Genomic DNA, 105,224 nt, shown 5'->3' with positions numbered 1-105,224 from the left:
AACGAATCTCAATCTTTTCCCTCTGTCAGGTTCTGTAGTTTTGTTGTGAGATTGGTTGCCGGCAGTGACAACACAGTATCGGTGGTACAGTGTTAATGTCAGTTAGTATCAGGTGGTGTTCTCTTTTTTTGCCACCCGGGGGCAGTTATCAGCGCACATTATCTGCCCTGACTTCCCCCTCTATAGGACAGCCTCCGCGCCACATCCTGGTTTCTAGATCTGCTTACGCCTGTCTCTTATATCTTTGTAAGATATATAGATGTAGTCCCATCCTAGTCAAGAAATGTGGATGTAGCCTGGGAGACGCCATATCTGTCCGTTTTATTGTCCGTCCTTCGGCCTGCCTGTCTGTGCCAATGCTGACCCCTCCTCCAGCCCCTTCTCTCAGGTCTGGATAACCAGAGTTCAGTCACCAAATCACCTATCCAATAATATGAAGTTGTAGCAAAGCTGAAACTTCTTCTGCCAAAACCCACTTCAGTATTCACCAACCTCTCTGTCCTCATTTAATTTTTATTTTTCTGTCCATTTGCTTTGACATCTGTTCTTTCAGCTTGCCAGAGAGCGACACTGAAGACACAAAGGCATTACAGGACAGAAATGCTTAGGACTAATTATCTCATCCTTATTGTTATGAGGGACAACAATTATTGAATATTCAATAACTCTAGGACAAGATGATAAAGTATAGATACATATAGATGATAAACTATAAATCTAGATATAGTACAGTAGATGTAGTTATAGATAACAGACAGAGTTTAATTAAAGTTTCAGATATTTATTTATTTTGCATACCGTTCATATTCATGACACGGTCAACGATCTAGCTACTCTTGAAACCTCGCACTGTTTTCTTCAGTCGCAGAAGCCAGTAAACAAACCCCAGTCCACGTGTTTTGACTCTATGCAGACCTCATAAGCATCCTCATTATATTATTTTGTAAGAGAAACTGCAGCGCTGTGGAACTGTAACGGATTAATTAAACTGGAACACGCGGATCTGAGAAAATGTGAAGATCGACACCACGTTTGCACACGCCACTTGACATCACACCCACAGTGAAACCTCTGTCTTTCATGTACCTCTGTCGCTGTCTAATTCCCCCCTCTTCTAGAGGATCCCTTTTCCCTCCCTGTCTTTCTCTCCTCTCCCAAAATATGTTGCCTCCAGGCCTAGTAATGAGCATAGCATAGGGGGGGGGGGGGGGGGGGGGGGGGGGTGTTTTGTTGATTGTTAAATTGTTTGGCTGGAGTAGAGGGACACAAACCCGAAACCCCTCTGCCCTCACTTCCCATAAAGAGAGGTTACGGCAGGTGGGGACGCTTCCCCAAAACCCCCTACAGAGCCACAGTGCCTTCTGTATCAGAGTCACATTCGTCACCCCCCAATCTCTTTGCCCCTAGCCAATCCTGTCTACCCCCCACCCATTGTAGGAGTTGAGATCAACCACACTACGCCTTAAAAGTCTCACAGGCTCCCATGCTAGCATAGAAACAGGGAGAGCTGTGATTTTGAGACTGGGCCAGAGGAAATAGCCAAAAGGTTGGACTTGATGTAGGGAAATCAATATCACATCCGGTATGGGCTTAATCACTTTAAACTCCCATTCAAATATCCACACAGTTTAAATTAGAGCCTCGTGTTTTTGACTTTTAAAGAATCAAATGGTCATTGTTGATATACCGGATGCTGCTAACAGGCTAGCCCTCATGGCTTCACCTCCCTTTTAGGCGTGGCATGTTTCGGCCATCGCAGAGATGTCGTGGGTCCAGTTTCAGGCGGTGTAGTGAAAGGTTTACAGAGGTGCAAAGCAGTTGGCTTACTTCTCAGGTCCCTCTAGTGTTAGGTAGCTAGATAGTTAGACAACATAGGGATGAGTCCGCTACGAAACAAGCAGGCCTTGGATTGGGTTATTGTATGGTTTTACCTGGCGTGGCATTATACGTAGTAATGTTGACCTCCCCACCCCTTCCTTTCACTAACCTACATTACACACTCTGACCATTCACCTCCCCATCCGCCGCCTGCTAACGTACCAACACTCCAAGCTTGTTGACAGACAGGCAGGAACACCCCGCCTCCATTTTGGCTCCACAACACCACTCGCTTGTCCAGAATTGTAACAGCGGATCCAAAATGGCCGACACACAACACTGCCCTTGTGTGAAAGCATGTTGTGTGTTCTTTTCCGAGAGCGAATCCCATTCTTTTGGGGAAAAATATAACATCTGATCTTTCTTGTTTATGTGGTTGTTTCACTGATATTTTTGAAAGAGGTTGGGGGGATTGAAGGTTTTTGCTCAGCCATTACTTCTCTCCACGTCTGCTTTCTGCGTCTTCACCTCCGAGTTCTGTCACCCATCAGTCTTAACCTCTGACTAATCATTTTTTTCTTGTCTTCTTCGTTATGGGACGAAGGAAAAGCTAACAAACACACCAACCCATCCACTCAGTCGGCTGTGAAATTGTGTCAGTTGGGCAGTTGTGAGGCAACGTGTCGACAAAAACATGAATAAGGGCTCTCTTTAAAAAAAACTACACAGTGGGTTTTAATGTACAGTAGTGCTGCCAAAAGTTGTGCTTATGTAGCTGAAGCCACGCTGTGGTCTCCCCTTTGTACAGCACTAGATGTGTGCATGCGTGTGTGTGGAGGGGGTCAAGAGTGAGACAGGGAGGGAGGGACGGGAGGGTCAAAAGGCAATGAGAGAGATTTTAATTATGTAGGGGTCCTGTTTGGGGTGGAGGGGATAGTTTTGGGGAAGGAGGAGCAGCAGCAGCAGAGGTCGTAGTGATGTTAACACACAATTTCACAATGGCACTGGACCACTTTTCAGACTCATCCTCATGCTCAGATGCCATTTTGTCACCGTCACCCCACCCACTCTTGGTCGCACTTTGAGGGGGGCGGAGTTACTGCTGCGACAGGGAGACATTCACTGTATGTTTGTGTCTTGGTGTCTGTGAGAGTGTGTAATAGTGTATACATGTATATGCAGGTGTTTTGAGCGCTGTGTGGGCTGTTGAGGGCTGAAACTGATTATTTTTATCATTGATTAATCTGGCAATGATCAAGTCATTAGTCATGTAGTCTTTGTCTTTCTTTTTCATGTTTTATATATTTTTTTGTTGTTTCAGAACTACTGGTGTATATCAGCTGTTGAGCTATACCCTTTAGATAGATAAGGTAAAATAAGATAGAAAAACAATTTCCTTTTTCTTTTTCTCAATATACATAGCATTTCTTGTAAAGTAAAATAAAATATGAGTAAAACTACAAAAAATGGTGCAATACTTAAATGAAAGTGTGGTGACTATTTGACAAATTACCACAAGTAAGTGAAAGTAGCAAATCCTCCTCGAACCAGACACCTAGGCATTTTTGGTTAATAAACTACTTAAACATTTAAAGGCGGGGTATGCGATTCTAATCCAATACACCTCTTTTGTCAAATTCAGCAAATACCTCCTTACGGTGCGCTGGAAAAAAATTCTGGTGTTCGTAGACAAATAAAGTGGCCCGCCACACAACACTATTCCAACCATTCCAGCCATGATTAGTGTGTCAGGTAACATTAGATGAGTTTCCCAGGGACATTCAGCTTACTTTCTTGTTTGCCAAGATATTCTGTTATGATGATAGCCATAGTAGCAGGAGAGTTGTGAGTATCGCTGTCTGGAGCTGGTGTGCGGGCTTCGCCAGCAGCTGTAGCAACAGTTTAAAAACCCACAACTTAGCTAATGTTCGTTACATTACTTGCTGTGTCGTTGTTCACTTTATATCATGGTACTGGATTTCTCCAGAATCAAATTGATTATCAGTATTATTGTTTTATTGTTGGGTTGATTAATCAATTAATCAACTAATCGTTTCAGTACTAAGTGTGTGTGTGTGTGTGTGTGTGTGTGTGTGTGTGTGTGTGTGTGTGTGTGTGTGTGTGTGTGTGTGTGTGTGTGTCCTTACACCATCAGCTACAGTAGGTAACCCTCAGTGCCTTACACTGTACAGGACACAATGATTTGTCCTTCTGAGACAATCACAGCGCACACACATAAGATTTTAATGTCCTCACCGCCTTCTTCATCCTCCTCTCTCCCTACCTCACCTACTCTTCACCTTCCTTTTGGATCATTAAGTCAAGTCTGGATGGGTGAGGGTGGAGGGGGAGGAGGGTCAGTAGATAATCATGTAATTTCTCTCACCCATTCTCTCCTGTGCCGTTTATTGTATATTTTGGCTCTGTAATTCTTGTGTATATAATCCATAAACTTTCTGAAAAACTCATTGTGTTCATCTTATTTTCATTAATTCTGTCTTATCTCGCTGTGTTTCATTCGTCCTTCTCAGCATCTTCACTTTGAGTTCATCTTTCGGTTTCTCTCCCCTCCTCCCTCATGTAACACCATTCATAAACACAAGGTGGTGGGATTGAGCTTTCACCATTATCACTCATTATGAAAGGTGTGCCCAATGTCTGTGAATGTCCTGTAGGTTGAATGAGTTCATGCTTGCCAGTTCATGCTTGCGTGTATGTGTGTGGGTGTGTTTTGTCTGTAAATGGATGACTGCAGTGTGTTTGCTGTGTGCTTGTCTTTGCAAATGTCTTAAGTTCTTTATGGATTCCAGCAGGTATTAGGGGTGAATTTCCTGTTGATTTCTGCACAATAATTTATAATTCATTCACTTGCATTAATAAGTTATATTCTCCAATTACTTTATTTGTGTGCACAAATTAACAGAAGATTGTGTTAGCCCATAAAATACAGTATGTTTAAAGCTGGACTAATCAACTAGGGAGCAAAACAAAACCCTAATATATTATCACCTTATGGCTAAAGTTTATCCAGCAGACACGGAGTTGTGTTTGTGTCTCCCCAATTAATTAAAGTTCTTGTTTTAGCTCTGTTTTGGTCTATAACAAATTCTAAGAAAAAAATCTGATAAACTGCTAGATGTTTCCCAGCTAGTTGCTAACTTTATCTTCTGTTTGTTGCAGAGAGTGAGGAAGGAGAAGGCTACTGAGACAACTTCTGATGTAGCCTAGGAAATGTTTGAGAGAGCGTCTTTGATACTGGATTAAGTTCAGTAAATTGTGTGCACATCTATAGCCTACTGAAACACAGCTGCTAGCCTGACTTTAATGCTGTGGGTGCTCCTTGCTAATACCGTTAATTTGAAGGCAGGACTTATTAAAGCGAGGAATGAGGAATACATTTTTTGTGCATATGTTATCAAACATTGATCCTCAGAGACATGGGTGAAATGTCTCCTGCTGCCGCCATAGCAACTCTTAAGGCCCCTCTCTCTATTTCCATCTATCTCCGTCTTTATTTCAAATTTTTCTCCATTTGTTTCCATTACCATCAGCCCAGTGGAGACATGTTGCTTCCAGAAGATCTGTCCTCATGTTTTGACGTCAGCGTGCTGGACGCTGGACGCCGATCTCTCCCAAAACATCTCAAGGTGCCCCAAGATCAGGAAATTAGCAGGATCTAGTTTTAACCCTTTGTAGCACAGATTTGATTACTCTCAGACAAGTTGGATTTATTGTAATGTCTTTGACTCATGACTAGTCAGAGAAGATTTTGGGGTCCTTGAACCGAACATATACCAGACAAATATTCTAACAGAAATATAAACAATAATGTGATTGGTTTAGGTTTGCACAGGCCAAAATGAACCATTAGCTCCTTCACTGGACAAGGTTTTGGTAACCTATCATCTGATAGAAGTAGAGATTGAGGAGCCAAGAAATCTGAAAATGGAATGTAAAGATTTGGGACAGATTTGTCTCGTCGTCTCTGGCTTTCATACAGGTTTACACTAAAACCTGTATTTTACCTAACAATTTACTTGATGTCGCTTTGCAGTTAGAAATATCACAATCATTTATTATTTATGTTCCTTATTACAGCTATATGATTCTTAGGTGACATTTGGTAAAATAATCAAACAGTTCAAACATGCTAACAAGCTTAGGGAGTAAAAGCTTCAGAGTAAACTACTCCAAACATAAAATACAACAAAACAAAAATATGAATGATGAGATTGCCACCATTGGATGGAGAAAAGCAGCTACAAAGGGTTAAATATAACTTCAAAGTATCCAAATACAATAAAAGTCAGTGCAGAGACGCATTGGGGAAACTCTCTGAAGCAACTACCAACCACCCATCTCATCACCATGCAAACCATCAGACACTTGACCCAGTAGAAACCGAACCAGTGCCACAGTAGAAAACCATACAGGATTCACTCAGTAAGTTGGGGGGGAAAAAAGAGAAAAAATAAACATACATGGCAATTTAAGATAAAAGAGAAGTATTTAATAACAGATTTGCATGTGCAATGTGCATGCCACTATGTGGGGTAACAAGTCAACTTCAGGAATTAAAAAAATAAATATCAAGAAAAAAGTATATATGTAAAAATATATATAGATAGATGTTTTTAAGAGCAATGTGTTTCTTTTTTCTTCTATTTTTAAAAACAAAAAATGAAAAAAAAACTTGACAAAAAAAAAAAAAACGAAAATGAAACAAAAAAAAAATCATCCTGATAAAAAAAAAAATGGAAATGACTTTGGTGATGAAATCAAAGAATGTTTGTTTGTTATATTTGCCAGTTATTTCACGGGGAAAACCTGTGAGGGAACAAGGATAGTTAACACTTTAACTAACATTACAAAAAAAAAAAGAAAAAATGATTTTAAAAAGGGGGAGAAGGAATACAAAACTTTTCCTTGATGAAAAACAATCCCTTTGAGAGTAAAGAGCTGCCTGAATCTGAATCTGGTGATGTTATTCCCGTTTATTCCGGCTATGAAATCCCTTCTTTCTCTCTCCCTCTCTCTTTCTCTGACCATCTCCTTCTCTGTTTCTTTCTCTATCTATCTCTGCTGTTTCTACCAGTGCATTTTGTAATTTCAAACAGAACTCTTCCTAAAGAACCTGAATAAACCAGAGAGAATGCATTCTACCCATCCCGCTGTCTGTTTTATTGAGCCTGCACCCAGTAACACGCACACAGTAACACACACTTTAGTAATGAGATTACACATAATCAGATAATGTTTTCATTGTCTAATTACAGGTGCAAAATTGTTCATTTAAAGGAAAGGGACAACATTTAGGAAAATATGCATATTGGCTTTCTTTCTTAAATATGAAATATTAAATAAGAAGTTTAGACACTCCACTGCTTCGCTGCAACCATGTGATGCTGACAAGACAACTTTCATTTTTACAATTTGATTTTTGTGTGGTTTAAACATAGTAATTAGTCACCTTTAGAGATGTTGGTAAGCAGTTTTTGTTGCCTTCAGACAGAGCCAAGCTACCTGTATCCCCCTGCTTCCTTCCAGGCTTTGTGCTAAGCAAACTCCTGGCAGTAGCTAGCCAAAATGTCAAACTATATCTTTATGTTATACATTATGAATATGTTATCTTTAACACAATAACATTTTTGTTGGCCAATTATTAAAACAGTTACCTATTATGAGCTTTTACACCCTTTAAAACTGAGTGCAGAAGTCAGCCATAAAGGATACAATATCATTTTTTATATTTATTTTTTTCAAAGCCACCAGACTCCCTTTACAAAATAGTATTTTTACCTCTCTGGTCTACGGTTGCCTCGATTGTGTAACTTTGGTGTTTTTTTAACCTTTTTAAAACACCAAAGACACACAATAACACAAACAAACTAACAAACCGAGGCAGTGGTAGACCGGCATTTAAACAAAAATGATCTTACTCTTTAAAATGTCTATTTCTGTAGGGATCCTTTCTGCAATGTTGTCAAACACTGTAATAATAATCTGAGCCTGTCAGTTTGTGCCAATTTCTGCTTTTCCTCCAGTGCATTTCAGAGGCAAATCTACACTACTAGGAAACTGCTCCTGGGCCCAAGAACCCCAAAGGTGCCAATAGCGCAAAAAGTTCACAGTGCATTAATTGTTTGCACATAATTTGATTAACAGCCAAGTTTCCTAATCTTGTGGCCTTTTCTTGAAGAGAATCCCGTGTCAAAATTTACTTTTAAGGCTGATCTCAGACCTTATTTTATATTCTGCTCAAATTGTGCATATTCCTAACCCAATTTGTATTAAATCACTCATTGTTACAAACTGAAACAATGTCTGCCCATGATACATACACTATATGATAGGAACTTGGAGGTGACAGGGTAAATACACAAAGTACATATGGTGTTACTTTATAGACAAATATTTTACACACAAAACTTATTTCAAAATAAAATTAACCTATAAAATATGATTCATTTTTATAGATGAAGTGATCGGCAGCAGCACCTGAACCACCTACGACATCAAAAATACTGTATAAAAATTAATACTTGCAGGACTTTTACTAGACTTTTTTTTTTTTTCTCATGTCCAACTTTTTAAGGATGTGAACACTTCTCCCGTCACTTACATAAATGCAGTTTTATATTTTTGACAGCTTTCTGATTTACAAAGATGATAACAGTATTATTTATCAGTAATAACTGTTATTCAGGGCAGTTGTCAATGTACACAAAGTGGCAAAGAGTACCCAGTCACATCTAACAGGTTCTTTTTTGGATTAATGTTTTCAAAGGAAAACTAATAATCATTTAAGTAGCAAAATCCATCAGGATAAACTTTCTAAATTTGATTTCATAAATTCTACAGACATTATACTGCGTGATACAATAAACAATCACAATAAGTAATGTAACTGCTGTTCAATACAAGCTAATTATAAACCATCACAGGTGAGACGAAGCTGCAAAATATACCATGCTGGTTCTCCTTCTATTTAAGAATTTAAAACATGTTGAAATCAAACGACCCCCTCTCTGAATGTCCTCAGACTGCTTCCCTCCTCCTCTTTCTCCTCTTCTCTGTCTACGTCTAGCACTACGTCACTGGTGTGGGCTGTGGAAGACACACACACACACAATCTTTTGCTATGTCCTGCACTTCCCCCTCCCTGTGTAGTCACGTTTTATTGATATCCCTCCTCCTTTTACATCCCTTCCTCCCCCTTCTTTCTTTGATCGCTTGCTGCTCTTCCTGCAGCCCTCCTTCTCCTCACATCTGTCCTTCCTCCTCCTCTCTGTCTCTCTGTTTCCCACCTCCTCATGCACACACACTGGGTGGCGTTCAAATGACACCTAAAGAGGCTAAAAACACAAGAAGAATTATCTTTTAATGTGATTATTGTGAAAAGATGCAATTATCTGTGGGCTTTAAGGACATTTAAAAACACTAAAAGCATAGCTCCTGGCCATTAGCCTGCCCACTGCAGCATGAACACACACGTGTGCGCACACACACACACACACACACAGTTGTACAAGGCCAGATGTATTAGAGTGCTCTCCTGCATCTGAGTCTTAAAATAGACTCCTCCTACACATTCTGTCGCCCGCCGGCATCAACGCATCACTTCCTGTCTCTGTCAGCTCTGCTGCTGCTCACACACACACTCACACACACACACACACACACACACACACACACACATTCTTACTCATTCACATTCTTGGTTAGTCAGTCCTCTGCTGTACTGAAGTGTCTCAATCAGTCACACAGTCAGCGCTGTGAGAGTATAGACTGTATGTGTGAGAGGCATGTGGTCAGCCTCTTGACATGTGATCATCAGATAATTACTGACACACACACACACACACACACACACACAGAGATACAACACATGATTACTTCCTCTCCACAAGACACTTTCAAACTGAATTTCAACAGGGCATTACTTCCTGTTCACAGAAACGCAGTTTGCTCAAAATGGGCTGTTGGAGGTTAATATTGAATCTGATCTTTTTGCATTTAAAGTTACTAACTGATATGTTGAGCCAAATAACATAAATTGTACCATTCTTATTCCAGAATTGTTCAACATTTATCTTAGACAATTTTAGTCCGTTAATCAATGAACAAAAATACACAAATGATGATCACATTAAATATACTCAATATGTTTAGAGTCATCAGTCATGTACTGTCTGAACGTTACTTAGGGAAGGGGAGTTCAGAAAAGGTTGAGGGTTATATATGTTTTTATATCTGGTGAGTCTAACTGAGCATTGGATGGTATTTTAATTTTTTACTCACCCCAAATAAATTTTTTCTTTTCATCAATTAAAAAGACAATTGATGGCTGTAGGACAGCGATCCTGTCTCTATTTCAGTGCTTAATTTTCCCCATCACAAGTCAGGTTTCCATCCACATTTAGCACACACACATCAAAAGAATTAATGTATGCTACTATCCACTACCATTATTCATATATTAGGAGTTGGTGCATCAAGATGAATGGCTAGTGGTTCTCATTCTCTCGTCAGGTGCTATTAAACCATTGCAAAAATGAGAGGTGACAGCGGCAATCAAATCTCAAAAGATGGAAAACTATGTAGAAAGCAGGATGGAAATATAGCATTTCACTTTGTTTCTTAGATCAATTTGAGGAACGTTACAGTCTCATCATCGCTCCTCACAGACCTGATGTTTTTGTCTGCCACTATTGTCCCTACAGTGGAGCAACAGCTTTAGTGGACGTCGTATTTTAGTGTGTTTCCATTACACTTTGTTTTTATCAGTACACCGATGTTTCCACCTTAGCCAAGCAGAAATGAGTTATGAGAAACACAAACACATGTGGGTCTTTATTGATCAAGTTTAGCCTTATATATTATTGAATTATTCTAAAATAAAAAGTGGCAGGAGTATTCATAATTTTGTTATGTTTGCCACTTCAAACGTGTGTATTAGTAGCTGTTGTGATTAGTATTCCACCTCTATATTGAGGTTTGATTTAGATCATAAATGATTTATGCTTTGCCTCTTTAGCTATTTAGATTTCAAAAAGTGAAATATAAATAAGCCTCAACCAGCCCATCCCAATAATGTTTTGTACAGTCCCTTAATTTAAAAATGTTTATAGTCAAATTCACTTTATGCTACTTTTTTATATTAATGTGACACCCAGATGCATTTTTTTTTTAATTCAGTTTAATAACACAATCAGTGTCATGCAGTAATAATATACATTTCAAACTAATATGTAATCAAACCACAATACGGTCGTCATAATGGAGGTATACACCATGAGATATAGGATCAAAGACCCTGTATTGGCCCCCACACATCTTCACCCGACTCCTTCACTCTGATTGGTTGCACAGTGTATCTGCCTCCATCACAGGCAGAAGCGTGCCGATCGATGCATGCATGCATCCTGTGTGAAGACATTTCCTGCGCTGATCTTTTTTTAGCTCTGAGCTGTTATAGCTCCACGTCACTGTGACTGTCTGGCCTCTGTTCTCTGCATCTTAATCAGGCTGCACACATATATGGACGTCACAGTGCAGGACTGGGTGACGGTGGTCCACTGAAAACATGTCTACAATTTGCTTAGCTTGCTGTAGCAGCAGTATTTTTGTTAGGGGTGTTTTTTGTGCAGCAAGACATGTTAGGGGAAGATTTTACTCCAATGTTGGTTGGTCTGTCTTTCCATCACTTTGGTCAAAACTGAAATATCTCAACTTCTACAGGACTGACTGCCATGAAATATTGCTTCCCAGAGGATGGAAGGAAGGAAGCCTACTGACTTTAGTAATCCCCTAACGTTTCCTCTAGCGCCACCAGCAGGTTCACATAGTGGTTTTGAGTGGAATGTCTCAATAAGTATGGATTGCTATGAAATTTGGAAAAGACATTCATGTCCCTCTCAAGATGAATTGTAATCAGTATTGGAATCCCTTCACTTTTCAGGTAGCACCATCATCAGGTCAAAATTTCTATTCGTCCAGTAGCCTAATTACCTGCAAAGCTGCTGACATTCCAGTCAGCCCCAGCTGCACTTTGTGTTTAGTGCTAATTAGGAAACGTTAGCATACTAGCACACTAAACTAAGATGTTGAACATGGTGACCATTATATCTCCTAATCATCAGTATGGTAGCATTATCCCTGTGAGCATGTTAGCATGCTGACATGAACATTTAGCTCAAAGCACCACTGTGCCCATATGTACAACCTTACAGAGCCGCTAGTCTTAGTCTTGTTGACAGTTTAAAGACCAAAATTCTTACATAGTTTAAAATAGAACAAGGACAGTAACAGTGTTATATATGCAGGAATAACGGTAACACAGCACTGTCACAGTTCAACCAGGAGTAGACAGTTGACACAGAACAGAGAATAAACTTGCTTACTTGCTGTAGAATCTGTTTTTATTTTTCATCCATCCATCCATCGTCAACCGCTTATCCTGTGTACAGGTTCGCGGGGGGGGCTGGAGCCAATCCCAGCTGACATCGGGCGAAAGGCGGGGTACGTTTTTATTTTCAGTTTGTTTTAATAGTGAATAAATTTTTATTGGTAAAGCTTCAAAACACTGACTTAAAAGGAACAAAACACTCACACCATCAGTCTCCTTGAAAGGAAATTTGCATCTCTGGCTCCATTAAAGCACTTTTCAGCAAAACAGCACAAACCTGCACACAAAATAATAATTCCAATAACACCATGTCAATGAGGAAATTTGAGCCAGCATGGGTCTGTTCAAAAAATATGTTTACTGTTTGATGTGAGCACATGTACTGTCCAAGGATATGTTGTATTTTCCTTTAAGTGGCTGTGCAGAACATTATGTACCACTGCTCTTGTACCCGTTAGTGGAAAACTTGCAGCTTTCAGACAAACACCCACTAAAGCTCAGCTTTGAATCTCTTCTGAGCAGTTAAGTCGTAGATGTAATCGGGCCAAACCATGTGGTGTTAATGTGACACATATAACGCTTACAAAATGGAGTATCAATTACACAAACCACAGAATGACCTAAATATGAGAAAGATGATGATCAATACCAATGACTCGATCAAAGAGAGTTTTCTGCCATTCAAAGCCCGCCTCGGCTGAAACTCTCAGATGCTCAGTAATGACAGACGTGGCTGATTAATATGACATATTGACAAAACAAATCTCTAAATGGAGTTGTAATGACTATGTTGATGATTGATCACACCTCCTTCTCATTCAGTTTCCTGCCCCCCCCCACCCTGATTCTTCATCACTACATTTCCCAACCTATAGCCATCATTGATCCTTACTCAGCCCCTTATCCTCAACCCTCAGCTTCCTTTAACTCATTCCATCTGTCCCTCCCTGGCCCTAATTCATCCTGCTAACTAATATTATGTCATTATGTCAAGTGGCATTGTATTTGTAGGTAAAACTAATTACAGTGCTTTTTAAACGACACTGCATGACTTAAGTCCTTGCTTTACAAACATGTTTACAGCCTGAAATCCTCTCTAGTTGAACAATTATTGCCGCTTGAAGAAGGATTTATACATAAATTTTAAAATGAGAGCGTTAACCCCCAAAATGACCCAGATTTTTTCATGTTAAGCTAGTGACGTAATAGGCAGATCAGGGTCACTATGATGTGTACATTCATGTGCTGTGTGGATTTAGGTGGCAACATTCACGGTGCGATAATGCAGCTGCTGAACCTCTGATTTATGAAAACAACACTAGTAAATGTAGTCATAATAAAAACACGAAGCGTTTTAAATCAGTGGTTCCCAACCTGGGGGTATGACTCCCCCATAAAAAGATTTTAGGGGTCACTTGCTAATTTAAGACATAAGAAGAAAAACAATAATGATTCTTTTACACACAATTTTGTACATTTTTTCCGATTTTTCTCAAAATGTTTGCTTGTTACTGCATACTTCCACCTCTCTGGGCCTCTAAAAACCCTTGAAATGAACAGAAAGAAATGTTTTTTAAGAATGTCAAATGGTGACAAAGATAGTGGAAATGCCTTGAAAAGGAAGAAAAATTGTCACCTACCATTGTAAATTGAATATCTTTGGGTTTGGGCTTTTTATTTTTGTACGTTATTAGACATTTCATATTAAATGATTAACTGATTAAATTGAAAATGAGTCGTGGTACGTTACAGCCCTAAAAATGCTAACAAATAGGGACCATAGAAATAAGTGAGTAAGTTGATAGTTTAGATGTCACAATGAAAGACAGAAGCAACAGAAATAAAGAATAAACACAAAATAAAAATTAATTCAACTGAACAAAGGCAATGTAAACAGTTTAAATGTGTCCACAGATATCAAGTCCACAGACAAAGATGATGACAAAACAACCCCAACTCAAGGTACATTGAACTAGCTTTTTCCTGTTACGTCAACCCTATCACACAGTCTTATCAGCGGACTGCGTTTTCTCAGTTTCCATGGGCACGTATGATTTCATAGCTCAGTAAGTGGACCTTGAGTTGGGACTGTTTTGACAAATTACTATTTCCAAGGTAAAGAAAGAAGTTTCATTCGTGATGATGATGATGATGATAAAACTGGTGAAAATTGCAGAAAAGGAAAGAAAAAGATTGTAATGATTAAGGTGATGATCGCCAGAACAGCATTATCACGTTCATTCCTGTAATCAGAATTCTCTTCTCTCTTCATTATTTTCATCACATCTCCCTCCTACTCTGAGTTGTCCTCATCAACTTGTTCTTTATTTCGTGTGGCAAGAATAGAAAGAAGATGGGATTATTTTTAGGATAGGGAAATATTTTGTAAATTACCAAAATTATAGAAATATCAAGAGTCTAATGTGTAATTATATGAATTACATATTTCAAATGCTCACATGCATGTAAATTCGCAGCACTCGCAATCTGTGAAAGTTGTACACTCACTTAAACATCCAGGAAATTGTTTATCTCTTAAGTCATGCTGTCCTCTAACTGAAACTAAAATGTCCAACTAATGAAGTCATCACAACGTCTTTTAACAACCTCGCCTTTCTGCCCGTCTAACCAAATTAAACTGCCTTTCTCCTCATATCTGATCGCCCATTGATTCCTCCCTGCTTGGTCTTGTCAACAGGAAATATGGCACATTAAAGGATAATTCTTGTTTTGTTTGTTTTTTTGCAATGTGTAAACAAACTGGTGGCTTGTTTACAACCTGGCTGGTTGTCAGGTCACTTGTTTCTGGCTTTGTCAGACTTTGTTGTGTTGCCATATCCCAAGGTTATTATAACTGACAGAAATAATCAAAACATTAGAAACAAGTGGTAAAAAAAAAACTACAATTATCTTTGCCGGAAACTAAATAAACTGTTTTATTAGATGTTTTTAGAGATAAAATCGTCATCATGCCTCATTCTTTATCAACATTTTAATTTTGTTCTCATTTGTCCTCTCTTTGACTCAGATGCTGCTGTCACATGTGGGAAAAAGGAAGTCAGGAGGAGGAGGATGACAATGATGATGGTGGCCAGTGATGAAAACCTGAGCAACCAGATCAACCAGATCAACATCAACTCCGTCACTGAGTTTCAGGGTGTAGTTAGTTTCCACTTATCTAGCAGAAGGTTGCTGCTGCTAATAAAAGTGATGATTAAGAGGCCCTCGGGCTATAAACACCACCTGCTGCTCTTTGTTTCATACAGCTGTGATGTTTGGCCTGAGCTGGGGTGACATTGCATAACTCTTCTATTATCCCTCTTTGAATTGGTGTCAGGTCATGTTGGGAAGGAAGGATGTGATTCACAATTCTGTCATAATCCACAGGAAATGGTACGACCCTGAAAGCTGCTTGTGTGTGTGTGTGTGAGGGAGAGAGAGAACTTGTTTGTTTGTTTTTAAATGTGTGTGTGTTTTACTGTAAGCATGAGATTAGGGGCAGCAAGCCAGACTGGCGCTGGGTTGTACCAACCTCCTCCCTCTTATGAAGGATTGACCCCGTGAACTATGGCCTAATATAGACCAATAGCCCTTTAATTTGGAAATATGAGTGTGCAGGGTTTCAAAAGTGTGTGTGTGGGTGTGTCTTAGTTTTACTCAGCAACTCTAAACAGCACCTTAAATTCAATTACCTCAGAACAAAGAGGGCAAGACAACTGAATACCCTTTCATCGTGTTTATTACAAATATTTACACCATTAATTCAATCACACAAATGAAAAAGCAGCTTGGAATGTGAGGTAATTTTTTTCACAGGTCAGACATGAACAGGAACATTTCAGTGACATAAAAACACAGAACATTTAGATTACTGGGCTTCCAACACCATGTGGACAGCCTGTTTGTTTTTTCATAGCACCATGTGAACACAGGACAGTCCCCAAGCAGTAGTATGTATTTAAGTCCACAGCAGCAGTTGAATGTGTGTGTGTGTGTCTGCCTCAATGGTCCTCCTTCCACTTTGAAATGTCTGCGTCTGATATCCTGGCACAAAGGCAGGAAATTCCCTGAAGTCCTAGTTATGTGTGAGTTGCTCTGTGGTCAACCGTTTACCACTCCACTTCTTCTCTGACTGACTCATATCACTCCTGCTGATTCACACATGCACACACTTTGAGTCAGCAGCAGTCATCTGTTTGGACTCATTTTACTGAAAGTGAATCACGGGAAACAGAACTCAACACAGCCAGTTCCCCTTCAGTTTCTTCCTCAAACTTTCCGGCCTGTAGCTCCCCTTGGCCCGTATCAGTTTCTTCTCCTTCTCTGCTTGTTGATCTCTGTAGGGGCTTTACCAGCCCGGCAGACACAACCCAGATCGACCGGAGAGCTCGCACCATGGCCCCGGTAATCCCTTTGTCCTGGGACAAGGGATCAAGCCGCCCTTATAGGTTAGCGAGGAGTTGAGAATCACTCGGCTCCAAAGTCTCATTGGAGGCTATTTTCGCCCTCCATCTGTTCAGAAGGCAGGTATAACCCGATTTAGAGACAAAGCGGACAGGGACTCCCCTGCGCGACAGCTGCCAAGCGGGGCTGCATACCTTTCCTCCCCGGGCTCTAGCCTCGCCCTCTTGCTGGGAAGGAAGTCAGGCGCCGCCGACGCCTTGCCCCGGCGTTTCCTGGACTGCCTGGTCGGGCTCAAGTTCTCTTTGTCCTCTGTGATTTCACTATCACACTCTTCCTCTTCACTGTCCGGCTGCTCTGAGGGCGGCTCGGCTGAGGTCAGTGCCGGCTGGGGCTCAGGCTGCGGCTCTGGCAGACCGTTTTGTTCCGCCTGGCTGGAGCTGGTGTCCATCGGCTCCTCCGGTGTTGGCTGCGCGCCGCTTGGCCCCTCATTCTCCCGGGAGGAATGATAGATGTCCCGGGCAGACCTCATGACAATGGAGAGCAGAAGGCTCCTATGTAGTCTAAGTCCGCCTCTCTGGGTCCTGGAGGCGTACAGTTTGCTTATCGACACGGCCAGGATCCGTCTGGCTTCGGCGTTCACTTCCATAGCGGCTGTGGCACTCATTGTTCTATTATGCGTAATTACGCACGGTTGTTTTGGCACTTTCACCAACGGCTCAACAAGCAGACGAGCTTTATCTTGTCCGTAGTTAGACTTTAGTTTGTAGTTTAAATCTGGCTCAGCTGTTCACGAGTTGGTGTAGCCTACTCAGAGAAATGAGAGTGTGCGAGTAACAGGGTGGCTTTTTATTTCCTCTTTGACGTAACGTGGACTTCATTCCTTAGTTGGTGACAAACAGGCGCCTCCCACACCTGCTATAGCTGCAGCGAACACACACATTCACACACCATCTGTTCGTCTACCGTTTTTTTTGTCACAGTTGATCTCTTATTAGTTAGATTTCTACTTATGCAGCCCATTATACAAAAGTCTAATTTAGTAGATTAAATTCCTAATATAATAAAAATTCTCTAGCCTGTTTATTATTGCCTCTGTCTCAAGTTCAGCCTCTTTTTGTTAGCTTCCTTATAAATATGAAGGAAGAGGTTTTGCTGTAAATTATTTTTAATATTATAAGCAAGGAAGCAGGCAAAACATTAATTAGGCCTTTAGCACATTTTGTTCCAGGAGAGATAAAGCAAGAATAATTTACAATTACACATATGTAGTGTATTGATAAAACAACTAAAACAAACATATATATAGAGCTAACCTGCTGAGATGATAAATACAAGTTGCTGTAATACATTTTAGATCGTATGGGATTATTACTTTAGGACAATAGATTGTGTTTTACCTATATAAGTACGTTTTGTAATGTTCTATAAGATAAATAAAAATTTCTGTCTTAACTATCTCAACAAGAAGAGGAAGTGTTTGAGATATTTGCTGCGCAATGTTTGAGGAAGTGTTTTAATGGACGGCTCTGAAGCGCTTTACAGAATAAGGGAAATAAAACATAAAAAGAAACCGTAAGAGTGAGATTATGTCAGTCAGTGTTTACATTCTGATAAAACCCCAGCCTGCAGTTCGAAGAAATTACGTGGAAGGAGGAAACATGTATCCAGTTTCTCGGGAGTTTCTGTCCCTCTCTCTCTCTCTCTCTCTCTCTCTCTCTCTCTCTCTCACTCACTCACACGCACACAAAGATACACGTCACTCACTCGCAGCCTCCATATATGGCCCATCCGGTAGTAAAGTCCCGTGGGGACGCGCACAGTGGAAAAGCCGTGATGCGAACGCGCAACCGCAGCCCCCCCCCCCCTCTCGTCCATACACAGGCACAGCGGTGATGGCGTCATCTCTGCACCATATATGGAGTTGTCACCGGTGTGAATTAGGTTACTAAGCAGCGGCACGACTGAGGTCAAACGGCAGGCGGCTGTCAGTCCCAAGCAGTGTGATGATGCTTTCAAGAACTGTTGGAATATTGACAACCAAACAAAGGGTCACATTCTGCATTCAGACAGTACATATTAGGCCTATATGTATTATAATAATGTGAGATAATCTAAAGACAATAAATCACCAGCGCAGTTAAAATAGAGTTTAATAATAATAATAATAACTGCTCTATTGGATTTGCACATTCTTTTATTTTTGCACACTGGTGCAGGGTAAACCTAACTTTGATTTACTTGCTTTTTTATTTTACATGTCACCCATGCAGCATTTGAAAGTCTGGAAGTAACCACATATTTCTTTTTACTTGTAAGCCCAGAAAATACCGATCATGAAAATATACAAGTGGGTATTAGAGACAGGAATTTTAAAAAAAAATGTAAATTTGAAATATCTTACTTTGTAGTGAAAATAGAATAGCTGATGGAAGTGTGTAAAAATAATAAATATAGAGGACTCAACTAAAATGATGTCATTTTGATCAAGAACGCTTTGTATACCACAACTCCACCAGTCATACAAGTGTAACAAAATGCTATGATAATTATTCATTCAGTGTGCAAATTACATTTGTTATCAGCAACACTGGCAATCACCGCCCTGAGTTGTGCGATGCTGTAAAAACATGCAAGCTGTAACCATGGAAACCTTTCCCATCCCTTCCGACATGAGGTAAACATGGCGTCAGAAAGACTATATGAGAAACACTATAATGGATGCCAAATGTCTGAACTGCAAGTATACCAATATGTTGTAATTTGTTTGACAGTGGCAGGCTACTGTGGTGTTTAAAAATAAAAAATATAAAGCACCTATGATGAATATTATTGTTGAGAAAAAAAAACAGAAACCTCACAATATTAATGCATCTATAATACCTTTTAGTTTTACCCTTAATTGCATATTTAAATACATAAGCTCTGCAACGTATTATAATCTCACAAAAACATGTTACATAATTTGGCAAATCAGAGATAAGCCTACTCAATATCAATACTTTAGCCTTAATCAAAAATGTTATTTTGGCCATCAGAAAGGCTAACTTTAAACTTTACATGCTACTTGAAAGGATGTCATATGTGGCATTGAAGGAGAAACTGTGAGATGTAAACTGATTTGTTGTTACTGGTACATTTTGCAAGTTTTAATCAGGTTACCAACCTTAAAATGTGCACTAGATGAGTGGTTCTATAAGCTGAGCAGTTCTTAAGCAAAGAAAACAATGTTACATGACTTCAGGTCTGTACCCAGCTGGTCGCTATGGTGACAATGTTATGTGTGATTATACTTACACTGCCTCTGCCTGAGGCCAAATGGGTGGTGGAGTGTGTAGCTGTCTGTGTGTGCAAGTGTGTGTGTGTGTGTGTGCAGACCAGAGGGTGGGGCCTGTTTTTTCTCTCATGACCTACAATATTTCTCTCTATAGTATAAACACCGGTTGGTAGGACTGGGAGACAACATAGCCATTTTACAGGCAGAAAGCATGGAAACTGTTGCCACAACTAATATTATATTATGGTAAAGATGATCACTTTTATTAGAATTGTCTGGCATTCACTGTATGGTATTACTAAGTTGGTTGGCAGTGTGTTAAACCTCTAATAGACTTTAAAGGACCGTAGTGTCCTTTAAAGACTGAGTGTGTTGGCAAGTTTTAGCCTTAACACAAATCATGTGTCCTTAATTTTTTTGCTGATCATTTATTAATGCAAGCTGTGCATTTTTAGATTTTTGGATGCATTTTTCTTTTAAGAAGATACTTTAATGTCGCATACACGTTCATGTTGCGAAATCCATCCCTCAAGACAGCAGTGGGAAACCACTGTGCAGCGCCCAGGGACCAACTCCAGATCTTTATTATTGTCTGGTCAAAAGCACTGACTGGAGAACCTAATATGTTTTTGGTGGTTGGGGAAATCCACACAGACACAGGGAGAACATGCAAACTCCACACAGAAAGGTCAGGACGACCGGGGTTTGAACCCGCAACCTTCTTGCTTTGAGGCCACAGTGCCGCTTATATTTGCAGTTGGCCAGTCATTACCATTAATTTCTGTAAGGTTGAAAATGAATAAACAGATTCTTTTAACTTGTTCTGGCACAGTAACCATGCTGTTTGTTGTCAATGTTACATCATTTCCTCTGTTCAGTATTTCTATATTAACAATGGATCAAATTACTACGTGTTGTGTAAGGATGATGCAGCTCGTTGTGTTGGTACTATGGCCCACAACTTTACTGTTTTCAGTCACTCTCACCTCTCTCATTGAACTTGTTTCCAGCCACAACAGGCAGCTGTTTTAGTGAAAAAGCTCTAAAATCCCATTACATGCCCAGCACCCAACAGCAGACAGACGTAGTTATTGATTAGCTGGTGGACACAGTGGTGCATTTAACCACTAAGACAGATATTTTCCTCAGAAGTTGAAGGATATCAAAATATCAAAAAGGAAATCTAAAAACATTATTCAATTAATATTGGACTTACGTTTTGCAAATGGGAGCTGCAACATCAACAGATCAACGGAAATTGGCAACAATTTATATAATAAAATGATTGTTTTAAAAATTAAATTAAAGTACTTTTTCAAGCCAGAACAGTCCCTTGTTTCAGTTTCTCAAATTTGAGAATTTGATGCTTTTCCGTGTCATACATGATTGTAAACTGAATATCTTTGGGGTTTGAATTATTGGTTGGACAAAACAAGACATCTGAAGACATTTTCTTTTTATTATGTTCTGACATTTTACAGACAAAATGACTAATGGAGAAAACAATAGTTTTTCTGTATCTGCTCAGCGTATAAATAAGCCAATGTCTGTTAACATGTTTGCCATATTAACTTTATACGGTGAATGAACTGTGTATTAGTGTTGTTTACAGCTTGTTGCACTGCTCCAAAGCAGCCAAATAATCAATTAATGCAATTTAGATGAACGTCTGCACTGCAAAAATCTATTCAGACTCGACATTCAGGCCGAAATGGAATTACACTGAAACTGAAGCAAGTTTGAGTCAGAATATATATAATGACATGATCATGGAAATAACTGGAAACCAATGGGTGCCTAGAATCAAAGCAGAAATAATAAATAAATATACTGTAAATATTGAATAGATTTCAAAGTTAATTAGCCAAACATGCTGACACATAGGAGAATGTGGCACTGGTTGTCAATAGCTCTCAATTTAAAATTTGCACAATGTAACAGGTTTTAATGTTTTCATAGATTTTTAGAAGTATTTAAAAGGTTCTTGAAGACATTAGGTTGAGTGACTGGTGGTTAAAGTGGCCTGTTTAATTGTGCTGCAAATGTATGACACACAGCCTGATGTTTGTTGTGGTTTTCAGTTGCATCCTGGCATCATTCACTATCAATTAATGTCATGACGTGTATTTCCACCTCTTCCTTCTGGAACTTCGGCTCCAGAAGAAAACAGCAGGAAACCAAATAGTAGAAAACAACCACTTTTTTCATTATTCGCTTTTGAATGCACTTCTCAGCAGCAAGTTGTATTTCCAAAAATGAAAATAGGTCATCCTTACAAGGAGCACTTGAAGGCATTGTAAGAGAATGGGTCAGGGTGTCTATATATAGACTGAGCACCTCTCTGGCTGTTTCCCTCTGCCGGTTGACTCTTCTTTCTTATGTTACGCAAGAGCAACAGGTTTGAGAGCCACTTTGCTTAATGACTATGTTTTAAAATTACTCAAACTTTCCACTGAGGCATATCTGCATTCAGCTAAGCTGGACAGTAGATGAATGGTAGAGATAAATAAAGTCATGCAGCAAGTGGAAACTTATTTTGAGATTTAAAAAAACACCTAAATGATTCTCACTTCAAGTATCTATACATGGGTTAATTGTGTAACTGAAAGTCTTGTGCTGTAAAGATTGTAAAGTGTAAAATATTTGAGATTTTGGGCAATATGACTAAAATTGGCTTCACCTAAATGCTATACACTGATTGTTTGGTCGCCATATGTAAGGAATGATACCCAAGGGGTGGTAATGGTGCAGTGGATAAGACACATGCCTTTGGTGTGAGAGACCTGGGTTTGAATCTACTGTGAGACACCAATGTGTCCCTGAGGATAAAAGCATCAGCTAAATGAATAAATGTAAATACCTGACAAGTTATATAAAATATTTGAATTATGTTTGGATATATAAATATTTGGATTATGATGCTTTGAAAGTATGAAATGCCCCTCTGTATTTCGATCACGAGATTTTAACACCACATTATTTTATTTGTTGCTAACTGACAAAATCAGTGCTGAGAAGACTGGTAATTGACCTGTACACTGCATTTTACATTGCAAGTCACCTATTGGCTAAGGAATTTATGAGTATGTTTAGACGTGTGACAAATTATGAAATTTATGATCAGTTATTTCTGGTACATCTTATTCCAGAAATCCCGGTTTTGATAGACCTGGATATGCTAGCTGGAGTGAAACTGGATAGAAACTGGGATGCCGTTTCAAAAACACCTTATCCAAGTTGAGAATTAGTCAAAACTGCGGCAATGCAGGGCATAAAAATGTGTTCTCCATTACTGGTGATAGACGGATAAGCTAAATCCAGAACAGGAGTAAATGCAGAGTTTAAACAACTATTTGTGTTCCTCCTCAACTGTTGAGGTAACTCTGTCTGTACAGAAACGAGTGGCAGAGAGGTTGAGGACACACATGCACACAATCAGAGACCTGGATACTTATATCAACATGTATGGATATGCATTTTTTTTTACACATTGTGTGTATTTAGTCAGCTTCAAGCACAGCGTACAGCAGACCACACATGGCAGTTTAATCAAATCTGCATGTTGCTCCAGATTCACAGGGTAAACATAGGGCTTTCAGGCAACCGGGGGGCTTGATCTGGACAAAATCTCTTCATCAAAGTCAAAGACACAACTTCTGACTGATGAAACAAGCAAAAATTGGTGCCAAGAAGCAAGAAATTAATGAGAAGTGTGTTCTTAATTTTGAGAGAAACTGGTGATACCGATACCACTGTCATTAAACTATTGGCATCTAGAACACAGTTATTTTGACAGTGATAAACGTATCCTTAAAATGAAGCAAGCAGCTGATTAATGAATATTACTGGCCAAAGAAAAAAAAAAGCTTTTTTGGGATTACATTTATAACTCTTTCTGTGTGTGTGTGTGTGTGTGTGTGTGTGTGTGTGTGTGTGTGTTTGAGTGTGTCTCAAGAGTGACGTTTATAACTCTGGCTGTGAATTCTCGCAGGACAGGAAGGGAGGAAGTGGAATGAAGGAGGAGTAGAGGAGAGGAAACAGGATGAAGACAGGAAGAAAGGAGTTGGACAGGACAGGGTGGGATTAGAGAGAAAATCTCACAGGAATGGAGACAAATGGGTGGGACAGGAAGGCGAGCTGTAAAGAGAGAACAGTACTGGAGGAATTGCTGAGCATGCATGTTTTTTTTCCAGCCACACACTGATCCACACTGCCCATCTATGTGGATCCTTTACTGATTAATTTTTAATGAGAGCTCTATGTCTCAGTCAGATTTCCATTTGCTTTGATTGAATTGAAAAATTGGAACTGTGGAGGAGCTTCTAGGTCTGTAGGGAGGTTGAGAAATCCATGCATCCTATAACATTGGACAACTCATCATCAAAGGTTGTATCATCAATGTTCGTAAACATGAACATTGAATAATCAATATAGTAAAAAGTGAATCATGTTTCTGCTCAAAAGTTGTGATGGGCAAAACTATACTATATTTCACACTGTGGGCTATTAGCTTTGTATAGGCCTATCACTTCGGAAGCGTAAACTACATCCATTTAGTCTGATTGCATAAAAAGACAGAAATAGAAGAATGTAGCTATATATCTTTGACACTGAAAGATCATTTTTAACTGTGAAGACAGCAGTTTCGGACCTGCGGAAGAGGATTAGGGCCACGTGTGAAATTTTTTTAGAGTTCTGACTTTAATCTCAGAATTCTGACTTTTTTCTCAGAATTCTGACTTTAAACTCAGAATTCTGACTTTTTTCTCAGAATTCTGACTTTAAACTCAGAACTCAAAAAAAAAAATTCACATGTGTCCTTAATCCTCTTCTGCATGGACCTTTCAGGTGGAGTTTGCCCACAAAGTTTTATTGTAGATGTTCATTTTTCTGTTTGTAGTCAATTTATAGTCTTGATGAAGAAATCCTTAAAGAACCCACCCTCCCCTCCTAAAGTCTAGTCTATTGTATCTACAGTCAGAAAATTTGCTGTTTTCTTTCTAGTGTAAATATTTGGACAACGTGTAGCCTATAAAAAAGAGTTTAAGTTAACTGCAATGCATTGCTCTCTGTCTGTATAAACTTTTGCACTTCACTGCAGGTCCTCCATAGTAACTGCATAGACGTTTCCCTGGCAGCTAATCTTATACAGATGTGTAGGCCTACCGGTAACTCCTCTTCTGTCAGCCAGTTTCCCTCTCTTATACTGAACCTTGACTTTAACCATCTTTATCAAAGCATAGGCATAATTATTATTATCATTACTTTTTACAAGCTGGAATGGGACAGAAATGATGTGCAGTGGAATGATGCATTGGACGGCGTATAGTGTGTGGAGAAGTGTAAATCAACAATGGCAACAGAGCTGGGATAATGCAATAAAAGGGAGACATTTACTCAGAATCCAAAGTAAAGTAGGTATATCAAGAAGTAGGGGAGCAAAGAGGAAAGAGCAGGTGATAATAAGTAGGCTGAGAATTGGGCATAGCAATCTTAACAGCACAATTTTAATTACAGGAAAACATCCTACAGGAATGTGTGAACAATGTCAGGAGGCTGAAACAGCAGAACATATTCTTATAATATGCAGGAAATTTACTCAGGAAAGACAAGAAATGATAACACAATTAAAAAAAATAGGACGGATAGATAATACAGTAAAAGGTTTATTGGAGTATGGAGAAAGTGTGGAGGGTAGGAAATGGATATTTGGTTTTCTGAGGGCGACTGGATTAGATAGGCGGATTTTGTATGAATGGAAGCAAAGGGTAAATAAAAACTGAAGGAGGCAGTAATGCAACTCAATGGATGCCAGCTGCCGTAAAAACCCAAAGAAGAAGAAGAAGAAGAAGAAGACGTTGATCAACTCTACACAACCGCCACAGGCTGCAAGTGTCACTAAAATAGTTCAGCATGCGAAGTGCGCATGCGCCGGGAGTAAAGCGGAAGCATCATGTCGCTCGAAGACCCATTTTTCGTTGTGAAGGGGTAAGACATTTACAAATTAAGACATACAACTCAGTGTCACCTCAAGCTAATTCAAACAATTGCGTATCCAAAGCTTAATCCGACAGTGAATTGGTTTTCCTCAATGACAAAGTTACAATAGCAAAGTTAGCTCAACGGCTAGCTGAAGCTAACTAGCATCAGCGCTACCAGCTGAGCCGAGATAAGTTAAGTTAGTCCGTGTGTTGATGTTTGTTTAGACGAGTGACAAGACTCGGTTCCGCACTGAGTGATATCTGAACTTCGTTTTTGTTTCACCCGGCGTTCACTGTAAACCGCTGAGCAGCTTTGGGACTCTGCTGTCAGGCAGTTTGCAAGGCGTTGCGAAGTTAGAGAAGGATGCGAAATGTAGCTCGAGTGTTTGTTTTAGTTATACGAGGGGCGTAGTTTCAGAGTTTAACTTGAAAAACAGCCAGGTGTCTGAAGGGTGAAGTCTAACAGTTTTCGTATTGCTCATGTTTTGTGTGTGTGTGTGTGTGTGTCTGTGTGTAACCGTCCGTCCAGGGAGGTGCAGAAGGCCCTCTCTCGTGCTCGGGGCCTGTTTGATAGATGGGAGGAACTGTTGCAGGATGGGTCACAGGTGAGCAGCCCTCAACAGTTTCACTGCAGAAATCACTGTGCTGAATGAACTATGCGCTACTGAGAGACATATGTCAATAACACACCCGAAAGGCGAGGGCAGCCTGGGCGGCCAAGAAAGCGCAACACACCTAAAATGAATGAAATGCATGGAAGGGAATAGGGAGATACATTCACCGATTTGACAGCACACACCTGGCACAGATAAACATGCTTTCTAATATATAAGGATTGAAAATTGTATACAAAAAAATAAAGTTTAAAGGGAGATTCTAAAAACCGATGAACAGAAGTCGTCAAAAGTGTAGGACAATTCCCTAATAGTCTATTTTTGTTTGTCAAATTCAAATATCATAGTTACTATATTATTGGAGATATTTTGTATTAACCTTTTACTAATGTGTAAGTGTGTTCTTTAGTTTGGTTGTCCCTCATGTCCAAACATGTATTTTGTTTTAACTCATTTCTGTTTTGTTCCGTACAACTTCTGTATTTGCTTAAATTTCCTGAATTCGCAGGGTTTCTTTATGCAACATATGTTGTCAGATTGGTTAATTTGTTTCATAATTAGCTTGTAATGTGATGTATGCATTGTGAAAGTGGTGAAGGTCTTTTAGGCATATTACGAGTCCAGTCACAAGTGAGAAACGTCTAAATCCAGTTGTGAATTAATTTAAAATGAAGTTGAAAGACTGTTTAGTCAAATGTGCATACTGTACATCACAATAAATCTCATCAAAACAACCTTTTGATGTCAATGCCTGAAGCAACATACCAACCACCTACTGCACTGAAAGGATTTTCTGTAATCCAAAATTGTTTCAGATAATTGATCCAGGTCTTTAATGATCCCTTTTTGATCAGTTGTTGGGTAGCATTAGTTGAAATCTGTTTTTTTAAATTTAATCTCTGCTAATACTTGGAAAGACATGTAATACATTATGGCATATACATGAAAATACAAAAAAGTTAGAAAAGAACAACAACTTATAAAGTCGTTGCTTTTGTCAAAGTTGTAGTTTTTATTTAGTTATCCTTCACAAACAATTTTCTAAGGCTGTTGCTTGTGTAATATATATATATATATATGCACTACTCAAAAAAATCAAGGGAACACTTAAAATCACACATCAGATCTTGAACAAATAGTTCAAAGTTCAATATATTTACTGTACATTCGTTAGTTGAGAACAAAAATCCAAATCACCAACTGACTGAATCAAAGTAAAACAATTGAACAACACAGGCTGATCCAACTTGCGTGACTTTCATCTCAGCAATTCATAATGTGACTCAGTAGTGCGAATGGCACCCACGTGCCTGTATGCACTCTCGACGACTTCTGTGCACGCTCCTGATGTGCTGGCAGATGGATCGGGGCATCACTGAGCTCCTGGACTGTCTGATGCACTGATACATAATGGCCCAATGGTTCTCAAATGGATTCAGGTCTGGGGAATGTGAGGGCTTGTCAGTGGCATTAATGCCTTTGTTATCAAAGAACCGCCTACACACTGAGCAAAACCATTCCCTTTTTGGGGGGGGTCGTCTTGCTGTCGCCTCTCCAGCGCACCTGTTGTCACTTTCATTTGCACAAAACAAGTGACAGTGATTCACAATCGCTTATGCTTCCTAACTGTGCAGATTTATATCCCTGAAGTTTAACTGACATGATGTTACACAGTGATGATTAAGTGTTCCCTTCTTTTTTTTTTTTTTTTTTTTTTTTTGTTTTAGCAGTGTAAATAATATGAACACGTTATATTTCAACATTAGAATTTAATTCACGTTTAACTTTAGAGGATGCAGCGCTCACCTGTAAGCTATTAAAAACACAGCATTCCTGTAATATAAGAGTGTGCTTCAAATCTTAAAATACAAAAAAAACTATTATTATTAGTATTGGATATGCCTCTTTAAATCTATATTTTGTAAATATTGTTTTTTTCCGACATTGTCTAGTTTGAGTAAAATGCACTCACACATTCCATTCCTTACTTCCATGGCTGAAGTCCTACACGTAAACCAATTCTCATCGCCAGCATCTTGACATTATGACTGTTTGCAATTCTTATGGCTTGCTTTCAGACCTTCGAATTACCAACCACTCTCAATTTCTTTGTAAGCGTGACATTGTGAAGTTGCTTCTCTGGTGAATTGTGTGGTTGGAATGGCTTGCATGGAGGTGGAGTAGATGCCGTGTGTGTAATTAGCATGTGTGTTTTTGTTTCTGTGATCTCAGGTAAGTCGTGATGAGCTAGACTGGAGTACTAATGAACTGAGGAACTGTCTGAGGGCCATAGACTGGGATCTGGAGGACCTCAGTGAAACCATCAGTATCCTTCAAACAGGAAAAAATCTTTCCCTCATCCCCCCCAACACTTACTATCACATGACCGTCAGTATTTTTAGAACAAACAGATGCTTTGTGTCACACTCTCACCCTTTCCTCTATGTATCTTTCCCCTTATTCGGGAGATGTGTTAACCTTTTAAATGTCAGAATCATTTTTACATACATGATCATTAAGCAAAGATCAGAAAAAGAAAGACTGTCTGGTGAAGGAGAGAGACAACCTGCTTCCATTTAATGGTTGAACTTCTTATTATGGTTGTGACTGTTATTATGTTTTAGGATGCTAGATGCTTGTTTGACAGGAGAGCCAAGAAATGAAATTGGTTTTAACAGTATTAATTATATAAAGAGGTCACCAGGATTTTAATAAAGGACTGAACAGATTATTTTACTTTTACACAATGTTAGCAGTTCTCACTATACACACACCAGGCAGTCAATACATTTTAGCATAATTCAGTAACCTTGAGAGTGATAGTACCTTGAGCAGTTGAAACACTTTACCAGTTGCCATGTGTGTTATATTCCGCTGTGACACCTTATTTTAACCGGATATGTGCTAAATTACAGAGGGAAGAGAGCATTAAAATGCCGTTTCCTTGTGACTTTTCATATTCAAGTGTTTGAAAGTGCTGCAGAGTTTTAACAGTTAGTAGATGGAGGGTCATCAGACATGTTTGGTCCTTAACTGGTTCAGATATTGTGGAGTCGAACCCAGGGAAGTTCAAACTGGGTGACTATGAACTTCAGGAGCGGAGAGACTTTGTGGAGCGAACCAGGAAATCTGTTCAGGTAACGTTTTGTTGTTTTTGTTATCTCTATTTATTGGGATGTCACATCTTACTCTTTGCATGTTCTTTTGTGTGAGATGAAATGCAATGATGAAATGTTTCATCAAAATTTCGGTTTATGTATACGGTTTCTAAATGGATACTATATCATAAAATGATGCATGTTAATATTGTTAAATAAAGATCCATGTATAATTGAAGATTTTGTCTTCAAGATTTTATTATTTCTCCTATCCTGACCTGTGCGATTAGTGGTTGTGTCCAAAATCACTACCTATTTACTATATAGCGCGCTATATTTACTGTCCAATCTTTTACTGAGTTGTGAATGATAATGTTCTGCACTGTATAGTACCTTCACAAATTCGCACAGTGAAACAAAAAAGTATATGGCATGTACACTATTTTATGCTAAAGTAAATTATTGTATGCTAGTGTAAACTACTGACTACATATCATAAGGGGAGTAGTGGTGAATGAGGACGTGATATTAGACACAGAAAATTAGTTTGGGATTGCCTGGATGTAGGGGTGTGACGAGACACTTAACCCACGAGACGAGATTAGAGATTGGGTTCACGAGATCGTGACGAGATTTTAACACTATTTTTAAGAAATCTTTAATGTTAAATTATATGAAAATTTTGAGCGTTAAACTTAATGTCCTGCATTCTGATGAATGTTTTTTACACTAGTTTGTGGTGATTTTTTTTTTATAAAGAGAAACACAAAATTCAGTTCTACCCTTAAGTATAATTCTTTGACATTTTATGATTTACACTTACTCAGGCTTATGTTGTAACTTATCTCTGTGGTGCAACCGCTTTTATTTTAGTAATGTTATAAATCACAACTTAGTAATAACTTAAGTTATAACTAGGATAAGTTTGAACTTACACACATCTGGTGCAACAGGCTGCTGATATTTATATACGAGCTTGACCTCTGTGCAGAAAGTATGTTTTCTTTTGAAAGGTGTTACCAGTGGTTACAAGTGGCCATGGTGGAAGAGAGACAGTTACACAAACATTGCCTGCAAGGCCCCTGTTGTGTTGTGGCAACTACTGTGTGTGCAAGTGTTTCTACTTAAACACAGACTGTTCAGGTCAGGTAAAGTCAAACATCGGTCAAAGCAGCAGCTCCCACAACTAAAGCACAGAGTGTGCTTTCACTGTGTTTTTATTGTAAGGAGACATACGGTTGATTATCGATCAATACCTGTCAGCTTGTTTACCTGCACTGCGGCTGTTTAGCACCTGACTCGGCTGAGTTGAATCAATGTCGGCACTTAGGCTCAATGGAAAATATGAGTCTGTTTCTAACACATGGGTCTTGCAGGCAAAGGTACCATCCTTAAAATAGACCGGAGGAGAATTGAGTCATCTGAGCCAAACAAAAGAGCTTTACTGAGGGGGAACAAAAGACTTTCTGACACTTTGATTTGCCGGCCGGCGATTCTGGAAGAGCAGCAGAAAATCTCATTAATGAAGCTGTCTGCGCTGAGCTGGGCTTTTAAAGTGATTTTTACTACAATTGTGAAACATTGTGGAGTGAGAGTTGTAAATTGTTTTCTTGTGTATGTGTGTGTGTGTGCGTGTGCGTGTGCGCGCAGGAGATGAAAGATCAGCTGTCCAGCCCTTCAGCTGTGGCTCAGGCAGAGAAGAAGAACAGACAGGTTGGTGGACAGTTATAGACACAAAAACTACATAGATCTTACTGGGTAAAAGGTAATGACTTAGAGCAGTGGTGCTCTGCAAACTTGATGCCCTGCAAGTTTGAGAACCACTGAATTAGAGTTATATGGTTTGAATTATGAACAACTCGTACATCATGAACCATTGCTTTTAAGTTCAGAACTACGTATCGTCTGAAATTTCTTAATATAGTGCCATTATGATGCTTTGGCACCGGTATCAAAACGAGACTTGGGGCACCATGGAGACCCAGTGGTAGAAAGTGAATAACACATAACCGCAATATCCTGGTTTCAAGTCCTGACTGGTGCTGCACATCTTCCCCTTGTCCACAGGTTTCCCTCTCTACTGTGGAAACGGCAAAAAGACAACTTTAGAAAAACTTGATCATAATGATTAAAGAAACAAACCAAACTTCCCCGTTTATTCCTATAAAAGTTGCTCATTGGGCTCATACGCCAAAATAAAGCTCCCAAGACGAAGAAGTAATGAGTAGATGTCGTGCGGTTTGGAGTAACCTGTGATTTGAAGACATCAGCTGTAGTGTCTTATATCATCTATGTTTACATAGACTTGTTTTCTTTGTTTGTTTTAAGTTAGCTCATCAATTTTAACAGCTTTTACATCAGCTTATTTGAATTTATTTTAACTCTCCAGCTGATGTGACACATTTCAGTTTGATACAAAAAACAATTGATTGCTGCACCTTGTGGTTTGAAATGTTGTAGTCAGTAGCAGTTAGCAAACTGTCAAACTAACTAATGCCTGCTTTTGCAACTACTAAAAGAATATAATACACACACTTTTCCCCTGCTAAGCCCATGCCTTGTTTGTGTGTATTTGTCCAGGCTCTGCTGACTTCTTCAGGACAGGACAGGTCATCGGGACTGGAGGCTCATATGGTGTCGGCAAATTCCAGATACATCCAGGAGCAGCAGGAACAACAACAGGTAGAGAGAGACGGAGAATTGATGAATGGAATAAAAGAGAGAGAAAATGTACAAGAGAGTGGTACTGATTTTTTTTTTTATTATTTTAATTACTAATTTTTAATTTTTTGTCTATTAATATATACACACACGTTAATGTTTCATTTATTTAATTTATGTAATGTTTTTAATATATTTATTTTAACGAACACACACACGCTTACTGTTATTTATTTTATTTTTTAATTAAAACATTTTTTTTAAACACAAACACACACGCTTTGATTACGTTACGCTTTAATTACTTGTTTAATGAAATGTATGGGGTTGATAGTTCTTATGTAGTATGTATGATGCTTTAGCAATATTGTTGTTACACATTCATGCCAATAAAGCTAAATTGAATTGAGAGAGAATTTCATGTGAAATGAGACTTCTTAACTGTCAGACTGAATGTTTGTTTTATTAGGTTATGTTTAACAGATGAGGAGGACCATTTAATCAAAGGATCACATTGCAAGAATACAAAATGAGCACAGAGAGCGTTGGATATCCTGATGCAGTCTTTTTTTTATAAAGATGAGGTAGATAAGATCTTGTCAGCTTTACAACGCGTCATGCTGTGGATGAAGTGAAAGAGGGTTAAATATACGTGTGAAGGTTATTTTCAGTGTCAGAGTATGAGCTCATAGTTTCTATTTCCTGTGGTTCAACAGCTTCTTCACAGCCTGTATCAGGTTGTGGTTTGTTCGCACCTTTGATTTAATGATAGAGTGGAGTTTCTTCAGCTCTACCAACTGTGTGTGTGTGTGTGTGTGTGTGGGGCACCCTTTAAAGCAAATTAGAAAGTGCTTTGTGTTCACTAAAACGGCCAAATTCCTATGTTAATGCAAAATTAGATATGGTGTGGGGTAAATGGTACATTATGAGTAACATTTATATATATTTGGGAAATGGTAAAACACATTGAGGGTGAAGACAAACTGTGTGTGTGTGTTTGTAGCTGATCATGCAGGAGCAGGATGAGCAGCTGGAGTTGGTGTCAGGCAGCATCAGAGTCCTCAAAGACATGTCGGGACGCATCGGGGACGAGCTCGACGAGCAGGCTGTGTGAGTGTACGCGCGCGCAATCCCTGATGGAGCTGAAAGTTGATTTAGTCAATAGACAAACAATGGATCGTTTATAAAAATAGTTAAGCTGATTAAGTTTCATTTAAGAAACGAGTGACAAATATTCTTGTGTTCACCCTCTCAATTGAGAGGATTTGCTGCTTTTTATTGTCTTACATGATAGTAAATTGAATGTATTTGGAGTTTGGACTGCTGCTTGGACAAAACAAGCAGTTTGAAGACCTCACTTTGGGCTTTCGGGAAATAATGATTTTGAAAAATTTAGATTTTCCTATTATTTTCTGACATGTTATTGATGAAGAGAAATCGATTATTCAAGAAAATAATTAGCAGATAAATTGAAGATGAAAATAATCATTAGAAACAGCATTTGTCCCTGACCATCAAAAGAAAAGTGCATCTGTCTAAGATGCTAGCTTTGTATGTCCACATGCCACCTTCTGCTGAAAGCAAGACATTCTTAACTATTTGTAATTTGATTGTAACACTATTTGTGAGTTATCAAAAGGAATTCTGGGAAACGTAGTACATCATAACTGAAATTAAGTAGTGTAGTTGTAACCATTTACTGCTTAGTAATAAGACTTTCAATGGCCATGTTTGAATAATGAAGCCTTTTGATAGCCCATGCTTTATTAATGAAGTACTCTGATCCTTTCTCCAGAAGGAGATTTGGTCAATGTATGATTCCCATAAATGTTTCCTGCGGCTGTCCAGGATCTGGACTTGTTTTGTCAGCAGAAGGGTGACTAAACAGGCAAACGTGTTCAGGAAGTAGGGCAGGAATGATTTTTGCTTACTGTAACATAACATTCTCTCCACTCATTTCACATCAGCAGTTGGTGAACAACAGTGACTGAGCAGGAGAAACAGAGTTAGCAGCAGCGTACACAAACTATATCACCTTTTTAATCATTAGTAAACAGTGACTCTACACCAGCAGGCCCCATTATCTTTAAAGTAATTTAACCCCTTTTACTTTTACTCTAGCAATGTCCTCACGTTCAAATGTTATATTTTTAGACCCACTACTGGCTCTATGAAAAGCTAAACTGTCAGTTTATCCGTTTCAACCAACACTTTCATATTGTGGGATATATCAAGGTGCCAGCAATCCCTTTAGAAGTCTCGATTTTACACACCCAGACTACATTTCATTTCTCTTTTACATCCCCGTAGAGCTATAAATGTCTGCAATGGCCAAGAACAGGCTTGATCATAAATAACTGGTTTTAGGAGCTAAATAAGATTCCAAGTACATTAAGTTTCCGAGTTGCTAGAAAAATGTGTGAATGATGTGCATTCACAACTGTGTTTGGTGCTTCTGCTGAAAGGTGTCCACAGTGAGGTTTTTGTGATGTCACTTTGCTTTATTTAAATGATTGTGTGCTTGTTGTTCAGTATGTTGGGGGATTTTGGAGACGAGATGGACCAGACATCGTCCCGTATGGACTCGGTCCTAAAGAAGCTGGAGAAGGTGTCTCACATGACCAGCAGTAAGTTTACACACACACAGATACATTTTCATCAGTGATGCAAAATATCTGGTTAATTATTTTTAATTACTACCTATTACTACTAATTTTCGCCAATAAACAGTTATTTTCAGTCACTTTTGCTGAAGATGTTTTTCGTTTCCGTTCAGTATTACTGTGTGTCTATTTTTTTTAACTGGTGGAATTAAATGGTTGGTACATAGATAATCACACCAGCTTGAAATGAAGCTCGAGTTTACTTTTTTCCCCACTTATGTGGAATGATTGGAAAATTTGGGAAATATGCTTATTCCCTTTTTTTTAGCAGTTGTTAGGAGAGAACATTGATACAGCTCTCGTGTGTGTATGCTAAATATGAAGCTAGAGCCAGCAGCTGGGTAGGTTAGCACAAACACCGGAAACAAGGAGAAACTATTGAATACGTCTACACTCAAAGGTTGATTGTTACACTGTCACCTGGAGGGGAACAATCAGGATATTAATAATTATTAAAACTGTCATTAGTCTCAGCCTGTATTGTATCTAAATATCTACCGTACGGTGTTCTTCAGGTCGGAGGCAGTGGTGTGCCATCGGTGTGCTGGTCACCATCTTGATTGTAGTCCTCATCCTCTTCTTCGCTCTCTGATGCCGGCTGACCTTTGACCTCCCGACTACGTTTGCCGACTCCTCCCTGTTAGGATGGACAGACACAAGAAGAAGAACGGGAGGGGAAGGAGGAGAGAGACCGTCCCCCCTTTCTTCACAATGAGGAGAGACTGATGACCCGCAGAGAGGTGTCAGGATATAATTGTCCCCCCCTCTGCTTTTAATGCTTCTAGTGAAAACAGAAAACAACACACAGCTGGGGTCTCTCGACAGAAGCGCCTCACAGGAAAAATCCCAGCGGTATTATGGATTACAAATTGGTGCATTTCAGTAGTTGGAAACAATGGTACTCATTGGGAGGGTCAGGGCAGGAGGCTGCTGCTGTCAGGTTAAAAGCACAAATCTGCTAAAGGTTTAACAAATCAAGACGTATTCAAGATATTTCAAGTCGCATCGCAATTTTAAAATTACACACAACTGTTCAGCGGCAGTAAAAATGATTTTGTAAAAACGTTAGGAAACAACAGAATTTGAACACTTGTAATTTATTTTCTTCAAAACTACAAAACTGATCTGTTTTGTTAGTAAATAGTTTTTATAGTGCTTTCCGACTGAGTGAAACGGAAGCGACTTATCGGACAGTTTTTGTAAAGAAAATGTCTCTGAGAACAACTATTGTGACAATAATTTCAGTTGGCTGGTGAGACCGGGCTACCAGCCAAAAAGTGTTGTTTTTTTAATGCTGATAAATATGGATTTGTTAACAGCTTAATCAAGAAAAATGCAGTTATTTGTGTTTTAAGCTGACGGGAGCCGTGCGGAAGGGAGGAGACTGGGTGTTGTCAGTGTTGCCTTAAATATATTTTTATATTGTAAAATGTGCAGTACGTTTATGTGCCTACATGTGAATCAGGGTGGAACACCAAGTGTTAAGTTCTAGTCATCAATTAAATTAGGAAAGTTGTAGTTGGCCAAAAGTCTGCAGGTTTTCCTTCCAGTCCAACATAACAGCAGCTGATTTCCCTGATTAACACATTTCAGGCAGGAAGGAAGAGTTAGTCACTTCTAAAATCAGCTGCTGTGGTGTTTCTGGTCAAAACATGTAGACTTATAGGCATGACATTAGGCTGCGCATCCCTGATATGAAATGCAGGCTTTGCTCTGCCTGCCACTTTGTCAGAAATGTACAGATCCTTCGGGCTCGGGCCGGCAGACAGAAACGTTTAATATCCTGCCCTGATTGTGATCCGTCTCTGTTGAGTGAAGTCAGGTCTGCAGCCAGCCGCCTTCGCGCTGCTGCAGGCAGTTAAGCACATGATTGGCTGAGGCTTTGTTACTCTCACTGGGTGATGAGAGACAACCTTGGCTCATAGCAAATGGGTTTGCCTGTTTTATTGAAAAGCTTTAGCTAATAATGAGAGTACGAACAGTTGCTGGGCAGGATGTCTCCGCACTCAGCCCAGATTTAGGCTTACAGCTCCCTCTACTGGAGGCTGTAGGTCATGTTATTTCTTTGTGTCATGTCTGGCAACACCACCCACGCTAGGGTGTGTTGCAGCGCTGTATAAATATAAACTGATGCTTTAAATGTGTGTAAATGAACATGATTCCTGTACAAAGGCTTTATGCAGACTCAATCTTATTTTTAATCCTGTGTGATTCAGATTTTTTTTACACTCAATTTTTGCTTTTCTCAACCAGTTAGAGAAAAATGATGAACTATAGAGTTTTGTGACAGTTCTACTAAACCTATTAACCAGAAGAGTCAGAGGTCACATGCCCAGGATTTAAATGTGTGTGGGGGGTTCAGGGATGTCTCATTGTGTTGAGTTTCCTCACTGCCAGAGCTTTTAATCTTCATAGTTTGTATGTGCTTTTACATATTCAAGCCCTCAGTCCTTAAATGCTTCAGTAGGGAAAATTAGCAGAATACTTGGAAAATGGCTGCAAGCATAAATGAAGCACTCATGTGGTTTCCACTCCAGTCATGAGTCACTGTTAGACCTCAAGGTAACGATGCAAGGTAAAGGCATCTGGAAACACATCTGATGATTTCTAATACACCTTACTTCCTGTGTGAAGTTAAGGCTGTTTAGTGCTTTTCTGTTTAGATTTGACTGCGTCTGATTTTAATTGCATGATACTGTAACATCACAACTGCATAGGAGAGTATTGTGAGCTCAGTCTGAAGAAAGACTAATGTGAAGACTTCTAGTCTTCGTTTTATTCTGAAGGGAGTGCACATAGGCTGGATTTAATGAATCAGTGCAGTGAAAACTGAAAACTTACATCATAAGTCACTTTGCGTTATTTCATAAATTACACTAGTGACTTATGAGGCAAATCAGTTTTTCACAGACGACTTACTTTCTTTTAGTAAAATGTAGCAAACGTTTTTAAATGTAATTTGGGCAACTGGCCTATGAGTGGTTAAAAACTGCTGATGAACCTCAACATCTGTAGCTAAAGTGCCAATGATCCGATTTGTTTAACTGATCAGCCTTTAAACACAGCGAGTCGCTTTTGACTGGGAAGTTGTCTTGAATGTAACCAGACTTTGACATGTTTAATTGTAAATGTCTCTCTTGCTGGTGAAACTGTAAAGAGGTGAATTTTGGGAGGATGTGAATGTGCTTTTTTTTTTTAAAATACAATATTGGCTGCAATTGTGTCGTTCACTGTCAAACCGCTTGTGTCTGCACATTGCTTTTCAATTCACTGCTCTGCTATATTAGATGTATTTACTTTCACACACACACACTACATGAAGAATAAATGTTCCGTGGCAGCTGTTGCTTCTTTGACAAAAAACATTACATCTGCATAAAGTGAATTGAATGATTATTTTCTTACTGACACTCAGAGGTGTTTGAAATTGTTTTGTGGGATTTGAAGTTTCATTAAACTTGTTCAACATGAAGTGACTAAACTGCAGATTTTTCTAAAAATAAATTGATGTTTGTACAGTGGCTTAGTTTCACTATATATTTTTTTTGCTCCAGTTCCCTCTGTGATTTGTTCTTTAAGTAAAAGCGTCCACCAAATTGCAAATGTTCCAGGAGTGAGTTTTAATTCAGTGTCACTCTTCAAAATGGAAACATCATCACATCCTATTTTGAGAGCAGAACCATCATGTGAAATTACATTTACTTTTGCTGTAATGAGCAGAGCGCGAGTCCCTGGTGGCTTTATGAACTGCAAGTAGCTCTGAAAATAACCAGGCAGCAGTCAGGAGTCAGACACATTTAGACATGTTACAGGCGTCCTGTGAAACTGCAGGAGCGAGAGACCAACACTGACAGCATCACAGTGATACATCTGCTAGTGATATTTAAATTAAAATATAAATTCTCACTGTTAGCCGTCTTGTACTAAATCTATAACAAATTCTAAAAGACTGATGTTTTCAAACTGAAACTCATGCCGTGGAAATAAACATTTTTGTTTCTTAAAGTAATTTACTCCCAGGATGGAAAACCTACAAAGATTTTTAAACTGCAAATGAGTTGCACCATGGGACAACGTGAAAATCTTGATAGATGCACCCCCATTGGCTGGAATTTCTATTGACGAATGCACAATATTAAAGATCCACTTTAACACATCATGGTCCCTGTAACACTAGGGCTGAAATGAAACCGATTTATTGATTAATTATGGACATTTATTTCTAACTATTTTGATAACCATTTATGTAATTTATGTGCCGAACAGTTGTTGGCTCCATCTTAATGCTGTATTTCTCTGCTTTTAATAAATGTTAATTGAATATCTTTAGGTTTTGGACTGTTGGTGATGATATGACCGTCACATTACGGCTCTGCTCTCAGAATAAGATGTGAGGATTCTGCATTTCAGAGTTCAAGTGAATATACTGTACAATATACTAGAATATGTTGGTACAGCATTTTCATAAAACTTAAGAAGAAACTTTTTTTATTTTGTTTATATGTAGTTTATCACTTTTTAAATTTTTATATATTTAGTAATCAGTATTTTATTTTATGTACAGCCCCTTGAGACATATTTTGTTATGTCTTGGCCATAATAAACTTTAACTTGACTTTTTGACTTCTTCGTGAGGGTTAATGCACCGTCGTACCTGTGCAGGTCAGCCTCTAGCACATGTGCAACTCCCATCTCAGGAGTTTAGTCATGAAGAGCCACTGCAGAAAAACACCAAATTCCTGAAATTATTTGACACAAGAAAAGATTAGTAAAATCAGCCCCCGCCCCCCACTAACCCCCTAACCCTAACACACCAGTGGTTTTGCCCTTTTGATGACGAGCCTTAAAAATGAAATAATGGGCATTTTAACAAGCTTTTTTGAGATTGTCAAACTGTAAAGGAAACTGCTCTGGACTTCAATTCAGTTATTTTCATCACTTTAATTTGAGAAATAGGAAACAAGTTACATTTTCTAAATATGACTATATCTAAACTTTGCAGGATTGCTCTCATACTTACCTGAAAAAGCTGAATTCATTCTTAAGAGGATGTTTGCAGTTTTCCTCTAAGTCTGAAAACATGCTAAACCGCCCTTTAAAGCGAGACGTGACTTTTGAAGAAAACAACACAATCATCCTCTTAGAAATGAAATGTTAAATTCATAAGCAACAAATAGATCACTGAGCAGGTTTTATGACTTTTTTCTAGGCAGAAAATACATTATACCTGACCAGGACTTATTTATTGTTGTTTTTTTGCTGACCATTTTGGTTCAGGCTGAAGTAAAACAACTAATGAATGGATTGCCATGATATTTTATACAGACATCTATGGCTCCCAGATAATTAATCTACCTACCTTTGTGATCTTTGGCACAACACAAGGTTCTCAATTTGTGATTTTTAGTGAAATGTCTCAACAACAAATTTGGTACACACATTTCATGTCCCACTCCCACTTGTAATAACTTTGGTCATCACCTGACTTTCCATCTACTACTCTAGATCAAAATTTCAGTTTGCTTTAATCCTTTGGTTTATGACCAAATACTTATAAAACTAAAAACAATTCCATCAGCAGAAGCTATACTTTGTGCAAGTTAGCAAATGTTCGCATGCTAAGCTGACATGCTTAACATCAGCATGTCAGCTTTGTCATTGTAAGCGTGTTAGCATTTAGTTTAAGGCAGTGCTCTGCCCCCAAAGTTCAGCCTCACAGAGCCGCTTGCAATGCTGTACACTTGTTAGCTTGTGGTCTTGTTCCACTCGTTCTCAATCAGGTAACCAAATGATGGTTAAAGCAGCTGATTAAAAGGGACTCTTGAGTCTTTAGAAATGCAGGGGAGTTCAACATACCATAATTCTGTAATTGCCACTTGTGGCCACAGCGGTCGCTCCAAAAGTTATTCTCACTTCAAAGATATTAAATTGAACAAAATGACACTTAAAACGTGATCCACTCACACTGGAGGTCATTTTGGATAAAGACCTCAGGAAAGGTAAAGAAAGACCCAACACAGCTGTAAGGTCAGTCCTGTTTGTTAAAAACCTTTTATTAAGATATTCGGATTTTTTCCTCATTTTTAATCAGTCTGGTTTCTTTTTCCTCTTTACAGTAGTTAATGTGCAATTATCTTTATTACTGGGTCACAGTTAGGAATTCACAAAGTTATTGGCACTTGGAACACATGGGGGAAACACTGGCATGTACATGGGGCTGGGCAGGGGGGTGGCGCGAGGAGGCATCAGGGCGATCAGTTGGATTGGGGGGGGGGGGGGGGGGGGGGGGGGGGGGGGGGGGGGGGGGGGGGGGGGGGGGGGGGGGGGTAACACGGCAGGGCTGGGGTAAAGGTCTGTTGGGCATGTGTGGCAGGGTGAGGTCGGGTATTTTCTTTGACATCAGTAGACGCTACTGCATTGTTTTGTTTTGTTTGTTTTTTTTATAAATCCTTTTTTGTTTACTTCCAAAAGCTCTTATTTCACTTTTTCATTTTTCTGGGTTATGAAGAATAATAAAGAATAATACCTCATGCTGCGAGTGCACATCTAACAATCAAACTTCGATAGTGCTTCTATGTCATAATGTACAGTTTATATATTTATATATTTATAGTGGAAAAAAAAACAAGAAAAAGAACGAGTTCTGCAGAGTATTTTTCACCCAACACCAGAGACAAGGAGAAGGAATAAAAAATAGTCATTCACGGTTGCTATGATCATATGTAAGCCCGGCCCCCCCCTCCCGTTCTGTAGTATGATTCTGAGGTAAGACTGTGTTGACATGGATTCTCTGCTTGTGTCCCGCTTCTGTAAAAACCCTGCGCCATATGCATTCAAATGGTCCAAGAGCACTCTGCTGAGGCTCCCGGGTTTGTTCCTGAAAAACAAAAATGTACCTGCTTTGTAACGGCAGCCACAGCAGTTCAGAAGCTGTCGCAGCGCTGAGATATCTGTGGGGATTAAGGTCTGCTATGGCTGAGAGCTCCCGAGGTAAACTGGTACTTTTTTTAAAAACTGCATCAGTGACACGAAGACACACGTTCTGCAACACATCCTGAGAGTGTGCAGGGGTGTGTGTGAGCTTCTGTATCTCAGAGGTTTGCCCGTTTTGTATTAATTTATACATATACAGTATATATATATCTATATATATATGTGAGTATGAGTGTGTGTTGTCTCTGGTGTGTGGGGATTTGGGAAAGAGCGGAGTAAATGTTTCTGGACAGAAGACTACAGACCTGCAGACAGCAGTTAAAGAGAATCGCGGAGCTTGAGGAGCGCAAGGGGAAAAGGTCGGGCAAGGGGTGACGAGGTCAAGCTGCAGCGCCGAGGAAGATGAGGCTGAGCAGAGAGGAAGGGATGGAGGGGGAGAGATAAACAATGAGGATTCACCTCAGGGTCACTATATTGATTCAAAGGGGTTTCGCATCCACTTCCCTTGCTCCTCTGTTCTCAAGTTTAGCCAGTTTTTACACACACCACCACATCTCCCTGACATTCCTTCAGGTTTTCAGCAGAAAAAAAATCCACCCTCTGTTTCCAAAAGTTAATCTGGTATCAAGCATTGCAATGTACTTTTTTGTTGTATTCACATGCTTGGCCACCTCGGATTCACACTTTCCTACATTTACCAGAATGAATCCACTTCCTATAACATGTGTTGTGGCTGTTTGTATTCTGGTTTTGTGAGGATGCAGTTCCTGTAGAAGCTGGTCATTCTGCTTCTTCTATGGTGGATTTACAAAGAAGCATTTACAAATGCCCCTTTAAAAGGACACCAGAACTGATGATGATTTCTAACACCAGTACTTCAGTGTTTAAGGGTGGATTTTTCCTTTAACATTTCATATGAACATGTGTTACAAAAAAAAAAAAAAAGGCAATACAACCATCAACCAGGTCATACATTTTTCAACACGACAGTGCAAGTCACACCTCGCAAGCAATTTGACGGAATTTGATAGTTGAAAGGACCAAAGTCGTCCATCCTTCATTGATTTTGATCAGATGTGAACATCAGCCTGATTATCAGTCTAAAGCTGTTTCTAAAGATAGTTGTTGACTGTGGCTTATTGTCACACTGAAAGTTTTGTGCTCGTTTGGATTGACACTAAACCAATTAACCATCAAACGCTTGCTGGGTGATCATACCTGTCTTGGCAATTTTTCTGGAATTCTTTTAAAAAGACCTCGAAATGATTAGAATTCACAATTTCCAGATCTGTGTAGGAACTCCCAACCTTCACCCCTTTACTGGTACCCCTCACCCACCTGAACTCCCCCCCCCCCCCCCCCCCCCCCCCCCCCCCCCCCTTAACTCCTCCCCCACCCCCATTCAGAGGAGAGTTTGCACAGTCTATGCTCCCACTTCTCAACTGAGGGGAGACAGGTCGATGGGCACATCATTGTCATTTTAACAGTAAACAACAAATGTCATAAAGAGAGAGAAGAGAAAACAAACATCCAAAATAAAAAAGGGAATAATGGTACAGAAAAATAAAAAAACACAACAAAAATAAGGAACTTACAAAAAAGAACCCTCACATTACATCTCGACCCCCCCCCCCCCAAAATCAACAAAAGACTCACTTCTGACACCAGCATCCAAACCACAGACAGGAAGTGACAAAGTGAGCGTGCTCACAAAAGGTGCAGAGGGCTCTGGCTCTCTGGGACAGTTGAGCGCTCGCCCAAAGGTGCTTTTTATTTTTGAAGATTATTCCACTCTCTCCTTGTCACTTTAGTTTCTTTCTGTGGATCGGCAGCCGAGACGGAGATCAGGAGTGAAAGACAGACACAGTCGAGGGTGGACGAGTCAAAGCACAAAACGGCCGCAGTGCTCTTTTCTTTTGGAAGTCATGTCACCAACTTTCAATCTACTGACAGCTTTATTTGGCATCTTGGCCCACATGCGGTGGACATTTTCGCAGGTTTGCGTCTTGTGGCGGATTTGTAAAATGAGCAGCAGAAGCCTCCGGCGGTCTGCTGTTAAGGTGCTCGTATGAATACAGTGATCGAGACTCTTTCATTACAATCGTAGTTTGTGTAGGATCACTGCTTCTTGGGATCTCGCCTTCTGGTGGCGCTAAGCAGTTACTGCAGCTACTGACCCCCCCTCCCCTCCCCTTCTCTGAGCCGCAGTACCTGCATTTAGTCACCAGGTGACGTCTAAAGAAAAAAATAAAATAAAAAACCCCATTCAAGCAGCAGTAGCTTATTCTTTGTGGAAAAGCTGGTTCGAGAACCAGGTCAAGTAAACTTACTTTGGGTCAATATCTAATGGATGTTTATGGAAGCTTGTTTAACAAATGTTTTTATATTGTCACAAGACAATGGAGAGTAAAATTTTATCCATGAAGAGATTTTTTTTTTTTGAAACAGACATTCAGACTTGTAGCCTTAAAATGATGCAAACCCAGCAGTGTTTTGTTTGCCTTGACTGTCCATCCCTCCACCAGTCGGTCCATCCGTCTGGTTTCTGCAGCCCCTGATCCCGTCCGACAACAGCTGCATTACAGTAAAAACCAAACATCTGGTCCAACATTATAAGCCCCCCCCACAGCACCTCAGTCATACAACAATCGCAATGCAAAAATATGTGGTTCTCTTTCTCTAAACTATTTTACAGCTAAACATGTCTCCTCTTTCTCTTTTTGTAATTTTTTACACAACTTGGCAACTCTACGTACAGGTGTTAATGTTGAATTATTAGTAGCATCCGTCTTAAACACAATAACTCTCAAGGACTACAGTACACTAGCTCAAATGAATAGAAAACAAAAACACAATAGCAACAGAACATGAAATGTAAAACGAAAAGAAATTTTTAAAAGCTCGACCGAACTTGTATCGCTTCGAGAAAAAGAAACTTCTGCTCTGGCCCCGCTCAACCTTTAGTCATTAAACTGTGCTCAGACATAGCTGCCCCACAAAGATGCAAAAAACTGCCACCTGTGACAGCTTCTAAAAAAAGGTCAAAGTTCACAAGTAGGTTTTATATTTCATAAAAAAAAAGATATTCTGTGATATACAGCCATTGGTGCTGGACTGACCAAGTTTTATGTTTCAGTTTTTGCTCTTTGCAGGGCAGAGGAGTGTTCAAAACTTCTTTATGAAAATCATTCTCTCCCTTCTCCTCTCCATAGCGCTCAGCTACTGACTTGTAACATTTCCTCCAAATCAAAGAGGATATAAAAACAGACACAGACAGATATTAAAAGAAAACATCCCTTTTGCTGTGCTCTTTGAAGTACGCCAAATGTATCTACAATTTATCTTCAAAACCCCTGGATGTCAAAACCAGTTCGAACCACTTTGCCGAGTCGACAACCCGCAGGATAACAGGCCAATCACAGTCAGACAAAAAGCATGTTGGATCTGCCATAACCCTCTATAATCACAACTTCTACATTATTTCATTTCAAAATCTTGACAAAAATTCCTATTTAAAATTACAAAATCATCTTCTATCTTGATTTCCCGTGCGTATTAGAAGATTAAAGCCCACATTTAGACTGTTGTAAAAACAACCCTTAGTACTACAACAGCGGTTCCCTACCTGTGGCTTCCCCACGTGGGATTGTGAGATGAATACAAGGGGTCAACAGATGATAAAACTAAATTCTGATACATAAAATTACACACGTTATCTTTTTCTTTTTTTCAGCTATGGCTGCAACTAACGATAACCGATTACGCTGCCTCTTATTTGTATGTCTCTCGATATTTAGTTTGGTCTATAAAATGTCAGATAGTTTGCCAAGTCTTCAAGTTGCTTGTCTTGTTTGACCAAGAACCCCAGTAAAATTCAATGTATTAACATAGAAGACTAAGAAAACAGGCAAATATTTACATTTGGAATCTCAACGGAAGCTGGAGTCAGTGACTTTAACAATTAATTGTCAAAATCTAATTAATTTCTTTTCATCAACTAATCAAATCATTCAGTTATTATTATTATTATCAAACAATCTGAGAAGCAAACACTGCATTTACTATACATGATTGTGTATTGACTAAGGTATTTTGTATTAAAAGGCCACAAGCACAAAAGGTTGGGAAACACTGTCCCACTAATTATGATGTATAGCCATTGTTTTTCCTGACCTGTAATTGTTCACTGAAGATGACGATTTGCCTGGCGTTCAACATATCGCACCCTGACAGCAGCTGGGCAAACTATCTGCCAATAAGGCCAAAATAACCTCCACAGATGCAGCAAAAAATTTCTTCACATTATGAGATTGCAGTGCTGAAAAAGGACAGTGGGGTGAATCATTCAGCCAAATGTGTTTCTCAACATAAGTAATTTTTTTCCCACTCAGATAGTGCAATTTCAACTTTGTGTGTGTGTATGTGTGGGGGGGGGGGGGGGGGATCAAATATTATTCATGTTTGTTCCCCAGACAAATCTTAACTAAAGTTTTAGATGCTTGATTCTTTATCTTCTCTCCCCGTTATCGTCCGATAACTGGGTGCTTGTCTCGCTGGGATCGTTTAGAGGGATTTAGGCAAATCTACCATTTATTCATTCAGCCCACGACCCCACCCCTCTGCAAAATGCCACGCTACATAAATAAACAAGCACCCAGGTATTTATCTTGGTGGCACAGGGCCAGAGATCACCTCCTCCTCCCTGTCATTAGCCTCTCCTCTCTCCTCTCACTCTCGTCTCTTTGTCTGGATTGTGGCTTCGCTCATGTGACGGCAGACTGCCGCAATGCCTCATCTGTCCTGGGAGATTCTTAACAAACATCTCCTCCTCAGGAAGAACAGCACCACCTCCTCCTCCTCCTCCCCTCACTGCTCAAGTCTGGGATGATTATAATTATTTTTTTAACCCCACTTGGTCACTTGGTTCAACAGTCGATATTTGCCTCATGATTGGCTGCACCTCTCACGTGGACATTCTGATTTGTTAGCCACAGCAGCCGGGAGAATAAAAAACGACAGATAGACGTTCCTCATCAATCGTATGATTACTAAGAAGGTGCAGTATACACAAAAATCACACAATTGGACTAGTGTCCCATGAGAGGGGAGTGGGCAGCACGCACACACACACACACACACACACACACACACACACAAAGCACTGATGTGCCTGGTCAGATGTACCTCCGCCCATTTATTAGCATATTTGCATTCAAATATCTCACATGTACAGACACACACAGCAACATATTTGGCAGCCCCATCTGTTGTTGTAGTAGAGAGCAAACACACACACACACACAAAAAGGGATTCAGATGTTCGGGTGAGAGTTTGGAAGGGATTTGCCTTCTATGAAGAAAATGGAGTCAACACAGAAATGAAGCAGCGATGGATGGAAAATGATGGTTTACGTAATGAAGCAACAAGGGACCGACACTATTTAGCTCCTTCCTGTCTGTGAGAGATGGAGAGAGTGTGTGTGTGAGTGTGTGTGTGTGTGGGGGGGGGGTGTATAGAGGGACAGCGAGAGAGAGAGAGAGAGATGTAAACAAAGAAAATAGCAAACAGAAATACAGTGAGGCAAGGACAGAGAAGGAGGGTAAAAAAGGAGAATTAAGGAAAGAAATCAAGAGATGGAAGAGGGAAAAAGTGTCAAGTGTCCTGGCTTCAGTTGTGCTGCTGTCCCATTCAAGAGTACAGGATGTTTACCGGACAGCAAGGGAATATTTAGAGCGGGAATCTGGAGGATACCAAAAAAAAAATATATCTGAAAGAAGAGTCGATTGAAGGGCTCATGATGTGCTTTGTCTGAAATGTAATTTACAATTCACTGATTTATATTTAAAAGAATAATTCATCCTGTAGGAACAGTAGAACTGCAGCCATGATGTGCAGCATTACTGCAATACATCTGCGGCTTTGATATGACACACATGTACAGACTCTGTGCTGCGGATATAGATATGTGACTTTGCAGATGTGTGTGTGTGTGTGTGTGTGTGTGTGTGTGTGTGTGTGTGTGTGTGTGTGTGTGTGTGTGTGTGTGTGTGTGTGTGTGTGTGTGTGTGTGGGGCAGAGGAGGCAGACAAAAACAAACAGCCACTCATCTCAACCTCTTCGCACATACCACCCACACACACGCGTACACACACACTCACATATATACATATATATATATATACACACACACACACACACACACACACCTTACAGAACTGAGCACCCAAACCACCCACACACAGTGACAGACATGCGCAGTTGCCACATGAAGCCAGACACACACGTATGCAGCACATAGATCGAGACGCAGACCCAGCCTGGCATAGGCATGCGCATTACACACACACACACACACACTGTACCACTGTCAAAAGCTCTTTCGAGTGAGGAGGCAGACATTAACATGCCATAAATGGAGATGGAGGGAAGCGAGCGGGGAGGAAAAAAAAAAAAAAAAAGAAAAAAAACACACTGCATACATACATTAATATGCACACTCACACACACACATTAAAAACACACCCACGCATTATGTTCACCCACAGATGCACACGCACACACAAAGCCTTAAACGGCTCTCAAACCCACCCTGCAACAAACCACACACACATACAAAAATACACTTACATACACACCAGTATGCATGCATGCACTCACACCAAATCATTCGAGCGTCCCAGCCAACACCCCCCCCTCCTCCTCCTCCTCATTCATTCCTCCTCTCTAGGGAGGTTCAGACTGTCCTCTTCATCCTTCTCTATCTCTCAGAATTTTTTTTCCCCCTCATTTAAGGCAGTGGTTTTTAAACAAAGCATCGGAATAAAAAGGAAAACAAAACAGAAATGTGCAAACTGTCTCCTCCCTCTCCTCCATGCCTTCCCCCAATCCCTTTCATTTTTTACTTCCTTTCTTTCTCTCTCACGCTTCTTCTTGCCTCTGTCCCCAGTTGTTGAACTTGGTTAAGTCTCCAAGGATCGTACCATGTGCTCAAGAATAGAGGGTGGGGATAATTATTATTATTATTTTTTAAATAGATACCCCCAGTTAATTTCCACCTCCTCTCTGTAGGACCTTTAGGTGCTCGTCTCAGGACCAAGTGTTCTTTGACTGATAGCCTTTTTTTTTTTTAAAGAAATAATAAAAAACTTGATATACATGCAAATATATATATAAAAACAAATTGTCAAGTAAACATCTTCCTCAAAAGCCGGGCTGTAAAAAGCAGATTTTTTTTTTTATAACACTGGTCTACAAAACTGGTTCAGTTCAAGACAGGTTAGACGATGCCTCATAGGCTGTTTTGGTTCTTCTCCTGGGTGTTTCAACGTGCGGCGCTATTTCTGTGTTTTGCTCAAGTTTAACGACAGACCCTTCATCCCGAGGTTCTGTGTGTGTGGCAGTCCAAACATTAATATAAACCTGCGGCAGAGACAGTGAACAATTCACCACAGCGGCCCCTGCCCATTTCTGGTGCCGCGCTGGCAATAAGGTGCTTGAGGTTTCCTCTGATTTAAAAAGAAAAAAACAAAAACAGGCCAAATATGTTTAAAACCATTTGTGTCACAAATGTCTAGTTAACAATAAAACAAACCGTTCTTGCTTAGGTTTTATATTGTTAGTGTGTTAAAGACTATCACGCATATAAACACTTCATAGCAATAGTAATCAAATCTAGCAATAAGTTTGGTTCACCAGTCCTGGCAGTTATGCAAATTTAACACTTGGGAAATGGTACATAAAAACAGGGGAAATTATACATTATAAATGTGGCTGTAACAGCTGGAAGCCTTTCTTCAGTCATATTGGTGTACAGTTGATGATGGCTCATGCTTGCATGAAATATTTTCGTCTTAGCATTTGAGTACCAGCGCTCATCTGCACTAGACAAGAACTGATTTTTCAGTTTCCACGACTTGTCTCTTTAACCGCGACGGCACCATTGACACTGACGGCATACTGCTGCCACCTACAGTCGATGCATCACATTTAATTTCAGTATTGAAGGACCTGCTGACGTTTCCACGGGTTCTGATAAATCCACCAAAGCAAACAGACAATCTTCAGGACCAAAATCAGAATGACTGCTTGGTGTTCACTAGTGTTCTTTTGGCCTACATAACAATGCTGTAATCTGAGAAAGTTCAGTCTTCACAATAATATGACAATATCATAATACAGGATATGATTCTGCTTTTTATGAATTTCAAAATGTCTCTTCACTTGTAAAGGGTATAATGTCTATTTTCAATCTGATCATTTTTGGCAAAATGCTGTCAAACAGAGAAAATCCAGCTCTCCGGGCTCCAGAGTGAAACTTTCCCTGTCATCTAGTGCCACTTAATAACTGCACAACATGAGGTTTTAGAGAGTTCACATGTGGAGTTGGACTCTCACTCCACTGATCTCAATCTTGGACTTGTTAACAGAACATGTGCACAAAAACATGGAGTTATCTTACTTTGGTACAAGGCAATAAACCACCATTTGTGGCCTGGATGTAATCAACACAAATCAGCCTGGCCCAGCCCCCAGACATTAGCCTAAAAATGAGTTTGAATCTGCCAAAGATTATGTGGGATACATGGAGAAACTACTCTTAGTTTTCCCCTGCTGTGTTGAATTCTAGGTTACAAACTAACGGGCTGCACATAGTTTGTGCATTGATCAAATCTGTTTAACATTTTCATTAAGCCTATCATTACCCACTGCCAAACAGACAGCTGTGTCAGGTCTGTCATGACAAAGACTGACTTTATATTGATTGTCTGGGATTAAGATCGGTGGTACTAAATCAAAAAGTTTACCTGGAGCCCCACTATTCAACCTCAAACTGAAGAAGAGCAAAAGAAAACAAACAAAACAAAAACCACCCTCGCCAGAGTTTAGCTGTAGACAGTATTCAGCTGCATTGTGGATTCTGGAGGTCAACGTTTCTAAAGAGAAAAGATCTCGTTCTGAACTCCTGTTCTTTTTTCTGAAAGCTACCATTCAGCCATACAAGTATCAAAGGCGTATATGACTGCAATATGACTTTCAGGGCTGTTTCTATGCCAACATTCTTCTGCGATTTCCATTATTTAGCAGCTTTCTTTTTATAATTCTAAATACTTCATGTAAAGCCAGGAACTCAACTGTCGAAACCAACAAACAAAACTTTCAAACCAGTGCTGTCTTTTCAAATAGATCTCCTATAGCCTCATTGCAACACAAAATAAATTTAAGATGAATGCTTACATGTGACGAACAACAGCCTCTCAGGTCTGTTTTGGTGTAATTCCCCTTTAATTCCCACGTTGCTCTGGTGTACTGTAGCTGATGCGGCTGACAGCGCCCAAATGCGTATTAGCATGTATGTGTGCTCACCGCAGCGATGGGTGAATGAATCAACCAAGCGTGTGTGAAAACACACCGTCTGGCCTCCCGCTCTCTTTCTGCTGCAGCACACACACAAACTGTATGGCCGTTCAAACATACACCTACACACAGAGCCGTATTCCTCGCACTGTACCAATGCCTGAATTAGCACCTTTGTCCATGCCAGGCGAGCACGCATCCAAGCAGCAGAGCCTGAGGAAACTCTGCTGTGCTGACAAAGACATGGCTGCGAATATTCTTAGGGAAAACAATTTAAACATGAGCTGAAAACAAAAAGAACATCACCGCTGTATCCCCCCCACACACAAATACACACACACACAAACACACACGCGTGCGCGCCCCACCTCTTTCCTAAACTCACAGGTAGGCTTTTGGATAATTCTTAACTTTACTTCAGATTTTTTTTTTAAATGGGTCATCAACAGAGATTATAAATTGGATTTCAGCTTGTATTTTTTCTCGTTTTGCATTTTTGTAAAATAAAACTACCCCTCTTCTCTTGCTGATACGTACAAAAACATAGTTCGATTGTACTCTAACCGCAGGAAATAACACAGTGCATTTATCACACGTGAACTCTTTGACAATCATCGGTAACAAGTTTCCTCTTCCCCAGGAGGCTTGGCAAAAAAATCACACACGAAAAGTAAAAAAAAAAAAATGAAATAGAAAAACAAGTCAAACTGAAATGTTTTTTTTTTCTCTCTTACATTTCAGGAACAAAAAGCGGGGGGGGGGGGGGGGGGGGGTTTAGTGAAGACAATTTTTAACAAATTTAGATTTTTTTCCCCATCTGCCACCACACTGTCAGTCAGAACTCGCAAACATTTCTCTAAGCGCTGGCAGTTTTCCAGCATCCTGACAGGGGTTAAAGAGTAGAGTTGGTGTGGTTGGGTGGAGGTCGGGGAGATCATAAACCATGCCGATATACATTTTGATATTCATTTCAACCCCTGACCTCATCAACCTTCCCCCTCCGCTCGCAGAGAAACTTTCATCTGGCCGTCCAGAGGAAAGTAAACGCAAAAACAAAAGACAAACAACAAGTTCACTCAACCTCCACTGACTTAACGCTGGGGTCTGGATGCATCACCACGCATACATTCAATATCAAAACAACAGTGTTACCAGAGTTTGGGGAACTATCACTTTCTCCAAACAGGATTACCCCTCACCCCCCACCCCGTCCCAAGGGAATGTCTGTGACTGATTATGGTAAGAAAAGGGCCTTAGTGACAATGCACACTTTTAAAAACAATAGAAAAGCTAAAACAACCAGGTCTTTAAAGGTTGCAGAGGACTGAAGGGAAGTTGGGGGGGGCAATTGTCAACCTCCTCCCTCTGCTACCTTTCTATCGGTCTTTCTCTCTACCAGAAAAGGAAGGAGGAACAGTCCAAAGAGAGGCATTCTGGGCTGTACAGAGACAGAAATGTGAACAAATGAAGGAAGGAAAGCAGAACAAACTGACCAAAAGAGGTGTAAAAGAAGAAACAGATCCCCAAACACATGGCGGCTAGGGGATGAGTGACAACCGTCATCACGACCACAGTGGCCAACGCTCCCTAGTCATCGCCCCAGAAAAATTCCATTCCTCCCTCCATCAATCTGTCCATTCATCTTTCTGTCCGTCACTCACTCAAAACAAAGTGCTGCCGTCTCCTCCCGCCCCATGAAGGGTATCTCCTGGCGTGGATCCACCTCCCACTTCGTTATTGTTGGCGGCCGCCACAGCTTCCAGGGAGGCGGGGTCAAAGCCTTGCTCCGCCCCCAGTGCATCGGCCTCCATCTTCACGCTATCGGCCAGGAAGGCGGAGTAGGCGTCGCTGTCAGCCATCAGCAGTTTAAGCTTGGGGATCCAGCTCTTGCGGACAACGCGGCGGGCGTTGGTGCACATGTCGGCCGCGATGGCGTTCATCTCGCTCTCCTTGAAGCTCGGCGCAAAGTTCTGGCAGTAAACTGGAGGAAGGAAAAGAGGTGAAAAGGGAAAGAGGGGAGGATGAAAAATAAACCACATGGCAAACACCAAAGGCAAAAAGAAGAGAGAATGCATGGTGAGGGGTCTTAAAATTTACATTACAAAGCTGCAGTAGGCAACTTTGCATGCAGGCATTTCCAAAATATCACTTAGGCCCCGGCGTCCACACTACTACGTTTTGGTTTTGAAACGGAGACCTTTGCTACGTTTGCACCTCCCGTCCAGACAGACGAAAACGAAGACCTAAAATGGAGAAGTTTGAAAACGCTGCCAACCCCGCTTTTCGTTTTTAAACTCTGGAGAGCGTTTTAGACGAGCAAAAACGGACAACTTTAGAAACGATGACGCAGACGCTCACGTTTTGTTTTCAGCTCATGTTTAAATTGTTTTCCCTAAGAATATTCGCAGCCATGTCTTTGTCAGCACAGCAGAGTTTCTCTGATTGCGTCTTATAAGTCATGCCAAGCAGAAACATGATGCTACTGACAGAGATTTTGAGTTGGTATTTTTATTAAAATATTTTGATATTTTGCAAATAACACTTAACCTACACACTGTTTAAGTCGCCATTTACTTTGCAACGACTTCCAGTCTTTCTGCCGCCGCAGCCGCTTTTAACTCCTGTGTTACATTAAGTGACAGTCCCAGCTCATTATTGGTCCGTGCAAAAAAAATCTGCTCTGAATCTTCGTCTGTATTTATTTATTCTTTCGCCAAATCTTCTGTAACTACGGAATAGACCATCTGCTTCATGTTTACACCAGCATGCACATGCCCAGTGTCCCTGACTGGCCACTAGATGTGCTTTTTCAGTCGTTTCAATACATCAACTCTAAAAATGCAGCTAAAACTCTGGTGTAGACGGAGATACGTTTTGAAACTCTGTTTTTAAACAGAAATAGAGTAGTGTGGCTGGGGGCTGAGATGCAACACACAGTATTTATGTATCAACACTGTGTGTGAGTACGAGTGTCTGTATGACTCACATTTGACCGCGTGCAGCACTCTGTTGTCCAGGGGTTTACGACTGGGGTCATTGGTTGAAGACCGGATGCCAGTTCCACAGCTGTTTGCCAAAGTGCTCCTGAGCCAGGAAATAATAAAATCCACATACGTCACATCAACAGATAAAAGGTACACAATAAAAAAATCCTGTACGGACATTTTAAGGGAACTAGACAGACTTGCTGTGGTTCATACTGAGACACACATTTTCGTTAAAATCCAAATTTTCAAACTCAAGTAGCTTGAGAAGAAAAATAGAATAAATGCCGAAAGTGGATTGACTGACTGTAGTCTAGTTCACAGCCTGTTATCCTGCAATTTATACAGTAGTCATTTTGTTAATCTCCGACACGGCCCTCGCTACATTTGATTTGAAATGCGTTGAACACTGACCTGTCAAAGAACGCAGCCAGAAGGCGTCTGAGGAGCACTTTGTGACGGGTCCCTGCGCTGACGTGGCAGTTCATGAGTTGGGCGCGGGAGATGAACACGGAGGTGCCGCTCACCAGCTCCAGTTTCTCGGCCGGGTCGCCCTCCTCGTACAGCTTCGGGTGGCAGCGGTTCCCGATCTGGCTGATGAGCTCGGCGGGCAACGACGCCAGGTCTTGCCGGGACCGTCCTCCCCTGCCACCCCGACCGCCGCCTGAGTCTGGGGCCAAGTCCGGAAGAGCCTCCACCCGCTCCCCGACCACTTTGGAGGGATGATGATGGACTGTTATCAGTTTTTACTTACATTTAGAGCTGGGTTTCAGAGCAGATACAAAACGCCCCAGAAACCGTTTATTTCGGAAAAGATACCAAACATTTTAAAGTGTTAAAGCAGTCATCCAAAAACACTTGAATAATAATAAAAAAGTCTAAAATTGACAAAACTTTGCATGTTTATACTTATATATTAATAATGGCTTTCACATTAAAGTTTAGCATTTAAATGCATACTTATTGCAAATCAGCTCACATTAAATGGCTATGATCAATATGGTCATGACAAAATTGCTAACATCTGTTAATATACAGAAACAAAATGCTTTAACAGTTAAAAACAAACAACACACCTAACCTTTAGTCCCCTAACCTCTATTAGATTTTTAGTCCAAAACATTAAATAGAAAAACATCAACCCTCAGTGCTCCAATTCTAACTGCAATATAAGAGAGATAATTCACTCCAACGTGGATAGTAAAACAGTGGCAATCACACTCCATTTTGCTTTGGGTGCTTCTTTGCCTCCATTCGTGCATTAAAATCATTTAGTGCACTTCCTACAGTGTTTTTGTTCTTACTTTAGTCAGGCGCAATTAGAGAAAATTAGTCCATTTGGATATCAAACCATCTGAAGATTCAGTTCTAGGTCATTGGAGATATATTTCCCATTTGTTTTCTATGTTTTCAAATCAAATCTGGACCTTAGACTTAAAAGGCCCTTTGACCCTTGGCCCATGACTAACAACAGTTAAAACATGTTTTGATTTTACGCACATTTCTTGTGTATTTTGAACAAACTTCAGTTTGTATAACTATCTATAACTAATATTATTAGACTATATAGAATATTTAATTCCAACTACCATCTGATTGTCCTTTTGATTAAATAAACGAAACAATTCATAAGCTCCACAGTATTTCATTCTCCTCAACACCCTGCACTACTGAGATGTTTGGACAGACAAATTCTACGGGACCGGTCCTTATAAAACACACTACAAACAGATGAAAACAGATCTTACCTGCGGCTCCAGCGTTCAGCATGCTATACATGGTGTACATGTTGCAGATCTGTCTGTACTGCTCTTCTGCGCTGTCATCCGCTATGTCGTCCTCTTCCTCGTCGTCGTGGTAACTGATTGGTGAGTCACTCGTGTACATGCTCAGCGTGCCCGGGCTCGTTCCTTCAGGTGTCCCACCATTGTTGTTATTGTTGTTATGGTTACTGTTGAGCCCGGCTCCTCCCACTGAAGTGACGCCACCGCCACCTACCATAGCAGCATTCGCTGCAGGTCCGCGCCCAGAGGCATCCTGGGTAGTGTTGTTGGAGGAGGAGGAGGACGACGAAGAGGAAGAGTAGCGTGCGGCCTTCCTCATTCCACCTCCCCCGCCCCCGCCAGACCCCCCTCCCCCGTCACGGTTGCCCCCCTCCCACAGCCGCTTGGCCACGGGGGTGCAGACCACAGAGTAGGGAGAGCCCTCCTGCTGAGGGGCAGAGAGAAACACTGGTTATTTATCTTAAACTCTAGACAACTTAAAAAAAAAAAAAAAAAAAAAAAAAGAGAGAAGTAACATAAACAATCAACAAACATAAAGCAATTTTAACAGCAAAGAGAAACAATGAAGAGATTCATTTATATAGTCATTTTCAGTGGCCAAAACACACATATGGCTTTGAAATATTTCTACACTAGAGCCAATATGATACAGAGACATGGAACCGATACAAAAATGAAATGACATACCAAACAACGTGTTTTTTTTTCAAAACTCTATTTTTCATTTATCAAAAGAATCTAAAGTTCCTGAATGTTAAGTGTTTTTTAAACTGTAGAAAAGGCTTGTGCTAAAATGTACACAAATCAGCGTTGCTAACCTGCTGACTTTATCACAACTCATCTCGTAAAAAACTACAGAGGACAAATCCGGTGGCAGTGTTTTTTTCGTAAGCCATTTCCAAACAAATCTGTATATCTGATGATAATTTATGCTACTTGATTGTTTAAACTAAACCTATAGGATGATGATCACACTGCTCTTACAGCGCAGCCTCTCCCTCTGAGGAAGTGAGGCCTGTAGCAAATACACTGTTATGAAGATTAGCACCAGACATCACACGGTGACTATTTTTGAGCAGCCAACAGATGCTTTCCTTCGAATTAAATTAGACTCTCATTTACCTGTATTTTAACTAAGCATGACTCGACACTTACAGACTTACATCCCTGTGTTTATTGTATAAGTGAGTGAGCAATTTTCCACCTAAAAGTCAATTAGAAACTTTCAGAGTACCTGATAATACAAAAGACGCTGCCATGAAAACTAAAAGATGCATCGTATGTAGGCTGTAAACAGTCCTTGAAGGTGTCCTTAATTTAGCTAAAATCTAAATATTCAGAATTTCATATCACTTGTTTTTCAATAAAAAAAACTCCAAAAAACATAGTAAATGCAAAGCTATTCCAGTGTTTGTATTAAGCCACTGTAATGTGACAATAAAAGTAGTGAGACAAACCGTTTAATACAGTTTGTGCTCCTTCAACACCCAAAACTTACTGATATGGACGGTAACATAATAAATACAAAAACCATACTTGTCTCTCAATATTAAGGCTTTTTGAAACCTCTAGTTAAAACTCTTATAAAGTGGTTAACTGAACACAATTTAAATGCGATCTGCACAGTAGGCCTACACTATATGAGTTCATATTGCGATGACGATATAACTTGCGATAAATTAACAAATATTAAAAGTGTGCATATTAGCTGCCTTTAAATTCAGAACAGGATTAGAACTGAATACTTTAAATACAACTAAATGTTTCTAGAGCAGCAACAGTTTACAACAGCAAAGTCGCAATATAAACGCAATAACATCTCAGTGGAAACAAATCTAAAATGTCAATTAAATAAATCATATTCCTGACATCAAAATACTGAGTGACATTAGAAAGAATAAAGATATTCAGTATCAGTCCTTCCTCCTTCTCCTCCCTCTGCTGCTGTTATTCACTGCAAGTAACATTATTTAGTAGAGAGAGGAGCCGCTGGTTTGTCTCAGCCAGCAGCTGAGTTTACAACAACGTGCCAAATTTTTAGGAACGTGGCAAACTAAGCTCAACAGTTACACTATAGATAGGTTTCGTTTTAGCTTGTTTGTAATAATTTGCTATTAGCAGAGAGTGTAAAACACAGTGGCAGATTAAAATATCGCTTTCTACATGTTGACACGTTTTTGCTTGTTGAACAGGTGTATTGATGAAGTATTGGCTTTTTGCTCGTGACGGTTTTATTGCGCTTACAGTCAACTGTCTCAGCTGCGGCCTCTCCGTTTTCCTCTGACTACTTCACATAAAAAAGGCCTACATGCTGTTAATTACTTCATCAATGCAACACTTTGCTTGTTTTAACATTATCAGCGGCAGCCTACCTGCTGCGGCTGAGGGGTGGGCTGAGGTGTGGAGGCCGTCTGTTCTGTCTTCACCTTGGACACCAGGGGGAGGGGCGTCAGACAAGAGGTGGGCCTTCCTGCCGCCGTGGCAACGACGCTGACTCCACTGCCTCCCACTGTTTGAGTGACGGGGCTCTGAGGCTCGGAGGGCGGGGTCTCTTCAGCGTGGAGACCCTGGGAGTCGCAGCTTGGAGATGAGACCTGGAGGTTATGGTGATATAAAGAAGGGTGATTAATTTCTCTGACATCATTACCTTTGAAAATAAACAAAATATACTGTAGCTTGCCATCACTTCATGTTTATGTAAGTGTATCAACTGAGATCTGTCTGTAGCATTGAGTAAGGAAATCTGTTAAGTACCAAATAATAATCATAATCTTGTTTACTTATTTTATGATCAATTAGTTCCTGATTTCCATCAGAAGAACTGTTACGGCTGCTTGTAACACTTCAGGCTTCTAATGTTAAAAGTTTTCTGAAGATGCTACTATATGTATTAACAACACTGATAATTGTTTGAAGTCATCTGTGAAGAAACATTACCAACATTTCTTTGTTTCCAGCTTCTCACATGTCAGGATTTGCTGCTTTTCTATGTCCTATAAGACAATATGTCTTTTGGTTTTAAACTGCTGGTCTGACAAAAACCTTGCCTTGGGCTCTGGTAGCTTGTGATGTTCTGTCACTGAACAAAAAAAAAAAAAGCTAGGTTAAGAATAGTTAGTTTCCCCAAATAAGGTATCCAAAAAGTTTTGGTAGCAAAGTTTGGTTATCATATCAACACTAGTATTGGAAATGTTTTAAAGATACTCAACACAATCTTAAATCTGTTTTTTTGCCCAGAAACATCGAGGACAAGTATCTTTGTATCTTATACAAGCTGGACTGATTTTTTATATTATTCCTTGATAGTTTGCCAAAGTGGCTGGCGGAGGAGCCAAACCACCACGCCTGACAGCCGTATTTTAAGACCAGAAAGCAACTTAAAACATCCTGCAATGGCAAATACTCTATACTATCATATATCTTGACATGCTTCACATAACACATATCATAGTTTATATTATAGTAACTCAGTCTGGAGGTGTTGTGGGATACTTTCAAGGAAATCAGTTTTCCTCATTAATATGCAGATTTATGCAGCAAGGCACTCCAAATCTAATCAGATCATCTGCTACTATAGAGGGAACCTGTAGTGTCAGTATGATGTTTCAATTATTTTTTAGTCACAAGAACGTGTCTACAAACACAGACACCCCCATGACAACATAATGTCATGCATAATGGCACAGGTGCCGTGGTGGCAGCACATAAAACGGCTATTTTATTCATGTCTGGTTTATTTCTCTACCATGATTACAAATTATATAATGCATATTTCTTTTCACCAATACTTCTACATCTGCATTCAACTTTAAGGAACTAATAAATCATTGTTAATGAATGCTTACCTTGAGAAAAAACTCTGTGCCTTTTTCCATGATCTGTTGGATCTGGAGAAAACCGGCGGTGTACATGAGCAGGAACTGGTCTCCAACATTCATGCTGAGGCGTCCTGTGTAGCAGAAGGCCAGGATCTGCTGGAAGCTCTGTGGCTGCACGGCTGGGGGCAGCTCCACCACAGAACTCTTCCCCCCGGCGTTGAACAGATCCCGGAAGTAAGAGCTACTGGCTGCAAGCACCGCGCGGTGGGCCTGTCGTGTTAACAGCAGCGAAAGTTAAGTCACAAGGGTGTAAAGGTGTATTCCCAAGAGGCAGAAAACCCAAACAGCGTGTATGTTGCGGAAGACGAGCTTCGTCTCAGCCATGTTTACAGTTAACCTACCTTTGGTATCTATTTTGAATTAAAATGGAAAATTTAATTTCTAAAAGTATTTATCATTTCAATTGTATCAAACTGTAAATTAATCATTTCCCATTGTGTTGCAATTAACTTCAGAAAAATAGCCACATTTCTTATTGTAGCCTTACAAATTGAAATTATATTGAGCGGTGGCAAAGCCAAATTATTTATTTCCCTAATGACCAGGGGGGGTTCAGAATATCTATTAGAAATTATTTAAAGAAAGACTCTGCTTGACCAGTTTGACCTGGACCATATGCTTCTGTCACCAAAATCTTGTCAGCACCTTCACTGTGGAACTAATTACACTTTACTGCAGCTCTCACCAGTCCTCCAGGTGCAATGAATGAATTATTATTTTTTTTTTTAAATACCAAAACCATTCCCAAGCATGTTGTTTCAACACAGACATTTAACAGAAAAATATCAGTAAAAACATGAAAATCCAACTTTTGTTTTTCTTATACAGTTGACTCCAATTCTACTTTGGCCACTCCTCTCTCTTGTTTAGCTTTAAAGTAGCTTCTTCTCCTCAAGCTACACGTTTATATTTCAAGGTAATGCTATAGTAGTTTAGACAATGCTAAATTATTGAGACACCTGTGAGTTAATTACTTTGACCAATTGGTAAATGGCTCAGACAAAAAATAAAGTAGCTCTTTAGGCAAATGGCCTAGCCAATAATTACTCCAATATAGCTGTTTCGTAATCAACAGGTTAAGAAACAGCTATATGTATAAAAGGTGAGCTTTTAGACAACTCTGACTCTAAGCTGTCAATCCTTGAATAGGGATCAGTTAAAAAAAAACATTTAGGACCTTGAAGGCGTGTCCCTTGACCACCACGGAGACATCACAGTAGAGGCCCTGCAGTCGCTGTTCGTTCAGACACTCCAGGATGTTATTGCCAAAGTTAGGGATCGCCATCTGCAGCGTCTGAGCCATAACGCTCTGCCCAGCACCACAGGGTCTGCAGGAAACCGAAAGGTAGAAGTTAAGAGTAGGGATAACGGGACATCATTGAAACGTTATAAGGGAGGAATGGATGGGACAGAAGAATAGAGAGACATCTGGAAGGAAGGAGGGATACATCCATTAACAGATTATGGGAATGTATAGATGAAGGGAAGGTGAGGAGGAAGATGAGGAATGGGTAAACAGAGACATCAGAGAAGTGGTGAGGAAGAGAGGATACAAAGAGGTAGCAGGACAGGAGGAGAGGAAACGGTAAATAAAAAGGAGTGATGGGACAAAAATTACAGTCATGAAGGACTGGAAGATGTGCAAAAGGCCTACAAGACAGACATGAGGGGAGAGGAAAGTGACTCAAGATAAAGAAACAGGGTAAGTAAAGTGTATGATGATTAATGAATTAAGTATTTGGTAAACAACTTTAATTCTAAACTAACTTCCAAATGAAAGAGAATTTTGGGGCAACAGTTATATAAGCCATCTTTCTGTTTAAAAAAAAAAAAAAAAAAACCTTGCTACATTACATCTAATTCACAGTTTGGTGGTTTTTGGCCTACTTTGTTATTTTCTTGTCGCTCCTTCTCAGTCAAAACACAGTCACTTACATAACTCATCTATTTCATTCATCTTCGTCACCATCCAACAAAGAAGCCTGTGATCAAAAGTGGAGGAACTGTCAAACCCGACAAAAAAAATAAACATATTTTCTTTCCTCAAGACTAAAGGCAACACCATCAAGTGAACCCTTTATTTTTGTTTATAAATGCACAATAGTACTACTCTATACCAAACATGATGGAGCAGAAGTAAACAAATGAGAACCAAAAAGGTGAGTCACTGGTCTACCGAGCAAATACATTTTATGCAAGATCATGACCTCCAAGTGACTGATGGTGTACAAACCTAGCAAACGTGCACAAGTACTTGGACAGTAGCTGGTTCTGAGTAGATGTTGTTGAGCTCCTAGTCTGGCTTCAACCCAAAACAAACCACTAACAGGAAACAATATGATAGTGATTTGCCTCGTTCTTCTACTGGGAGTGAGACTTGCAGACGAGGCCTAGTAACCTAAACAGCAGGCTGCAACATCACCTCATAACATTAAAAATGATCAGATAAAACCCTTGTGCACGTACAACCTGGACTTCTTGCACCACAGCTTTAAAATTCGGGGTAGTATATTTCGAAGTTTTAGGTCAGAATGTAGATTGCTCCATGCAGGTGCAGAAAACCTCAATGCTTTCTGTTTGGACTTTGGGAACAACAGTAAGCAAAATGTCAGGATAACTAAAATTATGATTTCCATATTTCAAGTTTAAAGAGAAGAGAAGTAAATAGGAATTTCACCAAGAATGGCTTGTAAATAAAACGACTGAGGTAAGTCTGCACATAAAGCAGACCAATTCACTTTTGAATATCATACACAACTGTGAGTAAAGAAAACACAGTTTGTAAGGAATGTCAGCGCCCCATGATACACGCTATCCAGCATGTGAAGACAATGAGCAGATGCATTTATTTACAACACCATAATCAATAACAGGTATAAAGGTCCACACTCCTGTCTACATCGGTGGAGCAGGTGAACAGTTTCAGGTTCCTGGGAGTTGGCATCACAGAGAACCTGACATGTCATCTCACATCTCCACGCTGGTAAAGAAAGCTCACAGACGCCTGTATTTCTTGAGGAATCTTAAGGCGGCCAAATTCCCACGCCAAGTTCTTGTCAGCTTTTACAGAGGAGCAATAGAAAGCATCCTGACTGGAAACATCACAAACTAGCATGGGATGTGCACGGCCCAGGACCAGAGGGCTCTGCATCGGGTGATTAAAGCTGCTCAGAAGATCATTGGTACCCATCTCCCGAGCATCAGTAAGGTGCCTACAGAGCCCAAAGGATACTAAAGGACAGTACCCACCCAGCCACAGCCTGTTCACCCTGCTGCCTTCTGGGAAGAGATATAGAAGTTTCTGCTGCCACACCACCAGACTGCAGAGCAGCTTTTCCCCCCAAGCTATCAGACTCTTAAACTCAAACTCATCCTCTGCACTAATCCATTGATCATTGAATATTGTTTATTTCTGTTACCATTTTTATAATTGCTTCTGTATATTGTCTGCTATGTAGCAGAAGGGAGTTACAAAGTTCAATTCCATTTTTTAACCTGTTATAATGTGATAATAAATGTACCTACCTACCTACAATTTGTTTTTGACCATTTCTGGTAACTCTTTTCACAGACAATGCTGATTGTATAGTTCTTGCAGTTGACAAAGCTGTTGTGCTCTAATGAAATGCATGCTAAAGATACGATTTTATATATATATATATATATATATATATATAAATATATATATATATAAATAAATAAAAGTCTCAGTTCAATAGATTCCCCACTGCCCACAAATTTAACAGTTCATGAAACAATCATTAGCTACTGTATATGCAGCAAGTCGATTCACTGCTGCACCACTGAGACTGCAACTTAATCCATCCATCGTCAACTGCTTAAAAGGCGGGGTACACCCTGGACAGGTCGCCAATCCATCGCAGGGCCACACATACAAACAACCAGTCACTCTCACACTCACACTGCAACTTCATTAATTATTTAATTAAGTATTAGCTGCTCAACTAATTTTATTCAACTTTATCATTACACTTGCATACAACAAAACATAATCTAGTCATTCCAAGTGCAATGATTAATTGATTGATCTACTAATTATCTCAGTTCATTACCCCACAGAATTAATATTCTTTTCCATAAACTACAGATAAAATAACCATATATATATGCAATCGTTTAGGCAGAAAACTGTGTTTAAACTTGAATAATACTATACGTGTTCCCCTTTTTGGTTTGGGTCAGAAAAAAAATATAGGTCACCTGAAAAAAAGTGTAAAACCATCCATCCATCACACTGGACTGCATGACACTAGCAAAAGGCCAAATAAAACTGTAACTTCCAGCTCCAATCTCAAGTATTTCCCAAATCATTATGGCAGAAATCTGATTTAGTAATTGATATGTAGTGCTGATGCAGTCGAAAAAAATGTGCATTACAAGTCAGACAAAAAAAGTGCAATGACAAATGCTGAGTAAAAAAATACTGCAGTATTGCCCAGCACTATATTTGGATACTCAGCTGTTCAGCCTTAAGCAAAGAAGGCCGGCAGACTCATCACACAGCCATGAAATGTATCCCCTCCTAGGAAATCACATAACTTATCACGATTGGAACGAAAACAGTTGGGACTCTTGCTGACAAGCTGTGCATTGCAGGGTGTTCATTTGGTTAAACCTCACGGACTGGCTATTGTGACTTTCACTCTCTGAGATCTTGAACAGCTTTGCTCACTCTGGGCCACACTGAGAGGCTTCAGCCCGCCCATAGGATTACAACAGTCTGCACAAACAACCAGGTCCAACATGAATTCTCGTTTGAGTATGATGATTTGCACCATGGCTGGAAAATGTAAACACAGCCCACTCAAAGCACAACTGGCCATCATGTAAAAACTATTTTTCAACAACAAAACCTTCTGAAAATGACCAAAAATACCATGACCATCTGGATCTATGATAAACACTAGGAACAGTACTAGGCTCTCTGCTCCTTCAAAAGCTACCACCAAATGTTCCTGAGCAAAGGCCACATTAAACTTGTACCAGAACCGGAGCCGAGAAATCGGCCAGTGGAACTGGGCTCAGCAGCCTCCCAGTGAACATGGCTGTACCAGAACAGAACACAGCCCCAGAGACCAATGGAGGCCAGTTTGACAACAGGGAACAAAGTACAGAGGGGATTTACAGTGGCTCCGACCAGGACTCTGGAGATGACGAAGACATGGCGGGTTCAGGTGAGGAGCGAGAGGGTGGTCGGCCATCAGAGAGGCTGTGACAGTGTGTAGAGCCAGAATATTTTCACATTTAACTCTGTGAATCAAGGGTTTTGGTGAGTTTGATTTAAGGCTGGACGATATACCCAAAAATGCTATCACGATAAAAAGTTTCATATCTTTCGATATCAATAATTATCACGATAAGTATCAAATCGCTATTTCTTTCAAGTTTAAAGGCTGATTTTTTTTTCTCCTGAGTGAAAGTTGAAGAAACCTGATTGTTAATTGTAGTTTAAACTCTTCATCATGGTCAACACTTGAAGCCAAACAGTGGATCACTTCACAAGTCTGAGGTGGAACATTCAAAACAATTATGATAAAATCTTTTCAACAAAATATGAAATTAAGTAAAAGCTTTTTTCCCCCTCAACAAATTAAGTCCTCATTCGTGTTCGATTAAAGTGAATATAATCAAACATTTATTGAACATTTGTTATATTGTTATTGAAAAAAAATTATATTGCGATAATTATTGTTGTTGTTTTATTGTCCAGCCCTAGTTTGATTTTGTTTGTCGAGTTTGAATGAAGTGTGATTTAGGATGAGTTAACAAGTTCGGTGAAAGAAACTTGAATATAGAAGGTGCACGCTTGTATTCTTCTGTTCAATAAGGAAAATATGTGTACAAATGTCTTCTTTCTTGACACTGGGAGAGTTTTGTTTTGTTTATTTAGTAGATTAAAAAAAGCTGCGAGAGTTGTGTAACGTAGTGAACTCGCTGCTGGGACACATCTCCCAACTGAAACTACGGGGGACCATCGCTTCTTGAGGTACAAAGTGGTATTACGAGGACAGGATAGGCCTAGGCTAGCTGGTTAGTATGCTAACTTCAGTAGATATCTCTGCAACACAATACATAGATGTGTTTGCCATAACATCAGAACGGTTACTCTTTCACATTTTGTAGTGTTGTGGTACTCGAGACTGGTCTTAAGACCACTCAATAAATTGCTTTCGCGTCGTAGGATTTATTTGTTAAGATTCTAACTTTGATTGGATGTAAAACCTACTGCTTCAAATGCAACAAATAACCCTAATTAAAATGTGTTGTTACCGTTAACGACTGTCACCCCTCCCGGCGATGGCGATGCTTACGTCGATGTCAGCTCTCAGTGTTTGTATGTGGGTGTTTTAATGGGAATGTTGATCTTTCAGATCAATTTGAGAAGTGCCTATGATCTCCTTCCACATTTTATTGTGTGTCATGTAATGTGGGGAACCAGTCTTGGTCGAGACTTGGTCTCATACCCTAAAAGTCTTGGTCTTGTCTCAGTCTTGGGCGGTCTTGACTACAGCACTAACATTTTGTTAATAAGGTTAGTTCATTTTTTGAACATTTTAAACAAAAATTCGGGACACATCTTACACGTTTACGTTACATGCCACCAACATTCAGAAGGGGAAGAGGCACAGATATGAATTTCTACACTTCCAGAATCACCAGAGCATTATGCAGTGCAGCAATACCCTGAACCTTTGTTGAGCAGGTGGCAGCTTTTATGTTATCTGAAGGACTAGGCTTTACCTATTATTACAAGAAAACCTTACTTTATAATCTCACATTCAGTATACATACAAAACATAGGGCTCTAGTGGTTGTTGAAAATCCTGGGAAAATGTATACAAGGCAGGTTTTGGGAAAGTAAGATTAAAAAGAAGTAAATTCCAAATCTTTACAAAATACACTACAGCCTGGTATGGACTCACATAAAACAGTAAGAGCATCTGAAGGTGGATTCTTCCTTTAAATTCCAACTCCTTCAGTGGAGCTGCTCCTTAGCCAACAATAAAAAGATAGTGGTTGTAATGGGAAGCTTCCAGGTGTGAATGTGAAGCAGGATGCTGTAGCATGTATGCTCAGCAAACCTTTCCTAGAAGAAAAATAAAGGCTGAATAAAGTGGACGAAAGCAGTCCAGAGCTCCTGCCTAACACCTACATAAGGGCAGCACTGAGGATACAGGGCCATCAGCATTTCATCATAATTAATTGTTAGGTTTATAGCAACTAATTAATTTTGATAGATATAGGCATATAAAGTAGGGCCGTGGGCAGAGTAAAAGAGTAAAGTGTGTCTATTTACAATCCCAGTGCTACACATTTCATAGAAATTTCATATAAGTGTTATATATATATATATATATATATATATTTAATTTTTTTTAAATGCTCCAGGTTGACAATTCTATTAGTACACTGTTATGGTTAAAATTAAAACATTGGTTATGAGCGTAAGATACTTAAAGAGTACCCAAGTGCTGATATTAGCATGCGTTTTATTTATGTGAACTGCCATTACAATATTATTATGCTTAATTAATTGGGCAGACATATTCTGGACAAAAAACAATTAAGACTGTAGACTGCTTATTGGATTGGGAGCACTTTGTACAATTTGATCTGAATAACATTCCCATCATATCAAAACACTATTAGCGCCTGGGTGTATAAATTACAGTTTAGCTTTCCACTACTTATTTTGTGAAAATCAATATTTTGACATAAGTCAGTGTTTGCTGGCCATTGAACCGTGACACATAATTGTGCCTTGACAGTTTGTGTCGATATAAAGAAATCAATATGCATTAGATTAATGTAATTATTATTCAATGAAGTGGCTCAGAGTGATACTTTCTCCATGCACTTTGGGCATTTTTCCAGGATTTGTTTACATACTTTACTCCTACTTTAATTAGCATATCACGATCTTATTGGTAATGTGGATTTCTGTCTTATCAAAACAGGTTAAAATTAAAAGTAGCTTCTCGACCTCTGGACTGACTGAGGAAAGTAAGAACTGCCTGACATTTGTACTTCCCAAGGCAACTGAACCAACAAGTGTCCCACTGGAGCTTCTCATCGACCAATAGTAGATGCCGGTAGTTGTATCCAGGTGTAGAATATGTGCGGTCATATGCTTAATAAGCAGGCAGATGCTCAGAAAAAGAGCGTGTGTGAAACAAATCTTACCTCAAGAATCAAAAGGCAAAAGCAAAAAGCAGCAAATTATTTGGTTATGCTGATATTCAGACAATCAGACAGCAGCATTTGTGCTAAAACTTGAAATCGCTCAAGTGTTGCCTAAAAGCAAACTGTAGGAGTGAACTGATTTGACTTGAACACACTGTGGAGCATTGAGATGTCACCCAAGGACATCCTGCCTGCCACATTTTCCCCCTCACAGGTCAGAGAGGTCACAACAACTTCCAGGAAACATAAAAGGGAGTTTATTCACACCACTTGACCCTTGCCCTGCAGTCCCCATGTGCCCCATTATATGCTCTGACTTAATGCCAAACTGTGTGTGTGTCCTCTACAACTTTTAAAATTCATCTCCAGAACCACAGACTCTGGTTTATTTTATGGGAACTAACCCACATGCTGCAGATAACAACCATATCCCAAAAATAAAAAGTTATTTAATCACTGCAGTCAGCTTGCTGGCATATAATCAACCCCAAGCAACTATTTGAATCAATAATAACACAGCATGTCATATCAACATCAATGGCAACCTCATCATATTGAGTTTCCTGGTTTAGAGAGGTTAAAGGTGGCCTGTTAGCAAGTAGCAAGCTAAAGCTAAGGCTAACACTGGCATTAGTAAAACACTTCACCTATACATTTAATTCGCAAACATGTCTTTAAATCACGTGTACTAAATTCCAGCCTTGTGTGGCTTTCAGTTCAAAGACATTTAAGGCTGAACATGTTGTATTTACCGACACTCGTGGGTAGGCAGACACCAAAATGTGGCTATAGTGTAGCCTCCCTTGAGCACGACTAAGAGCTGAAACTTCAAAAACGAAATGTTATTTATACACATCAATTATACATCAATTAATCTCACATGAAAGTCTGGCAGAGTCGACGTCTCGCCGGTGGATGCCTCGAGAGAGCGACAGAGAGAGAGACTGAGCTCGCCGCCAGCGGGGCAGCAGGGCAGTCTGGACGGGCAGAGAGCTCTCGGTGCCCCGCCGTGTGCCAGCCTCGATACCCGGTAGGATTTGGGAGTCCTCGCCTGGGCCGGGCCGGTGGTGTGTGTGTGTGTGTGTGTTCAGCGGAGGGAGGGAGCGAGCGGGCGGCAGCGGAAAAAGGAACAAAAAAAATAAAAATAAATAAAGAGAGCTCTTCTTCTTTATTTTGTATTCCAACCCTGATTCCAACTCCCCTCTCCAGCCCCAAAGCCCAAAACACAAACACACGTTTATCGCCCGAGTAACACGGGGCACGAAATCTGCCACAAAAATAGACGAGGGGATCAAATATTCAGAAGCTCGGCGCTATCCCGGTCTCCCCTCTGTCCGTGCCAGCGCGGTGTGATGTCCGTTTAGACCGAGTTCCCTCCTCCTCCGCCGGCCGAATGGCAGCTACCGATACGGGACAGACACGCGTTGTCCCCCCCCCCCTCCCTCCAAAATGTCGCTTATGATTTCTCAAAGCGAACACATTATTAAATCACAATGGGACCCAGGAGGCCACGCAGACTACCGTTACGGTCAGTTGAATGAACTCCGATGTGAATCTTTGAGCGTTAACGTTATTTTTTAACCGGAGATGAGAGGGGCTCTATAGCGGAGGGCTATGCTGGCACTCCATCTTTAGCCGACATCAACAGGTCATCCCGGGACACAAATGCGCTGCAACTGTGGGCGAGACAGACGGATGGATCCGGCATGGCGAGAGGAGATGAGAGGAGGGGAAAGGAAAGTAGGGGGTTGGCTGTACAATCTTAACCCGTTTTACCGACAGGACACCAAGCCACTGGGCGAATCAACGACTGCCTGCGGTTTTCAAATGCAGGCGTGTTAAGGAGAAGCACTGCACCCCTTCCCCAAACACCAAGTAGTTGTTTTTCATAAAAGTTCAGGAATGCGGGCGAAAGAGGAGCGGATGACTCGTCAAGTCACTCACCGAGGGAAAGGGGGGAGGCGGGGGCAAGTCCGACCGCGGCGACGAGTGAGTGAAGCCGGTGTTAAGTGGTTAAAGTTTGGTCTGTCCCCATGAGCCCATCCCCCATAGTAGCTAGCACAACTTTACCACCCCATCCCCTAAAAAAAAAAAAAAACAATAGCTTAACCCACACTTCAACACACCGCCGCAGACCATACACCACCCTCTATCCAAATTCACCCATCCGAAATCAAGAAGCCCCCAACACACACACACACACACACACACACACATGCATACAGTTCTGGGATCGGACAACTGACTGAACCGTCTCGCCGGCCGAGCCCGAACCGTTGTCCTCGGTGACCCGCGGCGCTCAACTCACCCCCTCGGCTGTATTCCGCTGGAAAGTGTTTCAATGGAGGACCAGCGCAGTCTTGTATCTCCCTCCGCCTCGCTACAGGCAGCCATTCATTGTGACTGTATGCTGTGAACCAGCAGCCGGAGCACGCAATTCATGCATACACGTACATACTTACACGTGCGCGCGCTGGGAGTGGGGGAGTGGGGGGGCATTAACGCACTTACACATGCAGATGCAGGCGAGAAGAAGAGCGAAGAGTTATCGAGGAGGGGGACGCAGAGGAGCAGAGCGGTTTTTTTGGGTTTTCTCTCCCAGGGGTTGCACACAGATCGCAGAGCTACTGATCGGCTAGACAGACAGGTAGACAGACATATAGATGGGGAGGCTGTCTGCACCGTCTCGTTACTTTTTGCCAGCGGTTTAAGGAATTAACACTGCACATTATGTAGGATACTGTCATTTCAGATACCAACAGTGAGGCTACGGTAAATAACGCGGGCGAACTGGACTGCTTCCCATCAACAACAGAAAGTATTATATTCTCAGACCTTAAACTCCCCCCCTAAAAACGATTTTGTGCATTTAAACTATGTAGACTAATTATGCACATACCTGGTAATACTTAGTCAGTCGGAATAAATTAAGCTTCGTCAGTGTAATAATTTAGTCTATAGTGTGTGTGTTCTCTATACTGTAGCCTGTGTTTGATTTTATTACTGTATTATTGGGTTATTGTATTATTGTGTAGCACATCGTTAGAATTGTACAATCCAGAGTCAACACATACCTGGCAATAAAGCTGATTCTGATTCTGATAATTTAACCCAAAGTAAAATGTGCGTTTACCTGGGTGGTTATCAAAGTAGACTTCATTAAATCCACACTTTTGTCACCAAAACCCTTCAACAGCATGGTTGAAGGTAAATTATGGGCTCGCCTCCACATTCAAGTTGTTTACCTCAGCATTACTAAAAATAACTTGGCACAGTAATGGCAGAAAAGTTGACTTTAGTGCACGTGGACATGCTGTTATTTTTACCCAATCAAAACAATGGTGAAATAACTAAAATAAATGTTTTTATTGCGTTATTTTTGACTTTCTACACTTATTTTCATTTTATATAAGCCTATATGCTATTATTTTATTTTAAATCTCTAAAAGAGGAATGGGCATTTTTTGTGGCGGGGATAATGTGATATCTAATGTAACGACTAATGTAGTCTGACAAAACAGGTATTGCAACTATAAAGTAATGCGATTGTATTTGAAGGTTTGAGCCAAAGCACCGCTGCGGGCAGGTAGACAGGCAGCGTCCCCAGCCGACCCGAGTGTCTGAGCCCCACCCACCAGTACACCCACTCACTATAGGCTACTCACCGGGCTGTATTCTCCCTTGGGTGGTGAAACCGACTCTCTCCTGGCCGACACCGCACGGACCGTGGATCAGGGGGCCGGTTCGATCCCGCTTTCTAATGTGTGTGATAGTCCGTCTAGACTCCGGGCAGGTGAGCCCTCCGGGGCCTCCAGGCGCTGTGCACAGCGAATACTAAACAGGATGAGACTGCATTCAGGCTCAGCACTGCGCTCCCCGCTCTCTCTCCCTGTCATGCCAAATACTATTAACTCTATAATTCTCCTGTGTCAGATGTATAGCGTCACGCTCTCTGGGCATTTATTGCCACAGCGCCCCCATCCAGATGTTCAGGCTCCAGGCTTGTGTGCATACAACACAGTGGAGGGAGGCAGTTTTCCCCCCTATCCACAGTCACGTCCCATTTTATGAAAACTGGTTGAAAACCACTAAAACAGCGTGCTGGTGGATGATAGCTAATGTGAAATGTGAAAAACTTGAATGAATATTCCTTTTCAATATAGGCTAGGCTACTATGTGTGAGGCAGTGGCAGAAATACCGCACTGTAAAAATTACAAGCAGGGCTCCAGCCAGGATTTTGGTGATATGGTCATGAGTCCCTCAACACCCTCAAATAATTTTGTAGCCATACCATAACAGATCTCTCTTTTTAATTATTTGGATTTTTTATTTTATTTTTTCAGGAATGTGTTCAAGCATTCTTGGACATGAAAGTTAAAATGGTGTTTCAGGAGTAAACTTTTGGAAGATAAATTCTGAAGCCTTACATTTTGAAACACACTGATCTTCAAAAATCAATTTGTAAACGCTTAAGTTTTAAGTTCTAAATGTATGAGCTTTATGATGTAATGCAACAAGTGTTTATTATCAGTAAAATATTGAGGTAGGCCTATACCAAAAGTAAAAATACTCATTATAAAGATTGCCGGTTGAATGGAATTGATTTTATATATAGACTACTTTTTTTTTTTTTTTTTTAAATGATCATATGAATAAGCAAGGTGTAACTAAAGCTGTCAACTATACTGTAAATGCATAATGTAGCCTATAATATGATTATATTATAATGTGCCTTTTAAATGTGGTGGAATAGAAGTATAAATTTACATAAAATATTTAACTAGCCTAAAGCATATGTACCTAATGACAATAGCCTAAATGAGTAAATTTAATTACTTACTTTCCACCAGGGATGTTAAAATCACATTTACCCGCTCTGGGCAAAAATGAGTTGCATGGGCCCCTATCGACATCCACATTCTTTCCATGCCCTTTGCAATGTGTGCAATTTTTCAGTGCAGGAACAGTGCTTGCTGGCCCCAGGTTTGTTGTCTGGTAAATTGATTGATTGAATATGCAACATATAGGCTAAGCACAAACCTGGAATAATGAAGATCTTTGACTCGTTGGCTCTCTTTCACAAGACCCCTTATGGTAGGTGATAGCCTACTGTGTTTATGGTTTCTAAACCAATTTTGATTTGACACACTAGACAGACACAGTAAGCCTTTACTTCCCATGCAGTTTGGTCGCAAGCCTTGCTCACTGGCAATAATAAAATGTAGGCTACCTTATGTTTGATGACAAAGGGAACGGCAAAAATTTTAGCCTAGACAAATCTTTAAAATGTTTATTTAACACATTAAATAATACAATTAATTAAAAAAATGCGTTGTCAACTTTCTATAGCCTATACATTTTTTAGCATATATGACAGCACTCAGTAGCCTGCTACAAGATTTAAAATATGAGCAACACTTTTATTTATTCTCCTTAAGCATCACTCTTAAAGACCTAAATTCACTTTGCCGTTCCCATAAGCTGCTCAGTAGGCTACTGACCTGCATTAACCTTATTTTCTCTAAGGTAGTTTTTATCTCCTCACATCATAGGTCTGGGATATTTTGGTTAATCCATAGGCTATGTTTAGCCTTTTCATCAGAATGCATCACCAACTTCAGGCACGGCGAGATTAAATTAGATTATTCATGAAAGCATACTGATGTGTTGTCCAGTGTCCTCGCCGTCCTCACATGTTGGCTGCGGGGAGAAAGTAGGCCAGTGTGTGCAGCGGCTGACTGATCGACCCTCTCTCTCTTGTCCTTAGATTACACCGTTTTCCTGACATTATGCACGTCTCTGCCGGAGGGTCGGAGCAGCGTTACCGCTTCTATTTAATGGCCGCGCGGGCTTCCGTAGAGACGCTCCAAACATGGCTGCTTCCATGTGCTAACGTGAGAGTGGACTGGAATAACAGCATACACTGCAACACTGAGGAAACAGTCACCGCACGACCACCTGCATCGCTTTTAGAATAAAACTTCTATCATATAAGGAAAGCAGTGTCCGCCTAGAGGGGGTGCCACAGGTAAATCTGTTTACAAAGCTTAGCTTAGTTAGCTAACCAGCTAATGCCTTTGCTGGTCTGAAGTAACATTATGCATCATTTTCTGTCTTGTTTAATAGCTGAAGTTTGCTTTCGTTTAGCCAAAGTCACAAACATTTTTACATGAAAACTAACTACTGTGTTCAAAGCTAAAGGAAAAGTAAAGCCACGGGTCAGATGGCAAGTCTTAGCTACTTAATCCAGGGTCGACTCTACTGCTCAAACTATATGTAAATATATATATATATATATATATATATATATGTTTTAATTGATCTATTAGTCGAATAACATAACCGTATTAATAAAGTATATATTTGATCGTCAGTAAATAATTTAAGTCGTCTATAAGAGAAAAGTGCCAAATAGTCTTTCTCTGCCTTTCTCTGGTTTAAATATCAATATAAGTTGAATATTTCGTGTTTTTATACTGTTGGTTGGCCAAAACGAGATTTGAAGACATCACCTTGAGATCTGGATATGTTTTGTTTTTGTTGCAGCCTTACCAGAATATCAGGCACTGTAAGTTTGTAGTGAAAGACACAAAGCTAAAAGCACTTAAAAAAGAGGTCATTTAAATGATGTGTAAAAGTCTTACTTTATTACTAGTCTAATAATTGATTAAAAAAAAATCAAGCTCAGTACATGTTTTGGTCACAATTCTACATTAACCCTTAGAATTATAAACAAAAACATTCCCATCAGAGATGTTTATATGTTGTGTATGTTAAAAAACAATACGCGTAATTGTTTTTTCTCTTTAGCTGTCAAATGTTGACATTGGTATTAACGGCAAAAGTCTAGCGTGTGATGGGCTCTATATTTAACCTGCACACCACTAGAGAGTTTTCATGTTCTTTGTCTTTTTTATAGAGACGGTGTACCTTTATGCTGGTGCGAACTGCTCAGCTGCTCCCCCTCATCATCTCCCATCGTCTGCATCCTCCCTGTGCCCATTCTGCCAGACAGACGTTTTGGAGGAGCAGTGTTGCTGCTGCCAGCAGGGGACTGAAATCCATGGAACCCCAGAAAACTGCTCAGGACTCCGATGTTCCCAACGCCAAACCTCCACCCGCTCCTGCTGAATCTTCAGCAGAAAGTATGAGCCTGGCAACCACCGACACAGCAGCTGACGCAGAGAAGACGATTCCTGCAGGACTGTTACCTGGGGAGACGGTGGTCAAGGAGGGCAAGGCGGCCATCTTGTTTCCCAGTGCTAATGAGGTGTTTTACAATCCAGTCCAGGAGTTTAACAGAGATCTGACGTAAGCATAAACAAGGGCTGCTTTGGCATTTACCCAGAAGACACGGCATTTCTTTACACCACAGTCTAAGTCTCTTAGCTTAATTAAGTATGACGTGTTTCAGTACAGTGAAGATATCTTTGGGCTTGTCATCAATTTAAATATCATTGGGAAGTTGGCATTATGCTTTGCAACATGCTAGGTTGTTAAACTGGAAAGTTTATACCTCTGCCAAGTACATACAAACGTCTATATAACTTAAGCTGAATAGCTACATTCTTCAGTACTATACTACTATTTGTAGTGTAACAGGAGCAGAAGTAGAGATTCAAATAGCTCAGCAATATTCTGTATATCCAAAGCGTCCTACTGAAGCATTAGGTAACATTAGCCACCATGGTGGCTGGTCATACCAGACCAAAAATGCCAAAACCCCTGTGTGTATTGAAATGAACAATTGTGCAAAAATGATAGTAGTATTGATGTAATCATAGAAAATGTCTGTGTTGAATCTGCACCAAAAAAGACATGGTTGCTCATTCTTAGAGTGTCTAAATCCTGTTAAGCCTTTACACAACAAGGAATTATCTGTAGTTTCAAAAAAGTCAGACTCATAACCAGTTAACGCCAGTGTAATTCATGACGATGTTGTAGCACCAAAGTGCCAGTGGCCACATGGTGGTGCCATCTGGACCAAAAGTCAAACCGTTCTTTCTTTGCCTCTAGCAACATGAAGTTTCATCAAAATTTGTTTGTAGAAAATCACAAAAACTACCAAACTACAAAACAACACAGAGGACTGAGCACATAGCCTCCTCGCTGGAGGAAAAAAATGTACTATCAACAGCTCGCTGATTTGAAACAATATTTGCAAGAATTGCCAAAGTTGTGTTTGGATGAAAGCAAATGTCATGAATATTTAGTTAGCTCTGTTATTTACTGTGTTATGATATAAGCACCGCATGCTTCTATTTAAGCATTCATTTTCCCTTTCCCAGATGTGCTGTTATCACAGAGTTTGCCAGAGATCTGCTGGCTCAGCGCGGGATGAAAGTGGTGGTGCCTGGAGAGAAAGAAAGGGTGGTGATCTCTCTCTCAGAGGAGATGAACGAGGCCGACGTACAGACAGAGGAGAAAAACGGAGCAGATGAGCCAGCTGTAACTGTAACAGTGGGGGAGAAATGTGAGGTATGTAGGATTGATTTTACAGTGTAACAGCAAAGTAGCAGATTTGTTTTTGCTACAATTATCTTAGTCACTGAATTAATTTATTAATGGAAATAATGTATTTAGAAATATATGAATGCAGTTTATCCAGTTTAAATGACAAATTGCCTTATGTTTATTTATTTCCCTGCTACAAATACATATTTATTTCTCTCAAACCGGTTTTAAAGTAAGTTTCTCTTCGTGTGTAACTATTACCACAAAGTGGAAAAAATAAAGTCTACAATAATTGAGGCACAAAATATAAATTGTACCTGTACAACATACTGGTTAATTATACTTTTTTTTTTTTTTGACAAATCCAATGTTCTGAGGCAGTGAGTGTGGTTCTGAAGCTTGGAACAAAGTACTAACTACAGTTTGGATGAGGGCTTCCATCAAACAGACTTATGGTAATGCAGCGTCAGGTAATTTCACACTCTGTTGGCCCCAAGAGGTACAGAGGGGTAATTAGATCAGTTTTTGGAAGTTTGGAGGATTTAATTATGTTGAAATAATGTCATTAGCTGTCAGTAAAGATCTGAGTTTTAGCCTATTGTTTACTGACAGAGGTGCAAAAGATGTTCAGCCTTTGTTGGTGAATGGCGCTTTCTCTGGATTGAATGATCAGGTTTGCTGTTTGAGCTTCAGTTCACCAATTCTAGTCAAAGATAAACACCCTACCAGTGATTAAATGGTAAATGAGTACATTTATATAATATGTTTATCCAAAGTGCTTTACAAGGTTTTTGCAGCTCATTCACCCATTCATGCGCACACTGATGGCACGGAGCTGCCACACATCGGGGACAATTTGGGGTTCAGTGTCTTGCCGAAGGACACTATGACCGCATGTGGACAGGAGGAGGTGGGGATTGAACCACCAGCCTTGTGATCTGCCACAGCCTATTTAGAAGTATTAATATGTATAGCTTCTGAACTACAGGAGTAAAGAAAGTTCTCTGTTACTATTGGAATTCAGCCTGTCACAAAACCATGTGGTACTGCAGCTTTATAGCTGCTATAAACAATATTTTCATAATAACATCATGATCAAATGATACATGAATCTCACCAACGTTGTTTCCAGATGAAGTAGGCAGCTGTTTTCACTGAAATGAACACAACCTGTTCAACAACAGACAAAGTGATTGAGCAGAGGGACAGGGACACTGTGGAGCTGCTCTGTGTCTGCTGGATGTCAAAATAAGCTACAGTTTACCATGTTTTGCAATATCATCAACTTTACAACGTGGGAATGCATCCATGTTGGGTGTACAGCTTGTTTTTGCTGCTGCCAAGTGGTCAAATAATGACTCTGCGCGGCTTTATCAAGATTGTTTCCTCAACTCTCCATTTCAGCGGGGCCTTCGTGTGCTGGAGGGTCTGGCGGCGTCCGGTTTGCGCTCGGTGCGTTTCGCTCTGGAAGTCCCGGGCCTGCAGAGCGTCACCGCCAACGACTTCTCCACCAAGGCTGCGGCGCTGATTGCTAGGAATGCCCAGTACAACGGAGTCAGCCACCTGCTCCAGGCCAGCTGCAGGGATGCCAGGTATGATTACGCAGCACATTCAGGGAAATGCTTGTTTGCCGCTAGTCTGCCTCTGCCCCTGTTATTTATCTGCTTCACTGATTTGCTGTCTGTTAGTTCCTCCTCCTCTTGTATTTGTCCAATGCTTCTCTCATCGTCTTTCCTCCCCAGTCTTCACCTTTGACCTCTTGTTCTATTCATGCCTCTGATCATGTTCTCATCTCCTCCATACTTGTCTCTTTGCTGTTCTTTTTTTTTTTATGAACTCTTTTGGCCTTTTTCTTTCTGTCAAGTCGCTCTCCTCTTTGGCTTGCTTGTATTCATGCCTCTCTTCATCTATCCTCTTAAGCCGTTTTGTCCTCTTTCTTCTCTGAACTACTCTGCTCTTCTTTTTAACTGGCTTGACTCATGTTGTTTCTACTCCTCTCTGTTCTTGTCCCTCTCTGCTCCATATTTAAATTATTTTCTGTCTTTGGGTTATGTGGGCTAATATTTCTTTTTCTTTTTATATTTCTCCAGTATGCTTATGTATGAGATGAGAGGGAAGAAGGAGCGTTATGATGTAATCGACCTGGATCCCTATGGTAGCCCTGCTTCCTTCTTGGATGCTGCTGTGCAGGCCGTCAGTGAAGGAGGTGGGTAGTTCAGTCTGTCAATCTCTTCTGCTTTTCATTCTTCTGTCTCACAGAGTGTTTTGGGGTTAAAATTGTTTGATAGTAAACTACTGTTTCACGGTATTTCCAGTGTTTTCATGCAAGATTCTTTAGATTATCATGTTGTGAATTTAGAAAGTGGAGATCAAATCACATTTCATCAGTATAAATGGAGTGTGTATGCAGGAATGGCTGAGCTTTGTTCAAGCTGGCACGTAGGATGAAATATTATGTAACACACCTCGAGATGTAAAGCCTGAATTTGACTGTTAGTGACACGATTATTAGTTCAGCAATTTGTCTTTATTAGTCCCCACAAAATGGGGTAGATCACCATGGACAGTCAGAACACATTCAGATCCTTTCTTAATTCATCCTCAGACCAGATGGCATTGTCATTTTTTATGAGTAACATTTGGACAAACAGCTGTGATTTTTGTAGTTTATCTGATTGGAATAAAACAGGCAAATATAGTCTCACATTAATTTGACGTATTTACCTCAATAAAGATAGTTTTATTTAAGATAAAAACAGTTCAGTTGCCCTTGATTTAACACTTGTTGGATAACTATGGCCTGGGTGACTGGGAATATTCACAGACATCTTCAAACAGTATTACGTTGCGCATTATTAATCCGTCCCTTTTTTTTAAACTCATAATTTTTCTTGTGGATTTTGTTGACATTCATAAAATGTGTTTATTTGCTTTCACCCAGTAAAAAACATGCACTTAAATTGCATTTTATTTTTCATGACATTTCAAAAGTTGGCATAAAATCAGCCTGACAGTTCAGATCGGAAGTAGGTCAGATATTGTTTGTGAAATAAGTCGTCTTTGGTTTTTATCCCATTTGAGTCTCACAATGAGTTGGCTTTGTAGGACAGTACAATGAATGGTGTTTAGACTTGACAGCCAATCTGACGCTATCTGAACTGCCCCGTTTTGAAAATCTCCACCCATGTGGTGCAACCTTTTTTATATTTCCTGCTTTCTCTCTCTCTCAGGTTTGTTGTGTATAACATGCACAGACATGGCGGTGATGGCAGGAAACAGTGGAGAGACCTGCTATAGCAAATATGGTTCAGTCTCGATCAAAGCCAGATACTGTCATGAGATGGTGAGGGCACAGAGTACACACACACACACCCACACAAAATGCATAGAGTACATGCACAGACATGTCACCATGTTTGCATTCATCATGTCTTGATCCTCTGTGAATGAGTGCATGCAGAGTGTGTGTGTGTGTGTGTGTGTGGCTCTGACAGAAACACACTAAATGTTATCATGGATTCTTGCCTGTGGCTTCAAGTTGGTGAACTGGATTTTTGTGTGTGCTTGTATTTATATACTCACTAGGGGACTCTTTTCACAAGGATAGAAAGATGATGATAAATCCTTCAAACTGATGACATTTTGCTCCTCCTGGTGTTATAATCCTTAAAGTTTAAGACCCCTGTATTACTGCTAGTAAAAGCAAGTCTGGTTTGTTATACCAGGTCCCAGAATTCTGGGGGCAGCAAACACTTAAGCAGCTTTTTTTTTTTTAGAAATACAATAGAAGAGCATCTGAGGCGTCTGTGTACAAACTCACATTAGAGTCAGAAGTCAGTCAATAATTGCCCTTTTAATATCATGCCATGGGCAACACTGATCTGATTTCATGCTGTGCACCGTGCAAGTAGTTTTCCACACAGCAGCAGGGCACAGTTAAGTTAGTTACATTTCTGAGGAGTTGGTGGTGTGAAGCCTGTCGCCTGCAGCTCTTCAGCTGCAGCTCACTGTGGCTGTTCTTTTGTTTCTTTACTCCCTGCACTATTTAAAACTGATTCTTTGTCACAAAATGCTAAAAATTATCATTTTTTTATGAATGATCCAAGCTAGCGCTGTGACAAATACAGCAGCAGTAGGAAATGTTTGGATTGCATTAGCAGTATTTTAATACAGCTCTGATTCAACTGGGAAGAGTAAAAGTAAACAGTGAAGTTGATGTCAATAAAAAAACAACTATACTGAGAGGTAATTGTTTAAATCCATTAAATGGCTATAGCTAAAAGCAGGGTTTGATTTCATGAGATTCCAACTTTGAATTTGAAGATTTCTAACTTTGGCACACCGTAGTGGCAGTAGCAGAACAAAAAAGGAGACAGCAAAACACAGACCCAGGGTCACAAAGCTGAAATGATCTAAAAGAAACTGCACTAATTACCACCAGGAATCTTTAATTTTTCCACAAATGAAAGCTTTTTCCATCCAAAGACAATTTTAATCTTGTAAAAAATCTACACATAATTGATTTGTTTCTGGTTTGGAAGGATAATTGAACAGACAGGAATGCATCAGGATCTTCTGTGGTAATCGGCACTGCTGGCCGCTGGATGGTAGATTTATTTGATTTTTCCCAAACTTTGCATTAAGAGACCACTCGGCCAAAACGGTTATCTAGAATAGCTGGATGGAGGAAGTACGCAGTGATAGTCACTTATAAATAAAAGAACTCTCCCTTATTTATTCTTGATTTCTTCATAAATAACAGTTTAGTGTTGATGGATACCAAGTGTGCTGGTGATAATCATTATATAAATCAAAAAAGTCACAAAATAACTATTTCTTGCAAACACAAAGTCTGTCAGTAATGGGATGTTGTTATTCATTATTATGATCACAAATACTTGTTTTTAATAACACTGAATTTATATCTGAGCAATTCATTAATTTCACGCGATTCAAGCTTCTCCAGGAGGAGGAGGACTTCAATAATGAGAGCAGTACCAGCAGAATATGTTTCCCTCATATATTATTTCAATTTATAATCTTCATTTTGCCTTGCAAATGGTGCAAACATATCTGACTTTCTCAGACATTTCACATCAAAGAGTAAAGAACAAGAAAGTGTGTCTGTCTTTCCTTTTCCCCTGCAGGCTCTTCGCATCATCCTCCACAGTTTAGACCAGAGGGCAGGGGTGCACCAGCGATACATCCAGCCCCTGCTGTCCGTCAGTGTCGACTTTTACATTAGGGTCTTTGTACGTGTCTTCACAGGACAGGCCACAGTCAAAAACTCGGCCAGGTGCTCACTCAAACACACACACACTGTGCTGTCATCTAACAAAGGCTCACATATGATGAAAGTTGAATGAACTGAAAACTGGGTCACTGCAGCAACAAATACTAAAAATAATGGCCACAGCAGAACTTGGTGCGATAAAGAAAATTAGAAAATGAAAAATATTAGAAATACAGAAAAAATTGAATGTTGATTATTTAGGTGAATTGTAAGGAGAGTCAAAATGTGAATATTAAGCCAGACAAACCGTGTATGGTTCATTCTTTCATTAAACCGAATCAGAAAAACCAAAATGGAAAAACATTGATTTTGATATTTAATGAGTCCGATTTGTGGAGCTTTGTGTATTACACTTGATGAACCTGCAGCAGATACACTTGGGCGATGGCGGTGCCTGATTGAATGTAAGCATCAACATAAATGGGTTTTTAGTTAGAAAAACAGGACAATATTGTATAGCTGCAGTACTGGAGGCTGAATGTATATAATATTGGCTCAACGTTCATTTTGTAACTCACTAGCAGAAGGAACGCTTTCTTCCTGCGAATCCTCTGGTTTTTTAGATTTCTCAAATGAATTCAGTGATAGCCAAGTTGTCAGTACATTCAGTGGTACACAGCAAACATGAACTGGTATTGGTTAATTCGGTGAGCTGTATTTTAACGAATCATCCACGGATTAAAATGTTGGGTAATTTTTGTTCAGCCTCTTTAGTCTACACTGCAGAGGCGTGGACTCCAGTCACAGAAATGATGACTAGACTTGACAAAATCAAAGACTTGAGACTCGACTGTGACTTGAACAGCAATGATTCGTGACTCCACTTGGACTTGAGCCTTTTGACTTGAGCTGACTTCACACTCCCCATGCCCAAATATAAATTATGATATAAAAAACTGCGCAGCGCATCAACATAGCGCGGTGCTCAATTAGACTGGAGCGTGTGGCTTCCTCCAGCAAGAGGGAACAATCACCGACCGTCCGAAGCGCCCCCGGCTGTTCCGCGATCTCTCGTCTCTGGCCCTGTACGCCCCAGCGACCCGCTCCCTCTCCGGTACCTTCAATGGGTTGTGTAGCTACTACATTCGCGCTGTGAACCGTTTGTGATCGTTCCCTCCTGGCTGGATGAATTTTACGCGTAATTCATGCGCAACAGCTGGGGCCCTGACGCAGCGCCACACAACTTTCTAAATTCCTCCATCTCACGGAGAGGAGAAAAGAAAGGTCAGGTCGAAACCGTTTAGAGAGACTGCCGCAGCTGTTGCATGAAGCTGCTTCCACCAATTATAAAACAAATTAAAAAAGATAAAACGATAATAGCGCAGGGTGCTGTTTAACAACGGCACTCGTTTTATAAATCCAGCGCACCTCTTTCCTTTTAAAGCTGAGGCCCTCCCTAAAGGTGTGTTCAGTGTTGCTTTACCTGCTCGGTGCTTGTAAAATATCCACCTTGTCTGCATCTTCTAACGTCATAGCGATTTATAGTTTTCTCACCGCTGGTTTCTGTCACTGCATCTCCCGACAAAACACCGCGGTTTTATTTCAGCGTTCTGTAACACAACTTCGTCAACTCCAGTAGTTCACCCGTCACCTGCTCTGCTCCCCTTTCGTGTGCACACACACGTGTTGGAATATTGTTTCTTATTTAGTTTGGAGTAACGTATAGAATAGTTTTTAAAAAGAAAGCATCACATTTTAGAAGTTCAGTAGTTTAATGTTTCCTAAGGCAATGAGAAATCCTGTTAAATAATTGTGATCTCAATATTGACCAAAATAATTAGCAACCCTACAATTCATGAAATTATAGAACATCTGTTGTGTGAAACTAGGCCTCTGCCTTCTTTCTGTACAGGCTAGTGCTTCATTCAATCCATATTTATTATTTTTAACTTATAAAAACTTTTGAAATGGTTTTTAAATTTGGCGAAGAGCGCATTATGACTTGTTTAGCACTCGAAACTCAAAGTTTAAGATTTGGACTTGTTGGTCCTTGACTTGAGACTTGACTCGGACTTGCCAGTCATGATCGGTCCGGACTTGAATGCTAAGACTTGAGACTGAGTCACACCTCTGCTACACTGTTTCGATCCGACCTTTCTTTTCTTTGTGAGATGGAAGAATTTAGTAAGTTGCGCGGCGCTGCGAAGAGCCTCCAGCTGCAGTAACACACAAATTATGCGTAAAATCAGGAGCTCAGACTTCATCCAGCCAGAGGGAACGACCACTGATCATCCAGTGCGCCGGTTCCACTGGCAACACAACCCAGAGTGGGGTGAACGGAGGGGGAGCGGGGGGGCTGGAGCGTACAGGGAGAGGAGGTTGCACCCTGGCTGTAGCCTTGAGGGGGGAAAAAAACCTTTTGATAAACATTCGGTTATTTTCTTAGATCGCTCAGTGAAACGGCTGCTTCAGATCAGCCCAAAACAAAACGCTTCCTTGATGCTGACGTAGAATTTTGAGTGTTTGAGGCTCTGTAATATAGTGCTCACTTCTACAGTCATATTCGCCACAGTTGATATGCGATGCGACCTGAGAAGCCTTATATAAAAATATTTAGCCTAATATAGACTTTTGTGTTCGTGTATCCTGTGAAACAAAGTCTCCTGATTCAAAGGTCCTGGCCCTCCTTTCACCCCAACTATGTTCTAACACGTTAAATATCATACCTGGCTTTACTGTCACAAACTGAGCTACAGGGCTTCCCCCACGGCGTTGACCTATGACGCTATAGGGATACCCAGTGCGTTATAAACGATGATAGGCCTTGACCATGTTGTAGGGATACAACATGGTCAAAGATGGAACAAAACGTTACTTTGTTTTCCGTTATGGGTTTAAAACAGAAAAACAAAACGGTGTCTGTTTTGGTTTTTTTGTTTGCCGTTTTTCCATATTTCCGTTTTGGTTTTAAAACCAAAAAATGACTTGGGTTTTTTTTTTTTGGTTTTTCAGATTTGTTTTTGAAACGAAATACTGAAAGAACGAACCAGACACAGATTTTACAAACGGAACATACTTTTAATGTGCCTGTATCCATATGAACAGCTGTGCAGATTCATGCTTACATATACACAGGAAAAACACAAACAACACAGTATTTAAATGTTCCCTGTCTTGTGTTGCAGTAAACAGGCTCTGGTCTACAACTGTGTCGGCTGCGGGTCTTTTCACTTACAGAGAATGGGCAGGAGAACAAGCAATGGAAAACAGTAAGGCAGTCTACACTGTACAGCTGGGTCTTTCTGCTATGAAATGACAATGTAATATGAAGGAGTAGCTTTCAGCAAACTCACCTGCTGTAGAATCTGCTTAGAATAAACACTTTGATACGGTAAATGGTTTAGCAAATAGCTAGTTATTAGACCGGCTTAGCATCAGTATGTTAGCACAGCCATTGTAAGGTTTTTAGCACATGGATATTGGCATCAAGCTCAAAGCACCGCTGTGCGCAAGTATGATCTCACAGAGTCACTAGTCACTATACTCTTGTTAAAAAAACTGAGTTATGTCTCTTGTATCTGCTTGTGGTTGACAGCATGTTTGTAGTAAAGATTAATCTGCTGTGATTTCAGTATGAAGTATTCTCCAGCCACCGGACCCCCAGTTGGACCAGAGTGTGAGCACTGTGGACAGAGACATCAGGTGTGACTTTCTTTCTTTCTTTCTTTCTTTCTTTCTTTCTTCTTGGTATGTTCAGTATTCAGTAAGTTATACACATGGAAATATGCTTTTATTATTGGTTAAATGCAACATTTTTGTTTTTGCCCCCATTCATCATGAGCTGAACTCAAAGATCTGAAACTTTCTCTATGTAGACAAAAGGCCCATTTCTCTCAAATATTGTTCACAAATCTGTGAGATAGAATAGATAGAAATAGAGAAAGTTTCAGATCTTTGAGTTCAGCTCATGATGAATGGGGGCAAAAACAAAAGTGTTGCGTTTATAATTTTATTCAGTGTAGTTTTGCATGATGCAGCTTCAGTCTGTAAATGTATTCTTAGCATTTATACCTAATTTCCTATTTTTAGTGAGAATGCACTCTATTGGCAGGTGTCAACATTGTTTGTTTATAGGTATTACTGTTCAAACACATACTGTACAATACACCAGCTGAACCCTGTGTCTGTCCTTTTTGTAGCTGGGTGGTCCTATGTGGGCAGAGCCCATCCATGACTTGGCATTTGTCCAGAAGGTTTTGTCTGCTGTGTCAGGGAACCCGTCCAGATTTGGGACATCCAAACGAATTGAGGGCATGCTCAGCATGGTGACTGAGGTAATCATTTTCCTTTCTATATAAGCTCTAATTTAAGGGTGGTTTTCATATTTTGGTGTTATGTGGGTGCTGTTAATTACATCAGGTAACTTCATTGTGTATATATTTAAGTGTGATAAATCTTACTTACTGACAGTTTTAGTTCCTACTACTTGCTAGACACGCCTAATAATGCTGTTTGTTTTAGGAGTTGGAAGATGTGCCTCTTTATTACACTGTGGACAGTCTGAGCAGCATAATACACTGCAATACTCCACCCCTGCTCCAGTTTAGGTAAAAACACACACACACACACGTATATTGTGGTGTCAAGAAACTACAGTGCATTTGTTGATATTCTGTCATAGGTTGAATTAAATGGCACAGATAAGAACTACAAGGTTTTTGGACTGACTTATTTAACTGGAAAACATGTATTAGAAATACTGAAACCTGGTCAAACTTTAAATTAAATATATGGATGAATAATGGGAGGCCGGCTATCTATTTTACCTGGATTATACTGTCTATATTATCTCAATTTAAAGCTGCACTCATCCATATTGTGGCTCAAATAACTATTTGTAACGTGAAAGGTGTTTGTAGTGACAAACCCACAGAGAATAATTGCACAACTCGGCGGTCCCACCCCCAGTTCTATAACACATTTTTAACACCTTTTAGCTCATAGTTTTTGGTTTATCTCCTGGTGTCCTGACCTCTGATACGCTGTCTACATCTCAGAGTTTTTTCAGTGGTTCAAATAATGTTATACTTCTGCATGTTCTGCTGCTATCAGACAGCCCCCAAAAAATAATTAATGAAAAAATGTAATTAATTAGCAGTTTTAAGCTTTGGTCAACTACGCTAATAAGCTAACCCAGTTTTTAGCTGCCTGTTGTTCCTAAACCTTTCACTGTCAGCTGTTCCTACCCTACATTAGTTGCACACTGAATCAACTGATTCTGCCTCTTGCTGCAGGTCTGCTCTCCTACATGCTGGTCACAGGGTTTCCCTCTCTCACGCCTGTAAGAATGCCATCAAGACGGACGCTCCTCCTGCAGCCCTCTGGGACATCATGAGATGCTGGGTAAGCCTTACTAATTTACAAAAGACAAATTACCACAGCTATGCATTTGCTGTGAAAAGCTGAGGATATACTACTAGATTGATTGATTGTCTGCCACAGGAGAAGGCCAATCCTGTGAAGAGGGAGAAGCTGTCAGAGACTAGCCCCGCTTTCAAGATCCTCTCCACTGAGCCCAGGTGAGACCACATCCTTGACTTGAACGTCCAACCAGTTTATCAGTGACCCTTCAGTAGGCCCACAATTTCAAATGTATGTTACTCACTGAGATAGTTTCTACTTTTTATTTACATTTAAAGTTTCACACAACCACATTTTGTATAACCTTGTGGCTTACCTAACATCTTTTGTGCTGGATTGTGTATGTGTGCGCGTGCAGTCAAGAAGCCTGTTTCACTGTGAGGGAGGATGCCAACCCTCAGTCCCGTAAACGGCACCTGACCCGGTTCCAGGAGAATCCTCAGGCCTTCTGGGGACCGAAAGCTCGCGCCAAATCCGGGTAAATAACCCATCGTCCATGCTCCAACGGCACAGACACACACACATGGGCAGACTAACACACAACAGACACCCACACTTTTGAAGATGGTCAAAGATAGAAGCCACAATTGGAGAATAAAGCTGTGGATCAGATTAATTCCCTCCGTCTTCTTCCATTTTGCTTTGCTCCTTGCACATGTTGCTTCTCAATTTTCTACATTTCTCTTGTCTTTATCTCCTTCCTACCTTCATCTTATTTGTATTTCCTTCATTTTCATCCCTTCCCTTCATCCCTCTCTAACCTTTTCTCTCCTGTCTCTCCTCCAGTGGTGGTATCTCCACTGACCTGCAGGACAAGAGCAAGAAGTGCCAGAACAAGAGAAAGAACCAGAGCACAGACTCTTCTCAGCTAAAAGACTTCCCCTGCAAGAAGTTCAGACAGGTCAGTTCACGTAGAGGCAGGAAACCGCACAGAGGGACCTGTGAGCTGCGAGCAGATCAAATCAGACTTGACTGAGAAAATATATTCGGCCTCTTAAAACTAGGACATATAGGACTTAATATGTTCCACATTGTTATGCATGGAGTCAGTTATTTATTATATAAAGTAATCACACTTCTGAATGTGTGGATATTCCCTAAACATTGCCTATCAATCGAACAGAGTGGGTGGCACTCGGATGTCTTTTTTTTTTCCTTTTGTTTTCTCCTGAGGTTTCTGTAGGTAGAACCCTTTAATTAGCGACTCCTGCTAAACATTTGACACATCTTGTGTAATGAAGACTATTTTCTTGGAAATAACCTTTTTTTTTTTTTTTTTTTCTCTCTCTTCCGAGAACAGACCTTTTTCTCCTTGAAAAGACCAGACTAACTCATTTGTTTTCCTAGAACAGTAGTTGACACATAAACAATTTGTGTCTTTTATACCTAAAATGATCAAATCACTTTTGTGCTGGAAGATAAATCCGCCCTGACGGCTGAGTACATGCCCATCTTCACATAAACCTTAATGACACCAAAGTTCATTAATGATGTATGAATTATTCTGAAGTCCTCACTTCCATTCTTGGAAGAAAAATCCCTCCATCTGCCTACCTATTACAGTGTAACTGTAGCGTGTTCTTAAATTGGCTGTAGGTTGAATCAACATTGTCTTGTACCTCTGATAAGTGGTTGGTAAAAGTGGAAAATTGCTTTAAACACACGAGCTGTTCCAAGTTGTAGCGATAAGAGAAAGCAATGTTCTTTGTTGCATTTGTTTTATTGAAGTTAGGAAGTCAAAGGAAAATGTGTGCATTTACCCTCCATTACTTTTGCTTTTTTAATATCAATCTAAATATATAAATAATGTGTGCTGTTACCAAGTCTTAAAGCCTTTTTAAAGCTGCATGAATCTTCTTTTATTTATTTTTTTATCTGAACAAAGGGTCAAATTACTGTGTAAATATGAAAGGGGTTGCTCATACCGAGTTCCCCTGCTTGTAGCGTTTCCCAGCTCATTGGTTTGGTTTTTACGGCCCGCATCTCCACTGTACGGACACAGCAGCTCTTTAAAGTAGCAGATCTCCTGAAACCTATTGCACGCTGCCTACCCACCTCGAAACTGAAGACAAAGTAAGCGACTAAGTTGGTGAACATAGTGAAGCATTTAGCAGGTATGTTTTTGGTGGAGATCAAAACAGAGCAAAAAATGTGAATATTGGACAGAAACGACTCAAAATGAATGATGTTGTTGTTCCTTATTTGCTGGATGTGGATATAGGTAATGGTTTGGTAAGACATTTGGAATATCGAGTTTGTTGTGGAGTTGTGCCCCCAAGTGGCCAAAAGTAATTGCGTTTTCACAGTTACCCAGATGGTATTACCATTTACATTCCATCTGTGGAGACGGTTACTTTAATACCAATCACACTGGTAAAGTCTTCCTGTCCGTGGTGGGAAATGAAACACGAGGACATGCAGGTTACAAAGTCCTCTCCGTCAGCTGCTATGGTGGGTCGCCACTTGCTGTTGGTTTTCTGCCAGAGAAGCTAAGTGCTTTCACCAGCAGTCAGAACTGACCTTTGGCTTCTTTAGAGTCTATAATGTAACATCAATGTCCATCATGCCTCTGAGTATTTTTTGTTACTATTGATGTCTCCCCCAGGGAACGTGCAACCATGGAGACAAATGCTGCTATTCCCACAACCTGGAGCGGACACATGAAGAGAAAATGGAATGATTCTGTCTTCTCATAGTTCATTTTATTTTTTTTTATATATATATATATATATATATATCACACACTTTATTTCTGGAGTTTGAATGGCCCAGTGCATACAGTGAGAATGATGCACTGCAGTCTGTATTTGGATGGGGACAAAAACCTAAAAACTGTTAATATGCACTCAGTTTTATGCCAGAGCTTTTTTGTTTTTAGGTTGGTTTTTTTAGTGTTTTTGACTGTTGCTTCAGTCCAATAAAGTCCTCACGCTGACTTGACTCAAACTGTTTTCTTTCTGTAGACTTTCAACAGGCGGTTTGGTGAGTGTTGGTCATCAGGTTTGTCCCATAGAGGTCAAAACTAGTGAGCCAGCAGGTGCTCTGTCAAATAAAAGCTTAAATGTCTGAAATACAAGTATTTAAGATTTGGTAGCTTATTGGTCACAGACTCACTCTTTCAATTTCTTCAAAAAGTTTAATGAATAGTTAGTTTTAATTATTCAGGATCAACATTTTACTAAGAACTACATGTAATTGTACTCAGTACATGTTGAAGTTGACATTGCAGCAGTGTTTTCTCAAACAGTTCTGGAAGCAGTTTTCAATTTATGTAAATATATTCTTGACTCAACAAAACACTGCAGGTAGCCATGAGTAAGAATTACAGACTTTTTTTAATCAGGTGAATGATGATCGGTATAAAATCATTTTCAAACTATACACACATTGGCAGAAATACAAAGGCTGTGCGAATATTGCGCACTTCAGGCAGTAGAGGTTGGCACCAGTTTTATTTGTAGAAAGGAAATGTCTGAGGATTTGTGTGTTTATTGGAAGTGCATGAACTGGAAAAAATCTGCTAATCTGGGATTTAGTATTATTGATGTGTCTGCAGTACAAAAGGCAGCTTCGGCAAATTCTGTACAGTACTTTCTGTCTCAAAGGAGAAACATGTTCAGACACTCACTGTCACTAAGTGGAAAATAAGCAGATTTTTTTTTTCTGTTTGGAAAGCCATGAGGGAAGACTTGCTCACATGCAATTAAAAATCACAGCTGGGTTTCCAAAAACTTAAGCTCTAGATTATTTCTTTGTAAAAGTAGAACAAAATCTTGATCTTTCTCTGGAATCCCAGCCCAGGTATATCTGGCCACAGGGTTGATTTGATTTAGTATGTTGTCCATCCCTTTGTTCACACAAAACCATAAGCTGTGTGAACACATCCTCACGTTCTTTGTGAACAGAAACCCTTTGTTTATCTGAGGCTGACTCTGAGGAGGAAGGTTCGGATCTCCATTGGCCTCAAGGTCACCTCCCACATGGAGGGGTCTTCAAACGTTTTCAGCAGGAGCCTCTCACCTGAAGAATAGGTTCAGCATGTAAAAATGTTTAACACAAACAGACATTTCTACAAATGTCACACTGTCAAAACAAACTAGCAGAACAAAAGTCAAAGAAAATCAAAAGGTAGAAACTTACCAACAGGTGAAGTGAAACAAATACATTCTACCGCTTACAAAAACACTAAACACCCTACAGTTTACTAATAAAGCTAAACAATGCATTTATGACTCATTAAATTACACAGCCTGCTTGATTACCCCCTGCAGGGAATACGTCTTTATATAGTTAACCTGACTGTAATGGAGCAGTGATTACCACCCTTGAAGAATTAAAAAGCATCAGTGGACTTCTGCATTCATCTTCCTCTCTTTAGTCTACTGTTCAAACTGAACTGGAACCTCACCACCCAGCCAAGTGGTCCATCAGCGACTGGCAGCTGACCAGCAGCGGCTTCCTGCCACAGAGCTGACAGATGAGACTACTTCACCTACACTACCTGGTGTTATTCTTTGGTGATCGTTAACGGATTTCTGAGTGCAGGTTTTCTTCTGGTCTCTTTCCCTTCTCTCACTGGAGCCTAAAGGTCAGGGTTAGAACATGCTCCCTCAGTGGCAGGTGCAGCAACTACTCACAAAATGTACTGTTAATACACGTGCTCCCCAGAATAATAATAAGAAGATTATAAGAATAATAATACTACTGTTTCCTAGTGCTACCAAAAGGACCAAATGTCCTCTTCTACACAGGACATTTTAAGCTCACCAGAGAATGAGCCATTTTAGATAGTATGTGCACTTTTCTATGGCATCACCTTGAAACACAATGGCAACTTTGCCCGCTGGACATCTTGATCTAATATAATTGGCAGACATTAATAATTTAATGGCCATTACTATAATGGCTTCCTCAAGACAAACGTTTAGCCGGTGAGTCTCTGCATACCAGAATCTGTTTTTTTTAATAATGAATTTTTCCATACTATTGCTGACTTAAATTTCCATTTTTATGCATTTCATCAAAACCCCTTTTTAATATAACAAACAAAGCCACAATTCTCTGTTAAATGTTTTCTACACACATGCAACCCTGTGTGTTACTTACATGTTCCTCCAGCCCAAATTTACTTGTTAAGAGCTAATGTAGTGAAGATAATGACAGGTGTAGGTGTACCTGTCTCTGGTGTCCACTGAAAACGTGTCATCTCATCTTTCCACTGATTGGCTGACAGGTTTAGTTCAGACACGCCCAGCACCTCAAGAGTGGAAAACAGCTTCTACGCAGACAGAAAGCAAGACAGGGTGATAAATAGCAGTTACAATAAACTTGGAATTATTTCCATTTCATTTTATTTACTTTACACTTCCTTTAAACAGTAAATCTATAAAATGTCCTCAACACAAAGAAGCAAAACCTCTTTTTTTAAGCTTGAACCAAGAAATTACTGTGTTTAATTACACTGCAAAATTTAAATGTTATGGACATTAATAATCTAACTATTTCAGCATTAGTCTTTATCATAACTGTAACTGACCTGCAGGTTCACAGTGACAGGCTGTGAGTTCAGTTTGCTCTCCCAGCTCTGGAACTGATGCTCCAGTCTCAACAGCACCGAGTCTTTGTCCCACTGTGTCAGTGTGAGCAGGTGGAGAGCAGGGGGCAGCGCAGCCTGCAGCGCAGAAAACTACAGACAGACCGAGACCCACAGTCACACTCACTGCTTTGACTCCAGTCATATAGGCCTGATGGTCTTTTCACAACAGTCAGCTTTTTCAAGTTTGTCGTTGGGTGTTTTAATGAATGAATTACAGGGCAAAATGTCTCTGTAAATTAGTAAGACGTTGACACTATGTGTCACTAATTATTACTAGTGGCGAAAACATGTTATTACAACTAGAGATTTAAAAAAAAAAAAAAAAAGCCCAGCTCAGCCTGCTCTCCTGAGATTTTGTGAAATGAGAATAGTCTGAAACAGCTCAAACTATATAAAAACTTTGTTGTATCTCGGAAGAGGAAGGGACCTTAGGCTTTCTATATTTTTGATACCACCACTGGGGGTGCCAAAGTCAGAAAATGTTAAAATTCTACACATAATAGCTTTGAAACAAAAAGTTCTGCAGGATAAAAGAAGTGAAAATATCATGCCTAGTGACATACTTTCCACATTTTTTTAGTTTGTAACATTTAGTCTCTATTGTTTACTGGGTTGAAATTCGTACCTCCAATATGAAATAATTTGACCTGTAGAGTGTTTGTGGTTGTTGTGCATTTAGACATTATTTGCATAAAGCCAATTCTTCACGACCTCCAAGATGGCACCCAACATGGCTGCTTGGTGATCTGTAATGCAGCTACAAAGTCAATTTATTAGACTGCTTCTCCTCACTCACCTCCAGTCGAGTTTTTGGATGTAGATCTCCATCAATGAATGTCAGCAGCGGCTGCTGTACCACCTCCTGGGCCAGGGGGCGGTGTGCGTCAGCTGCGGTGGGCGGCCGGTCCAGGGAGAGCAGGAGACGGCCCCGGACCACCAGCCCTTCTGGGAATATGTCCGACGTCTCGTTGAGGGGCTCCCCAACGCCGCGAACATCATCGTATAACAGCCGGCGGTGAAGCTGAGGCGGAGGACCGTGAAGTTAAGAGAGAGAGACTCTGTATGTGTGTGTGTACTGACTGAGACAGAAAGACTGGTAAATTGAGTGTGTATCAGTCTTGTTGTTCGATCTGATCCAGGTTAACTACCTGACTGTTAGCAGTGTGTATCTCACCATGATCTCCAGAGAACCGTTCTGGAGGCTGCCTCCTCCTTGAGAGCGATCAGTCACCACAGTGAGTTGGTCCACGTCATCCTGAACACACACACACACACACACACACACACACACACACACACACACACACGTAAGGTGAGGGGGAAAAGCAGACATAAGAAAAGTAAATGGAATGGATGGAAAATACCACACAGAAACCGATTAAAAAAATATATTTAATTAGAAAACCTCAAATATCCAGAAAGAAGAGCAAAAACATACTTTGGATAATAAAAATAACTTGTTTATGTGTTTATTTGGTAAAAAGTAGTTTCTAGTTCCTTTAAATTTTGGATTATTTCTGAAAAAACCTTTCACACACACACCTTGATGAAAGCACGGGAGTTGATGGGGTAGTAGTTTCCAGCAATGGGCTCCGACTGCTTTAGGTTCCAAGTGGGCCGGAAATCTTTCCTTTAGGACAAAATTACAACACACACACACACACACTTATCTGAGCTTCCTTATAAGACAGAGTTCAGTAAAACACAGCCACTCAACACCACTTAGATTTTTAAAACCAAAATCTGTCAATTTTTGGAAGATAATTTATTCCAGATCAGTCTAACTAAGAGTTTCATTAAAATACCGTTAACTTATTATTACTAACAACATTTGCCAAATGATAAGTTAGTTACAATGTATTTTCAACATTAAAATAAAAATCGGACTTTCTCTTACTTTCTCTGCAGCACCTCTCTGCCGTTGGAATCAGTGTAGAAATATTCTTCGGTGTTGATGCTGGTGTCTAGACGAGTGATCACCTCCTTCCCCAGAGCATCACTAATGGATAAAGAGACCGAAAGAAGAGATTAAGTGATGCATTTTGGCCTTGATTCCACATTAGAAAAACCAAACATCAGCTGAAATGCAGCCTATAAAATACTTACATGGTGTACTTCTATTTACACACATGAAAACATATACGCAGACTATACAGCTTTAACGTAAGTGATAAACACACACTCACTCAATGGGCAGCGGTCCGACTGTCCACTCCAGCTCCAGAGCTCTGCTGTCAGAGTAGAGTCGAACCACCTGAGACACCCAGGGAGCAAACCACTGCCTCACCTCCTGCACACAAGAGGTCTGGAGGGAAGGGAAAGGGGGGGGGGGGGGGCGGACGCAATATATATTTTTATATTGATGCTGTAAACTGTTTTAATTATTTTATTATCTAAAGACTACCATAGAGTGCGTAAAAAGCAATTTCAACATTTAAAAAAAATATATATATATTTTTTTTATTTAAAGTATTTAATGGTTTAACATCTTTCTGACACACACTGATACCAATTATTGGATTAGAAATAACAGTGGCCCAGCATCTTAAGTGTCTCTCTCTGATAGACACAGATGTGACACACTCACCTGTGATTCATAAATAAAACATATGAAAAAATAAAGCTACATAATTAACTCAATTGTTTGTCCTTAAATTCAAAGTAACATTTCAGCATGTGAGTCTTGTGACTTTAAAAGTGATATAAAAGGAATCAGTGTGATATAATGAAGCTGCACGTGAACATAGCAGTGACGCTGCTCGCTCTCTACCTGAATGCTCTCTGTCCTGGCCGTCCTGCTGACGATGAAAGGTGTGGAGGAGTTGGGTCTGAAGATGTAGGCACCTGAAGGCTGGATACTCAATGAGTTGTTACCATCACTGGCGTTGTACCTAGAACATGCAACGCACACAAACCCACATTTAAAAAAAAAAAAAAAATATATAGTGAGGAAGCAAGAGGTCGGAAAACAAAAGCAAGTGTCTTGGCTTAGGTTTAAACAGGAAGTTTAAAATATATTAGGGTTTGTGTGTAATTCTATCAGAGAAACTAACCAGTAGAAATTCTGTGTCAGTTTGATGGTCTGTTTGGTCTCCAGGTTGCTGAGGCTACTCAAGAGGCCGGTGTCGGGATCAAAGGTCACACGTAGGAACTGGACCACACAGACACACAAATACTCAGCTATCAGAATAGAATGCAAATGTACTTTGTCATGTATAGAAGGATTAGAAAATACATGTACAATTAACAAATACTATGTGCGCCAGATTGGCTTTTATACAGCACTGCTTCATTCATTTTTTAATATGTAACATTCTTAGAAAAAGTGAGATTAGTTTAGTTTTAAATGTCTGAGTTTCTAAAAATGATCGATGTAAGTTTTTATGAAGTCACGTTAACACTGTATCGGTGTAACATTGTGTGAATTTAAACAATCACTATCTGCCTTTCTGACCTTGTTTTGTTTTTGATTCGTTTTTTAAAGTAAACCGTGCCATTTGTCTTTAAACCATAATGTACTTATTTCCCACGGCGCAGCACTAAGCAAGTGTATGATAATGCTGTGGTAAAGACCTTGTTCTGGATGGCTTTGGGAGTTTGGTGCTGTGTGATGGCAGGTGGAGGCCCGTCCTTAAGCAGGGACACGGAGTAGGTGGTGAAGCCCAGAGGAGGAGCCTGAACCTGGAACACCAGCTCGTTGACAGCTAAGCCTCTGTTTCTCCTCACCTCCCAGGTGGCTGTGGACACTGGAACCACCTGGAACAGAGACACAGAGAAGCCGTCTTGTTGTGTTTTATTGTTTCACATTTCCGTTTAAAAAAAAAAAAAAAAGTCGTAAAGAGACACACCCCCGCTTCAGGATTGTGGCTAAAATGATAACCAGAATTCTGTAGGATCTGGATTACTTTATAAAATCCCGTCTGAAGACTTTAAGATATGATCATACTGCACTTTTGGAATCTTCAAATATCTCATACTTAATAAAAGAAACACTCACTGACCTGGCAGTCCACAGATTTGCCTTCAGCATCTGATATGACGTATGCTGTTCCATTTACGGGGAGCCTGACCGGCCAAGTCACGGGGCGAGCAAGAGGGTTGTAAACATTGACTGAGAACTGAGAGAGAGAGAGAGGAAGGGGAAGAGGAAGGGAGGAGGGGTGCGGTTGAGCATTGTAATAACAAAACTGATATTCTATTTAGAAGATTTTCTTTTTAATTCAACGTGAACCTCTCTTGAAAGACTGAGAAAAGGCATGTACAATATCTGTCTCTGTTTGCATGCACTCCATGTGTCCTTCATTATGTCGTATTGTGAGGAGCCAAAGTCATTGACGTCGTGGGGGCTGGGTTTAAGAATCGGTTTTACAGTTACAGTCAGAATTAGGTTATGTTAAAGGATCATTTTGGTACGTTTAAACCAGGGCCCGGTTTTCACATATTGGGGTCAAAATGACTAGTAGGTACAGAAAGTTTTGGAATCTGTGCACTAGATGGCTTCATTTTGACCTAAAAAATATGTGAAAAAAATATGTTAAAATGGGTTTATAAATATCCAAACGTACCCTTTAATATTGTGTTCAGAAAGTCAGGGGTTGTTGGGTAAGAAAGGATCTAAGGAATTCATCTTGTAGTAAAAATCATTGGCGGTGTCCCCACAAAAACATACGTTTTTTTCCTGGATGTGTGTTTGTGTGTCACCTTTTTGCTGGACTCAGTGAGGGGACACACACTGATGTTGAGGTTGTCACAGTAGATTCGCTCAGCAGCCGAATTACTCAGAGCGGCCAGACTGTTACTGACCAAAACCTGAGAGAGAAATAAAATAAACAAAGCACATAAAAACGGTCATACAAAGCAGTTTCAGCTAAACAGTGTGTTTGGTAAAAAGTTACATTCCAGTAGGCTTGATAACTCCCATAATACACGTTCGCAGCGGATCTAAATAAACAGTTTTTATTGGAATAAACTTTCTACCAAAACTGTTCTCTATGAGGTCTGTGGATACTGTTACAATGTGTGTTACCACAGAAGCTCAAAATATTACTGCACAAACATACAGGATTATGTTGAACAAGATAATGCCGTGTAAAGCCTGAAATACCTGACAACGTTGCCAGCCGTTAGCTAGCCTCCTAGCGTAGTCATTTGCTACGTGTTGCTTCTCTGTGCCTGACACTGCGTCATGGTGCTGAGCCACCGCCATGGCTTTCTCTGACAAAGACATCAGAAACAAGTACCTGTCAGTCAGTCCACAGTCTGGTATCCAGTCAGATTTATTAACACCAAGACCAGTATGCCACTGAAAATGACGACACTTAGGATATGTCATATGTGGGGAGTTCTTCAGCCATTCATTTTTTGGCTTGAATCTTTTCTCACTGGAGGTATGAATGTGACCACTAGATGGTAACACACTGGCTGCCTTCCCCACTCGGTAAATGCCAGTGATGTTTTACAATAAGAAGCAATAAAAACCAAATCTAACTCATGGTCTGGCTGTCGCCCTCCCCAAAGGGTCCCTTCCTGGAGACCGGACCACCAAGTACCTCCAGCTGGTTACACGTCTGTAAAAAACAAAACAAAGCCACACAGTTACAATCTGTTCACCGGTGTACAGTATTTTTATCTATCAGATGGAGTAATATAACATTTAATACAGACATTTGTGGCTCCAGAGGAGGATTCCTATTGACTTTGGTAATCCGCTGATTAATGCCATCAACAGGTTGTAGTTAATCATGTAGGGCAGTGGTCGGCAATAGGTGGATAGCAGAAAAATAAAGAATAAATAAATTGATAACGGCTGATGCTGAAATAGATCTCAGTCATGACAGCTACAGTTACTCACATAACCACTTCCTGTTAAGTGACTGTGCCTCTAAAATAAAAGCACGGGTACTTTTTTTGCAGCGATGCATCATGTCGAGTTTATTAAGATATTTTACTTTGAAGAGTTCTGAAGGACAATTCAAAAGAGTCTCTGCGTGCTTGACACACCTCTGAAAAAGCGGTCAGTAAACGTGTGATTGGATTCTCCTGAATTTCCTCAGGGAAATGAAAATGAATGCGGATCAAACGCCAGAACGCGCACACACTGCAGCACATGCTTTATTATGAGCGTGTGCAAAAGTGTCCTTTTGTTCAATTTGTTTAACAAGGGAGAAAAAAAAATATCCACAGTAAGTTGGAATTCATCTTACAACCTATCTACCGGGAGTCCCGCACAGTACCGACTGAGCTAAACGTACATACAGTATGATTTTAAATAATTTGACTTTGTTCTGGCCCGCCCTGTAACGGCTTTAAAACAAAATTGTCCCGATGCCAGACTTGTTTGCCGACCCCTGATGTAGGGGAAAGAGAGAGAGCTTTGACATTACTTTGAGATTAACGCTTACATGGCACAATGACATGCTGATGACATCATACTTCAGTGCTAAATGACACAGCATGCCACACTATATGTCAACATGTTAGTGTACATGCTGTAGGTTAACATATTAACATGCTGACTGCACAATATCAATGTTAATATACTAACACGCAAATGTTTAGCATGTTAGTGTGTTAACATGTTAACATCCAACTAAATATTCCATACTAAATAATAGTGCTTTAAAGTGACTGTTAATGACATTTTCACTGTGTACTAACCAGAACAAGGTAAAGCAAATTCCCAAATGTGATCCTTCATGCTCTGTCAACGTCGAATGGAAAGAATGCAATTAGATTTTGGCTTTAAATATGATCGAGTCCGTGTTTGGACTAGGGCTGAACGATTTTTACTAATATTGCAACTGCGATTTACTATGAGATTAATTTTTAAGCTCTTTAGCTCCTGTGTTATTCAAAACGGACAAGCAATAAATCAGTGTATAGTATGATCAACACAATATTAAATAGATTAAACATACACTGTTCTTTCTTGTAGGCCAGGCCTTGATGAAATTAGTTGATGCATGAATTATTATAATGAGCAATGGTGGAGAAGAAATATCAAATTATATGGAGAAAGATAATTTGAGAGTCAAGTCATGGCATTAAATAATATAATATCAGGTCGGCCTACCTACAGACCACAAGAAAAACAAAGTTCACCAGTGTGAACTGTATTATACAGTAAGCGCTCAATACAAAACCCACAGTTCAACCACCAATTAATCCTTATCTCAGCTCAAATCTCCTAAGAGTCCATCTCTCATCAAAAACCTCACAAAATACTCAGTTTGAGGTTATATTCGAAAGTTGGCCAACAACTTTGGCAATTGTCCAACAGCACCGGGTTCCCCACGCCCGCAGCCTCCATTGCTGGTGAGCCGGTGGGCTGTAACCAGGCTCAATACGCTTAGCTTACTACACGTGTCTCTCTGTTGTATATTTTTCCTGTCTGTCAAAGCGGCGGATGGCCCGACGATTTCACCCACCACCACCAAGTTACCTGCGGGTATTGGGAGCTACTTTCATTCCCTGTGTGACACTTAAGTTTCTGTGGAGTCAGCTTCTGTAAAGCCTAAGGCCATTGTACAACAACAAGTCAAGGTACAGCGTAATGTGCGAAGTTGATGCTTCCTCTGCAGACTGCTTTACTCTCGCGTGCCATGTGACCAGAGCGTAATCGCAGCCTTTGCGATTAGAAAATCTCGTTTTATCATATCGCGATAATATCGCAAATGCAATTAATCGTTCAGCCCTAGTTTGGACTCGAAGAGTGGACCTCAAACTACCTGCAGGTTGCTGTTGCTGATCCGCTCATAACGTTTCAGTGCTGGTCGGCTGGTAAAGTAGCCGGTCCAGAAATCATGAGCGTTGTCTGCATAGGGGAAGAAATCATCTGTCTTCAGAGCCCTGGGTTGAAAGAGAATGAAGTTGCAGCACAAATACGCACACTCAACAGTCATTATGGCAATAATTCTGACACTGGTACTCCAACAAGCTCTTTTAAAGTTCAGACTACCAGGTGAGGTTTGCTCTGTGCAGCTCCTGGAGGTAACAGGACGGGGTAGAATAGAGCACGTTGACTTTGCTTCCATTCTCCTGCCGGGCGTTGACGTAGTGGATCAGCTTGTCCAGGTTCTTGTACCACAGGTTGGCATTCTCATACTGGAAGTCTGAGCCCATGGTCATGATAATGTGATTGGTCTTATACACCGTAGCCTGAGAGAGGAAAAATAGGAGGCGAATGAGTGGCTATAAAGACGTAACAAAAACACCGCTACCACATCTAATCATGCCACTAAATCAAAATGAAAAGTTTGACAGTCCTCGTGTCCTTTATGGTTGTTGATTCATGTAGCTTGTAATTAAAGAATTGACATTTCTTTTCAAATTATTTACACCGTGTGTACAGCGAGCTTGTCATTAATCATTATATCCTTCAAACATTCACTTGGGGGCCTTTGCTAAGGTGAGTGCGTGGTCATGTGTGTAGGTGTGTCCAACCTGATTGCTGGCGATGGTCATGAAGCGCTTCACCACATCATCGACATTATAGTCCTCCAGGTCAGGGTCGTCTCTGATTGGTGGGTCATCACAGGACTGGTCCCAGCAGAACCCTGTAGGAGGGTTGTACCCGTTGGGAAGGATGCCTATTGGGAGTTGCAGCAAAGGGAAACGTTTAAATGGTTGGTTCAACCAATTTACAAAATAAATACCAGTCATGCACAAAATGTGGCATCTGTTCATAAAGTGGAAGAATCCTTATTTTCATAACTCGAGTCAACATTGAAGAATCGATCAAGAAGAGAAGCAGCATTTGTGCATGTGTCGGGGCTTTTGTTACCGGTGAAGAGGTCAGCCACGGGGGCTGTGAGGCTGTCTGAGGCTCTCCACAGAAGCTCCTGCTCCCTCTTGGACATCCTGCGAGCCCGATCCTGGTAGTCCAGACGGCCAAAGAAGAGGCCGTCATACCCCATCTGGAATAAAACACACAGGAAACATTTAGCATAAAGCTCAGAGATGAATGTTTGCAAGCTTCAATGCTGCAAGCTTGAAGCCGTGGATTGGCTACGAAGGCTAAGGCAATATATTTCGCTGAATAGGTCTTGAAGGAATCTTTTGTGATTTTGAAAGCTTACTTGCTTGCTTTCTTGCTGAGCGTTAAATGAGAAGATTGACACCACTCTCTGGTCTGCACAGCAAATATGATACTATAGCCAGCATCTGGTTATCTTAGCTTAGCATACAAACTGGAAAGAATTAGCCTGGCTCTGTCAAAAGGCAACAAAAAAAGCTCACAAATTAACACCTTATATCTTATTTCTTAATCCCAAGTGTTGCTGAAGTCTCTGCTGGCTGCGTTGCAACCCCGCTGTGACTCCAGGAAGACACTACAGCCAAGCCAAGAAATAATCCAGCACATAATAACCTGCAAAACCAACTTTTTTTAAATCTAACTCTCTGTGAAAGAGTGACATGCATTTCCTAAAATGCTGAGCTATTCCTTTAAGATAAACTACCTGCGCAAACATGGAGGCGTGTTCGCGGGCGTGGCCAAAAGGGTCAATGTGCCAGGCGACACGGGGGCGACCACAAGACCCAAAAGTGTCATTGAGGAACCTCAGGCCCATGGTCATCTGGTCGATGACGGCGCTGTAGTGGGTTGTGGCCTCGTCACTCATACACCAGCCGCCATTCACAAACTCCAGACGGCCTGGTGGGTGTGGGGTGGGGGGCGTTAGTCAGGTTATGGAGCGAAACCCTTCCAAAATTAACCATAAATGTTCAGTGTTGGTTCATGTACCTTCATTAACCAGTTGTTTGACTGTCTGCTGCATGCTGGCGCTCTGCCGTTTCCACCAGCGGTAGAAGAACGCCGTCTCCACATAGATAAACCTCCTGTCCGGATTCTTCAACAGCTGATCCACCACTGAGTCCAGGATGTACTGCACCCCCGCATGCTGGATGTCATTACGATCTATTCACAGATACACAAATGTAGAAATCACAACTCCAAGAAGCTCACTGCGGTGAAAGAACATCTAACATTTGTGAAACATATTTTTAGGTTGAACTAAAGAACACCAGTGTACAACACCTGTGTTTACCCTGACCTATCATATTGCACAAATACATGAACAAAATCTGAACATACACACAGTACATATTAGATATTTATTTATATTGCAGATAATCTCTGCTTATATAACCACACACACAGGTCAAGAGACGATGACCTGCACCTGCAGAACGGCCGTTCTCACTACAACTGGCACAGTTAAAATTTGTTATTTAGACAGAGGTGAATGAGACATTTTGGGACAGATGTGCATGTATTTGTTAATTTACATTTGGCCTAGTTAGGTAGTTTACACATTCTGTCACTGCAGCCACAAAACGTGGTTGTGGTTTTTATCTCATTTAATTTTCTTCCTTATGTGTGTAAGCTCAGCAAAAAGATAACTCATTACGCAATGTGCTCGTTCTGAATATAAATTTGGTTCATTTATTTTTTTAAAGAGGGCAAAGGAGGATGTGTGGGAGGTATATTCAGTGTGAGTGTTTCCTGTACGGGGACGAATTGCACACTAACCGATGGGGACTGTGTCTCCGTCACAAATTGAGGTCCCCACAGATAGAGAATGCTTTTTGAGGGTTAAGACTTGGTTTTAGTATTCAGGTTAGAATTAGGCTAAGGTGAACATAAAGGGCCAGGGAATGCATTACGTCAAGAAGGTGTCCCCATGGATACAGGTACAAACGTGTGTGTGTGTGTTTGTTTATGTCAGACTGACCTCCATAGTAGTACTGGTCAACAGTCTTGAGCCAGCCGACATCGTCATGTGTGTGAGGGACCAGGTGGACATTCAGCATGTTGGGCTTGGTGGCATGACATGACTGCGCACACACAAAAACACACTAAGGCACATCCACATCTACAGCACTGGGCTACTAGTTAGTTAACACTTTGTTAAAGAAGACACTAAGGCACTAACGTTAGAGCTTAATTAATAAAATAAATTCGTCCAGTTATTTTCAGAGTAATCTCATTTCCCAAACAAACAGGAAATTAAATTGAATAGGCGGTTGAATGAAACTGAAAGTAGCCACGGGAAATAGAAAGTCATCAGTTTTAGCGAAGTGACGTTAAACAACTAAAAACACACACACAAAAATGAAGAACAGTAAAACGCAGCTGACCTCGTAGCCGCAAGTGCCACTCTCTTTGGTTTCCTGGCCAAGAGGAAAACTTAAAACACCACTGACGATGAACAGGAGGGAAACAGCCAGCTGCTGCGACCCGGCCGCCATGCTGGGAAAAAACCCTCGAAATCATGTGACATCTGTTTATGTTCTGTGGCGTCACGTGGTAAGATCCCGCCGGTTAAATTAGGGCGTTTTGTTTCCTCAGTTTGGACTCTCAGGCACAACACACACGGCGTAAAAAGAAACAAACAAACTACAGGCAGACTGAAGGCAAAGAGTATGTGTGCAGTAATATGAGTCACTCTGTAGGTGGAGATAAGCTGTTCCCCCGAAACGTACATATTTTTGGAGTTATCCGTAGTCCAGGGATTCTTGCCAGTCCAAACCAGAAACACTCTTGTAATGCTATTGATAACATAACCATGTACTAGCGTGCTAGGATATTTTTTTGTTGTTATCAATTGATCTATACATTTTTGAATTGGCTAAATTACCAGGTAAATTCTTCACATTCTTGTTATGGTTTACCCACTGGACAAAATCCACAGGCATAAAAATATAGACCTACATAAAGCAATAAAAATGCTCACATTTGAGGAGCCAGCTGGTGTATTAAATTGGTCTTGAAGCCTAATGATGATGGAGCATACCCCTAACCACTTCCACATTTTGACTCCCTTAGGACAGTGGTTCTCAGAGTGGGGTCCAGGGAGCCCCAGGGGTCCTTGAGGGGGTTCCATGGGGTAACCAGCAAAAATTCCACTCACTATAATTCCATCCATAAGTAACACAATGACAGAACATATGACTATTTTGGTCATGGGTTTCATACACTTTCTGTAATCACCCTGGGACAAAATCTGATCAAATAGGGGTCTGTGGTCTAATTTGTGTCAGTTTAGGGGTCCTTGACATGAAAAAGTTTGAGAACCACTGCCTTAGGACACTGCAATCCCCAAGACTGTTGAAGTCATTGGGGTTTAAAAGTAGGCTAGTCAGTAGGCTGTGGATAACATGAATGACTCTCAGCATGTATAGGGAGAATAAGATGGGGATTAAAGTAGAGCCCTGTGGGACAACACAGATAAGTATTCAGAGAAGGATGCAAAGAAAAAAAAGATACATTTTGTTATTTAAATTTGAATTACCATATGAAATGACAAAAAAAGTAAGATAAAGTTTTTTAAAGTTCGTTTGTGTTTGTTGTTTTTTTTTAAATGTAAGTTAAGGCATTTTTACGACAAGGAGAATAAATACTGTAAATGTCATTATTGTACAAAAACACTGTATGAGAAACTTTACGTACTACAACCA

The 105,224-nt window shown here is 40.3% G+C and overlaps 5 protein-coding genes across 9 annotated transcripts; 2 read left to right on the top strand and 3 right to left on the bottom strand.

The window, feature by feature from the left end:
• Positions 1–15,947: 15,947 nt before the first annotated feature.
• ier2b (immediate early response 2b) lies at positions 15,948–17,423 on the bottom strand. The gene has a single exon (XM_046047411.1). It carries the CDS (start codon positions 17,292–17,294, stop codon positions 16,743–16,745), a length of 552 nt encoding a protein of 183 aa, XP_045903367.1. The 5' UTR covers positions 17,295–17,423; the 3' UTR covers positions 15,948–16,742.
• An 8,325-nt stretch (positions 17,424–25,748) lies between these two features.
• Positions 25,749–38,393, top strand: LOC123969928 (syntaxin-10). Its single transcript, XM_046047712.1, has 9 exons — positions 25,749–25,892; positions 26,415–26,490; positions 28,732–28,825; positions 29,542–29,636; positions 31,248–31,310; positions 32,178–32,279; positions 33,262–33,368; positions 34,791–34,885; positions 35,437–38,393. The coding sequence occupies exons 1-9, from the start codon at positions 25,858–25,860 to the stop codon at positions 35,511–35,513; spliced, it is 744 nt and encodes a 247-aa protein (XP_045903668.1). The 5' UTR covers positions 25,749–25,857; the 3' UTR covers positions 35,514–38,393.
• Positions 38,394–51,984: 13,591 nt separating this feature from the next.
• On the bottom strand, positions 51,985–70,475 carry nacc1b (nucleus accumbens associated 1, BEN and BTB (POZ) domain containing b). 4 transcript variants are annotated; one of them, XM_046046807.1, is made up of 8 exons: positions 70,369–70,475; positions 61,033–61,183; positions 59,823–60,065; positions 58,350–58,571; positions 55,942–56,404; positions 54,608–54,905; positions 54,196–54,293; positions 51,985–53,190 (listed from the first exon to the last, which is right to left on the bottom strand). In XM_046046807.1, exons 1-8 carry the CDS (start codon positions 70,452–70,454, stop codon positions 52,871–52,873), a joined length of 1,881 nt encoding a protein of 626 aa, XP_045902763.1. In that variant the 5' UTR covers positions 70,455–70,475; the 3' UTR covers positions 51,985–52,870. The 4 variants fall into 4 exon arrangements, with proteins under 4 accessions (XP_045902763.1, XP_045902764.1, XP_045902766.1 ...); XM_046046808.1 differs by having other exon boundaries at positions 55,942–56,401; XM_046046810.1 differs by lacking the exon at positions 70,369–70,475 and adding an exon at positions 70,005–70,130.
• A 3,423-nt stretch (positions 70,476–73,898) lies between these two features.
• Positions 73,899–90,109, top strand: trmt1 (tRNA methyltransferase 1). Its single transcript, XM_046046806.1, has 16 exons — positions 73,899–74,089; positions 74,981–75,372; positions 76,350–76,539; positions 77,920–78,107; positions 78,606–78,721; positions 79,746–79,858; positions 81,663–81,811; positions 84,934–85,017; positions 85,381–85,450; positions 85,948–86,082; positions 86,270–86,355; positions 87,043–87,151; positions 87,251–87,327; positions 87,528–87,647; positions 87,956–88,070; positions 89,775–90,109. The coding sequence occupies exons 2-16, from the start codon at positions 74,996–74,998 to the stop codon at positions 89,847–89,849; spliced, it is 2,004 nt and encodes a 667-aa protein (XP_045902762.1). The 5' UTR covers positions 73,899–74,089; positions 74,981–74,995; the 3' UTR covers positions 89,850–90,109.
• A 376-nt stretch (positions 90,110–90,485) lies between these two features.
• On the bottom strand, positions 90,486–104,064 carry man2b1 (mannosidase, alpha, class 2B, member 1). Of its 2 annotated transcripts, none has more exons than XM_046046805.1 (23): positions 103,905–104,064; positions 103,499–103,601; positions 102,508–102,681; positions 102,224–102,417; positions 101,548–101,680; positions 101,208–101,353; positions 100,723–100,922; positions 100,493–100,613; positions 98,254–98,332; positions 97,870–97,979; positions 97,467–97,574; positions 96,767–96,883; positions 96,339–96,521; positions 95,819–95,916; positions 95,536–95,656; positions 94,952–95,070; positions 94,663–94,764; positions 94,308–94,395; positions 93,940–94,020; positions 93,562–93,786; positions 92,706–92,855; positions 92,345–92,447; positions 90,486–91,189 (listed from the first exon to the last, which is right to left on the bottom strand). In XM_046046805.1, exons 1-23 carry the CDS (start codon positions 104,013–104,015, stop codon positions 91,086–91,088), a joined length of 2,970 nt encoding a protein of 989 aa, XP_045902761.1. In that variant the 5' UTR covers positions 104,016–104,064; the 3' UTR covers positions 90,486–91,085. The 2 variants fall into 2 exon arrangements, with proteins under 2 accessions (XP_045902761.1, XP_045902760.1); XM_046046804.1 differs by lacking the exon at positions 90,486–91,189 and adding an exon at positions 91,530–91,751.
• Between the last annotated feature and the right edge of the window lie 1,160 nt (positions 104,065–105,224).

This window comes from Micropterus dolomieu, linkage group LG04 (genome assembly GCF_021292245.1).
Source record: "Micropterus dolomieu isolate WLL.071019.BEF.003 ecotype Adirondacks linkage group LG04, ASM2129224v1, whole genome shotgun sequence".
Taxonomy (NCBI): Eukaryota; Metazoa; Chordata; class Actinopteri; order Centrarchiformes; family Centrarchidae; genus Micropterus; species Micropterus dolomieu.
The sequence above is the reverse complement of the archived record's forward strand: the minus strand, read 5'-3'. Positions and strand labels throughout refer to the sequence as shown.

Coding starts and splice junctions, on each gene's coding strand:
- ier2b (XM_046047411.1), bottom strand. CDS start 17,294: ATGAGTGCCACAGCCGCTATGGAAGTGAACGCCGAAGCCAGACGGATC.
- LOC123969928 (XM_046047712.1), top strand. CDS start 25,858: ATGTCGCTCGAAGACCCATTTTTCGTTGTGAAGGG. Junction 28,826..29,541: donor GGACCTCAGTGAAACCATCA/GTATCCTTCAAA, acceptor TAACTGGTTCAG/ATATTGTGGAGTCGAACCCA. Junction 32,280..33,261: donor AGCAGCAGGAACAACAACAG/GTAGAGAGAGAC, acceptor GTGTGTTTGTAG/CTGATCATGCAGGAGCAGGA.
- nacc1b (XM_046046807.1), bottom strand. CDS start 70,454: ATGGCTGCCTGTAGCGAGGCGGAGGGAGATACAAGACTGCGCTGGTCC. Junction 61,184..70,368: donor AGCGGAATACAGCCGAGGGG/GTGAGTTGAGCG, acceptor GGTTTCCTGCAG/ACCCTGTGGTGCTGGGCAGA. Junction 54,294..54,607: donor CTGGCTGCGTTCTTTGACAG/GTCAGTGTTCAA, acceptor TTCCTGGCTCAG/GAGCACTTTGGCAAACAGCT.
- trmt1 (XM_046046806.1), top strand. CDS start 74,996: ATGCTGGTGCGAACTGCTCAGCTGCTCCCCCTCATCATCTCCCATCGT. Junction 87,152..87,250: donor GGGACATCATGAGATGCTGG/GTAAGCCTTACT, acceptor TGTCTGCCACAG/GAGAAGGCCAATCCTGTGAA. Junction 88,071..89,774: donor CCTGCAAGAAGTTCAGACAG/GTCAGTTCACGT, acceptor TGTCTCCCCCAG/GGAACGTGCAACCATGGAGA.
- man2b1 (XM_046046804.1), bottom strand. CDS start 104,015: ATGGCGGCCGGGTCGCAGCAGCTGGCTGTTTCCCTCCTGTTCATCGTC. Junction 100,614..100,722: donor CACAGAGCAAACCTCACCTG/GTAGTCTGAACT, acceptor CTTTCAACCCAG/GGCTCTGAAGACAGATGATT. Junction 95,657..95,818: donor CTGACACAGAATTTCTACTG/GTTAGTTTCTCT, acceptor TGCATGTTCTAG/GTACAACGCCAGTGATGGTA.